The 144,179-nt window shown below is 38.4% G+C and overlaps 2 protein-coding genes, 2 long non-coding RNA genes and 1 other non-coding gene across 6 annotated transcripts; 3 read left to right on the forward strand and 2 right to left on the reverse strand.

Moving 5' to 3' along the window:
* Positions 1-22,238: 22,238 nt before the first annotated feature.
* On the forward strand, positions 22,239-39,936 carry LOC135081771 (uncharacterized). Its single transcript, XR_010259259.1, has 3 exons — positions 22,239-22,545; positions 39,236-39,335; positions 39,848-39,936. It is a non-coding gene; the product is annotated as an uncharacterized LOC135081771 (long non-coding RNA).
* Positions 39,937-40,618: 682 nt separating this feature from the next.
* LOC135081833 (rho guanine nucleotide exchange factor 17-like) lies at positions 40,619-94,853 on the forward strand. The gene is made up of 20 exons (XM_063976612.1): positions 40,619-41,804; positions 73,964-74,041; positions 81,247-81,429; positions 82,051-82,279; positions 82,553-82,865; positions 83,046-83,137; positions 83,683-83,905; positions 84,077-84,196; positions 84,258-84,344; positions 84,628-84,719; positions 85,131-85,261; positions 85,868-86,031; positions 86,505-86,600; positions 86,709-86,959; positions 87,845-88,025; positions 88,308-88,375; positions 88,744-88,880; positions 89,376-89,553; positions 90,235-90,405; positions 93,541-94,853. Exons 1-20 carry the CDS (start codon positions 40,620-40,622, stop codon positions 93,828-93,830), a joined length of 4,269 nt encoding a protein of 1,422 aa, XP_063832682.1. The 5' UTR covers position 40,619; the 3' UTR covers positions 93,831-94,853.
* Positions 94,854-95,565: 712 nt separating this feature from the next.
* LOC135081703 (repetin-like) lies at positions 95,566-98,191 on the reverse strand. Its single transcript, XM_063976492.1, has 2 exons — positions 98,158-98,191; positions 95,566-97,177 (listed from the first exon to the last, which is right to left on the reverse strand). Exon 2 carries the CDS (start codon positions 97,164-97,166, stop codon positions 95,685-95,687), a length of 1,482 nt encoding a protein of 493 aa, XP_063832562.1. The 5' UTR covers positions 97,167-97,177; positions 98,158-98,191; the 3' UTR covers positions 95,566-95,684.
* A 19,839-nt stretch (positions 98,192-118,030) lies between these two features.
* LOC135081821 (uncharacterized) lies at positions 118,031-121,051 on the forward strand. Of its 2 annotated transcripts, none has more exons than XR_010259284.1 (7): positions 118,031-118,322; positions 118,926-119,136; positions 119,216-119,404; positions 119,521-119,768; positions 119,853-120,024; positions 120,325-120,421; positions 120,941-121,051. It is a non-coding gene; the product is annotated as an uncharacterized LOC135081821 (long non-coding RNA). The 2 variants fall into 2 exon arrangements; XR_010259285.1 differs by having other exon boundaries at positions 118,973-119,136.
* Positions 121,052-122,333: 1,282 nt separating this feature from the next.
* Positions 122,334-122,406, reverse strand: Trnak-cuu (transfer RNA lysine (anticodon CUU)). The gene has a single exon. It is a non-coding gene; the product is annotated as a tRNA-Lys (tRNA).
* Positions 122,407-144,179: the final 21,773 nt, after the last annotated feature.

Genomic DNA, 144,179 nt, shown 5'->3' on the forward strand with positions numbered 1-144,179 from the left:
AACTTAATGAAACCTAACAAAAACCGGTTAGGTTACAAAAACCGGTAACTGAAAATTCCTGAAAAATTACAGTTAGGTTCCTGAAGACATCCTGAAAACCGGTTAGGTTCGTTTCAGAACCTAACTTAATGAAACCTAACAAAAACCGGTTAGGTTACAAAAACCGGTAACTGAAAATTCCTGAAAAATTACAGTTAGGTTCCTGAAGACATCCTGAAAACCGGTTAGGTTCGTTTCAGAACCTAACTTAATGAAACCTAACAAAAACCGGTTAGGTTACAAAAACCGGTAACTGAAAATTCCTGAAAAATTACAGTTAGGTTCCTGAAGACATCCTGAAAACCGGTTAGGTTCGTTTCAGAACCTAACTTAATGAAACCTAACAAAAACCGGTTAGGTTACAAAAACCGGTAACTGAAAATTCCTGAAAAATTACAGTTAGGTTCCTGAAGACATCCTGAAAACCGGTTAGGTTCGTTTCAGAACCTAACTTAATGAAACCTAACAAAAACCGGTTAGGTTACAAAAACCGGTAACTGAAAATTCCTGAAAAATTACAGTTAGGTTCCTGAAGACATCCTGAAAACCGGTTAGGTTCGTTTCAGAACCTAACTTAATGAAACCTAACAAAAACCGGTTAGGTTACAAAAACCGGTAACTGAAAATTCCTGAAAAATTACAGTTAGGTTCCTGAAGACATCCTGAAAACCGGTTAGGTTCGTTTCAGAACCTAACTTAATGAAACCTAACAAAAACCGGTTAGGTTACAAAAACCGGTAACTGAAAATTCCTGAAAAATTACAGTTAGGTTCCTGAAGACATCCTGAAAACCGGTTAGGTTCGTTTCAGAACCTAACTTAATGAAACCTAACAAAAACCGGTTAGGTTACAAAAACCGGTAACTGAAAATTCCTGAAAAATTACAGTTAGGTTCCTGAAGACATCCTGAAAACCGGTTAGGTTCGTTTCAGAACCTAACTTAATGAAACCTAACAAAAACCGGTTAGGTTACAAAAACCGGTAACTGAAAATTCCTGAAAAATTACAGTTAGGTTCCTGAAGACATCCTGAAAACCGGTTAGGTTCGTTTCAGAACCTAACTTAATGAAACCTAACAAAAACCGGTTAGGTTACAAAAACCGGTAACTGAAAATTCCTGAAAAATTACAGTTAGGTTCCTGAAGACATCCTGAAAACCGGTTAGGTTCGTTTCAGAACCTAACTTAATGAAACCTAACAAAAACCGGTTAGGTTACAAAAACCGGTAACTGAAAATTCCTGAAAAATTACAGTTAGGTTCCTGAAGACATCCTGAAAACCGGTTAGGTTCGTTTCAGAACCTAACTTAATGAAACCTAACAAAAACCGGTTAGGTTACAAAAACCGGTAACTGAAAATTCCTGAAAAATTACAGTTAGGTTCCTGAAGACATCCTGAAAACCGGTTAGGTTCGTTTCAGAACCTAACTTAATGAAACCTAACAAAAACCGGTTAGGTTACAAAAACCGGTAACTGAAAATTCCTGAAAAATTACAGTTAGGTTCCTGAAGACATCCTGAAAACCGGTTAGGTTCGTTTCAGAACCTAACTTAATGAAACCTAACAAAAACCGGTTAGGTTACAAAAACCGGTAACTGAAAATTCCTGAAAAATTACAGTTAGGTTCCTGAAGACATCCTGAAAACCGGTTAGGTTCGTTTCAGAACCTAACTTAATGAAACCTAACAAAAACCGGTTAGGTTACAAAAACCGGTAACTGAAAATTCCTGAAAAATTACAGTTAGGTTCCTGAAGACATCCTGAAAACCGGTTAGGTTCGTTTCAGAACCTAACTTAATGAAACCTAACAAAAACCGGTTAGGTTACAAAAACCGGTAACTGAAAATTCCTGAAAAATTACAGTTAGGTTCCTGAAGACATCCTGAAAACCGGTTAGGTTCGTTTCAGAACCTAACTTAATGAAACCTAACAAAAACCGGTTAGGTTACAAAAACCGGTAACTGAAAATTCCTGAAAAATTACAGTTAGGTTCCTGAAGACATCCTGAAAACCGGTTAGGTTCGTTTCAGAACCTAACTTAATGAAACCTAACAAAAACCGGTTAGGTTACAAAAACCGGTAACTGAAAATTCCTGAAAAATTACAGTTAGGTTCCTGAAGACATCCTGAAAACCGGTTAGGTTCGTTTCAGAACCTAACTTAATGAAACCTAACAAAAACCGGTTAGGTTACAAAAACCGGTAACTGAAAATTCCTGAAAAATTACAGTTAGGTTCCTGAAGACATCCTGAAAACCGGTTAGGTTCGTTTCAGAACCTAACTTAATGAAACCTAACAAAAACCGGTTAGGTTACAAAAACCGGTAACTGAAAATTCCTGAAAAATTACAGTTAGGTTCCTGAAGACATCCTGAAAACCGGTTAGGTTCGTTTCAGAACCTAACTTAATGAAACCTAACAAAAACCGGTTAGGTTACAAAAACCGGTAACTGAAAATTCCTGAAAAATTACAGTTAGGTTCCTGAAGACATCCTGAAAACCGGTTAGGTTCGTTTCAGAACCTAACTTAATGAAACCTAACAAAAACCGGTTAGGTTACAAAAACCGGTAACTGAAAATTCCTGAAAAATTACAGTTAGGTTCCTGAAGACATCCTGAAAACCGGTTAGGTTCGTTTCAGAACCTAACTTAATGAAACCTAACAAAAACCGGTTAGGTTACAAAAACCGGTAACTGAAAATTCCTGAAAAATTACAGTTAGGTTCCTGAAGACATCCTGAAAACCGGTTAGGTTCGTTTCAGAACCTAACTTAATGAAACCTAACAAAAACCGGTTAGGTTACAAAAACCGGTAACTGAAAATTCCTGAAAAATTACAGTTAGGTTCCTGAAGACATCCTGAAAACCGGTTAGGTTCGTTTCAGAACCTAACTTAATGAAACCTAACAAAAACCGGTTAGGTTACAAAAACCGGTAACTGAAAATTCCTGAAAAATTACAGTTAGGTTCCTGAAGACATCCTGAAAACCGGTTAGGTTCGTTTCAGAACCTAACTTAATGAAACCTAACAAAAACCGGTTAGGTTACAAAAACCGGTAACTGAAAATTCCTGAAAAATTACAGTTAGGTTCCTGAAGACATCCTGAAAACCGGTTAGGTTCGTTTCAGAACCTAACTTAATGAAACCTAACAAAAACCGGTTAGGTTACAAAAACCGGTAACTGAAAATTCCTGAAAAATTACAGTTAGGTTCCTGAAGACATCCTGAAAACCGGTTAGGTTCGTTTCAGAACCTAACTTAATGAAACCTAACAAAAACCGGTTAGGTTACAAAAACCGGTAACTGAAAATTCCTGAAAAATTACAGTTAGGTTCCTGAAGACATCCTGAAAACCGGTTAGGTTCGTTTCAGAACCTAACTTAATGAAACCTAACAAAAACCGGTTAGGTTACAAAAACCGGTAACTGAAAATTCCTGAAAAATTACAGTTAGGTTCCTGAAGACATCCTGAAAACCGGTTAGGTTCGTTTCAGAACCTAACTTAATGAAACCTAACAAAAACCGGTTAGGTTACAAAAACCGGTAACTGAAAATTCCTGAAAAATTACAGTTAGGTTCCTGAAGACATCCTGAAAACCGGTTAGGTTCGTTTCAGAACCTAACTTAATGAAACCTAACAAAAACCGGTTAGGTTACAAAAACCGGTAACTGAAAATTCCTGAAAAATTACAGTTAGGTTCCTGAAGACATCCTGAAAACCGGTTAGGTTCGTTTCAGAACCTAACTTAATGAAACCTAACAAAAACCGGTTAGGTTACAAAAACCGGTAACTGAAAATTCCTGAAAAATTACAGTTAGGTTCCTGAAGACATCCTGAAAACCGGTTAGGTTCGTTTCAGAACCTAACTTAATGAAACCTAACAAAAACCGGTTAGGTTACAAAAACCGGTAACTGAAAATTCCTGAAAAATTACAGTTAGGTTCCTGAAGACATCCTGAAAACCGGTTAGGTTCGTTTCAGAACCTAACTTAATGAAACCTAACAAAAACCGGTTAGGTTACAAAAACCGGTAACTGAAAATTCCTGAAAAATTACAGTTAGGTTCCTGAAGACATCCTGAAAACCGGTTAGGTTCGTTTCAGAACCTAACTTAATGAAACCTAACAAAAACCGGTTAGGTTACAAAAACCGGTAACTGAAAATTCCTGAAAAATTACAGTTAGGTTCCTGAAGACATCCTGAAAACCGGTTAGGTTCGTTTCAGAACCTAACTTAATGAAACCTAACAAAAACCGGTTAGGTTACAAAAACCGGTAACTGAAAATTCCTGAAAAATTACAGTTAGGTTCCTGAAGACATCCTGAAAACCGGTTAGGTTCGTTTCAGAACCTAACTTAATGAAACCTAACAAAAACCGGTTAGGTTACAAAAACCGGTAACTGAAAATTCCTGAAAAATTACAGTTAGGTTCCTGAAGACATCCTGAAAACCGGTTAGGTTCGTTTCAGAACCTAACTTAATGAAACCTAACAAAAACCGGTTAGGTTACAAAAACCGGTAACTGAAAATTCCTGAAAAATTACAGTTAGGTTCCTGAAGACATCCTGAAAACCGGTTAGGTTCGTTTCAGAACCTAACTTAATGAAACCTAACAAAAACCGGTTAGGTTACAAAAACCGGTAACTGAAAATTCCTGAAAAATTACAGTTAGGTTCCTGAAGACATCCTGAAAACCGGTTAGGTTCGTTTCAGAACCTAACTTAATGAAACCTAACAAAAACCGGTTAGGTTACAAAAACCGGTAACTGAAAATTCCTGAAAAATTACAGTTAGGTTCCTGAAGACATCCTGAAAACCGGTTAGGTTCGTTTCAGAACCTAACTTAATGAAACCTAACAAAAACCGGTTAGGTTACAAAAACCGGTAACTGAAAATTCCTGAAAAATTACAGTTAGGTTCCTGAAGACATCCTGAAAACCGGTTAGGTTCGTTTCAGAACCTAACTTAATGAAACCTAACAAAAACCGGTTAGGTTACAAAAACCGGTAACTGAAAATTCCTGAAAAATTACAGTTAGGTTCCTGAAGACATCCTGAAAACCGGTTAGGTTCGTTTCAGAACCTAACTTAATGAAACCTAACAAAAACCGGTTAGGTTACAAAAACCGGTAACTGAAAATTCCTGAAAAATTACAGTTAGGTTCCTGAAGACATCCTGAAAACCGGTTAGGTTCGTTTCAGAACCTAACTTAATGAAACCTAACAAAAACCGGTTAGGTTACAAAAACCGGTAACTGAAAATTCCTGAAAAATTACAGTTAGGTTCCTGAAGACATCCTGAAAACCGGTTAGGTTCGTTTCAGAACCTAACTTAATGAAACCTAACAAAAACCGGTTAGGTTACAAAAACCGGTAACTGAAAATTCCTGAAAAATTACAGTTAGGTTCCTGAAGACATCCTGAAAACCGGTTAGGTTCGTTTCAGAACCTAACTTAATGAAACCTAACAAAAACCGGTTAGGTTACAAAAACCGGTAACTGAAAATTCCTGAAAAATTACAGTTAGGTTCCTGAAGACATCCTGAAAACCGGTTAGGTTCGTTTCAGAACCTAACCGCGCGCAAGCGCGAGCGCGTGCGCAGCACGCGCGAGCGTTCACGAAAAATGTAGCAGTGTACACAATGCGCTCCCCCCCGCACCCCACCCCCGCGCTGCTGCGCGCGCGGCGGTTATCGTTTGTCGAAGGACCTCGACTTTTATTTGTAAAGGAATCCTTTCAATTTTTGTTTTTTGTCAATGATCCGGCAAATTATTATATTTTTGATTTCATTTAGATTTAATAATAATATAGTTTTATAGTAATGCAAAGAAAGTTTTACAAGTTAAATATTAAAAAATACTACTTGTTATTTTGACATTTTTCCCATACTGAAACTATCAACTCATTCTTCAGTTAAAAGTTATCTGACGGTTGAATAACCAGCCCCAAGTCAAACAATAGTGCAATTTATTTAATACAACTTTATCTTAAAGAAAACTTAAAATTACTTAGAAATTAAACGTTAAAAATTGCTTATAAATTTTGTGTTATTTACAAAATATTTACTAAGTCAAACTATTTGTGAAAAAAATAAATTTGTATACGCGGCGGTGCTCGGGGCCGCGCTCATCGGACGCATTCGGACATAGTCGGCCGGTGTTCCGCTTGCTGGAACTGAAAAAAGAACTTCAGTTTAGTTATTAGACCTTTTAAAAATTTTTTTTTTAATTTGAAGGGCAGATGCAAAGTTAAGACAAATATTTTGTTATGTATTGCTCAAGAACAACAGTTCAGTGTCAACAATTTTGAAATGGCAATCATTTAAATCACTCACATCACAATCATGCTGACGACAGTGTAACAAATCAATAGTTAATGCAACGATTTCTATACTGAGGGCTGCGGACGGTCGATAGTGTTCATCAGCTCCCCAGCGTCCTCGGTTTCTTAATAACTCAAGTGCAAGTAACGGTGGAAGTTTAAGAAAATTATAATTACCAGCAGAGAACGTTGTCCACCCACAAGGTGGACCGACGACATCATGAAGGCCTCGCCCGCCCGCCGTTAGCCGCCCGCGCACCTGCAACGACAGTATTCCACATGAATACCATCAAAAAATGTTAAGTCTCGCAGACACTTCTTCTGATAACGTCATGTTCGTTTAACTTAATACAAAAAGGCGTCTCATGAAAATGTAAGATTATCACAAGTAATCACAACATTTTTAAATGTCATTCTGAGCTTTGTTACTTGTTTAAATTGTGTAATTGGTACTACCGTTCTGTTCATAAATAAATAAATATTTTTTGAATATGAGTTACTGTGAGTTTACATAGACATAGTCTACTTACCCGTCAAAATCCTATCCCTTCATGACGTTTGGTGAAAGCCGCGTGATGATCTCCGCCGCGGCTCCTGGGCCCGCCCGGTGCTGCCACTCGAACCTGAAATTACACGCAAAAATACTTTTATTACCTACTTATTGGAAAAATACTCGTATTATTACCATAATAAAATTAATATTTTAATTTTGTTTGACTTGCCTATTGATAGCACTTTTACAAACACTAAACTTATTTAATAATTCACTATAATTACACATATTATCATTTATATTCAGCTTAACGAACTTTTAGAAAATAAAAGAAAAATGCAAAATATGGTACTTCACCTTCACATCAGAAGTTATTATTATTATTATGCACACGAACAAATTCAAAGTCCGTTGATCGTCTGATTTATAAAATAATATCGTTTGCGATGACGAAAAAAATCAAATCCAATCACTTACTTAACATGAATAAGCTTATTTTTACGAAAAATAATTTAGTTTTTTTAATTGGTACGAAGATACGTATGTATTAGCAAACATCTCATTTAATAATTGTTGTTAATCACCTAATAATACGAATGGCTAACCAAAAACCGTCACAAAGCAAAAGGCGCGGTACTTACTTATTGAAGTGTAATAATACGCCAGCTCCTGGCTGCTGCACCTCAGCGCGAGTCCGCGAGAGCCCGCAGACCGCAGCGCCACCGCCGCTCTGAAAGAAGGAAAAATCATTACTTAAAAAAAGCTGATAATGTTAACCACCTAAATTCAGATTAGGTGATTGTGAAACCGTTCACCACCAATCGATTAATCAATGAACTGCTCACCAACAGGATCTTTAACCCAATAACTTTTTGCCCAAAGAACATTTTACTCATGAAGCGTTCGCCAAGAGAACGGCACGCCAATGAACGATTGACCAACAGAATCTTTTGGTTTGGTTAAATACCTACTTAATTCATTAACACACAAATTAAATTATTACAACCCCAAATATCACAAAATGGATGATCGATCACATTACCTACCGTACAAACTGATGATTTTATTATCTGGGTTATTGGTTTTATGAAACGACCTGTTTAACTGGGAATGTTATTTCTGCAACAAGTCTGTGATGTCTTCACGTGACGTCATTTATACTCATCAGGTTTTGGAAAGACGACGACAAGAGGAAAAAATAATATTAAAAAGTATGAAGAACATACCTCAAAAACAAAATCTTGTCAGTCTCCTCGGCGCGGCGACTCTCAATCCACCCACACCAGTGTAATGTAATCCCACTGCATTGGCTCGATCTGCAATGTAAAATTCGAAGAAATTAGTATTACATTATCGTATAAATGTATTAGTTATGTATTAAAATGTTTTGTACATAGTAGGTATACGAACCTTGGTCTCCGTCTCCAAATCCACTGGTTGGTGGTTTCAATTTTGTGCAACTATGTATATTTTTAAGTTGTTTGGAGTCACCAGCCGTCCTCTTGACTCTTAACGACAACTCTACCAGTCCAATTTTAAATGTTCTTAAATTTATTCTTATTAATATTGTCAAATTACAATGAAACAATTATTATCCTACTATCAAAGCTACTTAGAACGCAAAAATGAAAAAAAAAAGATTAACTGGTTAAAATGCGAGAATGGAAGGTTGTCGGTCGATGTTCCTTGTCAGCAGATCTCGGGGGCTCGCCGCGCCTCATTTCAATACATTTGCATTCAATAGTCCGCTGCGAAAGGTTCGTACTTTATAATTGTAGAAAGTAAAATGTCAGCGGTATTACAGAAAGCATAGAGCCATTATTCACTTCCTAGTTCCTGTCTCCTCAATCCTCAGTATAATTGCTAATTCTGGTTTTCTATATTCAATCTTTATCCAAATCCGTCCGTCAACTGTTAAATTGCAATATTATGTTTTTGGTCAAAATATTTGCGGTTTTCGATGTTTTTACGTTTTCATATTATTGTTTAAAAGATACCTACAATATTGAAGTGTAAATGCATCGAAAATTGTGGATATTTAATCTCAAACTGAATTAAATTGGACCGGATACCGGAAACCGGATTTGGACTAGGAATGAATATGGGAAACGGGCAAGAATTGAATAAGTATTACAGAGTGCACAGTGTATACCGTATCATAATAATAAATAAAATTGTTTTAGGTACATAAATAAAATTAAATTGTCCACTATACTAGAACTATTCCGAAAAGTTTTGCCTAATGGCATGGCAAAAAATAACAGGATGACATTTTGCGTAAACGTATTAGTAACGGCCCTTTCTTAACAATGTATTTATTTTAAAGCGATTATGATTAAGTTCGCAAACAGATTGAGCTCTTTCGTCCAAGGCCGTAAGCACTTCGCGGAGGCGCGCGCGTATTGACCGATAAGGCGATAGCGTATCTGGCGCAATCTGTGGCGTGCCGCGACGTCAGCGGGATGCGAGAGAGCATCGGTGCAGCAAGTACAGTCACGGAATGAAAAGGTTCGTCAGTTTTCAAATTGATTCCTTCAACGAATCGCGAGCACATATTACCTTTTGAAACTATGTTACAGAATAATCTCGAGTTAGAGAAAATAATCTTTAACTGGTTGTCAGTAAAGTTCAAAATTATTCAGATCAAAGTTGTTTGACGATTTATCTTGTCAAGAAGATTATTATGATTGATAAACTAAAACCTTCTTGTTGGTTCAACCTGCCATTATTATTTCTATTAAATAAAAAAAACTATTGTCAATTGGTCAATGTCATCATTGCATTGCACTTATGGGATAGAAAAATAAACAAGCAAAACCTTATTTGTTAGCAAACGTCATATTTATTTAAATGTTAGCAGCACTGTTTCTTGCACTGTTATGTTGGCAGGTTTGACTCTTACAGTACCTAAATAGTGCAAGCGAAAACCAACACTAAGGTGACGAACCTTTTCATTCTGCGACTGTACAAGGGTTTTTGGCTAAGACAGGTTTTAGTACTTGCGATACGATGTAAATCATAAATTGTAGTAAAAATAATACTGAAAGTATAACCTGTTATTTCTTTTCAGGTAAATGAATAACTACAATATTGGATCCTACTACATAAAAAGGCCTTTACCTACTTTAGCGTTTATTTGATTGTTAATTTGATTATTTGTCTGTACTTATATCAAAATTGTTTGTTTCCCTAATATCTATCTTCTATACAGTGTGTCCGGGCTTGTAGTGATCAAACTTTAATGGCGTAATCTATGGACAATTTTATCGATGAAAATACTTCAAATTTGGGGCTTGACCCATTTGTCGCAAAATTACGAGGATTTAAGTTTTTAATTTTTAGTTTTTACCTCTTCCTTCAAAAACAAGTGAAAACGTGGGTAACTTAACATTAATAAGCGAATATTTGATATCATGCGATAGTCAATAAAATTATCTATTAGTAGAAGTAGAAAACGGACACAAGTTTCATACATTTTATGGAAGTAAGAATGGAGCGACCAACAGTCCCAGGGTGGTGTCGGGTTTATCGTCCACAAGTCCCTTGTCAACAACGTGCCACGTGGTCCAGATCGAGAGTATTTCGGCGAGGGTAGCATACCTTATACTCAGAATCACCAAACGGTATTCGCTGAAGGTCATACAGGTATACGCACCGACCACGGAACACCCCGACGACGAAGTGGAGACTATATCGCCCATTTGCGACGACACTGTGACATCTCGAGATATACGATTTTTTGTTTTACCGAAATTCTGAACCGCGATCTTGCGTTCTATTATCTCCAAAAACAGGGTATTTGTTACTCCAAAAACAACAATACTATGAGAGAAAGAGACAAATTATTACGTTATAGCGCTGGCTCGTTCGGCGATCTAGTTGACTTCGACACTGTGACAGTTCAGTTGCCACCTGCGCTTTGAGATGTGAGGTGCTCTTCGTTTTTAAGAAAAACGTGACATCTCGAGGATACCGCGGTATTGATGACAAAGGTAAGTTTTTAAAATATTTTTATTTTATTCGACAATGTGGCACGTCATACTTATCACAATGTTCTTCTAAAACAAAAAGCAAAGTAAAAGAGAAATTATTTATATTGCACGTTATTCTTGTAAGAAAATCGAAGTATCATCGGGACATCTTAACTAGTAACGTTGTAGATGATGAAAATTTTTCCTATATTGGAAATATGTTGTAGGTCATTTGTTGATGTTCTGTTATTGCAGAATGCATGTTATTGAAATTGAATGGTATATCTACTTGTCACGTTGTATACGCTAAACAGTAATACTCTACTCCAGATATCATTACAGATGGGGACTAGCAATGCAAAAAAGCAAAGGTTAACATTTGTGGCGATGCACTGCCTGAAGGAATTCCACAACCTAATCCGACAACATGACTAACAGCGCTATGCGAGCGCTGTGAAAGGGTCTCTTTGAACTACAATAACGTCGGAACTAATACGAGTAGATGTAGACTGATAAACATACATTCGTTTTGACGAATAGTTCAAATACTAGTAATACAGTGCAAATAAAACATACTTATACGACTGTCTGTTTTTACAGACACAACAAGCAAAATATTTTATATTATCATACGATAGCCTTAGATTAGCTTAATCTAAGACGATAGCTAACAAAATTATCTATTAGTAGAAGTATGTTAGAATAGCAATGCGTTGGATGACCCCAGATATTTATTTATTTATTATTATGTAATTATTCAATGTTACTTAGCTGTATTGGCTATGTTTTGCTTTCTGCAAAAAAGGTATTTTAATGTTTTAATATAATTACAGATCATCAGCAATTGACTGAATTTTATCGCTTATTGCCCAAATATACTTTGGCGGGCGCAACATTGTTTTGTATAATAATATTGCAATATAACTATTTCAGAAAAACTACGCCAATAAAATGGCTACACTATTTATAAATAGTGGTTGTTATTTTTCTCTATTAATACATTATTTAAATATTATCTTTTATAAATTTAATTTTAAATAAGTATAAAAAATTAAAACACCCTAAAAGGTACCAAAATGTCGCTTTTTTTGCCATTTTATTCGCCGGGGACGGCGATTTTTGCGTTGATAATTTTAGGATTAAATTGTCATAACTAGTCTGTTATAAAATATCTATTTACTAACCTAGTAGGTACCTACAATTTTTTCTTCTGTATACATACATACCTACTTAGTACAGTTTCTCTTACTGTGTTTTTTTTGTAGTAGTTTACGAGATTTTACTTTTGAGAATTTTTCGTTTATTTTGATAAGCATTAGTTTTTAGAATAAGAAAACTTAATGTGAGCTTAAATATTGTATGTATACAACTGTCTGTCTACTTAGATAATATTTTTATAAGTGCAATTTAACATAGCAAAGCGAAATATTCGCCTGTTCCAATAATTACCTCATTTTTACTGATTGTAATGTTATTAATGTAATGATTTTAGAATTTATATTGTATTTTATACGATTATTGGTTACTTTTAAATAGTTATTGCAACAATTTTAGTATTTGTATTGTATTTTAGAAGAACCCAAAAACCCATTATTAAATTAAAATACTTTATTTGATTACTTCCTAGGCATTTTGCAAACATTAGAATGATTTTAGAATTTATTGTGTATTACATCCAATTATTTCATATTTATGTATTGTATACATTTTAGTATTTTAAAAATTAAAAAAACAGCTAATTATGAAATAAGTATTGCATTTGACTAGTTCCGGGGCATGCCAGCGATAAGGTAACTTCCCCTTCCATCAGTGAAAGTCGACCGGTTCAAAACGACTTATCGACGGCATGCCCCGGAACTAGTCAAATGCAATACTTATTTCATAATTAGCTGTTTTTTTAATTTTTAAAATACTAAAATGTATACAATACATAAATATGAAATAATTGGATGTAATACACAATAAATTCTAAAATCATTCTAATGTTTGCAAAATGCCTAGGAAGTAATCAAATAAAGTATTTTAATTTAATAATGGGTTTTTGGGTTCTTCTAAAATACAATACAAATACTAAAATTGTTGCAATAACTATTTAAAAGTAACCAATAATCGTATAAAATACAATATAAATTCTAAAATCATTACATTCGGCCATCCGACACCGTGATGCCTCCCGGCATTCACGTCTAATAAGGATTTATTCTAAAATCATTACATTAAAATAAATAAAAATTTCAAGATCAACGTTTTATCTAAATAATGACTTATATAAATATATATTTTTTTACATCATCTTCAACGTGACAACTGAACTTACCATCTTCAAAATATTATTTTTTTACTAGAACAACGTGATAAGTTGTCTCTTTTTTTTTCAATCGCTATAATTTCATCAATTTAGACGCAAATTTATGTCTTACTATAAATATTTAAATTCATTAATAGTTAATCTTTAAACGTTTCATACACAATTAGGTAATCCTAACCTTCTTTTAAGAGTTATGGTCATTCAAAAGTTAAAAAGTCGTTTTCTGGAAAACCACTGTTTTTGATATATCACAGTGTCGTCGCAAATGGACGATATGTATATGAGTATATTTCCAGAGCCATACATACATAGCTCCCGGTCCCATTTTACCGTTGTGAAGCTCGAGAGGCGTCGACTGATGAAGTCTACGCTCCGCCCAGCGCTCATCCAACTCCAAAACCCCGAAAGCTTTCAGCTCGAGTTGCAAAATCGTTTCGAATGCCTGGGATTCTTGGGAGACTGCGAAATTGTGGACGAATACAATGACAGGTTCGTGGAAATTGTCCAAACGACTGGGTCTAAGTTCTTTAAAACCCGTCGTTCAAAAGAAACCAAAAAGATCTCTGACCTCACCAATAAACTTATAGAAGAGAGACGAAACTTGGTTCTGCAGTCCTCTAAAGATGCTGCTCAGTATCGGCGTCTTAACAGACAGATCTCCAAGTCTTTGACTCGCGACCTACGCCAATTTAATACAGATCGTATTAAAGAGGCGATTGAGCGTAACAAAGGCTCTAAAGTGTTCGCAAGGGATCTGTCTGTTGGCCAAAGTCAACTGACCAAGCTGAAGACCGAGGATGGCAGAGACATCTCGTCGGGGCCTGAGTTGTTGGAAGAAGTTGAGAAGTTCTACGGACAATTATACACGAGTGTACTTCCCAAATCTAGCTGAAGACCCAAAAGCTAGATTCACCCGACACTATACCGAAGATATCCCGGACGTCAGTCTGTACGAGATTATAATGGCTCTCAAACTGCTGAAAAACAACAAGGCACCGGGTGATGATGTAATCACGGCTGAGCTTCTGAAAGCAGGTGGAACGCCGGTACTAAAGGCTCTTCAGAGGCTGTTCGATTCCGTCATACTTGAGGGAAAAACGCCTACGGCATGGCACAGAAGTGTGGTGAAACATTTCTTCAAAAAAGGCGACAAAACCTTGTTGAAAAATTTATAGACCTATCTCACTTCTGAGCCATGTCTACAAGCTGTTTTCGAGAGTCATCACGAATCGTCTCGCACGCAGGCTCGACGACTTCCAGCCTCCCGAACAAGCCGGTTTCCGAAAAGGCTTTAGTACCATATACCACATACATACGCTACGGCAGATTATAATCAGCCACTTAGGCGTTTGTGGACTATGAAAAAGCCTTCGACTGACCTGGGCAGTGCTACAGTCTCTCCAACGGTGCCAAATTGACTATAGATACATCGAAGTGCTGAAGGGCTTGTACGAAAACGCTACAATGTCGGTCCGCCTCCAGGATCAGAACTCGAAACTTATCCAGTTGCAGCGAGGAGTGAGACAGGGAGATGTCATATCTCCGAAACTGTTCACCACCGCCCTGGAAGATGTTTTCAAGCTTCTGGACTGGAGCGGATTCGGCATAAATATCAACGGCGAGTATATCACCCACCTTCGTTTCGCGGACGATATCGTAGTCATAGCTGAGACCGTGGAGGACCTAAACACAATGCTCGATGGCCTCAGTAGAGCCTCTCAACAAGTGGGTCTTAAAATGAACATGGACAAGACAAAATGCGTGGCCTGGATGCGAGCGGCGCAGGACCGGTCTTTGTGGAAATCCTTGGGGGAGGCCTTTGTCCAGCAGTGGACGTCTTTCGGCTGAAACGAAACAACAAATAAAAATGTAAAATAATATTTATTTTAAGAATTTACAATTCTGCGTTCTCACTATCGGCGCTAACGCACAACTGCCGCGCGATCAGAATGGCGTATGACGCAGCGGGTGGAGGGGGTTTGTTTTGCTAGAGTGACGTATTACTTGCTGTACACAAAACAAGACTCTATTCTAATGATGTTAGTAAGATTTTCGCTATTAGATGATACGTTTGAAATGCAGTAACTATTTTATAAGTACTCACGTCAGTTCGGCTCATTTGCTGTATGTTCGACATCGTAAGATTTTAGGGCGGCTGAAATGCTGTATCTCCTTAAAAATCAATGTTCGACTCAGAAAAAGAGTGCTGTAACTGTTTAACATACTAGTAGTGTGGTCGTATCTATTTTATTTTCGAAAGTTGCGTTTTTTTGACCAGTTACAGCAATTGGTCAAGTAAATTGTAAAAAAACTGGAAAAAATTCTATGACGTATCTATATTTTTTTTCATCGTAGAAAGACGATACATACACCATTCGACGCGGCTTTTTTTTCTTAATACAATACAATTAAAAGTCATTTTAGCCAATTTTTGAGATACGACATTTCCGCTTTCTGCCGTCGATATAAATCAGGTATGTACATATCGACGGCAGAAAGCGATTTTGTCGTATCTCAAAAAGTCCGATTTTACACCAGAGCAAAAAAACTGTTTCAAAAATTCATAAATCTTAAATTAAGAAAGTTAGAAAGCTGAAATTTTACATGTTTTGTCTACTAATTAAACTTTATTTAATAAAGGTGATTGGAATAATCTAGAGTTACTACTTCATTGACTTTTGACTAGTTACAGCAATTGATTTTTTAATGTCGAGCTGCAGAAATGTTGTATCAGGAAGGTAAAATGTATGGCTTATTTAAGTTGACTTCAATTCCCAGGCAGCGAATCTGCTGTATCTCAAAGAAACGATAAACTGTACAAGGCTATTTAGCTGTATGGACCTTATAATGAAATAACTTTCTACATTTGAAATGTTTTATCTACAATAAGAGTCAGAGATGTGAAAACAATAAAATACTGTATCTTTTTCTTAACTGTTTTATTTAAATTTTAAGAATGTAATGGCACAAAAAAATCAGTCTGTTTTTTAATTATAAAAATCAGTCCGACAAAAATATTCTTCTTTATTAGTTTATCTCTCTTCTTCATTAATTTTAAGAAGCATACACTTTCTCTTTAAAAGTTTAACAATCAGCCTGCCATAGTTTTTCTTCTTCATTAGTTTCAACAATCAATCTGCTAAATTCAGTATTCGTTTTTAAACTAAATAAAAATAATCATCATGTTACTTTTCCTTCTTTGTTCATTAGTTACATAAATCAGTCTGCTATACTTTCTCTTTATTGCTTGCAACAATCACTTACTTATACTTTGTCCTGAGGTTTGCCATTTATTATTTTTAAACACGTAAACAACAAGTGCCGTGTGGGGGGGACGGCCATAAAGAATACTCTTCCCCACCGCCAACAGGAGGCGTGTCGTAATAGGCGACAAAATCCCTGCAGCACCGGACGGGCAGCAGCGTCTGCGTGCGATACCTCACAAAAAAAAACTGCGATCGCTAAACCGCCTGCCAAGCGTGGCGATTAAGGCAAAATCCCCTCATGAAGAGACACAAAAAAACACGGCCCCTAGTCCCCGGCGGCCCTACTATCCCGGGCCACGGTAGCGGTCACGGTAACGTTGGGGCGAGAGGTGCTAAGAATCACCGGGTACCGACAGGCTACCAACCCCGACGACCTCTGGCCCTGGCAACATTTAACACTCGCACGCTGCGGACTGACGTGAGGCTCGCCGAATTCGAGGAAGAACTGAGCAGGTTGCGGTGGGATATCGTAGGATTATGCGAAGTCCGAAGAGAGGGGGAGGACACCATAATCCTGAAATCCGGAAACCTGCTCTATTTCCGGGAGGGCGACCAACAGTCCCAGGGTGGTGTCGGGTTTATCGTCCACAAGTCCCTTGTCAACAACGTGGTCCATATCGAGAGTATTTCGGCGAGGGTAGCATACCTTATACTCAGAATCACCAAACGGTATTCGCTGAAGGTCATACAGGTATACGCACCGACCACGGAACACCCCGACGACGAAGTGGAGACTATATGTATATGAGGATATTTCCAGAGCCATACATACATAGCTCCCGGTCCCATTTTACCGTTGTGAAGCTCGAGAGGCGTCGACTGATGAAGTCTACGCTCCGCCCAGCGCCCATCCAACTCCAAAACCCCGAAAGCTTTCAGCTCGAGTTGCAAAATCGTTTCGAATGCCTGGGATTCTTGGGAGACTGCGAAATTGTGGACGAATACAATGACAGGTTCGTGGAAATTGTCCAAACGACTGGGTCTAAGTTCTTTAAAACCCGTCGTTCAAAAGAAACCAAAAAGATCTCTGACCTCACCAATAAACTTATAGAAGAGAGACGAAACTTGGTTCTGCAGTCCTCTAAAGATGCTGCTCAGTATCGGCGTCTTAACAGACAGATCTCCAAGTCTTTGACTCGCGACCTACGCCAATTTAATACAGATCGTATTAAAGAGGCGATTGAGCGTAACAAAGGCTCTAAAGTGTTCGCAAGGGATCTGTCTGTTGGCCAAAGTCAACTGACCAAGCTGAAGACCGAGGATGGCAGAGACATCTCGTCGGGGCCTGAGTTATTGGAAGAAGTTGAGAAGTTCTACGGACATTATACACGAGTGTACTTCCCAAATCTAGCTGAAGACCCAAAAGCTAGATTCACCCGACACTACACCGAAGATATCCCGGACGTCAGTCTGTACGAGATTAGAATGGCTCTCAAACTGCTGAAAAACAACAAGGCACTGGGTGATGATGTAATCACGGCTGAGCTTCTGAAAGCAGGTGGAACGCCGGTACTAAAGGCTCTTCAGAGGCTGTTCGATTCCGTCATACTTGAGGGAAAAACGCCTACGGCATGGCACAGTGTGGTGAAACTTTTCTTCAAAAAAGGCGACAAAACCTTATTGAAAAATTTATAGACCTATCTCACTTCTGAGCCATGTCTACAAGCTGTTTTCGAGAGTCATCACGAATCGTCTCGCACGCAGGCTCGACGACTTCCAGCCTCCCGAACAAGCCGGTTTCCGAAAAGGCTTTAGTACCATATACCACATACATACGCTACGGCAGATTATAATCAGCCACTTAGGCGTTTGTGGACTATGAAAAAGCCTTCGACTGACCTGGGCAGTGCTACAGTCTCTCCAACGGTGCCAAATTGACTATAGATACATCGAAGTGCTGAAGGGCTTGTACGAAAACGCTACAATGTCGGTCCGCCTCCAGGATCAGAACTCGAAACTTATCCAGTTGCAGCGAGGAGTGAGACAGGGAGATATCTCCGAAACTGTTCACCACCGCCCTGGAAGATGTTTTCAAGCTTCTGGACTGGAGCGGATTCGGCATAAATATCAACGGCGAGTATATCACCCACCTTCGTTTCGCGGACGATATCGTAGTCATAGCTGAGACCGTGGAGGACCTAAACACACTGCTCGATGGCCTCAGTAGAGCCTCTCAACAAGTGGGTCTTAAAATGAACATGGACAAGACAAAATGCGTGGCCTGGATGCGAGCGGCCCAGGACCGGTCTTTGTGGAAATCCTTGGGGGAGGCCTTTGTCCAGCAGTGGACGTCTTTCGGCTGAAACGAAACAACAAATAAAAATGTAAAATAATATTTATTTTAAGAATTTACAATTCTGCGTTCTCACTATCGGCGCTAACGCACAACTGCCGCGCGATCAGAATGGCGTATGACGCAGCGGGTGGAGGGGGTTTGTTTTGCTAGAGTGACGTATTACTTGCTGTACACAAAACAAGACTCTATTCTAATGATGTTAGTAAGATTTTCGCTATTAGATGATACGTTTGAAATGCAGTAACTATTTTATGAGTACTCACGTCAGTTCGGCTCATTTGCTGTATGTTCGACATCGTAAGATTTTAGGGCGGCTGAAATGCTGTATCTCCTTAAAAATCAATGTTCGACTCAGAAAAAGAGTGCTGTAACTGTTTAACATACTAGTAGTGTGGTCGTATCTATTTTATTTTCGAAAGTTGCGTTTTTTGACCAGTTACAGCAATTGGTCAAGTAAATTGTAAAAAAACTGGAAAAAATTCTATGACGTATCTTTATTTTTTTTCATCGTAGAAAGACGATACATACACCATTCGACGCGGCTTTTTTTTCTTAATACAATACAATTAAAAGTCATTTTAGCCAATTTTTGAGATACGACATTTCCGCTTTCTGCCGTCGATATAAATATCCTAACACGCGCGATATTGTTTTTCTGTGACAGACAAAATTCCACGCAGGCGAAGCCGCGGGCGGAAAGCTAGTTATAAATAAATAAAATAAAATAAAAATTAATTTAATTGTAAAACACTGATGCTATTTCATGAAAAACAAATATTATTTGCTCCACTAAAGGGTTATAACGAAAATTGAGATTCACACCCCTCATATTGTTAGAATACTGTAGGTCTAGGGCATAACTAAACCAGTCTCTAGGTATTAGAGCAGCACGGAAAGGGTTACATAAAAAACATTTATGACGTGGCAAACCATACAAGTACGAGTATAAAGCCCATATGAAGTCTAGCTGACGTTTGTCGTTACCACAACACACCCGCCTCCCTTACCTCAGACAATGCTGCTCCCTTACCCCAGACACTGAATCAGTTCAGCGCCAGACCTATAAGTTCATACTATTATTATAATTGCGAATGTCACTGTACATATTTGTTATAGATATTTTGTAAACAATTTTTAAAATTTTGGCGGGTTAAAAAAGGATATACTTACGATTAGGCTTCGCTTTACATAAATCTAAAACGGGGATGAAAGATTTTGTCGGAATTATAGTTATTGGGAGGACCTACTGCACTATACTACCACAGATGATGAATAATACTACATAGTAAGGTTTGCTCAGCAAACTTTGCTGTGACGGATTGAACTCCACCAAAGTGATGCGGTAGGCAGAAATTAATTATATTTGATTGATTAGAGACATTTCATAATATTTGCAAATACGAGTAAACGTGCTACAAAATGTGGTCTTCTAACAATAAATTACTCTTTATCGAGTAAGAATTAGAATATCTTTAGCCTGCCATTTAATTTTAATCTACACTCTTTTAGTTTAGTTAAACAAGAAGGTATCGATTGATGTAAGATTTTTAGTTGTCTATAATAAGTAGGCACACTTATAAGTTCTGCTGCACTCTGCAGTTAAGCTATCTTCATTGTCAAATCTGGCGTTCCATTTTTGGGACACTGTATAATGTATTTTTAGCATGTGGTGAAAGAGTGCATCAAGGGCACTGGCTAGAATAAATTGGTCTTCTGGTGAATATACTGGATAAACCGGAAGACTGCAGTTTCCTTTTGAATACCAGTATATTATTCATTAAAATAAATTTAGATAGAGTTTTGATGGATAATACGAAAAAAGAGCTTAAGATTCCGATGGGTCGAAGTGCATTTTACTACAAGTAAGTCGCAATATAAGATAAAAAATAGGGTGATCCGATCATGAAGTGTTAGCTAAGAGGAAACATTAGGGCGTAAAGAAATGAAAAATAGGTACATATTTCTAAAATCTATTTTGTTGCGCAAGCCTCAAGCCTCCCCCAAAGCGATAGAGACAACTGCAACTTGGACTGAAAATACCTATTAAAATTACAAAAATCATCCATTCGTAGTCCCCTGATTTTTAACTAAAAATTAAAATAGGGCTTGAGCTGTGTTTCTGTTTTTTTATATACTACCTACATAGTTAAATTTGTTTCCTGGGTGTTTGAATTTAGCGGAAAATCCGGCCATTTTTTAAAGATTTTGAACGTTTATCTTTTTTAATAATTTAATTTATACGGTCCAATTACTTAGTTTTAATATTTATTGAACTATCTTAAGAAATGTATGTATTGTTCAGTTGTTTGTTTTCCTAAATAAATTAAAAAAAAATTTGAAAAAAAAATAAAGGAAATCATAGAGACATGCTAATAGTAACCATAGAAAGAAAATATGACTCTACCGGTAGTCCGGTACATAATGAGTCTAGAGAGAAAACAGGAGACTTTGTTTGTATGGAAAAACGGCCCTTGTGATTCCTCTTAATATCAAAATTGCTGATGGAAATGTATATCGTCGTTGACGAGTGAAAACCTCGGTGAGTACCGAAAACAAACATTTTCAGAAGAGACAAAAAACCGTCCCCTGAATATTTTTACGAGGTTTTCATTGAACGCGATAGATGGCACTTCAATCATCCCATTCGAATGTAAGTGAGCTCCAAATGTGCGTTAAAATGTCTAAACATCTTAAGGTTTTCTTACTTATTACACAAAAAAGTGTTTTTGGTTTTCACTCGTCAACGACGATGTAGAGTCTATTAGTTTGTGGTTGTGCCCATTGCTTCAGAAAGAACGCTCCAATATAATTATCACCCTCGGAATGAGGCCGCGGCTCCTCCGCTGCGCCCGCGCTCGTAAATACTTTTGTTGTAAACTTTGCGCCGCAATCAACTATTTATTTACCCGACCTATTATCCGTTCGAGTCTTCCGCACTGACATGAACGCTTCTTTACTGTTTGGGTACTAGGATCTGCACAATCTTGTACAACATTAAACCCCTTCAAGTGTTCTGTTTAACAGAAATTGGTACATAATTTTTTCGATCTGTACAATCGACTAGGGATAGTAAAATACCTGGTATCGTTGTTATGTTATTATGAAGTATGGTATACACATACTGGTTTTCATTAATTAGACTAAGGCTTTGTTGCACTGCACCATCTCACTTTAACATGAACAAACGTCAAAAATATATCAAACTCCATACAAAAAGCACCGGATATCATTATAGTTACAGTCAAAGCTAGGTAGTGCTACTCAGCCTTAGTAAGTTAGTGTTGGATTGCATTTTTATTGTAGTTTAGTGCAATCTGGGGTGATTTGGTCAGGTATAAAAATATTATAAATCAATGAAGGCAACAAAACATTTTATATGAAAGTTTCTGCTAATTATTTTATAGGGTAGGTAGGTATGTAGTGAATTCGAATTTGTGTATGATTACCATGTAATGTTCCCCGCTGGAGCCAGGAGCGGCGGCCGCGGCCCGGCCGGCGGGGCGGGGGGCGCGCGCGCACCGGTCGGATCAGTTTCGGGCCGGCCTGCGCCCGCGCGCGCGTCCTCGACTCTCGCCGCGCGCTCCGCACGAACGAATCCTTTTTTTCTGATACAACATCTTATAAGAACTGCTTTTATCGTGTTTTCGATCGGCCGAAAGTGGCGTGGTTGTGATTCGAGCCGCGTTTGTGTGATGGTCGCGCCGTAGCAGGCCGCGGCGTCGCGATCTGTGTGTTTTTTTGCATTGCAACTTTTGCATCCGAGTCCTGTGGTGTTGCCGGGCGCGAGTGCCGGCCCCGATCGGTTCGGCGACTCAAGTTCATTGTCGAGTTATCTTGATCCGAGAAACTGGTAAGTGGACCCACGAGGAACACTTTCTGTATTGTTGTTGGTGCCGAAGTAGAGCGCTCGTGCGTGGATGTGGTGCGCGGCTGTAGGTGTACGTTGCTGCGCATGCGGTCCCGAGGTAAGTATCGGAGAGAGCTGCAAAAGTGGAAGTTATAAAGTCACGTTCTCGTTAACTGTACTTGCTTACACAATGCAAATATATGCTTGTCTTATTTATTTACTTTGTAGCAGTCATTTGCGATGCCATTTTCAAACATAGCAAGCATGATGAAGGTAGATAAGTAGGTGTTTATCACATTTTATTTATTTATTCACCACATAGTTATTGCCTGAATAGGTATGGATGTGCTATTGACAAAAGACTCATCTGGTATGATAAATGATAATACATCGCTTATAAGACAAAAGCGGCTAAAATTGTGGGTTCGAATCCCGATAGGAACAAAAATGAGAGAGAGTGATAGCTACGAGCATTTGTAGTCTTTTATTTATTTACTCGTATTATGTCATTTATGTATGTTTATACTTTATCTAGTCACCATGGTAAGCTTAGCTTAGTTAGGAGCTAACCAGTTAGCACAATCACAACAACATTGGAACTTTTATTACTTCAATAAATAAATACGAACTCTTACATAAATCGACAACATTCATTTAATAGGTTTATCGCCCACAAGTCTGACATCAAATCCATAGGATATCGTTAATGTTTATGCCTGCCTCTGCCTATCCATATCCATACGGTAAGTGTCAATTACTTCATTTGAAATCAAATCTCAAGTTAAATGTCAATTAAGTACTTATTGCAAAGTATTGAGATACAAATGACTGACAGTAAGATATAATATGTTATTTACAGATACTGAATTAATAACTGGACTTTTCTGAAATGTATGGGATGAGGAACGAAGATATTATAGAGGAGCCCTTTAAAAGTATTGGATCGTCACAAGAAGTGAGGTCGCACGTGCAGCGAGAGCGCAGACCGAGTGCAACCCGACACCGCGCAAACCTGAACCGGCCACCAATCAAACGGATTGCGTGATCTATTTACGAGCTTTATTATTACGTCATTAATCACCGCGAGACACAAAAACGGACCCTGATTGGGAGGTTTATAAATTACAGTGACAAACTTTGAAATCGAATGTAGCAAAAAAATGATTAATGGTGAGCTTTCAAAGCTTGTTTGTTCATCCTTTGTGTCATTATGTACTCGTACAAACTCTGGCTTGCGGAAAAAGAAGTTGCAAACGCCTCGAACTCGAGGGTGCGCGACATTTGCTAACCGCTTCATTGCTAAATACACGACTTATATCGTCTTTAGTACACATAGGACCTTTTATACTCGTAGTTACTTATCCCATATAATAAAATGGCCTCTACCTGACCTGACCAACTTAATTATACTCTACGCTTGGACTCTACGACAATATACCCATCAAAATATTAGGATTGGGTTTACAAGTTGGATTAGAAAATCTAGATTTCTACCTGCATCTGAACTGATGAAATTGATTTTGTAAACTAATTTAGCTGTTCTGTAAATGTCTCGAACTGAATGTAAATTGCAGTTAATATGCTGCTGCTTTCCACACGTCGAGGCGCGATCAGCTGGAGAGGGCAGGGAGTGCCGCGGCAGGGAGCGGCCGAGCCTGTCAAAATAATTACCACCAATAATCGTATATTGACAGCAGCTCCAATAAACACATGCAAGTGAGCTGGGGCATAGACACACGCCTCCGCTAGAGCTGGGCAACGACTAACATCTGCTTCATTGCGTTGGCAATAATACTAAGCAGATCATTCTAACTAATTTTCCTTGCAGATTGTTCATAGTCTTGAACTAAATTCTATTTGAGTCAAAAAGCTTGAAGAACTTCAGAAAATCTTTGTAAAACAAACATGTTTTGGCTATCAACGAGTTGACGTAACGTTTTTTGCAGTTTTCGTTTATTTGTCCACAGCAGCGAGTCGATTACAGTCGCGATCATAATATAAAATTAAGATAAGATAGTGGATAGATAAGATACCCGTAACCTAACTTCAAGTTACGGGAGTGTCTGTTACACGACGATATACGACACTGTATGATATGATTACAGCTGCTGCAAGCTGATTAATCAAATAAGTTAATTATTGAATGACTATAACAATGCTCGAGACAAAATTGATACAGTCAAAGGAAGAATAGATCTCAGTAAGTAACTTTGATGAGGTGTCACACAATAGATAAGAAATTATAAACAATGCCTACTTGAAATATCATTGTACCGTGTCTCTATTTCTAAATGGCACCTAAATTGTAAGTTTGTTTGTAAATGTTCAATGCCACTCTCTGCATTGTTATGTCTACGTGTTAGAATATCAATTATGCAGATGAGTGTAAAGTTTACACGTCAGACAAGTACGCGTGTAAAAAACTCTCATTAGTTGCGAGCCCCCCTCCCGCCGGCCCCACCCCGCGCCGGTTCTGACCTGACGTGAAACGAGACTACTTTTTTGCTGACTGTATACAGAATAAATTATAACCTATTACAAGTATTTAAGATAATGATCTTGCATATTGATAGAGGTGTAAAAAAATATTGATCTTTTTGTTCACTTGATTGTATCCTGCAACAAACAACTTGTAGTATTCATTTTATTAATAATAACGTGTAATGTCCTAATATTGCTCATTAATATTAATTAACTAGCTTTCCGCCCGCGGCTTCGCCCGCGTGGAATTTTGTCTGTCACAGAAAAACTTTATCGCGCGCGTCCCTGTTTCAAAAACCGGGATAAAAACTATCCTATGTTCTTTCCCGGGACTCAAACTATCTCTATGCCAAATTTCATCAAAATCGGTTGCGAGGTTTAAGCGGGAAAGCGTAACAGACAGACAGACAGACAGAGTTACTTTCGCATTTATAATATTATATACTAGCTTTCCGCCCGCGGCTTCGCCCGCGTGGAATTTTGTCTGTCACAGAAAAACTTTATCGCGCGCGTCCCTGTTTCAAAAACCGGGATAAAAACTATCCTATGTTCTTTCCCGGGACTCAAACTATATCTATGCCAAATTTCATCAAAATCGGTTGCGAGGTTTAAGCGGGAAAGCGTAACAGACAGACAGACAGACAGACAGACAGACAGACAGACAGACAGACAGACAGAGTTACTTTCGCATTTATAATATTATAGTTGGGATTGCTAGTTTTTCTGTTACAAACATTACATTATTTTCAATGATATCTTTCAAATGAGAAGTACCTATTTGGCTCTCCTTTTTTCAAAATTCTTTAGTTGTTCGTGACGTGCGCCCACGTCCAGTTAAGCACACAAGATGATCGTTTCGCACTCGGTCAACATTTACTTTAGATCGGTGTTTGTGAGGAATTTGCAGAATTTCGCACGTCCATAAACGGCGCGAGCGCATCGTCTCGTCTCGAGGTTTCCCCATAAAGAACGCGTGACTATCATGAATATTAATAGCAATTACGATGTCAATTTAGTGTCAAATATATTAACGTCCAGGTGCCTGTGGAGTTAAATTGTATATTTTTTAATATACGATTTTAGGCATGTAATCAACTGTTCACCTCCATTAAACTCAATAGTACATGGTGTTTGTAATGTGGAATTTTTATTTTGCATTATTAGAAAAGGAAAGCAGATTTTATATTATAGAAAATACTATTGGAAAGGTCTAAACGCTATGTTGACATCTTAGGATACTCGTAGATTTACTTGAAAGTGATGTTAAATCTTATAATTTATAAATATGAAAGGAAATTCTTTAATTGGCAGTTGCTAGTTTGATATTCGAGTGAGAGAGATGTGATCTGTCGTTCAATACTCGATAGTTAACTAATGCATCATTAAAATTAATTTGAAAGAAGCTTTAGTCAGCAATACCTAAAAGGCGTTTTGTCTATCAGAGTGGCAAGAGAGAAGGAGCTCCACAGGCTCCACAGCACAGCTGGTCCCGACTGCAGGAATGCGGCGCGTGAGCGTGAGCTCACCGCAGCCCGCTCGGCTGTTTGCTCGCGATAGCGAAACAATGACATTGCGAGCTAATCAGATAACTCACCGCTGAAGATTCGCCTTTGTTTCGTGAAGGATTCGCAATAACTGTAAACAACGAGCACTGGAATGACTCTACGCGTTTATCAATAACAAAACCCAATAACTACATAATTACATACCCTTCAAAGTTACTATAACGATAGCCAGTTATAACAACAGTTCAATTATTACCAAAATGAGAAACTTTTTAATTTGATTTTTATGACAACGTGAGTACAAAAATCAGGATTTCTCTTAAAATTGTTTCTGTACCCCCTTATTTGAAGATATTTCTTTAAAGGTATTGAGAATAAAGTCTAACTTAGTGTAATTTGTTTTTGTTATTGTATTGTTTACTTTATTGTTAGTGTACCGCATCTTAGTGCCCCAAAGGTCACCTGCTGAAAACCAGTATCTCTGTATACTCTGTACACACTGTTTGTTTATGCGACAGGGTGGTAGATGTACGTGTCCTCTAATGCCCATGGTCTATCAGATAATTGAACATGCAAGTTATGAGAACACCAACATAGCTAGAGCAAGCCAAAACGAAGAGAGTTTCTTAGCGTGCTGCTGAAATGTAAATCGCGTGTTGCAAGTAATCCTACTGTGCCTACAAAATGTACGAGTATGTTCAGCTGTTGACAAAAGATAAGTGCACGCGTGCACAGATAATAATATTATGTGCCTGCGTTGGTGCAGCGTGTAAACCGAAGGCAAGAACGAATATCAATGATAGAGCGTTCTTGTTTTGAATCTCCATGTTATTGCGTCACTGAAACAAGGAAATCGGTTTGCAAAACAGTTCAGCAGTCACAGTCCCTTTTACTTTATTTGTGGTGTAAACCACGCTCGCTACACGACTAGATGGTTGATTTGTATAATGTCTAGCAGTTTTGATTATAACTAAGCAAGCATAATGGAAACTTTTACTTATTTGTATTTGAGATAAAACGCTCAAATGAATAGCAGAATCGAGCAGAACACTGCCGCTGTGAATGTGAAGCTGCATTTACTATAGAGTTTCGTTCTTATTAAATGCTTCACTTACAAACGTAGCAAAGCGATCTCTATCCCTTAAAATAGGAGTAGCCAAAAGTATGTAAATGTATATTGTTATGATGCCCTTAGTTAAAACCATTTTTGACAGATTTTTGCAGTAAAAACAAACAATATTCTGAATGTTTTGCCACCATAAGACTTGGCAAGAACGGAGGTAGTAATCAGTAAATTAATGGGCACCATTTGTTTTGGTATCCGAGTGGCGCGCACGAGCGATGTCGCGCTGAGAATGCGCTTGCGTCGCTCTCGACGCGGCACGACGGCTCGTCGCAGCGACACGCCGCTGGCACGCGCCGCAGCCGCAGCCGCATTCCCGCACATGATGTCTCGTGTTGTATCCCTTGGTGGCATATGAAGATGAATAGGTACATACAATCTGTACGTTAATAGAAAACTTGACCAGGAATTTTAAAGAATACCACAGATTACTAGTAAGTTACAATAATACAAACAAAATATAAATAATTATGTCATTAGTTACTTGCTCTATGGACCGACCGTAAGAAGTTAACTGGCAGTAACGGGAGATCGTGATTTGTGGCACTCCTTGTGAGCATACATAGTTATAACTCTACAAATGGAATATTAGCAATATTGTGACATTAATTTATTTGTTTAATTTCTTAATCTCTTGAATCACGAAAAATTGATTCTGTTGCATGCCGATAAGTATGGTATGATGTAGCTGAACAATATTTTATTGAATGACCTGTATGTACCTACATTTTGCAATAAAAATATTTGATTTGATATTAATGCAAATAATGTTTTTTATGTTGTTGTGTATGCCTAATAATAAATAAATAAATAAATAAATGTAAGGTGAAACAATCTAAGTAATCGTAAGTATAAAGAACATCAAAGTAACTTTGATATTTTAATGGTGACTAGAGCATGTAGGTACTGAAAGTACCTGGATATTTTCGTCTTTCAGACAAACAGGGAGTCACAAGAATTGGGGGACAACTTCCGAAGATATCGCCGTAAAAACTGTAAAGACCAATAATGCGACTATGTGAAAATGCAATATATTCAGAAAAAGCAAATCATTCATGTTTGCAGGGGGCAAAAATACAGGAAAATAATCAATTTATAAATAGTTTTCGAGTACGAGGAACATACATAGAATAAAAGATTACAACGAAATGAGAACTTCCTCCTTTTTTTAGTCAGATAAATATACTAAATTATTCTTTGAAGTCTGAGATGTGCTGTGAACGGTTCAATTACTTTGAAAATACATTAGTGGATAAATAAAATGACGAAATGAAATTAGACCTCTGCAAATGAGTTAGTGACGTAGGTATATTTGTAATGGATTCTCAATGTTGACTCAGTAAAATACTTACCGTTGGATTTTATTGTGTTTGAGTCCGCTAAATTCGTGTTTATTGGTTTTAAAATGTTTAATGCTCGGTAAACCGACTGTTGGCATTTTATTGGGAAGTCATGAATTCCCCTCATAAAAAGTAACTTCTATAGAAATGCGCAGGCGCCTGCTTTATCATTTTTGTCTATTCACCGCAGTTTGTCCTATTTTCGCAGATTTGTTCAAAGAAAATACTTCCATGAATAAACATGCCTAGGCACACCCCCTACATACTCTCTACCATACGCCAGTCAATAATTAATCAGCATCAAAATGTTTTTTTTCTAACCTAACGCATAGAGCCATATCCCTTCCTACCAGCTTAATTAATGACTATTTGTGTATTGTGATAACTAGGCAGTTGCGAAACTTGAGCCCCTCGTCCTCTAGTGCGCTGCTCTACAGCAGCAGCCGGCGGCACTCGCGCTGTTTGTGAGCCGGAGCCTGTTTTGTGGCGCTCTAACGAACCCAAGGCATTTATTGTGGCCCGATCATTCGCCATAATGAGTTCATCAATCGCGGTTAATAACATCCTTCACGCAGAATTGGCTGATTAGCGAGTAATTTATGGTAGGAACCTAAATCTGCCCGTTACATTTGGGTGCGAACTTTCAAATCACACATAAAAACGTTCGCTAGCAAAAAAGACCATAAATAAATGTGTCCAAATAGAGATAATATGCGTCAAAACGGAGCCTCGGCCTCCTTGACAGTCAGAGTTGACCAAACAGTCGAGCCCACGCACAGTCATCAATGGAAAGGCATATACGGCAGATTTATTGCAAATATTTTGTCCGCTAACGCACACCAAAGAAAGAATCGGACAATAAACTACGGACGGACGTGTCGCTCAGTCGCGGATGTCTATCACAGCGTGCCGGATGCTGGGCGCTGCTAACCTGTCGACAACATTTTTTTGCTAGCAAAGTATGTCGTGTTAAAATGCCAACCGCTGTGATCCAGTCATTGGGTAACAACATTTAATTTCGGATATTCTGTCAAACATTGACTCAGTGTGGATGTGCGGCCGTCGAGCGCTCTGTGCGCTGTGGCTGTGGCGGCGATGAGCTCTCGTCATCGCGGCGGACGCGGCATTAATCAAGCGCCGCCGCGTGTTTTACATAAAAGGTTAATGGGAATCCATTACATGAAATATTGCTATTTGACGGTAGCCGCTATCCGGCGATAATTTACTTTGCTAAAACATTATATTAAACATATAACATTAATCATGTTATTATCTTCTACAAAAGCGTGTTAAAAACATGTCATAATAACCGCGGGGCTTTTTGTGTGAAATTACCATAAACCTATTTCCGGTTAAATTAAAAGGTCGGAGCCGACGACAGGGCCGCATGAAGCAATTAATGCAAAGCTGCAGACTTTCCCAGCAAAACAGTACATACTTAATACATAAATTAGGTATACATATGTAGGACTGCGACGGGGTTCATATTTAATTGTAACAACATTACATCAAAGTATAACAATATTGTTGTTAAGGTTCGTGCACAGTTCCTATTATCCTTAGACCATACCACATAAACCTTATTGGTTTCGCCGCCCAGCCCGCGGCATACAGGACCAAACTTTTTTGTTGAAAGAAATATTGTTTTATTATTCCATTAGTGGTTTCTAATAATGCCATTAGCATTTGTAGCGGCGTATTAGCATACGTTTACACGGCGACTCGTGTCCGCTGATAGATTCGCATTCATACATTAAGCTCGACTAACGACAGTGTCCGAGCGGGACAAGAGATTAGCTATCGATCAATAAATATATGATTTATGGCCTCGTTCGACAGATTAGCCGCTTTGTTTCCTGCGGTAAAGCTCTAGATCGATATTGGAACTATAGGATAAGATTTTCTAAATTGTACCGGGAAGGCTTATCTCTGATCCGATTACAATCATTTGCAATAAATTAACGAATTAGCAATTTTATTGCTTCAATCACACATCAATTTCCATATACCTAGTCTTAAGAGAAATGCAGTCCCTAGGTCACTAAAAACTTTTATACATGTATGTTTCTATGTATAAATGTAGGGGCTCTATAATATTTTATGGTAGAGTTGTGTACTACGACCACTGCCGATTACGGTTTATCTGGTACTCGCTTGATTTGTGCCTGTAGGTATGTACTCTATCAATGTGTCATACAACAATAATATTCCACGTCGAGTGCTTGCGCGTGTGTGTGCGAGCCGCGAGGGAGGCGGTGGTACTTCATTCGGCTTTAACAATGAATCGAAAGGTCAAGCCGCGGGTTCGTTAACTCGAGGCTGCGCGCGCCTCTCCGGCGCAGATCACTCGGCGCGATATGTGATTGTTACCTCCAAAATTGAAGCTGATAAAACACTGAATAAACAAGTAACGATCAGAATTGGGCTTTTCCTCAAATGTTTATGTACTCTCAATCTGGGGTAAATACAATTACATCACTCTACCAAGTAGCAGAGAAGCAGAGCTTTTGTACTATCAAGCTTTGCTTAAGCTTGCACTATGGGTACCAGACAGTGCTATAAACATAAATTATTACTCGTACTCTCGTTGGAGATCATCACACGAACTTTGCTCACAACAAGATACTCCGACCACCACTGTTCGAGATTTGTTACGAGTAAATGTTTAACATCATCATGATCATTTCAGCCATAGGAGGTCCACTGCTGAACATAGGCCTCCCCCAATGATTTCCACAATGGCCGGTTGGTGGCGGCTTGCATCCAGCGCCTTCCCGCTACCTTTATGAGGTCGTCCTACGCTGCGCTTTCCGGTACGTAGCCTCCACTCAAGAACCTTGCTGCCCTATCGGCCGTCAGTTCTACTGCAATGTTTAACATAAATACTACAAAACAACAACGATTGTTGTAACTTTGTTTTGTCGTGAGGTTTTATTTTATCTCTCAACAATACTGTCCTTAATTACCTATAGGTATTTAAAAATGAGCCACTTCAGTGAACGCTCTCGTAACTGTAAAGTGCGCGCGCGCAGCTCCCGGCGACGGCGAATTTCGAATGAAATTGATTTACGACCGTTTTCGACGGATCCGATGCCTCGCAGATAAGGGCAGACGCGATAGAAATATTTATTTATACCAATTATACTAATTTATTCATGAGCCAAATTGAATTTTGTTAATGATACGTGATATCTTTAATTATTATATCGTGTTTAAATCTTTAATCTTTTAATTATAATATACATAGGTATTTTATCAAATTGTAGTGTTATGTCAGATTCATTAATGTCTCAAGCCTTTAAAATAAATAAGCTGTTGGGTGGTTTATAACATAAATTATAATAATTTACGATATATTAAAACTTAAATCTTCAGTTTGTACCTAATAGACAACAGCTTTCCTGTTTACTTTGCGAAAACTTTAGGTAACTGTTAGAGTTTCCTAACTCAGCAGGTCGTTTTACATATTATCGTAATTCTAAGTAAATAATATAATAATATCACGGTTACACTTCGAAAGCATCAAAACGCGAATTATGTAGTACAGTTAAGAGTGTTTATAGAGGATACCGTTATAGAGAAATACGAAGAAATTTTGATCGAACAAGCAATAAATCATAATTTGCAGCTCGAAACGGTGCCGGATACCGAAACAATATAGGATATTTAAATCAATATTAGACCTCCCAGATATCATTTGCATTAATAATCAAGATGTTGTGCCACATAATGACAACATTCGCATGATAAATGGGTGCGAAATGAACGATTTAAATAATTCTGTCGGTCGAATTAGAGAATCGCGATGATCTATTGAAGTCATAATAGAACTGTGGACAGACCGGTCGCCGGCGGCTGCGACTTGCGACACGTAGAGTCAATACGGCTGCGGTTACAGCTAGCTGATAGATCAGTAACACCTAGACGAGACCAAACCAGGAGTCGTAATGTAGCTACGGGACTATTCCCACCACCAACTCTTGTGTAGCCAGGATCTACAGCTTGACCGCCAATAAAACCCAACCAAGTCAAGTTTGTCCCGGGGGAAAGTTAAACTGTCAATGGACTTTAATCAGAAGAACCTAGGAGGACTTCGAAGTTAAGGTTCGACTACCCTCGTAATGTAACTAGACAAACTTAGACGTGCGTTTCTGATTGTTTCACTACCCGAGTTAGAAAGGAGTCGAGTAACGTAGAGTGACGAAACAACATTTCTTTAGCAGTCTTGATCTGCCTCGCAGGGGATGTGAAAAGAATAGTTATTTTTCTTGTGGATGGAGTTACTAGAACTTTGCTTCGGCTTTAAAAGTTGCAAACTTTATCGCCTCGTCAACGGTATTAGATTATCTTTATGTTGAGAGTTCACTAGGATGTTCGTCACCCCATTTATTTATTACTGAGTACTAACAGTTTTACCCAAAACGTCCATCAGCATGCAGTGGCTTTATCTCATAATGAATAATCTTAGTAGAGTAGAGCTATTATTTTATCACTTTACTACTACCTTAGTCGGCCGTTTGGTGTAGTGGTTCAGAACGGACTACTATGCCGAGAGGTCCCGGGTTCGATTCCCGGCCGGGCAGATATTGAAATGATGAATTTTAATTTCTGTGACGGGTCTGGGTGTGACTATGTATAATATTTATGTATTAAAAAAAAAGTATATAAGTAGTATATCCGTTAAGCTAGCACCCATAACACAAGCATTAAGTTGCTTACTTTGGGGCTAGCTGGCGCTGTGTGAAATTGTCCAAAGATTTATTTATTTATTTATTTATTTATGTACTTTCTAAATGGGAGAATCGAATTCTAGAGTATGTAGAGTTTCAATATTACTATTAAATTATGTTTTGATTAAGACCTATGAGACTGTTAATAACCAGAGATGTTATCTAAAACTCAAAATCATTAAATCTGTATTTTTGTGGTACCTATACTACGACATTGTGTGATACATAAAATATAAACAAATTATATGAAGTGCTTTTCGAGTTATAAATCACTGTACACACATTTTACCAATAAATCGAGCTCTCTTACAGGCTGAGGTCAAAGACGATGTCGAATCAATCGGGGAGTGACGTCATTGCTATTTTAAGTTATGGCAACTGTGGGAAAAACAAATTGAATGTAGTAAAAAAACAAATCTTACACCTATTTGTCTATTAGTGTTAAAATGTAAACCGATTAAGATAAAAGCACTTTATGCAAATGTTTAGCTCGTAATGTATTGTATCCTAGTAAACTTGTATAAGATTAATAATCCCACATTTCGTTTCGCGCGTTGTTAAATAAACCGACCGGTAGCGTTGGGAGCGCCTAATGACATTACAGACTATTAGGTATAATAATAATGTTTACAAATCTTTATCATCCACTTATGAAGTTGGTGAAACTAGACAAATGTTGTCAATTTCGGGAGTTCGCAAATAGAGCAAGGTGGGTCTCCACCGTCCATCACCATTTGTCCGCACCTGGCCGCGCGCCAATGTGTCAGCAGATTATATCAATCGCTGCTCTTCATTGAACACTATTCATAAAACACAAACCTATTACTTTTATTTTGCATACCTTTTAAGTAGGTAAGTGTTTAGATTGTATTGTGAACATAAATGTATGTGTCATCAAAATGTTATTGTTGATAAAACATGTCGCAAAGAACAGAACAGAATAAATAATTAAAAACGTTATTTTACCTTAAATAAACTGCCAATTTTTGTAAATGGGAAGAAAAACATTTGGCTCTAACTAATCGAAACAAAATCTCGCAGAATCAAAAAGTGCAACTGACCTGATAAAATTATTTTATTGCGGATATGTAGCGGGGAATGTGGGTTACAAAAATATGTTTGTTTATACAGCCGCAGATACCGAGCGGGGAATATTCGCTCTATTATTAGTGCGATCGTGGACAAATACAGCGCATCGAGTTTATTGGCAGCGCGTTAACTGCTTGATTGAGATGCTTGCAGCTGGAAGTGTCTGCGCTGGCTGCTGCACATTTACACCTCTAATAATAACACGGCCATCAAATTAAGACTTTGAATAATTTTGTGAAAATATTAAAAGTCAACTTTTGTAATACTAGTTCATGGCGTCAGTTAATCGAGTTACTTACTAGCTGCCATTGTACTCGTAGATTCTGTATTGCATAAACCTGCTAATAGTTTCGAAAGCTCAGTTTTTGAGTGTGGTTCTTTGATTTATACAGGTTATATGTGAATGTATGTCACCAATAATACAATCCCACGACTCCATCGTCCGCATAAATCAGTAACAACTAAATTCGCGGCATATTTTTTGCAGCTTCGAGCGAGCAGAGCCGGGCCCACGCAGCATATTTATAGGATATCTTGTTAAAAATGTCGACAATGAGTACCTACATCACCATCGCAAGGCAACTTAATAATCGAAACAATTTACAATACCTATTCTATTGAATAACACTAGAAGAAACGTATTGCAGCCGACTTATTAACTTCAGTTAGTCCCCGAAATGCCTTTAGTTGCTTGGCTTTAAAAGCTCATGGATACATAATATTAAGAGCTTTTCAGAGAGCAAGTATTATGTATAATAACTGAAAGTCATTCACAACCAATAATACTTTAGGTGAAAAAAAAAAAAAAAAAAAAAAAACTTACCTGTTATCCCAATCCCAATCCCAACTAATCCCAACTATATCCCAACTAATATTATAAATGCGAAAGTAACTCTGTCTGTCTGTCTGTCTGTTACGCTTTCCCGCTTAAACCTCGCAACCGATTTTGATGAAATTTGGCATAGAGATAGTTTGAGTCCCGGGAAAGAACATAGGATAGTTTTTATCCCGGTTTTTGAAACAGGGACGCGCGCGATAAAGTTTTTCTGTGACAGACAAAATTCCACGCGAAGTCGCGGGCTGAAAGCTAGTTTTTTATAATAAAAATATGAAGTAAAGCGTTACGATGATGAATGTGGACAAGTGACACCGCGAAAATAAAAAAGAGCAAAAAAATTATAAACCAGAGTGAACTGGCTTCGCGCCACCACGGAGACTCGCCAATATGTGGTGCGCGAGACTGATTGGGACAAAGGCGGTGCGTTTAGGGAGACAAAACGTGACGTGTGAATGCCTACTTATAGCCGGCGTTATAACAGTTAGCAATCTTGTATAGTTATCACTTTTTGAAAAGAACTACTGAAACAGGGAATAAGCGCCGTACTTGCGGCTGTAGCCCTGGAGGGCAACTTTGGCCCAGAATAAAAAAAAATCCCACATCTTCATAGCAATCAATGTCGGCAACTTGAAAGGCGACGAAATAAAAGTTAGGTAGCGTTGATGCCTATTTATTTTCAGTTTGGTTAAAAGATAAAGATAGTTTGCTCAATTCCAATATTTTTTATCGAGTCAAAGTTGCCGTAGTGGGCTAAAGTAGCCCGCAAGTACGGCATACATTATACCGTTTGAATCAATAATAACTATACAGAGTCTTTTAAAGGACATTTATTTTAGTGGTACGAGTATGTCTTTGGTCAATTTTCAAAATAATAATCATGGAAATCCATGGTAAAAAGAAAATTGTTCACAAAAATTTGTAGTGTGTTTTTAACTTGTTTGTTTATTTACAATGAGAATCATCATCAGATGTAAAAAAAATCTGTTAACGAGCACGTTAACATGTGTTAGCATCCAAATAGCAAGTAAATCCAGAGCGGGATACAGCCGGATTACCAAGTCTTTTTTGAGCATCGATGAATGTACAGAACTATTTTCGTTAATACTTCTTGCAGTAGATAAAAATGGAGAGCGATGATTTATGTATAAAAACTTCGTAATGTCGTTACGTTATTTAGATATAACTTTATTTATTTATTTATTTATTTATTAAGTACATATTATTATTATTATGTAAGTTTTAGTCATAGTGAATTTTCATAAGTTTGTATATTCTGTATGTACATATATAAGAAGTCTGGTAAGTGAATCTAGAAGCAAAATTTCTTTGTAACAGATTATTACTCGTATTATAAATTACTTAAACAAATACATAGTATTAAATTCATTAATCCAGAAAGCTCTAGCCTGAAAATGTTTGCTAGAGCGGACTTCAATTTATGTATCAGATTGTTAATTGAAACTAAAGTTACCTATAGTTAACTTACCACTATTAACGGTTAAGTGACGGTGAGTGCTAAGACACGCGGATCGGTGGGCGGAGACTATGCGCGTCTTTTTCTGAACTCGGCTTTAGCCACACGTCATTTTGTTAATCAAATTCACACCTTATTTCAATCCTGTAGATTAGATCATCGACTCGAGTCACGGTGAGTTTAGTTTCACACCAGTAATTACAAACCAAAATAAACTTAAATTCGAGTAAATCTTAACGAAACTAGAGCGGGCTTTGTTTAAGGTAGTCGGACTTCACGTTGATGGTGTTTATTTACTTCTCTTTACTTCTGTAACGGCGTGAATGATGCAAGATTCATAATAAATTGCACTTTGTTACTTTTTGGGACTTTTTGTATTGTGCTTCTTTCAATTTTCCTTACAAAATTTTGTATCAAATATAAATAAAATTATATGTGCAAGAAGATGTGCATAATCTTACAATATTACTTTGTGGACTAAAAACATTTTCATGTAAAATGTTGCCAAGAAATGTCGTGTGGCGCGCATTGTGAACAAGTAGAGTCAAGTCTAATGTAGACTCACTTCTAACTCCAAACCTCAGTCAAAATATGTGGCATGGCAGTATTTGTTATGATAAGGATGACTATATTGTTATGTTACCTATACCTAGTAGCACAAATTCAATCACTGCAAATAAAGCATTGTCTTTTCATTGGTACAATGAGTTTGTTGTGATTGTGAGCCACGCAAACAACAGGCTTGTTAGTGAGCGCCCAGCAACAGCGGTGTCAAGTGGCCGCGCTGCAGCCGCGCAAGGCCGCTGCGTTTCTGCGTGGATTGGCAAGTTCCTTTACTTTGTCATTCATAGGTACTTACAGTCAAATTTGGTTTTCATTAATAAATAAATAAAAAACGAGCAAAGCTCTTGGAGTTGCATTAAGAGTAGAGTCGGTATGTATCGTTCTTATTAATAAATCGTCTTTCGAAGAGCTATTTCTTGGCGCATACAGAGATGCCAGGAAGACCGCGACATGGGCATTATGTTATGTTTCCCAGGTAATGGTGCCATCGAGTGCGTCCGAGTGAGTAATCGATATCCGCCTAAACGCCGCGCACAGTTAATCTGCCGGCGCACGCGCATATTTCACGCGGACGTAATTTATATCCGCAAGCTTCATCATTTATTACGCTCTAACTGCACCTCAAAGTATTGGTTATCTTATATGAAACTCTTCCAGATTTTCAACATCAATTAATGTGGTGGAAATAATCAAGCTGATTATTTTACGTGTTGATTTTGTTGTCTTAAGTTCTATTTTCTTCACAGCTTGTCTTACTAACTGTATTTTTTCCGTCAACAATTTTGTCTCTGTTGAATTTCATCAGAAATAGTAAATTAGGTGACAATTTATTTGTTTAACTAAAGTTACCGTGATTAAAGTATTAGTGTCAGTCAAGGGAGTAATTTTTCAGTATTTCGTGATCAACGCTTGTGAATAATTTATGAGCTAAAACAATAATTCTAGAGTGAAACGTGACAAATTAACGGCCTGGCAAAACGAGAATAGAATACCATTCATAATAGGCCATTATTCAAAAGATAAAAGGCCTCCAGAATAGACTTTGAATTCCATTAGAAATGTGACTTATTGCGCGAACACGACATCTATATTTCAACAAACACATCAAATGTTATGCGAACCGCCCGCCCGGAGGTTTTTCCCGCCCAGTCGTATAGCGGATGTTCATTTCGCGCGTTAGTGCCTGAAAACTACGATAGATGGCATTAGATGTTCTATATCTCCAGGGTCGTTATAATGTGAACTCTATAATGTGTTGGTATTTTGAGCTTGTAAATAGAAGATGTCTCGTACGAAATGTAAGATCTGAAGATTCTTGGATTATTTATTTAATAAACGTTTTTATTGATTTATTTATTTACTGGGTACACCAATAAAGACACAAAGTATTATAAGAATGCATTTTAGTTATTTGTATTGTGTGTGCCAACATTATTTCTAAGTTGTCACTTAAATCCACTCCAAATTGCATTCCTTCTCCAATCACAATTGAGTTTATCTACGATAACTGCATTTGTTTATTATTGATATATGATTGCGCTTGTTTCAGGTGGCGCCGGCGCAGCATGCGCGGCGTGACGTAGCGCGATGGCGTCCGACGCGCGCGCGCGCTCGCCGCCGCCCGCGCGCCTGCGCCGCGACAACAACAGGTGCGCTCCTTGACGATGACGACGTACGCTGCACACGCCTAGTGCTGGTTACCCAAATACATTCCTCAATATTTTTATAATGCACTTTTTACTTCACATTTTAATTGTTACGTTTAGTAGTGATTACTATTGAATCATACATTTTTGAAAGAAGGCAAATAAGTATATTAATTTTGTCCTTGAACAATATTTCTGTACAGTTCAGAAAAAATGCGTCGGAACGCATCATTGGCGACTAAGTAACCGAAATATCGTAAACAACTCTCGTATTCTACGAGGTCGCGTCGCTAGCTCGCCAACGTGCGTCTATTTATACCGACGCGTCTTCCGTCTGGCTGTCTACCACCTGCCGCCCTTGCGAGCGCGCGCCGGCGAACGCTCGCCAGCACGCTCGGCTCGCGCTCGGCCGGCACGGGGCGGCCGCCGCGGGGAGGGGGATGCGCCCGCGCTATATCGGGCGCACTCGCCGCCTCGCTCCGCGGCGGACGCGCGCTCACTCGCCGCCTCCGCAGGTCCCCGTACGTGACGCTGGGCGCGGTGCGCTACGCCGTGCGCCGCGCGCCGCCGCCGCGCGCCTGCCCGTGCCGCTGCTGCTCCGAGGAGGCGCTCGCGGCGTGCCTCGGCCGCGCCGCGCCCGACCGCCGCACGCTGGAGCGCCTGCAGCGCCGCCTGGGCCGCGCGCGCGACGAGCGGCCCTCGCGCCACCAGCGCCTGCAGGCCCTGACCGAGCGCCTGCTGCCGCGCGCGCCGCCGCCGCCGCCCCCGCCGCCGCCGCCGCCGCCGCACTCGGCGCCCGTGCTGCCGCCCGTGCCGCCGCCGCGCGCGCGCCACCGCCACAGCCCGCCGCGCGGCGTCTCCGTCGACCGCTGCGACGACTTCGACGCCGACAACATCACGCTCGTCCGGGTCGAGCCGCGGTCGATAGTCGGCTCGTACGCGCAGAAGACCATCCCGTACCGGAGCGCGTCCTTCTCGCAGGGCGACTTCGCGTCGGACAAGTACAGCTATCGCGGCCCGCGGCAACCGTCCGTGTTCGATTTCGGGCGGCGGGCGGCGCGAGCCCCCGACTCGGCGAGCCTCGACAACGCCACGGAGGGAGGGTCGGTGGCGTCCGTGGACTCGGCGGTGGGGTCGGACGAGGGCCTGCTGGCGCACGCGTCGCCGGCGCCGCGGTCGCCGCCGCCCGAGGCGCCGCACCGGGCGCCGGGCGCGCGCTCGCTGACGCACCCGCTGCCGCGCCGGCCCGCCGCGCGCGCGCCCGCCGGCGGCAGCCTGCCCGCGCTCATGGCGCCGCGCGTGCTGCACGAGCTGCGCGAGGAGAGCGACGGCTCGCAGTCGCAGGCCGACAGCGCGCAGCCGCACAGCGAGGGCGCGTCGCCGCTGGAGCCCGCGCGCCCGTTCGCGTTCCCGCCGCTGCCCGAGCCGCCGCCCGCGTGCGCGAACCCGGATTGCGACTGTGCTGACTTTGCCGCGACGCGAGACGACGACGCGAGTGCGCTAGAGAGTTCGATCCCTGTGCCGGTGTATGAGTGTATAGTGAAACAGTGGTCGAAAGAGACGCCGCAGGAGGAGCCTCCGCGATCGGAGGCCGCGTCCGATGGATCGCTCGACAAAGATAAGGAAGACGAAACGATCACGAGTGAGCATTTGGCGCATTTGCTCGCTGCGGTTCAGAATCCTCGCACCCCGGCGCCCATAGGAGCCCGGGAGCGTCGGAGGCCCTTCGATAAATCGAAAAGAAGAAAGGGTATATACATTACCACGGCCAGCGATGACGGCGGTGAGGAAGACACGCCTCTAACCGTGAACGGGAATCGTGAAAGTGGAGAAGCATCACCTCGCGAGACGAGGTTGTCAGACGAAGTGCGGACGTCGTCTCTCCTCGGTGACAAGTCGGACGATTCTTGCACGAACGGGCCGCCCAGCCCGTCCGATATGCCGACTCTGATGTGGCCGCGATCGGAGGAGCTGAGAACGAGGCGGGCGAGGTTTTCCCAACAAAGCTCAGACGAACGAGACGACGATTCGTATAGAACGAGAAGAAAGTACGGTGTCACATCCCGGGGGGACTCTCCCTCGGAGGCGGAGAGCGATTCGTGCTCGAGGGACCGGACGGCGTCGCCATCGCCGTTCAGTCCGTCGGACAACTCTGACGTGGAAGCGAGACGGCAGCAGTTCTCGCAGAGGCCGTTCGGGAAGAACCTGGAGGCGCCCGTGAACCGCTCCGCAGAAAGCGGCAGGCGGAGTTTCTCGGACGCCACGGTGCCGAGCCGCAAGTCGAGCGCGGGCAGCGGGCCGCCGGCGGGTCGGCGCGGGCCCACGCACGTGCGCGCCACGTCGTCGCCGTCCAAGCTGGCGGGCGTGCGGCCCGGCGCCGACCTGCTGGCCGAGCTGCTGCGCGGCAGCTCCGAGGCGCTCTCCAACTCCGCCGCCTTCGACAACGTCGTGCTCACGCTGCATCAACACAATGTGAGTAATACTTTTCTGTGCCCGTTTTATCTTTAACAACGTGCCACACATTTCTTCCGTTATTTATACGACGTCAGTAATGCTCTTTCGTATGAACTAGAGTTGTCATTCAAGATTGCGATGAAAAGCATTGTTCGCGGTTTCGGTATCGTTTCTGTTAATCCGCGATGTATTCGGGGTCAATGTTGTTTTTAAATACATCACTCGTGTTCCCGCATCTCTGGGGCCAATGTCGTCTGACTCACGCGCAGCTGTTCCAGAACATTAAAAATGTAAGGGCATATGAGTTTATTTAAAACAGTGAATCTAAAGCTCTATAATAACTTAACATGGGTGTGCTATTCCTTTAAAAATGATATAGAATTATTTTTCTCGATATTTATCAAACTTCAGTTTTATATTTTTAAACAAAAGCCTAATTTGGCAGTAATACCTGTCTGTAAGTACATTGTATGCAGATCACTAAACTGCGTTCATTGAGTGCGCACTTAGACATTGTAATAATTTTAGCAACAAACGTCAATAATTCGCTGCATTTGTTGTTTTGTGGCAATGAAAATACCGCTTTATTGCCATCAGTGTTTGTAACAATTTGTATGTAGCAGTCTATAATGTTCTTGACATTATGGCTTTATTTGTTTGCATGAAGATAGCGCGGTTTACTTGTGCAATTATCTCCATCTCACCTTAAAAATATTTTAAATTTTGCGATGTTATTATGTTTAATGATCGATAAAGATCGAGGAATTTCCGAACATTAAACACCAGAGTTATTGACGTCGTATTAGAGCGGGCTCAGGACTGAACCTTGAGCGGCCTCGCTGCAGTTCACCCGCATGTTTTCCATTGAGCCTTGGCTATGATATTTTAAATTGTAACAATGTAAAACGGTGACGAAATATTTTTATGAATTTTTTCACAATTAATGTCGAGGCGTGGGTTTCATTGCTTTAGAATCTTTACGTTTATACAGACTTTGCTTGTTCAAAGTCGTAAAAGTCGTCTAATATAAAACTCTGGTACTCGGAAAAACGAATCCGTGTACGAATCGGATCGATGAATCATTAGGTCAAGAAACTATGTAGTGCTTCTTTATTTAGCGCAAGCTCTCGCCGTAACGTTAACTTTTACAAAGCGAGTCACTCAAGCAGAGTTCGATGCTATAAGATTGTCTTCTGATTGTTCAGTGAGCTGAAATCCGAAGCATGTCTGACGCAAGGCTATAATTCTGAATCCACAGCACGTGCCTTTCGGTATTACTTGCTGCAGTTCATTTTCTATTATAACAAAGGAAGCTTTCTTTATTTAATATTGCAGCGTTAATGTGTGTCTGTACCTACAATTAGACTTGTGCTTTAAGCAAAAAAATATCATCTTTATTTATTGAGGAGGCATTCCCTTCACTTTTATTTGTTTCAACTCTTTAGAGGCTAATAATTTAATAAACGTTCCATTCCCCCTTTTCTTCTTGGTAAACATATGACCAGCTTTGGCTTTGTTATTTTCGTAGTACCTCTAAGAGAAATTAGACTTGTTTACGAGTGGTTTAAATGTACATTTTGCAGAGTAAGAGAACAGGATCAAATCAATCCAAGGATCTGTACCTATTATGTATTTTTGGTAGTTGCTCTCCATAACGTATTGTGCGTATTATGTCCGCTAGATGTCGCGCCGCGGCGTCTGCGCCCGCGCCAGGAGCAGGCACGTCTCCAACGATCTAAATAAAATGGCGCACATAATATTGCACCCGGCTAAACATTCCGTGTCTTTTATAATCATCGACGCAAGACGCATTATTTTGGCAATATTTGTGCAAACAATGTTTAATATGGAAGCTAAATACGAATAAAAACAAAAAAATATTAATCCTTTTTAAATTCTTCATAGGGAAAGCAAAATGAAAGTAAGCTTAAACTTTTTTTATTGAGAGCTACTTACACCTTTTTCAGTCCAGTTATCTACAATTCCTAGTGTATATCCATACTTTCCTAATAAAATCGTTTTTCCATAGATAATAAATAAATAAGAACATAATATTACCTAGTCATCTGTAAATTGAATCATATAATCGTGGATGATACGCACCAATAATCATGTCTACGTTTTCTTTTGAAATCATATATTTTATACCTTCTACCAACCAAAACTACAATGTTTACAAAGTAATCGTCTGTTAAAACCTGGGATTCGCACACAAAAAGCAATTCGAATCGTATATCAGCGAGAAATTGCAATACTTCAATGGAATATAACAGTCAGATCGTTGAGTAAAGTTCCACGCAGCATCGCTGAGATCATATCACTTCGATAGGTATGGAAGCGAGCGTGAATCACTCGGGATTTGGGTCGCTCACTAGTCCGCCCTAGTGTTGTGATGAACGATACTTTATTGAGGAAACCTACCATTTTTATTTTGATTCCAGTATCAATAGATTTGGATGATAATAATATGATCATACTTATAAATGCATTTGAAAGAAAACAATAAAGAAAGGGATAATGTCGATTTAAAAACTATTCTCACTTTGTTTGGAAGTTATGATTAGTTCTTTATTTTCAAAACAAACAGCATATTTTATATGTATTAAATAATAGATGAGGCAGTTTAGATCAAAATATGCCTTGAACAGTTTTCACAAGTAGCAGATTAATACAACCCAAAACATAATAGCATGCAGAAAAATAGTAGAATATGTGAGAAAAAGTTAAGTAATAATATTATGATAATAAAATGTCACAAGTAAATAATATGTAATAAACAGATACTTTCTCTTTTTTCCGGGAAAATGCTAAGTTTAGTTATGTCGTCGTATATTACTTTGAATTTTGAGGTAAGTACCTAAGCTTTGTTAAGAACATGTCTTTTCTATTTTCTTAGAGGTGCCAATTGCCATGGGCTTAATTAGCATAGCATTAATTTAATACTTTAAAATCGGGGAAATAACTTGTATCTCTTATTAATTGTCGCGAAATGGTTCTCCAAGTGCTACCTCCAGAAGTGCCGCACGAATTTATGGTCAGTAAAATCGTAGTTGGAATCGTTAAAGTCAACAATGTTGTCAATGGGTGCGCCGAATGTGGGTCGCCGCCGCAGCAGACGCCTGCAGCGTGCACTGTTTATTTTCGCGATCGAGTGGCCACCGGCGATCACTTAGCTCGTCACCGAAAGATTTCTGGCGCCACCTTATTTATTTCCAGTATAGGCGCCATTAAAATAATTAGGTTTGTCATCGGAGCTGAAAAACGCTGAAAAAATTATCCGTATTATAGGAATTTATAGCTCGCGTCCAGCGTCTGCTTTATAAAATGGTAGTTTAATTGTGGGTGACTTTTTATTCGTCGCTTCCGCGAGCGGCTTCAAAAAGAAGCCATTACTCACGCGCTGAGGACTCCGCGTCCCCACAATATTAATACTTCAGTGTTATTGAGATCTAACATCGTCGCCTAAACGATATTTCTATCCCTTTGTGCGATTGTTGTGAAAAATTATCTTCTTTATTTTCCTTCGAGAACTCTACAGGGCATAAATCATTTAGGGCGTAAAACTTCACTTCGTTGGGAATAGTATTGTTATCCATCCCTCTTTCTTAACTATGAGGTAGTGTATTGCTAGTTGCTTTTAGAAAAAAATTACTCGCTTCAATTTTATTTCTACTAGATACGATAACCCGTTAGTTTATCGTTGTCTAATTCTTCGATTTACGATTAATTTTGATGTCTTCCCGACTTCTGAGTATAACATATCATAAATACAAGAAGATGCCAATGTATTTATAGTAAAATCAAGGGCAAATTAAGCTGACAACTATAATACTGTGACTCATCTTTGCAGGATTTCCACAATCGATTCAAATAATACCTATACAATGGAGAAGTTTTGTGGTGTTGATAAAACATAATTCACTGAATGGGATGAAAATATAGACCAAAACTAAAAGACCATCGTCACGATTTATGTGGCAATTTGTATTGCCGCCCGCCTGGGAGCAAAAGCTCAGCGCAGGTGCAGGACGCGTTACAAATGGGTATACCGATAGGTACTTATTTTTTTTTAATTATTAAGGTTGAGTTAGTGCAACTTCTTGCTTTAATTTTGAGAAACGTCAGAAATCTGTTAAACTCCGTACAAAAGGCACCGGATAATGTTATTGTTACGGCTACATTAAGGTGGTGCAACTCAGCCTTAGTATTGGAAGAAAAAGCTGAAATTTTCCAAACGGTGGCTATCTTTCATAAAATTTTCTATCATTTAATTTTAATCGCACCGGTAGTATCCTCTAGCTCCCCAAAATTTCTGCGAATAATTTCGAGTTTGACCCGACCGAGAATCAAATATTCCAACCGATTTACCGCGCTATCGCGGCGTCCACCCGCCAGACCATTCGCACGTTTGGGTGTATTAATACGGAGTGGTGCAGCTGGCGCGCGGCCAGCGGGCGCGGCGCGAGCTTCCAACGTCCCGGCGTTCGGAATTTTCTTCCTACAATCGTTCTTTAGAATCGCTCTTTTATTGTTGTTTGGGACAATACTGGCCGGTTGTATTTTTTCTAGTAGCATTCTAATTAAGAGAAGAATCCTTTGTTTTAAAAAGATAGTGACTAAGAAGTAAAGCAGCTCCATTGTTATTGTTGCACGGCGAGCTGGCATTGAACTGAATTGTATCTAACAGACTAGCTTTGGTCGCTACAAAAACTAGATCTGCGATGCTGGTCTAACAGATTATGGAATAAGTTTTTAATACTTCATAGTGCATAGATTATGGTGTAGAACGATTGTAGAGCTTTGCACTACGCTAGAGCCATGTTTTAAATATGATTTTCAATTAAGCTTAAGCTTACTTGAAACCATACCTATGTCAATATACATATCTTTTTTATTTGTATACGTGCAAATATAATCATATAAAACTTTCTAGGACTCGAAGATTATTAGATCAGAACAGAAGATAACAACCTAAAAGCATTCGCTGATAAACCTAACAATCCAATTGTGTAAAGTAGGCCAATTAGAGGAGTCCGAAATGGTTTTCCTCTTGTCGGTAATGAAGTGTGTTTGATCGCGCCGGGATCAGATATAATGGCCGCTAATTATTTCCACAATAGCCTCCGCGCGACCGCGCCTTGATTGCTTTTTGCAATCACTTCGCGTGGCAGTGGACAGGCCAAGATTTCAGTTCTTAAGGTCCACAAAGTAATGTTATGAGAGTTTCAGTGATAGTATTTGCAATTTCAGTTTGTATTATTAATATTAATTAAATAGTTATACTTCTATACTTCTTCTTCTTTTCGTGTCGACAACAAACCTACACAGTGTCAGCCCAAAACTCCGCCACAAGAGTGGCGTTGTCAGTAGCACTCATCAAATCCTCCTGAGTGCAGTTGCTTGGGCACTCAGGGCACGACATCAGGTGCTTCATCGACTGGGGAACAAAACCGCACCTGCACTCCATGTTTAAGCCATCCAAGAATCCCCACCTGACCAGATTCTATATGGCATGACTTCTATACCTACTAATATTATAAATGCGAAAGTAACTCTGTCTGTCTGTCTCTCTTTCACGCCTAAACCACTGAACCGATTTTGATGAAATTTGGCATAGATATAGTTTGAGTCCCGGGAAAGGACATAGAATAGTTTTTATCTCGGTTTTTGAAACAGGGACGCCGCGATAAAGTTTTTCTGTGACAGATAAAATTCCACGCGGGCGAAGCCGCGGGCGGAAAGCTAGTAAGTCTATAAGTAAAAGGTATATTACCTGAACAATAGCACTTTTACTTTACTGTACAAAATATGATCAATACCTACTCAAATAAAGTAATCAAAACATTTTAAATAGTAATAGAATGGACTTTATTGATCACAGTAAGCCCAATGTATAAACAACAACAACACAATACGAAAAGAAAAAGAAGAAAAAAATAAAATTAGACCACTGCGCCAATAGGCTAGGATAGGTTCAGCATTTATCTTGACATGATTAACGACAGGATCGTAGATTTCAGTTTTGAATAACTATATCAAATTAAATGCTCTTGGAAGGCCTACTGGATAGAGTTATGGGAAATTCACGCTATGTATGGAGAGCTTGGCTCATTTTTTGTCAGTCCCATCACGTATAGTTCGCGGGTCAGGGTGTTAATGCGATTAGTTCGGTCCCGTTGCCATTGTCTGCGCCACACGCTGCGATCGGCGCGCAATCAAAACATCTTGCTTGCGCTGGCGCAGGAAAGAGCGTGATACACAATAATATGCTAGGGTTTCATTTTTAACAAAATCGATAAATTGTAACTGCGATTCAGGATTAAATTCGTACAACTGATATGAAGATCAGTTATCGGTACTGAAGATTTTTACGAGATATAACCGTAAAACCGCAAAAATGACCCTTTTGGCCCACCACGTATGCACAACTCCGAAGGAGAAAACCTACGAGTTAAAGTCATATTGGGCAGCAAATGAAGCCATTAAATTAATAAAAGCTTTTCTAGGAATTAAGTCTGATTTCAATACTAATTCTACAAGCCTAATTATAATAATAATTCACACTGAAAATCGTCATTACTGCAATGACAAGCATTACTAAGGAAATCTCCATAAACTGATTAGTATACTCATAAGTAAGGGTGGGTTGCACCACCTAATTTTGACGTTAACTATGTCGATAACCGGTGATTTTTGCATGGAGTTTGACAGATTTTTGACGTTTGTCACAGTTAAAGTAAGATGGTGCAACCCAGCGTTAGTCACTCGCAACATTTGACAATCTTTTGTTTACTTCAATCTGCCGCTGTGTCATTTTAATACCAGTGTACGCATATGGCATAGCTAATAGACTACACGGCTCGTGTGTGTAGCCTCATCGCGCTAATGTGTTCCTCGAAGAGCGGTGTGTATTGCGCCAGGAATTTTATTTACGACGGTAAACTTCGGATGCCTTACATACATCTTGCAGAGTTCATAAGAACGCTGGAAGCGATTAGGAAGTACAATCGTGAGGTATGGTACATCATACCTAATGTGTTTTGCTACAGAAAAGTTAAAGTCGGCTCTTACGCCGATTGCAAATAATGTTTATGTTACTATTTATTTAGTCTTTGACACGACATAAATATGTCAGAAACGCGCCGAAGTGACGGTGCCCTGGCGCCGCAACACACCGTAAGTCAATGTCAAGAAGGATGGTGGAGACTGCCGACAAGCACGAGTCACGCGGCGACAGTGTGACCGCGGCCTAAGAGCTTACACTGCACTTTTATGTTGCAACAAAGGTCGTCTGTTAAATGTTTACACCAATGTAGGTCATGGGCCTCTCTGATACGAACTGATACGTGCACATTGTTTCAAAAATGTATAAAAATTCCATCTTAAAAAGTCGCCAGAAAGGTTACGATCGCGTAATGATCAACATCGGAGGTCAGATTTAAAAATAATACTCTCTGCGATAAAAATGTAAGGCCACGTCCACCGAGAGGCGTCGGTCGTGATTTATCAAAGAGACTGCGAACTTTATTAGATTCCATTCGCTGTTATTACTTTTGAAGGGAATTCTACGAATGCGAGAGTTGTATCGTCTTTATTCGTAAGTCTTATGAGGAAGTTATGGGCTACAGCTTTATCTGGCTTACTCAAGCTTTAAGATTAAATCAACAACTTGAGGATGTGCGCTCTGAGCTTAGAACAAGCACACAAAGCGCAATATCCATCCACATCTAGAATGACAGGCAGGCAGCGCTCAAGATATAGATACAACTCACTCAAGCTTCGTCGCAGCGAAAGTCGACCAATATTAAATTATTAAATAAAATTCAGTAATTTATTAACGGTGGATGCAGATATTTGTTAAAATTCTTTGTTTCTACGTAAAACTCAGTTCTTTCATTGCAAAGATTTCAACAAGAAACTTGTTAACTTCGCTTTCGAAGAAAATTTACTGTAGAGCATAAATTAAAGAAATGGATACTGCGATAAAAAGCAAGATGGTATCGTTCTCCGAGTTAAATGTATTCATTCAGAGATGGTACACGTGGGCCTGGTTCCTTGCTTGGCAAAACAATATCCTTGTTTTCGACTCTACATTCTGGCTCTTGCATTTGTGCTTGTATTTCAGGGCGAGTAAGAGAGATAGATAGAGCTGAGAGTATATTTTTTTTTCCGGAGCAAGGGCTTGATATGCTCTGTAACTTCACACGATGTATTATGCATGAAGGCCTGACTACGATTTACTTGTTATTGCTAGCTGGATATCAACTGTGATACAAATAATAGAAAAAACGTAAACATTTTCGGTATTTAATGAAAAGATAATCTCACACACATAGTTTTACACAGTGATTTTCAAATTCAAATATTTATTTGCACAATTTGAGTCACAGTCTGATTATGATTCCTGCGAGTGAACGTTTTCCTAAAATACTAAAATCGTTCCAAACATCGTGAATAAGCTTTAAAAAATTGCAGTGTTCATATTACAGTAGTGAGGCAACCAAAAAGTTGAAACAGGGTGCGTAGAGCAAAAATTACTTTAGTATGTTTGTTTTTCTAAATTAATTTTTAATTTTTTACTTTATCTATAAATATTCGTATCTTGTAATATATTGTATTCTGTCATAAATTAATAAGTGGAAGCAATTACATAAAGTGATTTATTTTCATTTCGTGCGGTCGCAGCGTCACGCAGCAACAGCGCGCGGTCGCCGCTGACGCTGCACATCTATTTCGGCGCGAATGCCATTGCCAAGGAATCTGCCGTAATTACGCAACGCTATACACACCTACTACTTATGAATGAGATACACCGATTTATTTTTAGTCCCCAACATTATTGTGAGTCATTTGTTTTGTCGTTCGACTCTCCGATGTTCGCGGAATATGTTAAACTGAAAATATGGAAAATATCGGGAAGAATTTCAGCAGTGGCTGGACGTTTTTGGGACACTAAACAGACTTTATCTACAAACTTCTTTATTTCTGTTGAATAAGCACAATGTTGAGTCTCATCTAAGTAAACGCCTTATCTTTATTATTTTTCGAATATTTTATTTATTTTTCGATGCTGAAAATTATTGTTACAATAGGTACGAGATTCACTACTTCATAATGCAATACGACTATTCGATCTCCCGGAACAGAAGCGCTTAGATATATTATTTAAAAATACAGATAATTTAATATGCATTTAAAGCAAAGAAACTCCTTCTGATCTCGGATTTTTATTTAAGTGTAATAACAAAAATAAGAAAACAGTCTTTAAAAATCGCTAAATCAAAATAATACCAACAATAAATGAAGCGATTGCTGTGGAAAGATTTACAATGAGTACCTGGAGCATAGTGTCCAAACAATATGTTGCTCGGACGTTTATTGGGAGTGGGCAGATGACATACGGCGTGCTGGGCGTGGGCGAGTGGGCTTGCGCGTTGTCACTAATTTCTCATCACTGTTGGGCTGTGATCTATGAGGTCGTATATTTAGCTCACAATTTGAAATGAAGATTGTCAGTATCATTACACAAACAATAACATGTTGGAAATGCAGTTCTGAGAGGTTTCTAGTTTGGTTAGTTTGTTTCTCTTCACCGTTTAGAATGATTTCGTTGTTTGTAAAGCTAGATAGTAAAATAATTAATCAGACTGAAACGATGTCAGATAGAAGAAGAAGACGAATCTTGGCTTTTGCACTTTTTTTTTTATGTGACAGGAGGCAAACGAGCAGACGGATCACCTGATGGTAAGTGATTACCGTCGCCCATAGACACCCGCAGACCCAGGGGCGTTACAGGTGCGTTGCCGGCCTTTAAGGTGAAGATACGCTCTCCTCTTGAAAGCTTTTAGGCTGAGTTGCATCACCTTAACTATAACGGTAGTTTTGTATGGAGTTTAACGGACTTTTGACGTTTGTTATAGTTAAAGTAAGATGGTGCAACCCAGGGTTGAAGTAACTGTAGTCTTTAGGTAAGCTAGTAATGAAGCGTTATCTTCAACTGTATTTTGTTACACTGATGTAAAATTAACGAGCTATATGAGATGGTGGTAATCCCCGATATGCCGACGATCAGGCAGTCGATCGCGTCGATGATGTCACGGGCGCTGGCGACGGCTCGCGGCAGTCAGCGCGGCCCTTAACCATTTATCGAGCTATTAATAGCTATCACTACCCGCCACAATCCTTAGCAGCCGCCACTTTTTGATCCACAACCAGAAATGACATGATAAAAACATTTATGAGGTACGAGTATATCGAAGAGCCGAATCGTTTACGAGGCGAATAAAAACGCATAAAAAATCTTGAAATCGGAATACCTAGATTTGAATGCTCGTAGAAAACGAGTGCTTCAGCAGGGACAATATTTATGTCAGCTTCGTGGCTGAGTGAATTGGAAAATTAACATTTTAAATCGACGTGAACCTAGTTGTCTCTATCTCGTAGAACAAGCTAGCAATTCAGTTGAAAAGGGGGAATTACAGATAAATACCTAGGTATCTAGTAGACTAATCTAGATATCACGGTGGAAATCTTTAGATTTTGCATGCGTACTGTGACGCTTTGAAATTGAAGTGTGATTTTCGGAATGGACTTGGGTTGAATATAAAAAAAACACTTTTTAGTAATTAGAACCACTCTTACTCTCTAGTGAGAGCACTCACATAAATACATAACATATTTTATAAGACGTCAAAACCTTTTTTGCTCGTAAACGTTGAAAGTAAACTCAATTACTTCAATCATAACGCGGGTGCACACAATTACGCAAGTCTTCAGGCCATACAAAGTTTATTGAATGTAAGTGGTCAATAAAGCGTCCACATAATAGCGTATTACGTTACGCGGCGAATCACGACAGTTAATGGCTGTGCAAAGAATGGAGGAACTAAGCTGTGTACTCTGTATGTATGGCACTGACTACGTCGGCTGGGGTTTAATACATTTTAGTAAAGGCAGTTTCTAAGTTGGTTGTCTCTTATTATCTTTGTTTTTGTAACATAAGGCGTTCAAATTCAAATAAAGTGACCTTTGGCTTTATTTTTATTGTTGTGTTTAATACTGTATCTCAAGATAGCCCAACAAATAATATTTTATGGAAAATTTTCGGTGCGTCGGCGTCGTCATTTACAGAAATGAATAATTGTTAAGAATAGAGCTTCAACTTTATTATATTTCCACACATTAGACACCCATTCATATTCAGTTGTTCAACAGAGCCGAAACGTTACAGCACATATTATAGAAATGGAATATTTTTATTTCACATTTCATTTTCAATAGAAAGAAGCTTCGTATCATAAGAATAAGAAATCGCCTTATGTAACGTCCACTCGAGTAAACAGCGCTGCGTGGAAAATTATTTTCCAGCGCTGGCCGGGGGTTGTCGTCCTCGCGCGCTGCGGGCGCTGCGGCGCTTCGCTCGCTTCGATTGCGTTCGCTTTCATACGTTATTTAATTTGTAGTCGATAATTTTATTTTATTTTCTTTAATCCTCATAAAATGTTGACCGATGTTATTTGGTTTTAGTTCAGCTTTGATATTGTTTCTTACACTTGCGGGTCTTGCGATTTCATGGTGATCGGAAAACTACAAGACCTAACACGTCATAATATTATACACACTTTTATTTATAAAAAGTCAATTTTATAAGAGTAACATAAAATATGTGATGAGGAAAATTTATTTATTTTTTTGTTGTATGAAATTCATACATAATAACCAAACCTTTTTTTAGCACTTTAAAAATAAACCTAAGTATTTAATATCTCTTGATAATGTGTCGTCGGTTCAAAATTAAAATTTTCCTCAATACGTTTCAATTACTCATCCCGCGATTTGTGCAGCTGCCCACGCGTCGGAAAAGCGTTTAAAAATAGTGCGCACAAAAACAGGACACAATACGCGCGTGTGACGTCACGGGTGACGTAGGAGCGGCCATAGGCACCAAATAGAATAAACATGAGCAAATGAGTTTCTGATCAATATGCTGAAAATTATGATTAAAATCTTTGCATTTATGTTATTCATCTCAAACTGCTTTGACCGGCAAGGTACACCGATTTTTGATACATTATTTTTTCTTTTACAAATTTTTAAATAAATATGTGTTAAATGATAACACTATGCCTATGGGCGACGGTTTTTTTTATGCATAACAAGGCAGCTATTTGACCACAATCGCACCTGATCATATTTTACCATTAGGTGATCCGTCTGCCCGTTTGCCTCCTGTCCCATAAAAAAATAAGAGTACCAAAGAGCGGTGTTCTCAATTAATAAATCCCGAATGTCATTTCCCAGCCCGGTACCAACAAAGTGCAAGGCTCTAATCTAGCCGCCCGCGCTTGACCCGCCCGCGGCGTCGCGCCGCAGCGAGCTAATCCGCCGATGCAAATTACACTCCATTGCTTCGCTGCGCCAGTATTAATCATGAAATCAATACTCCGTACTACGAGTATTATTTATAAGAAAGTTCTGGAACGGGGTGAACTAATAGTAGACGACAGATTACTGTAATCGTTCTCGGTATCGATGTCGAACTTTCGTAACAAACACGTGCCGTTAGATATCAATAACAAATAAAGGTTCTTATTTCTAAGAGTTTACAAACATTGGATAACCATAAATAACGTATCTTGAGTGATAAATAAATATGTGAAAATATTTTCCGTTTGCGAAGGCTTCGAATCAGCTTTGGCTGAAAAGAAGTATGATTTGATGTTTTGGGGGACACTGTAAGCGGTGGGCGCTATGGAGCTTACGACAAACGCCTAGGGCGGCTCATGAAGTTCGACAACGGCCTGCTGACCTCTGCTGTTACAAGCGACACGATAGCACAAAACAATTGCACATCACCAAGCCCGATCTTTGTCTAATTTTTTTCCGACTCAATGTATTTGGAAATATGTACTTCAGTAAATTACATGGACTTTTAAAATAAAAATCACGACTGTAATAGTTTGAGAATTATGAGACCTAGGTTTAAAAACATACAACCTTTCTTCTTAACGACTCGCGTTGGCCATCCCTGTTTTATAAACTACAGATAGAAATTATTGCAGTGATTGTAGAGTAGAAATAATGCTTCATTTGTACCTTGTTTCGTTGCGACGGAAACTTTAAATGATAGCAGTTACGTATACAAGTTACTAGGTTATTCCGGTATGATAAATTGGTATTAGTGCAATCGTTTATTCTGTATCCAATTATTTATGGAAAGCTCATTTCAATCAATTTTAATCGAGGAAACAGCTAAAGTCATCTTTTATTCAAGACAAAAATATTCGGACTAAAGATAAATTAGAGGATAGTATTGAATCTCTTGAAAAATAAATTACAGGATACTTTTGCCAACCTGCCCACACTTAATACAGGGTGGAATTTTGTAATGCCACCTGGAGGGAAAGTACTCTTAATATTGAAGATAGACATTTTTTCTCAAAGAAAACATTTCTTTATTTTTGAAAAGAAATAGAAGTGCATTCAAAGATTTCTAAAAATTGGTTTGCCACACCCGGAATTCGAACCAACTAAAATCTGGTAAAAATTACACCCTGTATTTTTATTGCATTGCATCGATCGTTAGGGTTAAGTATAAGGATGAATTCTCTCTAACAAACTTTATAAATTACATGAAAGGAAAACCATGAAATCTTAAATTATTTTAATCATGTACAGGAAATTGTATGGTATGTAATGTTCTCTTTCTTTTCAAAAATAAAGGAATGTTTTCTTTCATAAAATTTTCTATCTACAGTATTAAGAGTACTTTCCCTCCAGGTGGCATTACAAAATTCCACAGGGTGGAATGAAATGTATAACATGTACTAGCGGCCGCGATGACGTAGCGTTCTGCTTCTGCATTGCCGACGCAAATATTCCGGGATGTCAATCCTAAGTCCCACTATTAATAGAGACATTGTTTATCTAGGGGTGGTTAGTGGAGCGCGAGTGACGGGATCGATTCGGGCGTGATCATAACCACGTCAGGTGAGGAAGTGGGTCGGCTATTTCGGGCACGCGGCTCCGCTCGCGGTACACGAAAATGGGCGGGTAGTTGACGAAACTGACGCCATAGTACGCAACTTTTCCTATTGTTTAGATGATGTGAACAACCGGTTCCTTCGTAAACGGTAGCTACCAGCGAGTTAAACAGTATTCTAACGTAAAGGTTTCTTTAGTGTTCAAGTCTATTATCTACTCGTACTTATACAATTCATGATTTATGCAAAGAAAAGTCAGTTTTAGAATGCTTTACGTTAATTTCGAGTATTTAAAGCAACACTGTTTTCTGACATAAAATCTAAGTAACTAAATTGAAGTTACGTGTGCGAGTGGCAAATTAATCATTAGTTTAATGCGTTGCTAGTTCAGTTTACGTGAGTATGGCATCTCGTTTGGGCTCAGTAAAAAGGGTAATAAGTATTCTGCGTCGACTACAACTGCCATGTGGGGCACATCTAACATTAGTACCAGACTATACTCGTATTATGTTATTCAATAAACAACGTAATATCAATGATACATTTTGACGACATCTATTTTCACGCGTTGTACTGAAACGATGCATTTTGCAATAATTTATACAATACAAAGCGTGGTGCTCAGTACAAGCTCTGCTAAGTTTCGTGCTGTACCTACATCTAGAAGATTATTAAATTATATTGATACGGCAGGTATTGAGTAGAAGATTAAACGTGAATTCTAGTGAAATTACATCGAGAACATTCCGCTGTATGGATGAATGTTTTCATTATTGCGTTAATTAAGTTATTGTTAGTGAGTTAATTGTGATAAGTGTTGTTAGCGCATGGCGATTAAGGTGAGATTAGAGAAGGTTCTGGTTGACGCATGTTAAGTATAATTAATTGTTGTTAATGTTGTGTTAACGAATGTTCGAGAGTGGTTGATTGTTCTGATTAGTAGGTAATGCTATCAATATATTACTTGAAACTATTACAGCATAGGTACCTACTACATCAGCAATATGCCCTTAAGGACATTTGTCTTAAGACCGCCTTCTCTCAGAGAGGGCTTAAGCCGAGATATTGCAGGTTCGATTCCAATCCGTGATGTCAAGTTAAACTAACCTTTAATAATAGGCTTGAATCTGGGAGTGACTCTATAACGACGGGTTAGTTCTCAGTTTGAGGACCAGTATAGTGAGATGGTTAGTTTTTATAATAACCGATTAAAAAGACTCGGGTTTGCGTGTGTTTTGACACGCCCCCGGGAAGGAATAATTCGTTGTCTAGACTTTGTAACACCAATGTAGTCACTGTACTCGAAACCATGACGACTGGCGTGTGGCCTGGCGCATATTATTGATTTTATTGTTTTGTCTGTGAGGGCCGAGGGTAGTTGGAGTAATGATCACTTGAGTGCGGGCTGCGAAGAGCCAAAAGCGACAGCAAGGAATGGTCTGATGAAATACCAAAAAGAGAACAAAGATGAAACTTGGGAAAAGTTCAGTTCAGTTATGTAAATTTAAGTTGAGTTTTTCTAACAATATGGAGTTCGTTTTAATTAAGTAGTTTTGGCAGTCACCGCATTCTAAGTGACCCGTTTTATCATTATGACCATGCATGGTCCTCTTGCCTTTGATTATAAAGTTATTGCCCAATATCTTTTTGCAATTCCATCCCATTACGACTTCACCCCATTCTCACAATTTCTTCTAAATTACACGAAACAGAAAATTAAGTAACGCTAGAAGAATACGCAAACTATGGTCATAGCAATTACTGTAATGATTACACGCGCCCTAATGAAACGGCATCCACTCGGAGCGGAACAGGCGCGGAACAAAGGGACATCCTGATACCTATCTATACCTCACCTCGCTCTACATACCGTAAACAACGCAAAACCGCCCTTAAAACAATGGGACAAGGTCGCGCCTAGCCGTAGCGTTAGCATTGCGAGCCCATATGGAACGCTCCTGTGCCGAAGCTAGAGTCTCGCCAGTGCCGCGCGCGGCGCCACTGTCGACGGTGGCCGTCGCGACGCTCGAGCTCAACCCGCGATTTGCGTCGTCAAAAAATAACGAAAATAAATCAAGCGTACTGTCAACCAAATTACACATTCGGATTGTAAATATCGCGAGTGAGTGATGTGACGCGGTAATGTCCGGTGCAGCGCGCGATTGTGATCGGCGTTCGGCAGTGGTTTACAAATAACGATACAAAAATAGTGTTTTATATGTGTTTTACGGTGTAGTACGGGCGATGGCGTTGGATTTCGCGTAGATCCTGTATTTTGCGTAGTCGAGTCTCGATCGGGTGACCCGTCGGATTCGGCCTTAAATCAGGGAAATACCTCTAATTGGACACGGAGGGGAACACAAACTTAATTTGGCTTCTATTTTGTTGTACGCTTTGGTAATTTTACAGAGACATTCATTCATTAAATAATGATAAATCTCGCTACGAAATTGACATTTGATTAAGCACAATATTTACCGGCTAAAATTATCGTTTAGGAAAATGGATTGCGTATCAATATCACAAAGGGCGATAAGAACGTTCAGGTGTAACAATTCATGTTGTGGAAAAATAATGAACACAAGCTCATTAATGGACTAGCAAACTCCTATTAAATGATTAAAATGCGCATTAAAAATGCAGTTGATACAATTTGTTAACTTTGAAAAGGGCGAAAGAAAGGACATGCTTTAGAGTTACAAAATTGGTGACAAATGCGAATTCTTTTCTTAAGTCGTAGAACCAATATGATAAACCGTTAAGCGGCATCAAAAAATAATAAAAGTTCTGCTGTTTAACTAGCTGCGACTAGACAACACAATGTAGAGCTTTACGATGTAAACCTGTCACTACCTACCTACCTGTCACTATGCATGCTTAAGAAGTAATAATGAAAGTAGCAAAAGTTTCAAACATCTGCAGCCTGGGCCGTCCTCGCTGCGTCCGCGCTCACCTCTATTAGTGATCAAGAACTAAGTTGCGGCTTCATTCCACAAAGTCAGAACTCAAAGCGAAAGTTTCATAATTAAAACTTGGCCGTCTGCGGAAAAACGACATTGCCCTTCAGGACTCCATTAGCATAATTTATTGAAACCTCCCAAGTTACATCTCGTCATAGCGATTCATGAGCTGTGGGCGAAATTAAAAAGGAATATCAACAAGTCTTAGACTCCAGGGATTTTCAAAATGAACAATGTTGGGAGATATCAGATTTACGTGGGTTGTTTGTTCCTTTGCCTGCAAATGTCAGAGGTCAGGAATGCTAGAGGCTTCTGGAACCCAGCCCACGCAGACGTTGTACTTTTGGTAACGATACAGGGCCCGAACTTCAGAAGTTATTTATTGTCTGCGCGCAGCTCGCATAGCGGATTGATGACAATGCGATGGGCCCTGCGCGTAATGTATGCTAACTGTACCGCGCTCATTGGCAGTTGATTGATACGATCGTCCCCACTGCATGATCAAATGTCCACGATCGATACGCTTCGGTGATATCAAGTTTTCAAATTACGTTGCCTCTCTTGATGGTGCTGACATAGCATTCTGTCTGTCATCCTTTTCAGATCGAGTTCGAGTCTAGAAGAATCTTTTAAGAAGTATCAAATCGCATAGCGGGGCATCCCTCTGTAAAATAACGAGGCTCTGCAACTGTATAAAAGTAGAGCGCTATAAGTTCTGCTTTTTCTTTACTAATCAACTTTTTCCTTTTTTTTAAATAAACACTGTTATTTCAGATTAAAAAGTTATAATAAAGAAGATATGTTACATAAACATCAACATTTTATAATATGTTTCATTTCGAGAAATACTTGGGCAAGAGACAATGTTTTGGTTCCCAATTTTCCGCTCCACAAGAACTGTGAGCTTGCCGACAGGCGGTATCATTAACCGATGTGCTCGAAACATAGTTCTTTTGTTTTGAAAATGTAATATTCGATAAACATCATAGCTGAGTTCTATTGATAATGATAGGCAATTCCCATTTGTTTTATTTTAAACGAGCTTGCTTACTGCCAGAAACTTACCCTCTCACAAGGGTGTTGTTATAATCTTTGTTGGAGCGTGCCTAGAAGGATAGTGAAAATTTATTTATTACCATATTGAATCACAATTTGGTAACCAAAACACACCTGCCCTGCTACAGTTCTCTGCTACCACTAGTACTCACTGCCTAACTACCACATGAAAGATTCCCATCTTCTTAGGATTTACGTTTAACGTTAATTCGGAAATGCAAGCACGGTTGGACTTTCAAAATTATGGTTGAACTGTAAAATTAAAAACTTGTACATTTTTATAGCATCCATATACGAGCTTTATGCTCCATAATGATAAACCATCGTGTAGATTTCCAATCTATATTAATATTGAATCGGAGCGATTAATGTGGTATAACAGGAAGATATAAATAGATAGTGTAGATAGTAATTACATCCGTGCAAACAAAACTAGCGCGTCGAGTGGCGCACGCGCATCTCTGATTCAAGTTTATGATTTGATTTATATTTAGAGTGTCCTTGCGAGCTTTATTGTGCTAACACAATGCTGATATGTTCCATAGTCGCCTTCGATACCACTCATTTTATTGTTGGCATTGCAATTAAAAACGCATAATTATGTATACAATTTTGGGATCCTTTGCAGTTTCCTGCAACAAACGAATTAAATCGCTGCTAGCGAATGGCATCAGATACATTATCATTCCATTTAGAAAACAGTTATGTTTTCGGTTTATCTAAACATTTGAGAAACACTTAACATTATATCATCAATTTATGTATTCGCACCGCTTCCTCCTGGGAATGCCAATTCCTTCCAGCAATTTTGTAAATATCGTGTTCCATCAAACAGGTGGACGTCCTCAGCAACTCGTATTGAACGCTCGTGCCGGGTAATGCTATTAGTGTATTACAATTTTCAGTTCAAAGAGACGTCGGCAGGCTCTCGATGTGCTAGTAGCTACGTACGAGGCAGCGACGACGACGGAGAACATAATTCTGCGCCCGATCGCTAGTTTACGTTTCAATTCCATCGAAGTGCTCCTGCGCCTAATTGGCGCTGGCGTGCGAGCGAGCCCGGTGCCCGTGTTTACGCAAATATACTACAGCGTGTAATTATTTTTAACGAACAGCCTCGCGTGCAATATTAAGATAATAATATCTTTAGAGGTGCAATAAATCTCCGATCGATCCCGACTCTCGAGCAGCCGAGCTGTCGCAACCACGGGAGCCTTGTATCATGAGTGCAGTCAATAAATCTTATCTTGCAAATGCATTTTATTTTTGGGCTTATTATTACTTACTGATAATATCATATTATTATCTGCTTTTTTCATCAAAATTGTGACATTTTGTTAATCAATATGGAAAGCAATATCATAATTATTTACAATACGTTTTAATATTTCTAAAAGTATACGAACATTTTAATATCATAGGTTATAAAAATATTTTTAGTACGGACTCGTTTGGCATACTCAGCAAAGTTATAAAAAAGGGATGTGACATAAACGACCTAAAGGGTCGATATTTTACGTTGATAAGTTTAAGAATTCCGCTATAGACTTGTGTTATTACCAGATCATAATTTGACGAGATCTAATCGTATTAGAGAATTTTATTTGAAATTGAATGTACTTTTAAGATAAGCGTAAAATCTACTTATCGAATTGCAACATTTTGTCGATAGCAACATTTTGTGTCGGTGGCTCTTCGAACAGTTGTAAAATTCTCTTAATGGTAGAGCTTTTATTGTTAACTTTGCTAAGCGAAAAATTGCTCAGCACTGCTATGAAAATACGTCCGTTTCTGGTCGATTTTTTTAGCAAAGCAGAAATCAAAATAGCGCACAAAAATTGTCTGAAGTAGGCGTTACGAGCGAGCAATTATGTGGTGTCGCGACGCAATAAAGCCGGTTACACAAGTGACAATGGGCGGCGGGCAGCCCGCTTGTGTAACCGCGCCCTTACCGGCTCGGGTTACGACGAGCGCCCGCTTTGATCCAAAATGCGTTATGTAAACCATTCCCTTTACTTGCGAGGGATCTTGCGGAATTTTACAAAACACACGTTGCTGGGTTTTATTTTTTTGTCCTGAGCGGCCCGGCGAAAGTGTTATATAATTTTTTCTAACAATAAAACAGGTAGAGTTAATTGTAAACCACTGCCGACCATAGCGATCACTTCAAAGCTTTCTGAAGTACAAACAAACAACTTTACGAAGCTTACGTACTACATGACCAATTAACGACCAAAGATAAGAACAGTGATTTAATAGTGAGATGTAAACTTCAGTGATAGAGCACACTAAACATTCCCAAAGTTCAATCCAAAGCCAAAGCACATGCCAAAAACAAATGACGTGCAAGCACGTGATCCAGCGTCGAGAAAATCTCAAACGAATTGTAGATTAAAGTCCGTTATACATTTGTTTAAAGAACGCCGAATTATCAATCGCGCGATGAAACAATTGAATGCCGCTGCAATGTCGCAAAGATAAGTGCGCGGTGGTGCGTGGTGATAAGGAGGCAAGCGGCGAGATGCGGCGCGACGGGCTGAAGCTGCGGCTGTCGGACCCGACGGCGGGCGCGTCGTTCCACGCCTCGGACTCGGACGACGAGAGCTCGGAGCGCGGGTCGCGCAGCTCGCGCAGCACCGACGACGCCGCGCCACTGCCGCCTGCCATCTCCTCCGTGCAGGTGACTTGGTGTTCTTCCACATCCATAAAAACATCATAAATATCCTTCGTTTTGTCGGTACTAGCTGCATTCAGTGCTTTAGCAAACCTTCAAATACCTTGATGAATATTTTTAACATCAATTTCACATTTTATTTTAATTGGAAAGGAAACTAATGGTTCATAGTACACACTTCCCACTAATGTAGAGTCGTGATTTCGATGGTGAAGTAAATTAACTTTTTCATGATTCAAATCATTAGCAGTTTTAAGTTTTTATATAACAGTCAATGTTGTCGACCTCTCTGTGTATAAGTTTTCACCACCATAACTCCAGTACAGCAAGGAAGGAAGCTCAGTCGCAAATCAAACCAACACAATGGTCATAAATTACGTCCGCTTTCATGTTCATTAAAATTAATACATTTCTTAAATTTATACTCTTTTATTTTTGGCTACTTTGCACCGAAGCTTTACGATAATAAATTCACTCCATAAAGTTTAAATTAAACACCTGCAACCTGTAATTACGGAAACGGGCAAATCATTAAACTGTATTCTCCTTGACGCTGAGAATTTATATCATAACGGCAGTTTTCGTGAAATTTGCCAGCAGTCGCCATTTTGTATTCCATCCATCCATCTTCAGCTGATAAATTCGTTTTGGGCGGATAAGTGATTGGAAAAACCCGAGAATTGGGAGCAGCTTTCAATATTATTTTGGGGAGCCGGTCGCGGGCAAGTATAAGCTATCACTTGCAGTAGGGCAATAATAACAATAATGCAAGATTTTAATTGGAAATATTATTCCTTCATTGCTAATATTGAGATTACAACCTATCTCTACCCTGTAATATAATGTAATATAATATGAACTAAGTATGAGATTAAATCACTCAAATAAAAATTAACATAAAATACGCGTGTGTATATGAGTCCCTTAATGACTTGCAAATGAGAGTAACATCCCAAATTACCTCAAAAGCGGAAAGAACTCATCGGACAATTACCATCATCTTCAAACTGTTTGAAAATTATGATGTGAATTAATCACAATCATGCGGCGGGCGTTAAGTGCCGGTACAGATCCTGAAACGCAAACCGTTGTATTCCTTATTTCAGATGCCACAAGGTTTAAAATGTTTCTCACTTTTACAGACATCAACATTAAAAATGGATCGTTGTTTTCGCCGCCTGCAATATGTATGAAGGTAGCCAGTTACCACGTAGAAAATGTTGGGATTTTACAAAAAGGGTAGGGAAAAATGGAGGGTATCATTTTGCCGTATTATTGACACGGGATGGGGTACTGAAATAATGTTTGCACAAGTAACGCGAAGACATGAACATGAGGTAGAAAATACACACACACTGCCGGATTAAATATTTTGTCATTATTATGATGTAATACGAGTAGTTTGTATTGCTTCTACTTTTAACTTACTGAACTTATGTACAATAAGTTTAGTTTAGAACTTGTAATCACAAATCCATCATTCACAAAATTGACCGATTTTAAATTAATCTGAAATAATTACAGGAATCCATAATATGGGTAAAGTTGTAATAGCGGAAACTCTACATATTTTTATCCTATTGTAAAACATTGAATCTCAAAGGTATCTCATGTAATACTGCACAAAGATTCAAAAAATATCAAAAGCGATTCGTTGTAATGTAATGAAGAAGCTCGAGTTTGAACGCTGCGAGCGACGACGGCGATTGGTATTCGTCGCCGGCCGACGAGCGCGGCGACTGGGATCAATAGCTCTGTACACCCGCCGTTACTGTCTTGCCCTAATCATTTATATCAAATTATTATGTTGGCGTCTATTCATCAGGATGGTCACATGTCCAGTATAGTGAGATAACTTAATCTAATACATTGATTGATTAATTTATCATAATGTTGCCCATAATGTTGTCCCGAACTCCCGAAGTGGTGGTAGGGCAAGTTATATTGTGTTCCCAGGGCGCATAAGGGCCTATGTACTGAATGAACTATTTGATTTGATTTTACTGAATAACTTTTTCTTTACAATGAGACAATGTAAGTAGACGAATTCCTATCGACTGAAACACCACTGAAATCAGTCAATCATCAAATCAAATTCAAACTGTACTTATGTAAAAAAATAAGAGTTCATAACGTATTTCTGTCCAAAAAGTCTGTATAACAGACTAGAATTTTTGTCGTCGTTATTTGAGAATAACGAGCGTTATTTTCCTTTTGGTGTCATAAAGTAAACGAACAATGTGTTTTGTTGCCTGAAAGCCTGAAAATGCGCTCGAGTTCGTGCAAAATTGACGCGAAGCTCGCGCGCCTTCTTGAATTGGCTTTGTAACGCTTTTGAACGAGTTTTTAACTTGAATTTTTGATGAATTTAGTGTGAAGTTTAAAGTATTGTTAACGACAGTATTTTATTGTGATAGTTTCATGTTAATATTACTACCGAATATGAAAGTATGCTTTAAAATTACATTTAACCAACAGAATTTCAATGTTTTAATCAATTTTACTGGGTCGAGGTGCATCAGCCGTGAAGGTAAACACAGGCACGTAACTATTACACAAACTGAAAATTTAATACTTTTTTGCTGAAAAATGCCATTGGGTATTACATATATGTATTTCAACGAGCAATTTTACGTTATAAGTTATGTTAGCTTCGTTACTTAGATCTACGAATAACCTTATTAACGACCGACAACAATTTCTGTGAATTTTACGCCATTTTATAGTTGTCAACTTTGATTCTCTCGTACATTTGACGCTACATTGGCCAATGTAAGCAAACCTTAATCGTACTAGCTCCAAGATCAAGGAATAGGTCTAGTTTAGTTGGTCAGGACCAAAAGCAATAGTCCACTATAAGTAGCTCCCTGAGAGCAGACGTGTAGTGCGAAAAATAAGCTCTTTATTGTTTGGTGAGGGGCTGTGCCTCGCCCGGTGTGATCGTCGTTGGCGACCCTACGTTTGGCTAGAGGTCTGCATTACTTGGCAAGGGTAAGACGTCATGTATTGGGCAATCCACAGACGTGCTAGAGTTTCTCGGGTGGTAGAGACGTGACCAGGACGGGTAGTCCCGAGGGGGCTCTTGATCGCTCGCACTGATTGACGCGGTCCCATCTGTGGGGGTTGGAGCTTTTTTTACGACCCATGAAGCTTTTTTTGTTATTTTTTTATTCTAAATGGTATGACGGGTCAAGATGAACTATAAATAAAATATGTCATAAATTTTTTTATTAAAAAAATATCTCATTTGAATCCAAATTTTTGGAACCTTTTTATTTATAAACGTGATGTCCGATTCGATATGGGTTACTCAGCATAAGATTCGTATTTGGAAAGGACATGTCGAAAATTACAAGTAGGTACTAAACATTGCTTCAGCCCAATCGTTTTATAAAGAGGCTTAAGATTTGAAAAAAATATTTTTATCAAAATTACATTAATGAACCTCTAGTAAAGTTTCCTTCGGTTCGCTTTCTGCTTAGTATTCCGAAGGCACGCGCGCCTCCGTTGACATTCAAAGCAGAAACTTTAAAGCTCCGGACGAAATGCTTAAGGAAGGCCAATTATAATGAGCTTACCGACTTGTAATATTAGGTTAGTGATCGACCGAACTTGGGCGAGAGCGAGACCGTATTATTGTCACCCTCTGAAAACAGCTGTGTAATGCTTACATTATTGATGTTACATTATTACTTTAGTAAGATCATGGCAGTACTTTTGTTCATATTTATATTATTTAAATTGTTTGCTTCCTAATTATACGTAGATTAGAAAGAAATGTTTTTAATTATTAATGACTTGACTTGACTTATGGTCCTATGTCCCCTAGATGGGGCAGAGGGCGTCCACAACAGTCCTCCATCGCGTTCGGTCTTGAGCTAAGTGTTTGATCTCGCTCCAAGTCTTGCCGATCTTCTTCGCCTCGTCTGCCACAGTGCGCCGCCAAGTTTGCTTGGGGCGACCACGTTTGCGCTTTCCTTGGGGGTTCCAATCCAGAGCCTGCTTGGGGATGTGATCGGGATCCCTTCGGAGAGTGTGGCCAATCCAGTTCCACTTGCGGCGCTTGATCTGCTGGTCGATCGGAATTTCGTGGCAGCGTTCCAATAGCTCGACGTTGGAGATTTTCTCAGGCCAGTATATGCCGAGAATTCGGCGAAGGCAGCGGTTGACGAAGACCTGCAGCTGGTGCGAGATGACCTTGGTGACCTTCCACGTTTCACACCCATAGAGCAGCACGGATTTAACGTTGGACCCGAAAATTTTGATCTTGACCCTTCGGGTCAGTTTCCGTGACTGCCATACGGGGCGAAGTTGTGCGAAGGTGGCTCTAGCCTTGGCAATGCGCGAAGTGATGTCCTCTTCGGTACCTCCAGTCTCTGACACGACGCTCCCGAGGTAGGTAAAATTGTGGACACGTTCCACATCCTCTGCACCAATCCGTAATGGTGTGCAATTCCTCACTCCAGATCGCATCTCTTGGGTCTTCCGGCAGTTAATTTTGAGCCCCGTGTTAAGTGAGGATGACACCCGAGAATTAATTATTAATACTACATACATATTCACAATGTTTAATTTATTTTGTAAATATTATGTAGTGTGTATAGCTTTTAATGGACTAAGACTGAGTTGCACCATGTAACTTTAACGATAACCGGTAGTTTTTGTATGGAGTTTGACTGATTTTTGACGTTTGTCAAAGTTAAAGTAAGATGGACCCAGCCTAAGTATTTCTGTTTACCTTGTAAATACATTTTAAAATAATTATACAGTGTGTTTGGGATAGCGCTAGCGATAATTTAAGGCGATGTTGTGATATCAATTTTATCGACAAAAATGCCCCCATATATGGGCCCACCCCCTCCTCTTGGACTGGGGCTTAATTTTTTATGTGACCTACATAAAAATTGATTGTATTTCTTATGTGCCCATCTTCCAGATAAATAAAAATATGCATTTGTAAGCCAATAATGTGCCATTAAAAAGAACACAAAATAGAAAAATAATGACCAAAAAACTAAAAAAATAATAATAATGGATTTTAAGTTTTTGTCAAAAAATTCAGTTTTGACGAGCACGTTTTTGGGGGCATTTTTGTCGATAAAATTGTCATAATAACATCGCCTTAAATTATCGCTAGCCCTATTGGGATACACTGTATAAATTTTGATTTTGTAATAAGGAAATATTAAAAAAAAAAGTTTATGATACGGGTTTAGAAAACCGGAAATCACCTTAAAAACAGAACAAACGGTTATGTCCAAAATGTTTTTGATATCAACTTGTCACTTACACCCTGTATTCTGCTGAAACAAAATAAAGGGAAGTAAGTCAAGGTGACGCGTCGAGTAGCATCGGCCTCCGAGCTCGAGTGCGGTGACTCACGTGTCTGCCGCCTCTAGAGAACGGCCTGAAGCTCGTGCTAAAGCTCTCAGTACTGATGTGGTAGACCGTAATGTAGTTTATTTATTAAAAATACACATCAATGACATATAATTTTACATCTACATACTATATAAAAATAAGTCGGGTTTTCCTCCCTGACGCTATAACTCCAGAACGCACGAACCGATTTCCACGGTTTTGCATTCGTTGGAAAGGTCTCGGGCTCCGTGAGGTTTATAGCAAAGAAAATTCAGGAAAAATTTAAAGGGGATAAAACGGGATCCACGCGTACGAAGTCGCGGGCGGCCGCTAGTGCTTAATACAATCATTTAACATTATTACAAAAAAAAACTCAAAATTTTGCTTTACTCTATGTATATTATGAGACTTTACATTCCTAACCATCAACATTTCAGCTCATATTGTGCCAACTATTGAAAATGTATATTTTTAACCACTTTCTACTAAAAACTGTACATTAGAGTTGGCATCCAATAGCAGCAGTGTTCCGCAAACTTTTTTGTGTTCAAGGTACCTACATCTAGGAAAACGAAATTTTTGGAAGTAGACTACACAAGACAAGACACACTACACAAGAAAAATATTTTTTAAGTAATTACCTTTATTAGTCTTACGCTTACACACTTACTAAAAATAAGTATAAAAGATAATCTTACTTTTCCGAGGCACACCATCTCATGACCACGGTACACCAGTGTGCAATAGACATACCTAATCTTTAATTTGTTAGTCCATTCAACGAGTTGATTGTCATTTCACGTTATGCTATAGGACTGTGACTTTGTTTTCACTGTCACTGCACCTAAATTAGAAATCTGACAACGGTCACATAATAAAAACAAAAGCTTACTCACTTAATAATTCACAGGCAGCTCACTGAATTAAAATTAGCTCAAAGAGTTTCTTTTATGAGGATCCAAATTAAAGTGTGTTTAGCCCTGTGTGGGCAGGCGCGGTTAATTGTATAATGCCATCTTTACATCACAATTACAGTGAGAGCAGTAACGTCATTGTTCTAATCCTAATCTTTTGTGTCAATGAAAGTGACAGTTAAACAAATGAAGTGATCTGACATTCACAATGGTTAACGCCCGTTTTCCATGTTCAATCCTTGTCCAAATCCGGATTTCAAAACCAGTATTAGACTACAACAAGTTAAAGCAACGCCAGTCCCTGGATAAAGGAGTACAATTATAACAAATGTCTCAAATGTTCTAAAGTTATAACCAGTGTTTCGCTTTCGCAAGCATCCCGGTTGCTCTCTGTTTACCGGCGCTGCGCTTGGTTGAACGTATCTGCGCCCTGCAGCAATATTGGGCCAAAGAGAATCGCCGAGTGGTCTAGCACTGCCCATTGTGTGTTCCGCTCCGCTAGGGCTCCGTCAGAAGTGGCCAGGAGTGGGCAGAAGTGACGAGAACCGCCCGCGGCGAGCGACGCTGCCTTTTGTTCGGCGCTCCTCTCGCGTTCCGTTTCAGTGAGCACATTTAGTTTGTTAACTGTGATAAGCCGCGTTTCAGAATGATCTTTGTGGACTGAAAAGGATGATGTTGCATTTAAGTTATAAAGTCGTAATTAACAAGCAAAATACTTGCCTCACGAGTTAAGAAAATAAAGTTACTTGTTGGTGAACTTTAACTGAAGAAAAAAACAATGAAAATGGTGGCATTGAATCCAAAAATAATTAATAGCAAAACGCAGCCTAAAATTAGTACTCGGCAGTCAACAAAAAGATGCTGAAGTTATAATAACACAGATAAGTAACATTACCTATGTATCTTAAATTCTACAGTTTATAGTTACTGAGTACGATAATAAAGTAAGCGAAAATTCAATATGATCGTAAAATCACTTTTATAGGTCGCAAAGTGTCTTGAAGATGTAGAGGAAAATCAGCAGAAAATAAATTATGCTGAAAAGATGGATGAGTGTGCCATAATTTGATTCGCCCTCAAGATTCACCTCGCGCGGCGCCGAATACATTGCGTAATGCTATTATGAAGACTCTCTCCATACATCACACTTCATGCTCTAAGTCGCTCTGCTTTTCCTCCCGCGAGTCAAGTCTTTGTTTACACATAACTTTATAACACAATTTCGAAAGCTCTCTCATTTATTTTGCTGCCATTTACAAATCAAAGTCACACTTCAAATTAAAATGCAAAATCTAAGAGATTCTTCAAGAAATGTTAAATACAAAAATATCTGGAATGTACCTAATCTGGCAATAAACGTTCGCTTACGTTTCTTCCACCATTTCCATTGAACTTGATAAAAATACATTACCTATTTCAGTTGGCTCAAAGCTTTCCTAATGTGGCTTTCTTAATGTGCAGTGACCGAACGCCAGCATTAGTTATTAATATCTTTATTATGGCCGCGATAGTCATTATCTGATATAGCCCGGAACCTTATTAATAGTGTGTTGTGAGTGGCCGCGCGCCCAAATAGAATGCTCCGCTTTGGACAAAAGTCCCCGCTTGTTGGAAACGCTAATAATAGGCGGGGATATGCAAATGATTGTCAACTTCATTGGAAAGGATTGAAGGCTGCTCGCAAATTAGGTCAAGATCTGTTCTTGGTCCATGTTTATTTACTTTAAGACTCGTTATCCAATCAACCCTTACTTTTTGGTGCTCGGTTAAAGTTTTCAGATACAAGTATAATAATGTTGTTCATTGGATCAACACAAAATCTCCGTTGTTTATCATGTTAGTATTTGAAAGCAAACAGCGAAATCTTTTATTTACCTATATCATTTTTACTGTGGGGAAATACAAACAAATAAATTGTTATAAGGTTTTCTGTTCACTTACGTATATCTTTATGTTTTGGATTTTCTGTTATACTCGTATCTTGTTGTTTTATGTAAGTGCGTCCGCCCAAAGCTCGCGCGTAAACAGGAAAACAATCGCGGGGAAACCGGCGCGGGCGCAGCGTGCGGCCGGGATTAAGCTTTCAGCGCCCGCGCGAGAAGTATTGCGAGATGCGATGTATCTACGCAGTCGATTTGATACATTTTTATAAGAATAATATTATGTTTACAATGATATGCTGCTTTTTAGGCAGGTGTAGGTAGGTACGTGTGTTTGTACGTCCATATTGTAAATTAAAATAAACATTAAAAGAGATTTTACTACGAAAGTAACAATACTATTTTCGTAGTAGCCAGCAATGCTAGTCTCTTTTTGGTAATTGGTAACGATTGTTACTCATGAAAGTGCATTCTTACACGTGGTTATTCTACTCACTCAGTGATTGATTATTATCGCTGTATCTATCAAGGTAATAACGATAAACAATTTTGGGAAGATCATAAAAACAAAATATTATTATGGTGGCTTTCCTTATTTTGAAAACAACATATTCCAGGAATGCTCTGGCTGTGTCACGTGTTTTCAGCTTGTGGTTTTTTATTATTATTTCCATTTCAATTTAGCAGTTTGGTTAGAGGTTTGTTAATCGTCGGCAGCGTAACGCGCGGTCAGCGGTCGCCGGTCAGGGCGCGTTATCACGCCCGATCGATGCAGCGGCGGCGGCGTTTACACGGCTTAACTAAACTTAATATGAAAATAGGTTATAGGAATTTGTCTTTTTGTAATTTGTTTGAGCTAAACAGATATTGCAATGTCTCACTCTGTTTTTCTGCTTTATACCGTTTATAAGTGTAAGACGTGGGTGCTACATCGTAGTTTGTGGATTGTCGCAGTTGTATTATTTTTTTCTGCTAAAAACTATTTCAGGAAAGTTTTATATAAAAATTCGCTTCGCAATACATTATTTATACATCAGAATAAGGGTTGTTTTCTTCTCGACAATTCGCTAAATTTTATACATTCTACGAATTTCATTTATTTCGTTTATGCCACAGACTATGAAATTATCTTATTTTGAGTTTCATGAATTTATTACGTCATATAATGTACAAACTGCTTGCGAAAAGTTGATAGTATTTAAATTTTCCTCATACTCATGCACCTTTCGTCGTGTCGTAATCGAGTCCCCAGTTCATAATATTGGTGAACTGTGCTGGTGTATTCTTGCTGTGCTGAACTTTCTGAACCCAATCACGTCGGTTGGTGTAAACCCCGCTGCGCCGCGAATTAGTGGCGTCCACGGCTGACTAATTAGGTTATTAAACCTGTCGCGCGGATGGAATCCAATTATTGGGGCTGGCACATCACTCGATAGAAATAGGGATATGCTGTTATTGTATTACGTTGTAATTAACGAGGTATGTACAGTGTGTGGTAAATAGAGACCTGGAAATGACTTGGTGTTTTTGTAGTCTGATACAGACTCCATAAAAACTTAATACAATTCACTTCACTGTAAATTATATTAACAACTCTTTTCAACAACTTTTCAAAAATAATTTCCATCGATCAAAAGAATCGCCTATTAAAGTTTAATGTTCAACAAAGTTAAAACACAAATGTTTAATGTTATTGATGAGTATGAGAGTATGTAGGTAACTTTATTGCATAGCACTTACTACAACTACAACTAGCGCTTTTCACGGATTTTGATTCAAAAATAAGTTTTATCAGTAGAAAATACTTTCCATAGAGCTACGTATATATTTTGCAGCCTATACGTAACTCCCAACACAACATTTAGTCCTTCGCCTCACGGCCAGGCCAGAGCGTTTCCTTATTATTAAGTTTCCCGCTTCCCGGAACCGGCGATCGAGTTAAAGTTGCTCCCTTCCTGTCGGGCGAGTCCCAACAACACTTTACACGTAAACGCAAACTCCTAAGTTATGTGACTGCTCATCTCGGTGCAGCGGTGGAACTCTGAACTTATATAGTGTAGTTTAAAAGGGGTGAGCTACAACTTTATATTGCCCGACTACAACGTTTCTAAATGATAGGTATAATATGCATTTTTGAAAAACCTATGAAACAACTTTGATTTAATTAACGACACAATTAGATTGAGGTATTTAGACTTTGTTTTAACTGTATAAGTAAGCTGTACATTAATTAAAGTGAAATACATAAAATATCTACATTCTGTTAGTACAAGTACGATATAATGTAGAGTCTTTGATCCAGAAATCCATAAAATTCGAGCGTGTTCATGCATTAATCACAAGTAAATAAGGTTTTAGGTGGTTTAATATCGGCACTCAAGTGGAGTCTTATAATATCTCATGTTTATGATTAGAACGCTATTTATTTATTATAGTACCTCGATAATTTTATAACTATTCTTCGTTGTCTTAAGATATTTACCTTTTTTATTCTTAGTGGATCTGTTACTTATCTATTGACCATTCACCAAATGAAACTCACTTCTATACAAGAAATGCCCAAGCATACCTACTATAATACTTGTATTTGCAGTTGTATAATATTCAAATTGTCTATATTCTGCGCCACTGAGCGAAACGCGACGCATTACGCCGGTAGTTATCTCCGGGCTTCCACCCCGAAACTCGTTTACTTAATGGTCGCTGCAAAATGTTATGATTTCAAAAGACTCCCTGTTTTCTAATATTTTATTATTTATGAATCATTCGATGAGCTACTTATAAGCTTTCATAGAGTGGGTAGAGGAAGCCGTGGGTGAAGGTATAAGGGCAATTCTAATTTTGATAACTTAAGCTCTTCAGAGGTCGATTGAAAAACGTAGACGTTGAAAAGGAGACCTTTTTATTTTTAATACTGATGAATTATCATACTATTGTTTGCCCACGGTTATGCTTACGTGAATTTGGTTATTGGCCTATCAGAGAAACTAACGATTGCGAGCTTACCTCTTCCAAAAACCTGAATTAAAACTATTTTATGATTTATCTTGGACAAGTTTCATCCTTAGATAAGTCTTTTTGGTGAATCACTCTATCTATTGATGAAAAGCTCTTGAGTTTATCGCGAATAGACAGACGCGGTGGAAGACTTTGTTTTATAGTATAGTGATACATATAAATAACTCTCTCATGTAAGCGAATTGGCTTTTGTTGTTTAATTGTAGTTTATGCAAAAAATGTAAATGGTGAATAGTTTCTTAAGCAGTGGTTATTAATCTGTTATTGTTTCACTGACTATGTTTCCCGAACAAAATAAAAATAATACTTAAGTTCTTGTTTGATTGTTGCAGGACACTCGCACGCACGTGGTGGTGGAGCTGTACGAGACGGAGAAGTCGTACGTGGACGCGCTCGACATACTCGTTAAGGTAACAAATAAAAACATTCACGCAATACAAGATTTTAGATACAGTTTTTTCAAAATGTTCCAATCCCCCAACTGATAGTTTCTGACTCTTGGGAAAAGTGGGTGATTTGTCAAATGTTTTTACCAGGTTATGGTGTTAACTTCGATAGCAAGCAAACAAGGAATTTACTGCGTAGGTACTTCGAATATTTATGATAAAGGATTACATTAATGTCAAATTAGATAGCAAAATTTTAAGTAAATGCTTGAAATGTTTTGTTTAGTGAAAAAGCTCTACCTCTACGAAGTGCTTTTGATTACATACACATGTAACGCAATATCACGATTTCACAATCTTGCACAATAATGTATAAATAACAGCAAAATTTTAATAACAACAACATAAATGTAACGCAATAGAAATAGAGTTAGTCTTCAGACAAGTGTAATGTGGAATAAATAATTCAGCTGCAATCACTGAAATCTAAAGGAATAATCTGATGTAGTGTCGTACAGTTTCGCAGCAAACGGTCGCTTAATCGCTTTGCGAGAATTATTACAATAAGCCGTCCGAGCCTCGATGCGATGGCTCTGGCGGACGAGTGACAAAGTGTGCAAGTTGGAGGAGAGGGCTAAGCGAGTTATTCATTGGGATAAGGCTGTCACTGTGCAAATACCTACTTATCCTTGTAAACCTGTTTCGTTACCTTACCTTTGAACTGAGATTTTAAGAGCAAAAACATCTCTAACAAAATAAATCATTCATTAATTTCTAGGTCTATTTATTTATGAGTTTGAAACGTTGTACCTAATAGGAAACAAAATCAATATTATTTCAATAAACTTTAACTAACTGACATAATAATGAGTCATTGACACGCACTATAATAGCACTGGAGTAGACAAGACAATCGAGTAACAAATAACGGGTAAAAGCCTGTAAAGTTTCATATCAACTTGCATTCAGAAGTACTTCAATCGAAAACTAGCATAAATAAAATAATAAAAGTCATGTAATACAATTGAACTGAAAACAACAAATGAATGCCGAATTTGTGGAAAATATTTTTCACCGTTTTTTTCACAATCGAACTCGTTGCGCGGAGCCGGCGAGCGCTTTTAATAATACTCCCGCGTTTCATTCGCTGTAAATCCTATTTAAAATTGAACGTAAGTTACGTTTTGCGGTTATTTCACGAACATTTTCAGAGTGATAAAAGTTATTTTTCCCGCTAAGCAGGAATATTACGCTTTTACTGTCGCGAAATGAAACGGGAGACGTCTTCAGCTGTAAAGGTAAAAATAAAACGGTCATTTGTACTCACCTTTATTCAGTTCACGTCTTCCCTTCTCGAGTCACCTGAAACAAGATGTCATTTTTAATAATTTTTCTAAGTAATAAGTGCTTGTTGCGGATAATTTCATGATTGGGGCATATTAATTGTATTAGCAGATTACATACAAGAAAAAATGGCATGTTATAAACCTTTTACAAAGCTCTTTAAAACATGATACCTATTATACATTCTATTAACACCATAAAATATGAGTAGGACCTAATAGTTTTCGTAATAGACAAGTACCAATTTAATATAGAACTTGATTTTACTTCTTACTTCTAGTATACACCTTTATTAGTTAAATTATAGATGTTTAAGTTTGAATAAGATACAGTTTTTAATTAGTTTCAGAGCATATTTCGTCCTGCATGTAAGCGTTGCGTACACATAACATTACGTTAATCCTATTTCTTAGCCCGTCAATCCCGAGAACTGTCCATGGCGTCCCATGATCATGTGCCCCGTGCCTCAAGGACACAGGACCTACAAGGACACAGGACGTACAAGGACGCACGCACGGACGATATCCAAGGACGGCCATAAATTATCCGCTTGCATAAACAAGCGCCGATAGATCCGAAGGCTTATTTGTCAGCTGCTGCTGGCAGATGACAAGGTCTTTGACTATTCATACCAATATTATAATGGAAACGTTGTTTGTCCTTCTTCCAAGTCGAACGGGAGAGATGCGACGTGGTTATTTGCATTGATGTAGTTCGAGAGCTCCAAACATTTGGGATGATAACTCAATTGCATTGAAAATCTACTTGAAAAGTAATTACAGTAGCCGTAAACGTTCACTAGTTTTCGTTGTAATAATGTATTAAATTAAGGTATGATAAAAGTTAAGTTACAGTTTTTGTGATTGATTTATTTATTCTAGGAAAGGTAAAATTAGCAAACGGGTACCTTGGCATCAATTTAATGAACGACTAATTATAATTTAAATTAACCTATAATTAGAGGTTCTCACGGGTAAAAAAGTACCGCCCAAGAAATCACATTTCTATAACACAAAAACAGCCTCTTCCATATTACTCGTATGGGGTAATTTATTTATTACATAAGACTATTTTCGTAAATTTTTGACCCCCTCCCCCCTTAGAAAAAATAAGAATAGGCTTATAGGCCGACCCAAATGGAAATGGATAGGAATAAATGAATAGGTACGTACACGGCGCAGTGCAGGTGGAGCGGGTCCGTTGCCAAATGCCAAAGAAATGGAAATCATTTTCCTATAACGCATTCGAGCGATACTCGGCACTTTCAAATTATAATTTTAACTTTGTGCATTTTTGTGACCTTACGTAAGAACTATCGAGATTCCCTCCCACCCCCTTGTAAGAAAAAAAAGGACGTCATGGTCTCCCCTTAAATCGTCTTACGTAATAAATGAATGGCCCCTGTACAACAAGCAATTTGAATTTGAAAGGCGAATCAATCTCTTCGAAGCAATCAAAGCATGCCGTCTGCAGCGATGCGCTCGCCTACATTCGGCGAATGCGGCAATTTCCGCAGGACAAGCAATCTAGTGATGAATCTGCGCTCTCAATCGGCCACTGGAGCACACGCTCGCTTGAAGAGGGTTGCGAACTGTCAGAGTTTAGACTTGCCAACGAGTAGGGTGACGTTGATCGCTGTTTCCGAACTCCGAAGTGACGGATGATGCTGTTTCTACTGCAAGGATAGAAAGTGCTTGCCGTTTCAAAATTTCGTTAGTTAAACGTTTACTATATCATTTTAGGTGGTCTTCACAAACAAAACTTAATATTATTTATTTGCAATAGACTGAAACGTTTACTAGATGAAACTTCTTAAAAAATTCAAACCTGACCGTAAGTTATAATTTTAATAATATATTTACATAACGTGATTAAATTAGCTACTTTAAAATAATTCGGAAATCATAACAAGTATGTCAAGGTAGAAAGATAATCTTGTTTCTGAAATTAATTGGGTAGTTAAAAATTATAAGCTGTAACAGTTCTATTAATTTGCTAATCCTACTCATGCATTATGATTGTATTTAGTCTTAAAATCTAGTATTCATTTCTTATGTTTAAAGTCCCGTAAAAGTACAAAAACACTTGGCCACCTCACCGGGAGCTCCCCAAGCGCTCCAAACCGACATAGACGGCACTCGGAACTCCAAGTTATGATTCACTCCAACTTGGCACTCGCGCCAACAGCCGCCCGTCACAATACAGAGACGTTACATCCCAAAGTAAATGGAACTTATTAAGTATTCCATTCGGATCTATATTTTCATTTATCTCTCGGAATTGGGGCGGACCCTTTTAAGAATTAATTGTATGAAGCGTCAAAATGTATTTGCTTAGACGCGTGTTGATTCAATAAAGTTAATTTCATTGTTACCTATTTGTAACCGGAAATTAGATTGGTTTTGACCCATAACTACACATGGGTCTTAATTAAATACACACTTAATCCTAAACATTTTATCTATTCGCGTTTATACATTTTATAGTAAAAATGCAACATAATAGTTTAAAATTAATTACTAATCTAACAAGCTATTTTTAAATTTTAAATAAATGAAATTGTCGATAGCCGAATAGAACTCTTGACTACAAGAGTTAATGAGCAATACTTAGACATTGTTTCAAATTATCTTTTGGCATCTATTCATAAAGCGATGTAACTTTAATAATAATTAAACTGAATAAATTGATACAACTTTATTTATCGAGATTAAAAGTAGTTCAGACGTTACGGACTCATAGAGTCACAGACTACCAAAATCTTTACTATTCATATTATTGAAGATTTCCCGAGCTTAAATAAAGGTGAGAGAGAATAGGCACATATGGGCAGATTATGTACCATCCTAGACCGCATCTCATTTAAGAGCGTTTACGCCGTTTGGCGCAAAAACAGTACTTTTTCAACTCGTTACAATCATTAACCAGTAATACTACAAATATGTTATAGGCATAAATAGTTAGGCAATTTTGTCGTCTAAATAGTTAATTGAGAAAATATTGCGATTAGTTTAGTATTTAAGAATTCTATCAAGATAAGTCCACACAGGTTTTGTAAATTTCCACTTTAGCGTCAGTTTACAAGCTGAATGTTTATAAAAATACTGTGAAAACGATTTAACAAACATTTATATCCTATAGCATAGATCCTTGGGCAAATAGTTATCTGAGAAAATTTTTAGATTTAGGGGAGACTGGCCCAAAGCGGGCACCTTAAGGTAAATTAGGAAAAAAACACACAGAATAAGCAAAACGGAATAAGTTTTTATCGTGATCAGTTACTACATTTATTGTAGTTTGACATGGCGTTTTCAAATCATTCATTTGTCTAATATATATAAAGTAGGCACTCAAATACGAAACACTATCACTTGCTCACTTTGCCCGAGGGGGTGGCCTAAAGCGAGCACCGGCACACGGGCAAAACGGGCATGCAGAGGGCAATAGTTTATTTTTTATTTTTACTATATAATTTTGACCTTTGAATAATAAGGAATGTCTCTATTCAAACACAGAATGAAATTCATACTTTCTTTATTGCGAAAAAATAGATTCTAGACATAAAAATTCATCAAACAACATAAAAATTAAAACATAAAACTAATCAGAAGGAACTCTCTTTGAATAATGCAGTCTTGAATCATTATCTTCTAGTATTTTGAAGCTTTTGAGCTGAAGTATTACAGCTTCACTCCAAGAACCTTGTTGTGATTTTCTTTTATATGTATATTTCTTTTATATATATTTACCATCTAAAAAGTCAAATAATAAGAGATTAATGTCTACACTAAAGTCTGTTTTTCTTTGCTTGTCCAATATTGTAAACAATCTTAATATTCCTTTTTAACGAAATAATTCGTTTTAAAATAAGATAAACATAAAGCTCACAACCTACATAGGTAGGTAAGTCATCGTTGAATACCGACATCTTTTCAAATCATATAATTTTTTTTTTGACTGATGTTACTTTAAAAGTTATAAAAAGATTGTTTACATTGTTCGACTAGCAAAGAAAAACGGACTATACCTAGACGATAAATATAGAGGACTAACAATAAAAGCAATTTAGTTTATATGGCTATGAAGAGGGTAAAGTGAGCATGCTCATTTTGCCCTGCTCACTTTGCCTTTTGCGCCACACCACGTTTCATAAAACATAAACTGTAATTCCTTTAAATAATTTTCAAGGAAATATCCTTAAAACACGGTAAAGTAGGTGCAATACATTACGCATACATTGATAATAACGTACGTCACTCAGTTTAATCCAAAACACAACGAACATACCTTTGTTTTTTCAAATAAAATTGACGAATTTCGTTTATCGCTGTCCATGCGTGGTGTTGTCACTCGGAGGTGGCGCACACGACTTCCGAGGGAGCGGCGGGGCGGGGGGACAACGTTAACAAGACAACACAACGAGTCGAGCAAATGAGTGTAAGTTTAGAGGGGGGTGCCCGCTTTAGGCGGAGTGCCCGCTTTGGGCCAGTCTCCCCTAAGCATTTTACAATAAGAAATCACAAATTAAAAGAACGTGAAATACCCAAAAATCAAAGTAATTTTTTCACCAATATTCTTCCTTTATTCAACATAAAAATAGCTTAATACAATAAAACAACATCTTCTTTAAAATATTTACTTTGAAACGATATTTAATTCATTGTTATTGTTTTGCTATAAACATTTGAAAACTATTAAAAAACGCCGCGCGCGAATCATTTCCAATGATGCCCCTTGAAACGCCGCGCTTCGCGTAAACGCTCTTGACACCAGGTGTGATTGTGGTCAATTACCTGCCTTGTTACGCATAAAAAGAACGAAAGTTTCACCAAGACCGTAAGCAAGGAAGACACAGTTTGATAACACGCGACCTACTTTACCGGCACACAGATATAATAACGGAAGTCTCCTGCAGCTTCCTCGGCAAAGGTATTAACCTCAATTATTAATACAGGCTGCCGCTGCGCATTAAACGTATTAAGAGGATTTCAATTTATTTGGAAAACAAAGGGGAAGGCCGCCTTATTCTTTGTCTGCAGATTTTCTTCTTATTAAACCAGATATTAAGTATAATACACTGGAGATGAGAAGGTATTAGGTATACTCGGCAATTTGTTTGGCGAGAAACTTCAACGGTTTGTTGAGGATTATCCGTTTACGAGAGTCATTATAAAGCGGATATCTTTGTTTTCATCAGAATCCGAAGTATTCGTTATATTAAATTGTTATTAAAATGTTATTTTATCAGCATTGAGGATTATTTAAAATCACGAACGATCTAACAAAAACAACTTCATTTTCAATAAATGAAAATCCACATTTTCCAATAACGGTAAACGAATCAAATCTGAATTACACTCATGTTATCCTGTGAATTTATTTTGTTATTTACTATCATGTTATTAAATATTTATGGTCACACTTTCGAGGCTCATTAGTAGTTGAGAAATAATGAAAACTAACCAATTTCACTGGAAATCCTAACAAATTCCTGTGAATTTAATTTGTTGTTAATTAATTTAGCACAGATTGATTAAAACTATGATAAAAGAACGAATAAAAGTAAATACACCTTATCAACACACTCTTGGGAGATATTAGCAGTTGACATCCTATGGCGGAAATAATGTTTGAGATCCTATGGCTGAGATCAAAATTGAAGCCACGATAGCCGAAAGGATCGGACTGGCCGACTCGTGATCCAGGGAACGTGGGTTCGGTCCTGTCGCCGCTATTGTGGTTAGCTCACTCGTGACACAAGCATATTTAGCTTAGTACGAGGGCTTACGGGACTATTAGTAATTTGTGCAATAACAAATTATAAATAAATCTTTAAAAAAATGAAGACTGTAATCAAATTGACATCAATCATAAATTCTTTGCAGAAATACCTCCAGCCCCTCAAGAGCCCTGAGAATGCCGGGCTCCTGGATTCGTTCGTGGTGGACGAGATCTTCAACCAGATCCCCACCATCTTCAACGTGCACCAGGTGTTCCTGGAGCAGCTGCGCCGGCGCCTCGAGCAGTGGGACTTGCAGCAGAAAGTCGGGGATGTCTTCTTGGATGTGGTGAGTTTCAATTGATATAGAAGCTGTGGAAGGCGAGTTTCATTGGTCATCAGGTTTTCTTTTGAGATTCTACAGTCTTGGTTGTTTTGAATCATCAGATCGGAAAAATTGGCCCCATTTATGTTTTTCTCAATATTAATTATTTTTCTCGTATGGCTGTTGCATTCATAATTGCAGTGACAGTGGAGGCCCTGTGGCTGAAATGTTAAATACTTAGTAACTATAAAAACTGTACATAAACGATGTTTGTTTAAGTGAAGCAGCTTAAAGGCAATTGTATATATAGTGTAAAGGAATTCCTAGACACAAAATTTGCATGCTGATATTGTTAAGCAGAATAGTAGCACTTTACCTAAATTTAACACCTAAACCATTGTACCTATTCTTTGCAAATAAATACTTTGACTTTGACTTTGACAGCAACGATATGTGAAGTCGAACGTACAGCGTTGAATAGAGCTCTATGTTTGATTTGTGTGTGTCACTCTACCACTCAAGTATTGTCTATGATTAGGTTTTTGGGACCCTTTGCGTCCAGGCGCACTGTGAGGCCTCGTAATGTTTGTGAATACAGGTGTATCATCAATCTTGACCGTTTTCTCTTGTTTCCCACAATTCCAGTTCACGAAACCCACCGTGATGGACACGTACATGTCGTTCATCAACAACCAGCGGCGCGCGCGCGAGACGATCAAGGCGGCGGCGGCGTCGCGGCCGGCGTTCGCGCGGTTCCTCGACGCCATGGCGCGCGACCACAAGGGCAAGCTGTCGCTCGACAACCTGCTCATCAAGCCCGTGCAGAAGTTCCCCAGCTACAAGCTGCTGATACAGAGGCTAATCAAGCACACAGGTAACTTCCAGACTTAGACCATTCGTTAACTTTTATTATTGTTTTGATGTAGTAGCCATGATATGGAACTTGTTCTTAGTCGGGCAATCTTATCAGAGTGGTCGTGGTTGCGCTGATGAGGTACACGGTGGGGTGTTCGATGTCTTCTCTGAGGGTAGCTCACCTGGCGATGTGCTTTCATTTCTGACGGTTAGAGCCGTCGCGAGTACACTGGACCATGGTGGACTCAGACATGGAACTATTTGTGTTTAATTGTAATGATTATTGTTTCAGATCAAACGCACCCCGATCACAAACTACTACTAGAAGCACAAAAAGAAATCCACGAGCTGTTAGAACTGATAAACTGCACTGAAAGGGAGAGCCTTGAGTTGGAACAGCAGCAGCAGACCCTGAGGGAGCTGGAGCAGATGATCGAGGGCCTGTCGAACCTGGCGACGGCGGAGAGGATGTTCCTGAGGCACGTGACGGTCACCATGCCGTCGGCGCAAGGGACCATCAAGGATAGAGCGCTGTTCCTCTTCAACGACACTCTATTGATAACGAGTGTCAAAAGAAGGACCGGTACTATTAAGAAACCCATTCCGTAAGTAGCTTAAGATAATTATTATGTTTGTAATGTGAATTTTACAATGTTTTAATTACCACGATGTTTGGAATTTTCTAATATAACTTCAAGTTCTTTAACTTTCATACGCTCAATGGAACTTTCTTGAAGTAAACTTTCCATGTTTTACTTTGTTCTTATGAAAGGGTATTTTTCCAGAACATACCAAAGTAATATAGCGAGTCAGATGGAAGGAAATAAGTACAAACTTTTAATGAGGATATCGCTGGCCGATCTCGAAATAGTTAAAGGTAAGTTCAACAGTTTCTTTCTCATTTACTCGAAGTTTCTCCCAGTTGCCGTGGTCGAGGCAATTTAGTTGCCGTTAGAAGAGTAATCTCTTTGGTTATTAGTTCAGAACTATAAGTTAGTTTTGGACTTGCCCCAATAGTTCCAAGTTTCGATCAAATCTGTTGACCAACTTTTAGTTTTGTACTGCACGCCTTTGTCTTGGAGCTACAACTTTGATACAGTTTCAATATAATCGACTTGAGTGGTAGCGAAGTAGCGCAATGTAACACTTGTGTGTGCTCCTGAGCTCGATGCTAGTAAAGTCAATTTAGTAGTTCCAATGTTCTGGAAATGCCTTCAGTATTCCTGTTTTCTGAAGACATAAAGTCGTTCGAAAATTCTTGTTTAACGAAAATGATGATTGAATTGGTCTTCTTTGACAAAGTGATTGGTGCTGCAATCACAGCTTTTATATTCTTTCGAGCCCAGAAAGCTGAGTTAGTTTACAATTCTCATAAAAAGTAGGTTGTCTAATTTGCTCAAAAACTGTCGTTCACAATTCCAGCTAAGGACGAAAACTTGAGGCGGATAATGCACGAAGTGGAGACACTGACGGCGGACGTGAACACCTTGACGCGCATCTCGGAGCAGGTGGCGGCGCTGCACACGCCGCACGCTGCACTCGAGGAGCTGGTGCGAGAGCTGCTGCTCGGAGCCAGCCGGCAGCTGGGCGAGCGACACAGCAGCGATACGCAGCTCTGCTATATGGAGCTCAGTGTCAATACCTCGTAAGTACCAACGCACGTGTGACGAGGACAGCGAAAGACACGGAGGAGCTGGTGAGCGAGCTGCTGCTCAGAGCCAGCCGGCAGCTGGGCGAGCGACACAGCAGCGACACGCAGCTTTGCTACATGGAGCTCAGTGTCAACACCTCGTGAGTACTGCCCACTTGTGACGAGGACAGCGAAAGACACGGAGGAGCTGGTGAGCGAGCTACTGCTCGGAGCCAGCCGGCAGCTGGGCGAGAGACACAGCAGCGACACGCAGCTCTGCTATATGGAGCTCAGTGTCAATACCTCGTAAGTACCAACGCACGTGTGACGAAGATAGCGAGCGATAGACGCGGGATAGCTTGTAGAGAGTCTTGTTGGGCGCCAGCCGACAGCTGGACGAGCGACACAGCAGCGACACGCAGCTCTGCTATATGGAGCTCAGTGTCAATACCTCGTAAGTATCGACGGACATAGGTACATATAGGAGACAACAGCGATAGACATGGAGTAGCTTGTAGAAAGCTGCTGCTGGCAGCCAGCTGAGTCAGCCGGTAGCTCGGTGAGCGCCACAGCATCGACACGTAACTCTCCTATAATGTCAATAAAGATAGTGATAGCCCCACTAGATGAAAGTAACAATCGTAACAGTTTGCTTTATCAGTCATCTGAAAATATCATTACAATTTTCGTTTATCTCCAATTGAAATCATTAAACTAAACTTTTTTCGTGGTTTCAGAAATGGACCTGAAAACTTAACCATCATATTCCCAAAGACAGACAAAAGGAGTAGTTGGGAAGAGCTAATAAACGAAACCAAACAAAAACTATGTAAGTATATCCAATGCCTGTAACTTATTACTTTGTTGATACCTATTTTGTTTCGGATATTTTATTCAGTAACATGTGATTTTACTTGGGAAAATATACATCGACTTAACAGAATTTTAACAAAATGTGTTGTAGAAAGTTCGTTCATTCGTTTCAGTTGAATGACATCCACTGCTGCACTGTTAGACAGAAACCTCCCCCAAGGATTTCCACAAAGACTTGTCTTGCGCCGCCCGCATCCAGGCACCTCCCGCGACCTTCACAAGATTGTCGGTCAGTGGGAGGCCCCCAACGGCCACACTACGTCTTCCGGCTCGTGGTCGCCACTCGAGAACTTTTCAGCCCCAACGGCTAGCAGCAGAGTTGTAGACAGTATGTGCCTTTTTCTGATCCAATTGTAATATTCTCCAGCGATGTACGGGCCGGAGCGGACGGCGCCGGAGTTCCTGTCGCCGGTGCCGATCCGCAAGACGCGCGCCGGGCTGCAGTTCACGTGCGCTGCGCCCACCATCCCGCCCAAGGGACAGCCGCCCGACGTTTGGGTAAAGCACTTTCGTACTACCACCTGAGTTAAATCTATCACCAAAAACATTTGTCATGGTGTAGTCATAGTCATTGTCATTAATGTTTATTGCATCATGTGTGTAACTCACTTAATGACAAAGAATGGGGCGTGAAACCATTTTTCAATTACAATTTGAGCAAGTATAGAATGCACCCGTTTTTCTGCCCAATTTTGGGAAGTATTTTCGTATAAACTTCCCGAGGCCTAGTTCTGGAAGTCATCAGTATGTTTTTTTAATTGGATTCGATACAATTTGTATAAGTCACCATATTTTTCTGGTGTAAAGTACTATTTCCACTTCTCGTTCTCACCACTTCAGACTCCTGTGTAGATTAACTTATCAATAAGAATTGATTAGATTCAAGTTTGTCCCAGTAGTTTCTAGCTACAATGGCAAAATGATTTGTCTGCCACTGATTCAGAGACCGTTAATTTCCCCAATGATTTCCACAACCACCGGTCCTGCACCATCATCCAGCCTTTCCCCGCGACATTCACCAGATCGTCTGTCAGCGGCTGTTGCTAACGTATATAAGTGTTACGTCATTGAAAGACATAAGAAAACATGGTGTGACTATCACAGGTGTGCAACAGCGACGGCTACGTGGGGCAGGTGTGCGTGCTGACGCTGTCGCAGCCGCGGCCGCAGGTGACGTCGTGCAACGGCGTGTGCAACGCGCGCATCCTGTGCGTCGCCTGCGTGCCGCCCGCGCCCGCGCTCGCCCGCCAGCACACCGTCGACATACCGTACGTTTTAGATCGTTCCATCCACGAAGACGCGCCCCACCGTTCTTCCGCTAATGTTTGAGTGTAATCGGTACACGCTAAATAAAATTATCCATGAGTGCACACGCACACTACAATAATGACGCTCGGATTGCTCGGATCAATCTCCCCGCACCCCGTGCTATTAGCAAATAAAATGGAATCAACATTATTATCAGTGTTTGAAAAGAACAACAAAACAAATAAATCACGACTGTCTTTAGGCAGCAAAAGGCAGTTTTTGGACCGCAATCATACAATGTTAATATGATGACGTTTAGTGAGATTCAGTCTAAGGTGGGTCATTCATACCTGCCCAATAAGTGCATCTTCACTCTCACCTTGAAGAGGCCCGAATTATAGTGTCCGGAAAGACATCATCAGGCAGCCAATTTCAATCCAAGTTATTTTCGAGACGCCTTGAAATTAATTGCTTCAAACATGTGCATTTCCAGAAGTACGACGAGTTCACTAAACAGCACGAGTTCCGTGAAACCGGGCATCAGTATATCGGATCCAGACGATAGCTGCAAAAACATTCGACTCGACAGGTAAAGCTTTAGAATGCCTTCTTTCTATTAAAAGAAGTCAAATTGAACTGTATGATCTTTTCGTGTCTATAATGTGAAACTATATTCTACTTCCAATATCGTTCACAGCTCGTCTTCAAGTGACGACGACGACGACGGCTCGTCTACCAGCGAGAACCAAGACGCGCTCTCCGAGCGGAGCCAGGAGTCGTGTGGGCCCCGCGGGGCGCCGGGGGCCCCGGGGGCGCTGGCCCCCTCGCACGCCAAGAGCCTCAGCACCCCCCACACGGCGCACGCGCCGCCCCACCCCGTCATCAAGTCCAACTCCAACCCCGCGGTGGACAAGCAAGCCATGGGCATCACTACCGGTGCGTGTCCGAGTATGTTACACTTTGAAATATTTAAGTTGATTACTGTAGGTACTTACTAAATGTTACTTTGGACTTGCATCGAATAAGTATTACTTCTACGTAACGTCTTTACTATTGGAAGTAGAGGATTACTCTATGTTAGACTAATTATTCCTATCAAGTTTTATTGATTTAATAAAATGTATCTTTCTCACTTTATCTACCTACACATTTCCAATAGATCAGTCAACACAATGTATTGAGAGAAATTTATTATCTTCGTTATGTTTCCTAATTTTGAATTACCTATTTTTATGCAACGTAGTACATGGACGCAGTATGCTCGGTAATACCTTTAAACTCCTATTTTAAAAAGCTTGTGCTTTCCAATGAAGCCTTTCGCATGTCTCAACTTTTCTCTTTTTCAATTTTACATGCATGCTTACATACAAGTATAATTTTTACTATAGCACTTTTTACCCACAAAAAAGCTGAATCAGATTTTATACTTAAACCTAAGAATACATTTTCATCATGAACATTAACGTGCACATTATAATGCTTAACAACAAGGGTCTGATTCCATTTTAGTTGATTTATCAATAAATAGTTGAGTATTTATAGTTCATACGGATGAAGATGCTACTATACTTAGGTCAAATAGAACAACTAAAAAATACATAGAACGTAAGTACTTTGTCTCTGATTAGTTATCAAACACTGTGAAGGAACATTATCTTCAAATAAACACAAATAGAATTTAGAGAATTAGATACACCAGACTTATTAAAAGTTTGGAAAAACTTTAGAATTAATTCATAATATTAAGCCTCAATTGCCTGACACCGCAACATACGCTTCCATCACCTTCTCCCGTTAAAAACAAAATAATCATCTATCCATTGCACTCCCCAGGCACCCTCTCGTCTCCTGCCAGCCGGCAGTCCTCCGAAGACAGCAGCAGCAGCGCCAACCAGCCCACCATGTGGCTGGGTACCGAGGACGGCTGCATCCACGTGTACAACTGCCTCGACAACATCCGCGTCAAGAAGAACAAGGTCAAGATGCAGCACAACTCCGGGGTCCACTCCATTGTGTGAGTAACTTTCGCGACGCGTTTGACCATTACGAACACTTTGAGTACCCGGTGTGGTGCAATTAATCAAAAATAATTTAATGAATTTAACGAGAATATAGCCAGATTGTCTATAATAAATAAGGAAGTACATAAATAGTTGAGTATACATCTATACTTAAGAAATAGATGTCGGTGTTCCTCAAGGAAGTGTTGTGAGTCTATGCTTTTCCAAACCCATTAATTTACTCATCTATAAAAGATTACAAATGATGATAATTAATATTTAATTTATGGTTTCAGGTACGTCGAAGGAAAGGTGTTTGTTGCTCTTGGCAATGGCGATCTCGTAGTCTATTGCAGGGATATAGGTTAGTAGAATCTGTGTTAAACTTTGATCAAAACTACGACATGTTATCAACACGACTCGCTCAAACCAGAGTCAAATGAAGGAAATAGCCTACATTTCTTATACTGGCTGAGGGGTTGAGATCTGAGGTTCGCATATTTTCTTCCTTGTCGTTATATTATTGCCCCATATTGAAGTAGCGCGTGGCCGAATCCATTGTAAGCCATAGAGATTGTGTTGATTATGGTGTTAGAAGACGGTTCATGGATGGACTGCCCCGTTTTGTCTTAATTGTTAAATCCGTCACGAGCACAGAACATAGAAGGAGGTCTTTCTATGTTAAGTGGTCACTAGCATAGAGCTGACTGGTTGTGGTTGTGGTGTCTGCAGACGGGTCGTGGGCGGAGAAGTGCAGCATCGCGGTGGGCGGCGGCGGCGGCGCGGTCAGCAGCATGCTGCTGTGGGGCGCGCGCCTGTGGTGCGCCACGCACGCCTGCATCAAGATCATCAACCCGCACACCTTCCAGGTCAACCACTTCTTCATCTCTAACTGCTTCTACTTTTAAATCTTATACTTTAGGAACCAAGATGATGTCTCGAAGTTTACTTCTTGATATAAAAGGGAGGGATCAATGTTAAGCAAGTAGTAAATCATCCAGTGTAATCTTTTTGTGCCATTTGCTACTGAATTAGAAAGTGCCATTCCCATTGGGATGCATTGCCTTTTCTATTTCTTGTAGTCTATATTAGTTTTCCTTCTTCTTCTTGTCGTGTCGAAAACAAACCTACACAGTGTCAGCCCAAAACTCCGCCACAATAGTAGCGTTGTTAGTAGCCTTCATTAAATCTTCCTGCGTGCAGTTGTTTGTGCATGCAGGGCACGACATCATGTGCTTTCCTTTTTACCATATTTTAATTGCGATAGCCAGGCATTCAAAACTTTCTGTTTTACATCTTCAACATATTCGAGATCTTCAGATGTAGGCAATGCAAATGAATTGTTATAATGTATGTGCATACAGATAGAAGAAACATTCCAAATAAGTACTGAGTCGAAGCCGATCAGCCACATGGCGGTGAGCGGCGGCGCCATCTGGCTGTCGCTGCACAACGCGGCGCAACTGCGCTGCTACCGCGCCGCCTCGCGCGAGCAGCTGGCCGAGATCAACATCACGCCGCAGGTCACCAAGATGCTGCACGGTGAGTGACGACAGCGTGGGACGTCCACCCACAAGGTGGACCGACGACCTGATAAAGGTAGCGGGAAGGCGCTGGATGCAGGCCGCTACCAACCGTGCGATGAGGAAGTCATTGGGGGAGGCCTATGTTCAGCAGTGGACGTCCTGTGGCTGAAATGATGATGATGAGTGACGACTGCCGCCCGTTGCGAGGTATCGTACGTTTCAGCCAAATGACGTCCACTGCTGGATGAAGGTCTCACCCAAGGGTTTCTACAACGACCGGTCCTGCGCCGCCCGTATCCAGGCACCTCCCGCGACCCTCATCAGATCCTTGGTTCACCTAATGGGGGCTATCCATGGAGTCCGTGAAAACGATTATACGGTTTTTTAAAAGAAAATCTTGCATTGCTGATTATTATCACTTCAACGTGTTAGACAATCCTGGTATTGGATCATATTCTGCGAGACTACACCCTATGGTGATCCCAATCTTCAGTTCTTCATTGTCGGAGTTCGCTCATCTTGAGGTTTTGAGAAGTTTTGAGTGGGTTCGTTGATTGAGATTGAGAAACAGTAGCGCTAAATCAACTCTCAGAACTGACTCAATCTCAAACGTCTATATTTCTGATGTCAATATCACATTTTATTACAAGCTCAAGTGTTAAGCGTCGTGTAATAACATAGTTGTTTGTGTGGTCAGGCTGCGACGACATCATCCGGCAGCACAAGGCGGCGTGCCTGCGCGTGACGGCGCTGGCGGCGTACCGGGACACGCTGTGGGTGGGCACCAGCGCCGGCGTGCTGCTCACCGCGCCGCTGCAGCACGCGCCCGACGCGCGCACCGGCGCCTTCACCGTGCCGCCGCTCACAGGTCACCACCGTCTCCCTGGTGCCTTTACTGTGCCGCTGCTCACAGGTCACCACCCTCTCCCGGGTGCCTTTACTGTGCCGCCGCTCACAGGTCACCATCCTCTCCCTGGTGCCTTTACTGTGCCGCCGCTCACAGGTCACCACCTTCTCCCGGGTGCCTTTACCGTGCCGCCGCTTACAGGTCACCACCCCCTCCCTGGTGCCTTCACTGTGCCTCTGCTCACAGGTCACCACCCCCTCCATGGTGCCTTTACTGTGCCACTGCTCACAGGTCACCACCCCCTCCCTGGTGCCTTTACTGTGCCTCTGCTCACAGGTCACCACCCCCTCCCTGGTGCCTTTACTGTGCCTCTGCTCACAGGTCACCACCATCTTCCCATCGACTACTCTCCCCTTGGTGCTTTCACCGTGCCGCCGCTCACAGGTCTCACGCTTACACCCACCGTCCACCTGTGTCGCTGCTCACAGGTCACCACCTCCCTCGGTGCCTTCACCGTGCTGCCGCTCACAGGTCACCACCACCCTCTCCCTGGTGCATTTACCGTGCCGCTGCTCACATGTCACCACCCCCTTCCCATCGTCTACTCCCCCCGGTGCCTTCACTTTGCCGCCGCTCACAGGTCATCACCCTCTCCCTGGTGTCTAACTGTGCCTCTGCTCACAGGTGACCACCCCCTTCCCATCGTCTACTCCTCCCGGTGCCTTCACTTTGCCGCTGCTCACAGGTCACCACCCCCTCCATGGTGCCTTTACTGTGCCTCTGCTCACAGGTCACCACCACCTTCCCATCGTCTACTCCTCCCGGTGCCTTCACTTTGCCGCTGCTCACAGGTCACCACCCCCTCCATGGTGCCTTTACTGTGCCGCCGCTCACAGGTCACCACCCCCTCCATGGTGCCTTTACTGTGCCGCCGCTCACAGGTCACCACCCTCTCCCTGGTGCTTTTACTGTGCCGCTGCTTACAGGTCACCACCCCCTCACTGGTGCCTTTATTGTGCCTCTGTTCACAGGTCACCACCCCCCTCCCACCGTCCTCTCCCCTCGGCCCCTTTGCCATGCCATCGCTTACAGGTCACCACCCCTTCCCACTTTTCACTCCCTCCAGTGCCTTCATTTTGCCGTCTTTCACAGATCATCTCGCGCTCCCACCGTCCTCTCCCCTTGGTGCCTTCACCGTGCCGCCGCTCACAAGTCACCACCCTCTTCCCTTCGTCTATTCCCCCCGGTGTGCCTTTACTTTGCCGCTGCTAACAGGTCACCACCCCCTCCATGGTGCCTTTACCGTACCTCTGCTCACAGGTCACCACCCCCTTCCCATCGTCTACTCCCCCCGGTGCCTTCACTGTGCCTCTGCTCACAGGTCACCACCTTCTCCCGGGTGCCTTTACTGTGCCTGTGCTCACAGGTCACCACCCCCTTCCCATCGTCTACTCCCCCCGGTGCCTTCACTTTGTCGCTGCTAACAGGTCACCACCCCCTCTCACAGTCCCCTCTCCTCGGCGCCTTCACCGTGCCGCCGCTTACAGGTCACCACCTTCTCCCGGGTGCCTTTACTGTGCCTGTGCTCACAGGTCACCACCCCCTTCCCGTCGTCTACTCCTCCGGTGCCTTCACTGTGCCTCTGCTCACAGGTCACCACCCTCTCCCTGGTGCCTTTACTGTGCCGCCGCTCACAGGTCACCACCCCCTTCCCATCGTCTACTCCCCCCGGTGCCTTTACTGTGCCTCTGCTTACAGGTCACCACCCCCTTTCACAGTCACCGCCCCCCAACGTCTTCAACGTGCCGCTGCTCACAGGTCATCAACCCCTCCCACCGTTCACTCCCTCCAGTGCCTTCACTTTGCCGCTGCTCAAAGGTCACCACCCCCTTTCACAGTCACCTCCCCCCGGCGTAGTCACCGTACCGCCGCTCACAGGTCTCACGCTTACACCCACCGTCCACCTGTGTCGCCGCTCACAGGTCACCACCCTCTCCCTGGTGCCTTTACTATGCCGCCGCTCACAGGTCACCACCCCCTCCATGATGCCTTTACTGTGCCTGTGCTCACAGGTCACCACCCCCTTCCAATCGTCTACTCCCCCCGGTGCCTTCACTTTGCCACTGCTCACAGGTCACCACCCCCTCCCTCGGTGGCTTCACCGTGCCGTCGCGCACAGGTCACCACCCCCTCCCTGGTGCCTTTACTGTGCCGCCGCTCATAAAATTAAAATTCATAAAATTCATTTATTTTTGCAAATAGGCTTTAAAAAAGCGCTTTTACACGTCCCAATATTAACCCTACCACTGCTTCGGGACAATAAATGGGCCAGTGCTGAGAAGAAGCAGCGCAAGAAACTCAGTCACTATTGTCAGCCTCCTTTTCAAGGTTTTACAGTCTTTAAAATATACAAATTATAGTCATAAGTATTAATGCGAGCTAGGTAGTTAAACATTCCAAACATTTTTATCCTTTATATAATCATCAACTTTATAGTAGCCCTTTTTCATTAAGGTGCTTTTGATATGTGCTTTAAATTTATGAATGGGCAATTCTACAACAGTTTGTGGTAATTTATTGAAAAGTTTAATACATTTCCCCATAAATGAATTACCAATCTTGTGCAGTCTGAAATTTGGAACGGCAAGTTTATTTTTGTTTCTTGTATTGAACTTGTGTAAATCACTCTTTCTAGTAAATTGCTCTATATTTTTGCGAACATGTAAAAGGTTTTCATAAATGAACTGTGAAGCTACTGTCAGTATAATTAATCTCCTTAAAGAATTCTCTCAAGGAAAATCGGGGTCCAAGGTTATAAATGGCCCGCACTGCTCTCTTCTGCAGAACGAACACAGTTTCAATGTCCGCAGCTGAGCCCCACAACAATATGCCGTATGACATTATACTATGAAAATAGCTAAAATAAACTAGCCTTGCCGTTTCAATGTCAGTTAATTGCCTTATCTTTCTCACTGCAAAAGCAGCTGAACTGAGCCTTGCTGACAAGCTCACAAGTCACCACCCTCTTCCCTTCGTCTATTCTACCCGGTGTGCCTTCACTTTGCCGCTGCTCACAGGTCACCACCCCCTTTCACAGTCACCTCCCCCCGGCGTATTGAAAGAAAACTGTGTTCATCTTCGTCTCCTATTCAACAGGTATACCTTACGGACATACTGGTCATGTGAGGTTCCTGACCATTGTCGAGAATCCTGCGCCCCACCGGCAGCCGGCCAAGACCACGCAGACCTCCCTCAAGACCAAGGCCCTCAGCCGGCGCTCCGCCAACGCCGAGAAGCTGCAGAAGCAGCACGACACCGCGCAGACCAACAAGGAGACCCTCATCATCTCGGGCGGCGACGGCTACGAAGACTTCAGAAGCTCCACCATGACCGAGGACGCCGGACGCGAGGACTCCACCAACCACCTGCTCCTCTGGCGCGTCTGAAACGAATGTGACGCCGACCCGGTTCGAACTAGTCCCAGACCTTCCAAGAGGAAGACCTTCTGGAGATTCACATGAATGGAATTGACGTTGTACGTGTAAGTGATGTGAATGTGCGCAGCGGACAGACGAGAGCCTAAAGTTTTATTTTCAAACGTTTTCGTTGGACCTGAATGTTAGTATTATTCCAGCTTTCAATAAAGTTAAACGTTGATATATGCTAATATAAAATATAATATAAAGTAAACGTTCAAAAATAACGTGTTTTACGCTTGTGAGCGTGATTGAAATGTAATATTTTGAGATTATTTAACTATTAGTTAGGACATGAAATGTCAATATCATTTTAATGCATAAGAGTAAATTTTTATCAAAATTTTTGAGATTTATTTATGAAAGGTCACACAGTATTATTGAAATATAAATATTTGCAGATTTGGACGATCTGGATTATGGCCTGTTACGTACCTTTACACGTTATTATTGTATTGTGGAGGTTTTCGAATCATTTACCATATTTGTATCCATATCAACACGAGATATTGTTGTTTGAGTAGTTGTGATATTATGTATTTCAGTACTGATGATTCTTACTGATACTTAAAGTAAATATATTTTACTACATTAAAACATTTTAAGATATTTCAAATACCAAAATATTGTCTAAGTTAGCTTGATCGATTTTCGACTCTGAAAATATTTTTGCAAGTTTTAACAGATTATGTATTTGCTGTATATGTATTTAAAATTAAACCCTACATAGACTTTTATCTTTTCGATCAAATTAAGAGTTGTGTAATCGAGTAGCTGGTACAAAATCATCAGTTTAATGGATCAGTGTACCTTGATGTAGCATGGAAGTCATTTTCGTTTCCAGATGGAATAGCGGTTAGAACAAAATTTGTGATTGCTCAAATATATCCACTGTTACCTGCCCGTCATTGTGAGCAACAAATTTTAAATAGTGTGTTTGGACGATGTATCCTATATTTATAACTGCAGAGTATTAAAAAGAGGTCGCACTAATTTGGCTTTGTTTTATTTCATAAACTCCCCTGTTAACATTTTACAGACTACATAAAACGAAAATTACATCAGGTAATTGATTATAACCATTGCAGCACATGGGCAGCACACAATACAGCCATTAATGATTGAAATAAACACATTACCACTCCTTTGCGTTGCGCAGTCGGGTAAAAAAAGCCGATCGGTATGATCGTTTATGATGATCATTATTTAAATTTCAATACCCGTGCCGCGGGTAAGATGGAGTCCTGAAATACAGGATTATCCTAGTTTAGGCTCCAATTTACCTAAACAGCGCCAACAAATGTTGTAATTAATTTGTAATTAACAAATTGTATTTGTGTTTGGTGCAAAATAAAAGTATTTTTATTTATTTAAATTACGTAATGTTCTAGTTTCCCTTCAGTAATTAAATCCTTATTGTCACTTACAACTGTGAATCGAGTTTATAGAATTTTTATATTATGTTGGATAGTCATAATTGGCCTAAAAATCTTACAAAAACATAAATTATTGTTAAAAAAATTAATTACTGAACTAGTGCCCGTTTGCAACGTTAAACCCCTAATGTATAAGTGACCCCTACGGCGACACTTAACAGGCATTTTTTCTTCATAAAGGTCACTTAAAAATTAGGGATTGATGGTGAAAACGGGCATAAGTTGCTTTTTTAATGTTTTAGGGAAATAAAATACTGGTAAGTCCCTCCTTAGCACGCAACCAATTTTATTAAATTACACAACGAATCTTAATAATAATGAATACGTTAAGTACATAAATATACATCTTCCAAGTAGGCCATTGTTCTGTTACACCTTTGAAAATACTTTAGTTACATTTCCCAACCACTTCGTTAATAAACTCTACTAAGTTATCATCGTTGTTGGAGTCGCCGCTCTTCTTGCCTCTGCTTACAAAGTACGGGTCCATTTGCAGTTGAGCCGCCAATTTCTTCAATATCGTTCGCCTGTCTCTTTCGCTATCAGTGATATCCCTTTTCGTCTTATTGTTTTCGTTTTTCATCATAATAAGTTCAACCGTAGCGCAAATTAGTTCCTTAGCTTTAACGAATTCTTCGTGAGACATTGTAGTGTTAGCAACTTTGACAATGTCATCTTTTTTACCTCTGGCTATGTAGAAAGGGTCGTTCCTAACGGATTTGACTATTTCTTCAATTGCCCCGCGTCGATCCCTCGCTGCTTTCGGCAAATTGATATAATACTTTTTGCCCCTTGAAATGTAAAACGGGTCATCTTCTGCCGATGAACGACTGTTTCTTTCTACAATAATGTAATGTGGTTCCTCGGCATAGATCCTATTATCGTGAACTGTGCGCGGCTCAGACGTCAAGGCGTGGGGTCTGTTCCTGGGTCCGTCAAATAAATGTTTCAACTTACTCTCCCTCGGCCTGGTACCCCAAAATGAATTGTGCTCGCTGTCACTTTTCTTTAGTCTCGATAAATTTTCTATATCATTCTCTACGTCATTAATCGCGTGTAGAATTGAATCTTTTAAATCTTCCTTACGTCTGCCTCGACTACTCCAAAAGGGCTCCGAGTCTTTTCGTCTGCCTCGATTACCCCAAAAAGGTTCGAAATCGTCTCTTCTGCCTCGATTTCCCCAAAAAGGATCATCTACATCATCGCGTCTTCCACGATGGCCCCAAAACGGTGTTTCTTCACGCCTACCTCTGTTTCCCCAAAACGGTTCATCCTCACGTCTTCCCCTGTGGCCCCAGAATGGAGGGTCGTCTTGTCTTCTACCTCTGTTTCCCCAAAAAGGTTCATTTTCCTGCCGCGCGCTTCTGCTTCCCCAGAAGAGACTATCGGGCAAAAAATTATCAATTAACTCCTCAGAACTGCGCCGTCCGCGATTGCCCCAAAACGGTGACGTTACATCATCTCGAGTGTGCTTAACATTTCCGTATACTTCATCCGAATTACTGGAAGGGAAACAATTCTCACAATACCTATCATTTTTGGATAGATACGATTTATAAGGTTTTTGAGCATCTATATAGTTTTCGACGGATGAACTTTCCCTTCTTCCTCTGGTTGCCCAAAATGGCGATTCTTTCTCTGAATTTATGAGTGCGTTTAATTCTTTTTTTCCCCTATTGGGCCAAAAAGGATTTTCGTCGTCGTCGTCGATGGATCGCTTCGAGCGGTCGCTGTGAGCTTTTAGGTGATATTTAGCAGAGTTGTGTTTGTGCGAGACCTTCGTCGTTTTAGTTTTGTTGACGCTACCGAGTGCGATGTCCGTAGATAGAAGTAGTAGCAGTAGTAGGAAAATGTACATTCGTGTGTGCATTTTGTTACAATCTGAAAAGAAAAAATATATTAGTAAAAGATAAGGCATTTTCTTTTTTATTAAATTGACGTATTGAAAACATTTTGTGAGCTTTCTCATTTAACGAAAAACTATTTTATACTAGGTCAGATCTTTATCTTAAACTTTAAACGTTTTATTTAAACTTATAATTATTAAAACGAATAATTGTTATTCCATTATTTTAATCTTTGAATTGTGTAATCTTTTTTATTTATAATACCTTCAGAAAAAACTAACTATTAGAAAGAAAGAAATAAGAAAGAAAAAACTTTATTTGACAACTTAATAGTAAAAATAAATACATTCATAACATTTTACTTCACAAACATCCAAAGGAGAAAGAAAAAAGGTAAAAATAATAATAATAAATTTGTCAAAAAGGCCACCCACTCAGTAACGTCTTGGCCCGTCTATTAAAAACAATTACGTCGTTCTTTTGGTCACCAAAATATGTACACATTTGAAATAAATCCAGTATTGTCTGCATTGATTAGACAGTCTGATAGACAGCATAAAGTGATCTGATGAGGGTGATGATTGGTCTCTTTTTGAAAGTTGTACAGACCTCCAATGTTTTTCATTAGATTTTTTAAGATAAGTGTAAAAATGTAGGTACTTATGTATTATAAATTGAAATTAAATAGGCAAACTCAAAATTAAATAGACTAGCTCATCTTGCCACAAAATTAAACAGACTTGGGCAAGACTTAAAAAAATTAACCAATTTTGAAAAATTACCACAAAACCCCAAAAAGAACAAAACGTGTGTGTGTTTAAATATGAAGGAACAATCGTTGAAATAGACTATATTTTGATTTATAATCTGAATCTAAGTGCAAACTATCTCAAAAATTTTACTAAAATAATTAATTAGCTGATGTACCTACCTTGATTACACATCAGTAAGTAGGTATTTAGTAAAAAAAAGTTCAACATAGAAAAATCCAAAAAATATTGAGCAAGTACTTACCAGTGACTCCAATCAGGATACCATGGCCTGTTGGTGGCTCGCCGGGATGTGCGGTCCAAAGCGCGCGGCGCGCCTTATAAGGCCCGCGCGGCCCCGAGGGCTGTCGCCTGGCACCCGTCAGGGGGCTCGGAGACCGTTATTAAATTAAAACAATGCTGGATTGCTTTGGACTCTAATATGGGAAACTAAAGGGCAACGCTTAAGTTGAGGACGTTTTTACCCGATTGTCGAATAGAAAAAAATAGCGTTTTTGAAGTTCTGTAACCGAAACGATCTGACGGATTTGAATACAAGGACAAAAACAAGACAAGCACAAATCTTACAATTAGCTATCATGAAATGAAAAGGTTTTGAAATGAAAACGCTCACAGTTATGTAATATGAATGGCTATTACCGATCGTAAACGTCCAAGATTATAAACATCATCGCATCGCACACAACGATGTGCATTTCGATTAGTTTCGTTAAAACAAGACATTTAACCGCCATTTGCTATACAAGTAATTAGGCATAACTTGTAATATGTAGTATATTTAACATTTTCTGAATAAATAATTACGGTTCACATAACAAAGTGAACAATTTGTTACTGAAATAAATAAATAATTTTATTAATGAAATAAAATGCTACAACATAGTTCGTAGAACACCAGTCCCAGTCTGCTACGCCGTAGCCAACGCGACTTTTATTGCGCTACGAGTAGGTACCTAACGTAGCAACCTACTACGTGCTACGAGCGTTGAACTCTAATAAAAGAAGAAAATACCCGTAGCTCAGCAAATTCCAAAGGATTTAATTTTCTCCCTTAATTTGCTGTTTGCGTTAATTTTTATAATTGGGTTCGTTTAGTTCAGGTCAAGTGTTTGATGTTTTTCTGTTTACTTTCATTCGTTGGTCTAACTGAAACAGGATATTTTTGTTTACGAAAAATGTACAATAATACTGACGTGATTTAGGCGGTAAAAATGTGTCAGCCTTTTAAGAGTATTTTGAAGAAACTACTAGACAGATACGGTGGTAGTTCTTCTAATGGCTTTGGCAAGATTTGTTTAGCATCATTAATAAAATCAAGGTAGCAGGGAAGCGCTAGACGCAAGCCGCTACCAATCGATCAACATGGAAAGCATTGGGGGAGGCCTATGTTCAGCAGTGGACGTCCTGTGGCTGAAATGATGATGAATAAAATCACGTCTCTTGAAAATAGTAAAAATCTTAGCAATTGTGTGGTTTGTTCGTAGTCAGACAACCCTTGATATTTCGGAATACCAGAAGCGTAGGTACATAAAAGAGTGAATGAATATGTGATTATTATAATTTTTCTATTTCCTTTGATATTGGCCAGCAGGCCTGGACCTTGGCCGTCACCCAGACCTTAGTTACTAACTCTATTTACAATATTCGAGACACAAGGATTACTATTTTGTATGTTTTGAATATGGTGATCATGGCCAAATAGACAAACTACATTGATTCATTGATATTCATTTATAATTTAAGGGATAACGTACATAATATTGGGAAATATAACGTTTTCCTTTGGTTACTTCGGTCAGTAATCAAAATGATGCCGTGATCAAAACTTCATTATTTTTATCCGATGTTTTGTAAAATTGTATGTAATTATTGTAAGTCATTTTGTTGTCATTCAATATTATTGCATTGAATAAAATTATCGGTCGGCCTTTTAAGTTTCAGTGTGGTTTCAGTGACACCGATTGATGAGACTTGCATCCAATGGCATATCACAAACTTTTTTATTAAAACTCACAAAAACTCATAAAACTCATTTATGTTTGCAAATAGGCTTTTAAAAAGTACTTTTACACGTCCTAGTATTAACCCTACCACTGTTTCGGGACAATAAATAGGCCAGTGCTGAGAAGAAGCAGCGCAAGAAACTCAGTCACTAAATATTGTCAGATCTTACAAACTAAATGCTTATTATTAAAGGACTTTGTTGTGAAATGTGTGTTACATGTGTTTTACGAAATATTTGTGTAATTTTAGAAATAGTTTTAAAAATATTTCTAAACGAAATGCTGCGAATAGCTGCGCCTTAACCCGTCAGTCCGTGGTCAGCGGAGGCTACACGCGTGGCTGTGATTACACTGTACGCGGGAGAGCGGGCTTCGCCGGACACTAATATGTTTTATTTTATTTTCCATTAAGATAAGAAAAAGTAGTTCTGACACTAGAATGAATCTACCTTGTAAGCAATTCTATTTTTGTTTAAAAAAATACAAGACTTATTTTATTCAGATCAAACCTTGACACCGAGGAACTATTCAAATAATATCAATACTACAAATATGCCAACGAATAAATTTTCATGTAAAATGTTGCCAAGACTAGACCATAATTATATGTATGTACTCAACCAACTCTTGATAATTGCTTTGCACTGTCAATTATTTATTGTGAAACAGAGAACAGGTGGAAAATAAATTAATAAGGAAAAACCATCATCGATACACAGTCGAAGCACAAAGTGTACGTTGCCGATTTTTTCCATTGTCTTTGAAGTAACAAAGTCAATATCTTTTTAAAAGCATTACAGGTTACTGGTCCATACGTCCCCCTCCTCCTTTGCAGTATTCCTGTGTGTGGAGCGTGTAACGAGGTTGTCGGGCCGGGGTATAAAGGCGGCTGATTTCGTTAAATACGTCATTATTGGGAGCGCCGGGGGCGAAGCGGGTTCGCGATGGAGTGGAAATAATAAAAAATATATTTTTAGACAAGGTGGAAAGCTCCACGTTGCAAAGGAGATGTAATCAGTCGGAATTTCATTATTAGTTGTAGGCCGTATCATGAAACGCCTTATGAAAATGATTAATTTCACAAGCTACGAAATAGTCGAATAATTGTTTAAAAATTATTCGACTTTACTTTACGTTTTTCTCGAAGCAATATCAATTGGTATGCTTTATTATTCATATTAAAACTTATAGACTACTTTTAACTCACCAGAAAGTGACTTTGTGAGTTCTATGACTTGATCAACCAAAGATTTACACAAAATTAGTGTAGGGTGACAATGTCTCAACTGCTTAGGCGTCGAACTACCGATTAAGAAGACGCGCAGTTCGATCCCCGTCGAGCTGCAGTGGTGAACCTAGGCTACTTCTATCACAAGTTCTTAAACTATAGCATACTGATGGGTTAACGGTTATATTTAGTATGTCCACTAATTTATTAAACAAGTAAATTCACATGAAGTTCGGGTGTGTTGCATGCTAATAAACAGTACATAAATCACTCGCAAAACACATCATAACACTGTGTTTACGTGTAACGTTATGCTATAAATACATACTTATCCATTAATTTTATTCTTACGACTGGTTCTAAGTTACTTAAAGCTGTCCATCATCCTCAAACATAAACAAAACATGAATCGCTATTTTTGTGATTGGCGTAGAATTTCCGAGCACCAACTATTTCTAGAGACTGTTTATGATAATAATGACGTGTGAAAATTATTGTAAATCAAAAACTACGCTCTGTGATCTGTTTAGTTACTGTTGAGTTGTTACACTAACAGTTTGAACACTTTTGCTTATTGGTAACGAATTAAATTATGAAGTGTGCAAAATTCATTAAGATTTTATAAAGATAAATTCATAAACACAAAATATTGTATTCAAGTTATGCATCTTTAAATACGACTATCTCTGGTGATAGATACTTAAAAACGGGTGTGATTGTGACAACTCTGTTACAATATGTTCACTTACTGCAATATATTTCAATAAATACTAATATGTTTTAATAACTATAATTAAATAAGAAAATAAACATTTTAATGGATGTTAAATGGCCCAATTTTTACATTCGTCAAAAAGATAACTTTCTCCTTATTTGACCACTGCAGTATAAACACTGGCTTTGTCAATTAGGTATTAGGTAATGTAAATTAGTATTCCTAGTCCTAAGATAGGTACGTGAAAGGTTGGGAGTGTGAGAAAAATACAACTATCTCATTTGAAACCCAATAGCGATGCCATTTTTATTGCCGATATCTATTGTTCGATCATTTGCTATGAATTCCGATATGATCGCGCGCTGAAAATAAACGCGCTCTCCCGATATTACTCACACTTGCGGTACTACAAACCCACACTTTTTCGTTAAATTCCTAATAATCCGTTTATTTTTCCGGAGTAAGCTTGCCGAAAACACTAATACACGTTGCGTTTAATAACTCTGTATATTAAATTGGTATATGGAGGAATATGTAAGTACTGCAAAGGAATACTGCATGTAGTATCAATGTAGTTGTAATAAATGCTTTTTTGCGACTAAAATGTACCTTATGTTTCATAATTATTATGCTTTATAACTGTACAACTGGTCCAGTAAGAGGATTAACAGGCCGCACAGCTACCGATATAAAATATAATATTTTGTATATAATTTATCTTGTATGTATAATAGTAGTTTAATAAGTTTAAGATAAAATCGTTCACGTAATAAAATATTTTGAAAAGCCATGTTTATGCTGGTGACTTTCGCTCAACAGAAGGTCTTGTTTTAATAAAATAACGCTCAAAATGTCAACCCATCTCGTTACTTTATAACGGCTGCCCGACCTTGACCTAATTGCTTAGCTCTCAGTTGGCCAAATGACATTTTTGGTGCTTAAAATTAAACGCAAACAAATCGCTTCAAAGCCACTTACCCGTACTCCCGCCGTTGTTTCCGTTGCCGCGACACTTCACTCCAATAAGCAGGTACACCTCTCTGCAACAAACAAACACAACATAAAATAAAACAATCTACTGATCCATTACATTCGAACAGTCGAGGAAGTCGAACCTTAATTTCGAACTCCTCCTATGTTCTTTGCGGGTCCAATGACAGTTTAACTTTCCCCCGGGACAAACTTGACCTTCATTGGTTGGGTTTTTGTGGCGGTCAAGCTGTAGATCCTGGCTACACAGGAGTTGCAGTGGTGGGAACGAGAGGTGGGAATAGTCCCGTGATCCATTACATTATTGTCAGTCGTCATCTTTGTCAATTTTGAACCTCCGTGTGGTAAAATAAAAATAAACGTAGTTTTATGGGCACTTTTAGTGATATTTTCCATAATTTTTTCCTACAAACTGTCCAATAACTGTGAGCGATAGCCTGCTTGTACTGAATTCTGACATTGAACGATCGAACCGCGTCGATGTTTGCATTCTACTACCCTCAAACTAGCAATATTTTGTTGGAGATATCAATTACTTTTTAAAAAATAAGTTAGATCTTATTCATGGTCTAAAGTAACTTCAGCTTTTTGATAAATAACGATGTTTCCAAAATAATTCCACATAATCCTCAAATTGTAATATTTAGGTATTTTAGCATCGAATTGAAAACTGGAGGATAGAGATGGAAAAACCCAAAGATACAATTCACTCTGTACTTCTTGTTCTTACACAATTAACTGGTTGTATTTGAATTTAATTGGTTTTATATCAATCATCGACTCGTGCAGCAGACGGAGCGCGTGCGCAGGCCCCAGGCCAAACTTATTACGACAATAAAGAGGAACTTCACTGGAATGGCCGCTTAGCCAGTATTTAATGAACATTAAATTGGTTCTACGTAAATAAAAGTCGGAGTAAATTAAATAGACGTAAGTATTGTCTAAACAAGTTAGGTTTATGGTGATTTTATGCCAGTGTTAATATGAACGAGGAATTTTTCTACGTCAATGGGAGTCATAGACCTGGTTCAGCAGATACTATGGAAACATACTAAATTGAATAGTATAAACACAATGAATGACAGAGTTGTCTGTCTGTTTTTAATAATTAATTTCCACTATCTACTACGACTGCATCCTGGATTATCAAAAGAAAGCTTTGTGATCTGATAATTGTCTGATAGGTATTAAAGTAAGTATTTGCATAACACGCGTTTTCGGTTTGTAATAATAAGATTTTAAACTTTCGCGTTCCATAACAACTAAAATAGTTAGACACGGGTCTTAACGCGACGTTTATTAATGAGTTACATTATGTACTCACGGCTTGACGTTTCGGCTGCGATGCTGCAGCCGTGGTCACAAGCAGACGTGCGACTCGCGGCGTCGCCCGTTCGGGCGGGCTTGAAGATTGTCAACTACCCACATATAGTTATTTGTTACACTACCACTAGTGATTAATAAACGTCGCGTTAAGACCTTAGATAAGATAAGATAATAATTTATTGTCTTTTCTGTGTAAGTACAAAGGTACTTTCATTCTGAAAATATCGAATCAGCAATACTTTTACTCGACAGAAATGTCCAGGTCGGCTACGTCGATTTCCGATCCGACAATAGTCCAAAGTAATTTCAAAGATTAATTATTTAAAATAACAATATTATTATTAGACATTCACCTAAATTATGAATGTGGAAAACCTTAGGTGTAGGTATCAAAACAAAAACCTCTCTAAATCTGAATTAACTACGTTAACTACCCTGAAAGTTGTCACGAAGCTGTTTTTGTGCGCGAAGTTGGAGCAGCAGACATTATGACAGAGTTCGCTAACGTCATTATTTTGAAGTAGGGTGCATATGTGAGGACTGAGAACATTGTGGAATTTGTGGCGGTAGACAAGTGTTGTTGTTTTGTGGAAAAGCGCAACGCAACACTTTATGTTATTGCGACAAAAAAACTTAAATAAATACAGGGTATTATGGTAAACGAGTCTTGTTACGAAGTGTTAAAAAATAAAAATAAAATATTGTATACTATTTTTTTAAACTTACATTTATCTCACGTTGCACTGCAGTACAATGTAAGTACACACGCGCTCACGCCATAACGTACACCTTACGCCACCAACACAAATCACAAATTCTCGGTGAAAACACTGCATCTGCGTTCAGGTACCACTACACGTTGGGCGCCACGCGGCTCACCGGTGAGCCTCAAACAATAAAATTTAGAATTTGTCTCGGCGTTCAATCACTTGACGTAAGTTTTGGGGTATCGCGGTCGAGGCACTCAGCAGTCTCGCGTCGCCTTACGCGCGTAGCGACATGTCGACGTGCGGTCGCTTCCACTAACCGGCGGGAACTGAGCGCGGAATGAACGAAGTGAGCGGGGGTAGTAGCGCGAACACGGCGGCGCCAGCGCATGACGCTTAGGCATAACTACGATAAAGTAAAAAACGGAATTTCTACGGATGGGGTACTTTTGTTAAAAAAATAATGTTTTTTGTTACATCGGTTTTAGACTATACATGATATTGAGCTACCAGTTTATTTATCATAATAAATATTTCGGCTAAAAGTTATCACAATCTTGTGGTGCCTAATAATGCCCGAATAAATTTCTAATTAGAATAAATCTTAGAACACCATCCATCATCTAGCTGCCACATGTCCCCTTGTTTTTAAAATTTATTTCATAAATTAGAATAATGTTGGATTTACAAGAAACTGAATAATCAAATGATTATTTTATAGGTAACTCGACGTATTCCTGTCAAGTCGAGATAGAGGTCAAATGCAACAAACTTGACCCTATAAATGTTCAGCCAAAAGTAAACGGTTCTCCTGTACATTTTTTAGGGACATGGGGCAAACGAGCAGACGTTTATATTAAGTTCTAATTCGTATGTTTTCTTTTAAAATGTCTCACGTACCTAAAACATATTGGTAGTCCTACCCTGCATGTCCACCGAGGTATATTGACCTTCACAGCGAGATGGTTCAAACCACGTTACGCCAACGAGGCTGCGAGCGCCCGTCAACTAATCAACATTCATTAAACCACCCCTAACTGCGCTATTAGCAGCTAAATACTCAGGCACTTGCCAGGCTAGGCTTTTTAGGTTTTATTTAGTTTTAACTAACCTATTTATTATTTATTTGAAACTTACATGCACTTAATACTGTAGTACTGCCAGTTGGCATTCTCCTCCAGTTAACCTTTGGGCCAAACTGAGAATAACGTAGGCGGTACAAAATTATTTGTGGGCAATAAAAGGTTACAAGATTAACTAAAATAACCTTCCCGACGACGACACGTAAAAATATGTCATAAAAAATACTTTTTTTTAAACCTAACGGTTTTAAACGACGCTTTTATTTAAGTGACACTGCATCAGAGGCTAATTATAACTGACGAAAGAACCGAACGCTAAAATTCATTAAAAAGTAAGTTACGTTATTTTATCTTTATGTGAGTTGCCATGACTTGGAACCGATACTTGATCAAACCACGGTGCTTACTATACTTGTGTTACTAACTACTGTCTGGTTATTGTGAGCTACCCACATCTGAAAATATTAATTCATTCTTACCGATCCTTAACGATATTTATATCAATCTATAAAAAATATCCAATTATTAATTATAAATGTTTTCCTGTTGAAACGTAATTATGATGATTTATTTAAGATTGTCAAAAGCTGCAAAGTTAATCCGCTCTGTGAATAGTAATTTACTAACCAGTGTTTCTAAATTTAGTTGGATGTAGGTATTTTCGGTTTTTAGAAAGAAATGTCTTAAACTGCGAACTGTGAAATGTCTTAAATTATGTGTTTGTTTATCATGATATTTCTTTATTGAATTATGCACAAAGGTTTTGTGGAAGAAAATATGAAGCTACTTATTTAAATACCCAAAGGCAAACTTTGCGAGCGATTCATTCATCACTGTCGAAGGGATACTGAAAACTGCCTATTCACTAAAGGACCAGCCCAAAACGGGTATGGGTTTATTCTTCAACTGTCATCGTCCCTGCAGGGATATCAACAATAGTTTATTTCGGGACACGTTCCTCGAAAGCAATTCTATAACATTTAAAAACAATCTGAATCACATGAGGGAAACACACGGTAGGTACAGTTGTGGTAAGATTCTTCTAAACCGCTGTAAGTACCGACAATTTATGGTAGGTATTCTACTACATTTTTATGTACCTACAGATAAGATCAGAATTAAAACAGGGAACCACGCATTCAAATAAATGAAAATTAATGCGCAATAAAAAAAGTAAAGCATGAATTGAACAAACGTTACTGAAGTATTTACTTTAGTAGGTAACGAAACACGAAAGTTGATGAAAGATACGCAGATAAAACTCATATACTCGTAAACTCATAAAACTCATTTATTTCTGCAAATAGGCTTTAAAAAAACCCTTTTACACGTCCCGGTATTAACCCTACCACTGGTTCAGGACAATAAATGGGCCAGTGCTGAGAAGAAGCAGCGCAAGAAATTCAAGATCACGCAGATTTTTAGAGACACAAATGAAATTGAGCTCATCTTTCCCATAGTAAAAAAAATGTGTAGTTAAACAATAACATTAAACTGTTAATGATGATGATAAGTGTAAATGTGACACTACAAAGACGAGTAAAGTCCTTCTTTATCACGGCCTATTGTACCCGAATCTCGCGTGTAGCAGACAGCCTTTGTCGCCCATATCAAGGAGACAATGGCGCCACTAATGTGTGTGACAGCCTATTATCACACCGTGTTACACGTTTGCCAGTGGCGACACCTGACAGGGAGACGCTCGGTGAATTGGAATCTGCTTAACATTGCAAGGATATTGTACCTAGTAGGTACAACGTATTCCATGATATTGCAAAATACGTATTATGTAAGCACCTATTTTAGGCATAAAGCCTGTTTCATGTTGATACTATCGTGAATAACGTGAATTTTAGATTTCTTATACATATATTTTTAGTTCAAAATATTTTGTATAGTAGTATTCGTAGGTACATAATGCGGTGCAGGACCAGTCTTTGTGTAAATCCATGTCCAGCAGTGGACGTCATTTGGCTGAAAGGAGGACGAATGAAATAAGAAAAGACATAATGCACAACTTTCACAAAGTTTTTTTTAGCAGTAAGTTTTCAAATAAATTCTATTAAAATAAATGCGTTTCATTATTTTTAAGTTCAAATTACTATGACCACAGTTTTATCTGCCAAAAACATTTTCACAGCAACGTGTCTCCATTGTTCAACGGAAAAGCGATATTGTCCCAGCAAAAGTCGCAGGTACAGCTAGCATTATAATAAAAGAGAAATTGCGAGACGCTTCTTTACAGAATTGGCAAAATTCTCGGCTTCCTGAGCAAGTCCTTACGAATATTACCTTGTCTCCATTAAGCGCGGGTAGCTTTGAAATACAACGCTCGCGACGCGCCGAGGCGTGCTGCTATAAATGAGATCGCCACCGGGAAATTTCACGAAAAATAAGTAACGCAGAATGTGCGACAAAAGTAAATGGAGGCAGGAATAAAATTATTCTTTCCACAAGTAATATCTTGTAAAGGACGTTATCGATCGAATCTCGGCGTTTCATCGCGATTTATGGTTTCGATGTGTGCAGATTTCGAAGTGTGTGTCAACTGGATTAAATGGTTTTTTCCACGGATGAAAATAATATGTGCTTTAAATCAAGAATTTGAGTGTTGCACGTGATTTACGCCCGTATTCAGAAACATTACTATGAGGTCTCACAGTGCGCGTGGACGCACAGGGTGACACACGAATCAATCACAGAGCTCTATTCAACGCTGTGCGTTCGATTTGCTGCTTCACTTAAGCAAGCATCGTTTGTGAATACGGGCGTTATACTTACTCGTAAGTAATCTACACAGTATCTCTTTAAAACGACGAAGTATTAATTTACTACTTGATAGTTGGGAACAAAAAATACCAACCCACTGATCTTGATAGATCAAGGACATTTTTATTTATCAGTTGTCACAGCGCGTATTGTGTAGGTTTTCATAAAGCGTGTTCATGTGCTGTGTGCTAGTATTCGGAAAAGTATGTTAAACTTTGTTGAATACACTATTTTTTCCGCACGCGACGCACTGGTATACTTTCAGAACTCGCAAGAAACTTTCCGTATTTTTGCAAACTTTTACAGAAATACAACAAGCTTAATATTTTCAATTGCGTCAGTCATCTTCCTTGGCCTCCATATTGGTCCTCTCCAGATGGCGCACGTTCCGCTTCACCTAGACCGCCACTAAATGGTGCTCTAAGACAAACATTCCCCATTGATGCGATGGTATTGGGTTGCCGCATTCTATATCCCGAGCAGGGCCGCACTCAGAGACATACACATTAAAAATAGAATAAAATTATCTTCGTACCTACTTTGTCATTTTTTTTACAACAGAGGTGCCAACAGCCCGGCGGCTAAGGTTCGGCCAAACCAACGCGATCACACGCGATTAGCCGGCGTGCAGCGATGGCGACCAGACTGGAGCGTGTGATCGCGTTGGTTTGGCCAAACCTTTAGTGTCGACGACTCATGTCGGCGGATTGGCAGAATGCAATAAGGAGACAACAACAAAACAAAAATGTGTATTATTTTTTCTTTAGAGTACGCATTTGCGATGTACCTAGCAAGAATGGCCGTATACAAGACCGTACGTATACGTGAACAAGTTTATCGCACAAACTTTTGCAATACTTTTAAGTTCTTTTAACTACAAAACTTTCGCAGTAAGAACTTTGATAATAAACCGTGATTTTGTTATGAAAGTTAGTTACTCGTTAGCAACTGCTTTAAAATTAAAATACGAGTTTTATGTAAAAGGTTTCCGTTACAGGGATGCTACTATTTTAATAAAATATAAAAATATTGTTTTAAACATTATCTAAGCCTTTTTGCTACTAAATTCAGCGCCAGTAGGTAGATTTATTTCAACATTTCTCTTAATTTATCATTATTGTAAAATTTTATTATCTCGTGGCAAAATATGAGAGAGAGTATTTCTTTACTATTTTACTGTGTTCAGTAATTGCAATCGCGGAGAATTGAATATTTAAGGTCTGAGTGAAGAAACACATTTAAACTGATTTGTTACTAAGTTGAATTGACAATTAAATCGTCTCTTTATAACAATTACCACAATTACCACGACGAGTAACTCTGCAGAACTTCTTAACTTTCTAATTCCATCAACCCCTGAGTCCGTCCCTGCCCCCACCCACACACTGCTGTTACAGGACTTTCCCGACCGCATCGCGAAATGTTCCGTCCCTCTCGCACTGCGCGGAAAACTCCATTCGCATCCCTGTCGGACGTTGAGGCGGGAAATCGTGTAGCATTGCGGGCAGACCTGTAGATTCGCGCGCGACGCGTAGTCGCTTTAGACGCTCGTAGCGTTCGTAGAACTTAAAGTTTTGTGTTTGTGTAGTGCTGTGTAGTGCTAGTGTTAACGACTGTAAATACATTGGAAGACGTATTAGTGAGGTAAGTGGACGGAACTTAGCTTGAAAGCTTCGCGGACCAACTTATAAGTGAAGGGAACGATTCTTTAATCAACAGATGACAACTTTTATAAGGCAATTTTCTATTTTGTAATTTTTTGCAAAAAAGAAGGTACCTAGTGTGACTTTGGAGAAAGTGTCTGTAAATTGTTTATACATTTAGAATTAGTTAATAACTTTAACTTTTCATTCAAAAAAAATCTTTATTGCGGGCTGGATTCAAATTGTAGTGGTGTACCTTACGTTCTTATGGTGTTTTGCTTTTAGCACGGGCCGTGGCTTAAATTAAATTACTTTATTTACTTGAATTACATTATTGTACTAGATTCTTAAAGAATACATTCTTACACAACAAGTAATAAGTTTTTGTGTGCAGTATTTAAACTCCTCATGAAATAAGTAAATGAGAACTGTTTGGTATCTTGTGGAGATGAAAAGCTGTAGGGGAATTAATTACTTTTACCTACACTTATACCTATCTTATTGAGTGGCATGAAGAAATAAATTTTCTAAAATACACGTTGTTCGTCCATTAATTCAATTCTATGTCGCTATAGTTTATCAATTATTCATCTCCCTGTGAAACTTAAAAAATATATTTCATTCTATCAAAGAAGACTCAAAAGAGTATCGTTTAATGAGACACATTTTAATAATTAGACGTAAAAATTTGTTGGAGTTGAACATTATTAACTTTACATTTTCAGCAGGGGAAATCTAACGGCTGAATCTACAATGTTTAGATCTTATTTTCTGGAAAACCTAAAGGTGTTTCAGAAAATTTCTTTAAATGGAAAATGTGGCTGCATTCTTCAATAGTTTATGCATCCTGTATTTTTGTAATTCTTCTTTAATACTAATGTACTATTATCAGAAAATATATTTGATCAAATGAAATATAATAAAAAGGCATACTTACATTGTACTTTCGTCTCATCGTGGTCTATAAATAGCTTATTAAATAAGCAAAGAATTATCTGAGATTGGGATAGGATTGCGTCCAACGATGTTCTCTGGGGATTATTGGAGTTAGGTAAGTGAATTGTAGCATTTTGAGATGATAATTTTCTGAAGGAAAATACTTTTCTTAGAGAAAATAACCCAAACCACGATAAAACTAAAACAGACAGAAAATTCATACTTGAGTGATTGTTATGTCATACAATTTTAACACACAGCTCAATAATAATAATAAATATGTCATCTTATATAATATGATCATTAAGATAAAAGATAAATATAATTCACAAAATTCAAATAAGGTCTTTGTCATATTTTTTATTATGTGGAATTGTGGAGTGGAGTGTCTGTATGCTTTTTCAGGCCCCTGAATGACGGACGAATATCAATGTCATTCATAAAAGCATCATCTAACTAAATGAAGGAGGAGCCTTCACGACTCAAGCATCAGAGCACTATGAAAACAGTGTTTTCAATTAAAATCGGTTTAAATATTTATTACAAGGCTTAAGGTAGATTGGAGCGGAGCGAATTTGGTTTGCAAATTATTTCAATTAGAATAGAATCACTCTGTAACGAGCCCATTACGAATATTAACGATAGTGAAGCTTCGGGGCTGTAGTCAAGATGGATTATGAGGCTCGATAGTAGACTTTATAGTAAACTTTACACTTTTCTTGATTTACTACTAGTGGCCCGCCCTGACTTCTCAAGGCTACATAGTATTTAACAAAAATATTTTTTTAAATATTTTTTATGAAGTCATAAAAATCGAATTGTTAAATAATTCTTCAAATCGGTCCAGTAGTTTCAGAGCCAATTCAGTACAAAAATACAACATTTTCCTCTTTAAGTGAGCATACGTTTAAAGTTTTGTCCTCTTTGTTGACCCATTGGCCTATTTATTAATAATCAATATGATGTAATAACTCATTTCAAATTTCAAATTGAATGAACCCAATTACCCAGTTCGATTACATTCATAATTTCTAAATTGACTTAAAGCCAATTCCCTTTCTCAATTTACTTTATACAGTTGTTACATAAATTGTAGTAGGTATAGTAGGTACCAAAACTTTTGCTAACAGTAATTTTAACTGTAGAAGAACGGAGCTTCCTAACACAAGGTAAACTGGATGCTTTATAGGAAACCCCAAATAATTGTCATTTAAATATGTAAAAATTACAGAAATAAACTAAAACTTTATTATTATTACATAACTAAGAGAAAACTAATCAGTCAGGCCACTTCGCGTTTTAATATTAAGCGCGTGTGATGGGGGATGCGCATGAAATGGATGGATGAAAGACTCCCCTGCCCACTTGTTGCGGTCACTGCGGAGGGAGGCAATCTTTTAAATAGGGACCGAGATCATCCCACACTTATTCAGGGTATTCTTATGTAGATGCTTTCATTCATTATATTCGATTCTTCATATTCATTTGTAATTAATTTCAAGGAAAATATTCAATTAAAATCAATATGTATTTGTGAAAATGTGGATGAAAACACTAAATTTTACCATACACACATATTTTTCATCTTCATATTATTATTTTTTCAACCAATAGGTAGTTGTCCACTCATAAAATATAGGCCAGTAAAATCTTTCTACGAAATGGTTCGAAGGGCATACCTTCAGGTAGCTTAAACTTAACCTGAAAACTATAAAGGTCGTCCGTCAATCGAACTTCATGATTTCTAATCAATATTGAATAAGAATGAACTTTATCGAAGTAATCGACACCTATCGAGCTAAGTTACTAGTTTTATTTTAGTTTTGTGATTGGATACTTTCTAGGTATTCGTTACATTTGCGTTATTTTTGTATTAACCAATTAAGTAGGTAACCTACTATGTTTTGTTAAGAAAATTGGTTTGGCTAATAAAAGTTCTTTAAAAGTAGGCGGTTTGTTAGTTTTCAACAAAACTCACATTGGAAATTTCTTCACCCATGTGCCCTTTGAGTAATGAAAATATTTATAAAACTTTCATGGCATAAATTGTGTAATTTTGAAAAAGGGACTCAGATCAGACACAAATAAATAAAGGAAAAGTCATCATCTTCATCTCAGCCATAGGACGTCCACTGCTTTCCATGTTACCCGGTTGGTAGCGGCCTGCGTCCAGCGCTTTCCTGGTACATTTATGATGTCGTCGGTCCACCTTGTGGGTGGACGTCCCACGCTGCGTTTTCCGGTACGCGGCCTCCACTCCAGAACCTTGCTGAAGGAAAATTACCTACACACATTTTAATTACAATATTAGAATAACTCAAATCGGTTATCAAAAACTTAATATGCCTACTCCTAAAAACAACAGTAAAATTACACGTTCCTGGAATAACTCCCTTTTATAGACTTATGTGCCAGACGAGCACACAGCGTCTTTGCTCACAGTTAGGTACAACAAAGGAAAAGCCCGGCTCCCAGCTGTAAGTAAGCCAGGCCAACTTGTAACAAGTCTAGACTGGATTCAGCACTAATTTCGTCTCGCTCCTGAATTCTCTGCGAGTTTACGACAGAATGGAATTTGGTTACTTTATATTCCCGCGGTTTAGGGCGCAGAGTTAATAGATTTTATAAAGTATTTTACCCTCAAGGACTTTATTTTATTGAAGAATTACGAGAACTTTAAATGGTAATCATTTAGTTTCAAAATAATGAAGCTTTCTGTTGATATTACGGTCAGAGTGACACAAATAATAATAATTCAAGATAGTACCTTTTGGACTGAGTAGTTCACGTATGTATTAATAACATGGCAACAGTATGGCTGCACTAGTTTAGTTATTGTTAATCACACTATGATAATTCGTCGCTTGCCTCTCTAACTGACGTACTTATCTGACATGTTTTTCGAAACTGAGTTATCTACACCATCTTAATCAATTTTGCAAGACGAATCGATCTGTCTAATCACCTAAAAATTTGCTAAATGTCAGTTAAGTCAGTTAGAGAGGCAAGGGACGAATTATGATAAAAATATTAAGTTTTCAGACTATAGCGTACATTGTAACGTGAAAAGTGAGCAGATAACCGATAAACCAAACATACTTTAATACTCGGCATGTTTGCAGACACCTACAAAACACGATTTTGCTTTTTGATATTAGCCGTGACTTGTATGTGACTTTTACGAGATCGTACACTGATAAATAAATGCCTTTTAAAGGATTTTTGCTATGCCTCAACAAAGGGTAAAAATTAAAAAGCTTAATATTTTATGTTTATTGGTGTCATAAAAAAATCAACAATCAATACGTAATTAATTTATACCTACAGCGCCCTTACAACAAAATAACTTTAGGGTCATTCCATGACAAATGTTACCGAGGGTTAAAAACTAAATATGTTCTTTTCGCATTAAATCTGATGAATTTTGAAAGTAAACATTCCAAATTATAATGTGCAACAAAAAAAATCTGCAAGAAACAAGTAATTTTTAAGTTATTAGTCTTCAAAGTCTATACTTAAGTCAACTGTCTGAATGATCATTTTCTCTTTAATTATTGGTAATACGATTAAAAAAAAAACTATCAATCTGGGAAACGTTTTGCCACTATATGATTTGAGGGTATTTATCATAGTATTGGTAGATAGCGCCATAGTCCCAAAAAAATTGATAATCATCAAGTTTTAAGTGTGTTTTCTTGTTACTTCGGCGATGTAACACCCGAAACAAAAAAAACAGGTATTTGTTTTATTATTGTACCTTAGACATGGGTTAGGATAACAATATTTGGTAAAAGTAAGGTCATGGTAGTAATGATTTCAAATACTAACTAATATCTGAGCATGATACTAATTTAGTATGTTTCTTTCTTGATTAAAAACTGTAACACCCGAAACGTTTCGGGTAGGGGAGGTGAGCCCAAAGCGGGTATACCGCCCAAAGCGGGTAGCCTTCGTTATTCACGTATACAAGCCGATTGTGCACATGTGTGCGTTTCGTGGCAACGCCCGAACTTGTTTCGACACGAATCAGTTTGGCCGAAACATCGGCGACGCGCGGCGGAGCTCCGAGATGCGAATGTTTTTATTTGCCTGTTTCACAAAAAAATATTAAGATATGTGAATATGAATTACTTCATTCTGTTTAAAGTTGTGTTGAATCTGTTACTTGTGTATTATTCTGCATTAAAACAGCATAGAATTCTTATTGTTTGAGCAACATTTCTGATAAAGATTTTGAGATTATTTTACAAAACGTGAAAAAGTATCTTTTGGGCAAAGCGGGTATGGGTAAAACGGGTAACCGCTTCTTATTCTTATTCTAATTATATGTGGATACAAAAATGGTAGTTCCATAGGTAATTTTTGTTGTTTTGGCTGAACAAGAATCTGAATTGATAGAAGTCTTGTTTCACATGGATAATCTTTTTTTTGGTCTGATAAAATCGGATTTTTATCTCACGTATATCAATATGCAGAGAGCAATAGAATTCCGCGCCCTTTCAAAAGTCAAACTGCTGGAGAAGATTGGTGTAAAGCCTTTGAAAAGAGATATCCCCAACTAACATTAAGAAAGCCAAAGCCAACGTCAGTAACTCGCCTTGCCCAGTCTCCACCCGTTTTGCCCCAGGGGCCATACCCGCTTTGGGCACCCCCTGCGGGCAAACCGGGTAAAATGACCGACTAATTAGTTCTTAAATTTTTGAAGTGATTTGTTACAAGAGAAGTGATTTTTAGTTTTTATTACAAAGTTTAATACATACTTGTATGAATTATTAAAAATATATAACTTTGCAACTGCAGTAACGTCTTTTTTATTGACACAAACCTTAAGTTACCCGCTTTGGGCCCATCTCCCCTATTACATTTTTATTAATATGTCGATAATGTGTGTATATTGCTTGGAGAAGTCAAAAAGTATTACTGTGAGTGTCCTTCGACCTCCCACTAGCGCTGGCGTTGGAAAAGGAGTCATATTTCTCTATTTAAGATATTTTTGAAATGTCGACTTAACACTAAAATTAAGGTATTGCTAAAAAGTCTCTATGTTTGACATTTCCATTAAATATCGTAATTAAAAATTAAAGTAATGCTATTTCAAGCCAAAAACAATAGAAAAAGCTATATTCTGAGGAAAAATTTAACTTGAACTTTGTATATTTTTTAAGAAAAGCTGCTTCGTAATTTCAAACCAGAATTCGCTCTATTTGTGTTTATTTGTTGTACCACGGTAATAATATCATACAGTATTGTAACTTCATATAAACCGACGAAACGCGAGCTTTCCTTCGAATTTCAAATCTCGGGACGCGGTCGAGATGAAAAAATTAGGGGTGTCGCGAATGTGCCGAACGGCCGTCGATGGCTTAATGTTGAAAATGACTAAGGTGATTGAATTTGACTGACCGTCATTTAAGGTCAAAGAAGAACGGTCATCTGTGACCCAGGCCCGACAGAAACGAGACATACCTCAGTTTTTTTGTCATGTCTTAATTAGTTAAATTATATATTTTTTATATTCGAAATCTATGTTTAACCCCAAAATATTACCCTTTGTTTTTGTTCAGGCGTTATACAAAAACTAATACAAAATGCCTATTTATCACCAAAATTGGTAAATGTATGTACCTAAATGTCTATTACAGCTGCTATGGAATGTATCTAGGTGACCTGGAGATGCATCCGGATTATACAGGGTGGAAAGGAGAAGTTACAAAATCCAAAAATTCAATGTTACCAGCTTCCATAATCTGTAACCTATTGTTGGTACCATTTGAAAGAGCTCGTGAAGCACTTTCAGAATCAGTAACTAGTTTTTCGATATCTTGTATAGTTTAGAAATAATCGAGTGAGATCACTTATTGTTCCATATTTGTATAACCACCCTGTATAATCCGGCTGTATCTCCAGGTCACCTAGACTACAACTTACCTGGTCAGAGAGAACATTCCCGTAAACAGCTCCAAATGCACTCAAATTATAACACCGCCACAATTCCAGCACTTAACATAAGTAACCGCAATGCACTTGCAACGTTCATCCACCCAGATAGCAAGCGAACTTGCTGCAAACATGATTTTTATTTGAAATTAGATTGTCACGTCAAATATGACAAATCAAGTTTGTGGCAATATTGCTGTAAGCTTTTTGATTTAGGTATGATGTTTCAAGGCTTTTTTAATTTTGAAGCAAGTTTGCATTTTGCGCTATGTTTCAAAGATGAAGTATCAAGTTTGTTTTTTGTTTGTTACAAACTTGCGTTAAACTGTCATACGCATGGAGCAAATAATCAGTGTTGCCAGAAGGTTACTTTTGTAACCTTTTAGGTTACTTTTGAACTGCATTGGTTACACTAATGAAAAGGTTACTTTTAGGTGATTTTTCAGAAATTGTAGAATTAACTTTTACAGGTTATTCAGTAAAAATATTAATAGTGACAATTTAAAAATTATGTCATAAACTGCATTTAAACATGAATTTGATTTATTATTTGTTAAAGACAATGAGTTTTAGCAAATGTTTTTTTGATAATAAAACGCAAATCCATGAAACGGTTTTATACGACCGGTCACTTTTCGGTCTTCATGGAATGGTCAAAATTTCGAATTTAGGTAAACATGAACCATCCATGAACAACCTTACACAATCGCTCCGCACCCCCCCCCCCCCCCCGTATGAAGGTTACTTTTTATTCAAAAAGGTTACATTTTTTTATATTTCTGGTAATTTCTGACAAGACCCGACTGGCAACACTGCAAATAATCACTAGTGGTCATACGCCAACGTCACTCGCCCGAAGCCATAAAAAAGAAAACAAAAACTTCCGGTTCCGGAAGAAAAAACAGCCAAGTGTTTTGCACTTTTGCAGCATACTCTCTTTTGATCTGTGTTTTGCAGTGCACAAAATCAGTGGTAGAACGTAGAACCTACAAGTTTTTTTGTTTTGCACGGTGTTTTATTTAATAAACGCTTCTGTTGTGCGAATTGGACGCGTGACGTGCTGAAGATTAAAGGTTAGTTCATTTATTTTTACTTTTACAAACAGAATTAATGATAATATGTAGTTCATATCTATCCCTTAAACCTTATTTACCTACTTTCAAACCCAGGCAACGTGTTCCAAGTGTTCCTAACCCTAAATAGTTCCTACATGTTCGATCCTGTTTAGTTATGCATATTACTCAATATCTATTTCTAATTATCTATGTGTAACAGAAAGGTGTTATTGTAAGTTGTAAATGTACATCGTGGACCCTGTCTTGCACTGCAATTGGAAAATAATACATAAATAGAACGTCTAAAATTAACAAATATCCTCAAATAAAATAAATTAATTGCTGTACAGTGACTGACATTGATGGAAAAGTCATAGTTTTTCCTTTCAATAATTATCATGTTGCTATGAAAATGCTACACTCATAGCACTTCAAAATTGTAAATGTAAATATAAAATACCCCCTAAACATCCTATCCACCTTATCATGTACTTTTATCCTACCTCGTTTAATTCTTAAAATTGTTAGTTATGTCTTAGCAAAGGTAACATAAATTTCCTCCTACATACCTATCTATTATTATATAATATAATTATAATTAATAGTGTTATTTGGTTTCAGACTTTGCATAATGGAATCAAAAAAATTTTTTTTGGTTACATTTTTAGATGAAGATGATGCTCCTGGCATAGTTTCATCAAAGTGGTTAAGATACCAACACTTGTTATTACCCTAATGTATGCACTGAAGAAATCAAAAACAAACTTGAAGAAGATGCCTGCACCTGAAGCAACATGGTCACAATATCAAATAAAAATACTTAAAAGTTATGGTAAAATAATTTTCTTTATTTTTGTATTGCTAAGTTATAACTAGATTCTACTATTGTGAGACTTTTTTATTTATTTCAGAAACTTATGGCGAAGCACGATTACATTTAAAAAAAGCGGAAGAAACCTGAAATTTGGACTCAGACGAAGCAGAAAATGATGTTACAAATGAAGTGACAGTGGACATAATGTCTGCTGTAAATTACCCAGTCACCTCCGGTTCTAAAGAGGCCAAGCAAACACAACTCAAAGCTGTTAACTGCCAATCAGGTAACAGGTTTTTATAACATGCAATGAGCTTCTCTCGTCAAAGATGCAATGCGACAAAATTTCATATTTTCACTTGTTTTAGTTATGACTTTTCCATGTTTTTTTATTTGTTACAGAGTGCATTACAAACAAGCAATATGCTATACAGCAGAGTCATATGATTCAGATTGTGTCAGACCTAGCTAACCAAATGGCTGAAATCAATAGAAAATTGGATTTACCGTTAGCTAGGTCCGAAGAAACATTTTCACCAACAGATGACAATGCAGGTCTTTCAGAACTTTTGGCAAGTCTACCAGTAAAGATATTGCAAGTTTTAATAATTTCGATGACCATTTAAAAATAAACAAGAATACAGGCAATAGTATGTATAAATTAAATACTTAAACACAGGGCAAATTTTATTATTCTATGAAAACATTCTAATGCTACTTTAATTAAATTTCAGATGTCATTTTTGTCTGGTATTGGCGGCAGAAATGTAAGAAGCCTTACGACTAATATGTTGAGACGAATAATTCTAGATGATGTAGCCGAGTTGTATTCGTTAACTGGGAAACAGATGAAAAATTCGAATAAAAAGTCATTTATGAGTACAGAAACCTATAAATTAATCTTTCGTAAGTACCTTTATTTTATTACAAACTTATACAGGGTGGTGTAAATGAATTCATAGGCAACCTTGCAGGGGGTGGCTCAGACCATCATTATGAACTTTTCCTATGACCAATTTTTCCTGTTTTCATACAAAAACTGATCACGAAAATAAAGTTGTTCATAATGATGGTCTGAGCTTCCCCCTGCAAGGTTGCCAATGAATTCATTAAGATACACCTGTATATCTCTCAATATACCTACTACTATTATTTTCTGAATCATTCGTGTTTGTTAGTGTTAATTATTTCTATTTTATTTTTCAGAAATATGTAGAAAAATCAACGAAGATGTAACTGAAGACAGTCTAAAAGAAATTATAAGTGATTGGCTAAATCAAGCTAAAGTTAGACTTTCAAGAAGGTAAGATTTAATTTATTTACATTAGATGTATTTTATTTTACACTAGCGACCCGCCCCGGCTTCACACGGGTACATGTATTATACATATGTATAAAACAAAGTTGCTGTCGCTGTCTGTTCCTATATACATATGCTTAAATCTTTAAAACTATGCAACGGATTTTGATGCGGTTTTCAACAATAGTTAGAGGGATTTATGAGAAAGGTTATATAATAGAACCCCATACGAATCCGGGGCGGGTCGCTAGTTATACATATATTACATTATTATTACACAAGGGACAGACAGACAGCGACTTTCTTTTATACTATGTACCTAGTGATTTACAAATTTTAGATGTGCTCCTTTCAGAATTTTAACTAATAACCCCTTACCCTTATAGTAGTTTTTAAGGATTACTATAAATATATTTATTTCAGACATAGTTCATAATTTTGTTAGTAGTACAGAAACTTATACAATTAAATGAAAATAATGTCTTAACCTGTGGTAAATATACTTGTTTCTTTTTGTTTCAGAGCAGAAACACAAAATAAAGAAAAAAACCAATAGCGGCGACCATGAAACCGATTTTTTCTCATTTAAAGTAAGATAAGATAAAAGTATAAATAATAAAAAAATATATGTTATGTTTGTTGTTTTATTTAATGTCAAACATGCATATTCATTGCAAGTTTGTTAAGGCAAACTTACATATAATTTATAGAAGCAGACATAATGCAAGTTTGTTAAGGCAAACTTACATATAATTTATAGAAACAGACATAATGCAAGTTTGTTAAGGCAAACTTGCATATACTTTATAGAAACACATTAATGCAAGTTTGTCGCTCGGAAACTAGAAAGTTTGATTTAAACTTGCCTCAAGTTTATATACTTGCCATGGCAAATTTGAAACAAAGCTTCATTTTTGATACATCAAACTTACTGCAAGTCAGATTCAAGTTTAAATTGTTATCTGGGCAATTACTGTTTTGTTCCAGGTTAATTACGGACACCGGAGATGCAGTCCCGGCCCTATCGCGTGTAAATAGCTTCTAAAATTAAAATAACTTGTAAATAGAACCTTCCTTAGTCTCTATAACACACACTCTCATCTTCTATTCATTAATTAGATCAAAATATTTTAGTGAAAACTTTAACTCGAATTAAAATATTCCGTTCCACTAAAAACAACAATGTATTGGGCGAAGCTAAAAAACAACGCCGTGAAATGGAAATTCAAATGAGGGACCAAGGAATCCGAATTTAGACGCGGCCTTAAAAATTTGAATTTGGAAGTGTCCGAAAAAAATAAGTATTGAAATTGGAACGCAATGGCGTCGCCTTCGACGACTCCGAAGGCGCCGTCGCCGCCGCCGCCGGGCCACACGCCGAGCAAGATGGAGCGAAGGATGTCTCACTTCAAGGAGTACAAGTTCTTCAGATCGTTCAGCGCCAAAGTGGAGAACTGGCCGATGCGGAAAGCTGAGCAACTGTGGAGGAAGATGCGCGAGCGGAAAATTGCAGGTCAGTGGTTGTTATTAATTTAAAATTGGGTATTTGACACTACCCATCTCTTGATTTTTAATATTTTAAATGATTAAGTTTCATGGGATTTTGCAACAAAAACACTTTTACAACGGTAAACAGATATTTACATTTCAATTTCAAAACTTGAGTTTTTAATACCAAAGTAAGTTGTATTTTGAGATAATTATTGTGAAGTATTTTATCACCTTAATTACAAATACCCAATTGTCTAAGATTTATTTTGTTGAATGTGTTTTTCACCCGACTTTTACAGGATACTCTCAATTTGGTTGTATTATGTTGTATATTTTGTACCGATCATAAAATTATCAAAATTGTTATTCTTTATTTTTAGTTAAAAATTGTTAATTTAGCATTTCAAAATGTAAAAAGTTGTGTCGCCCAACGTGGGGCTCGAACCCACGACCCTGAGATTAAGAGTCTCATGCTCTACCGACTGAGCTAGCCGGGCAGTTGTATAGGATTACGAAATTAACGTATAGTTTCGGATAACTGTGACGCGGCGACATCGATTTATTTACAAAAAGTTAAAAGCAATATTGGAGCGTGAAGCAAATGAATAAGATAAAGTAGCACAACATCTATTACGAAATTGTCAAAGTTTTTTTTATCGGGCGGAGTTAGTTATTTTTAAACCATGTTATTTTTGTCACTCTTCATAACACTTCTGTTTTATAGCTTCAAAACGAGGTCAAGACCGTCTTGAAGTTGTCAATGGATTTCATTTATAAAACGTGTTTATTTTTTCCTGATTTTAGAACAGATAGTAAAGTATTTTTACATTCGGTATTTTCATGAATGTATGAATGTAGGCAACTTCTCTATAGCCTCCTCAAAGTGCTGGACTTGACCTGCTTTTATCCAGATTTAGTCCGAATGATTTTACTATGACTACCTAATAAGTATACCTACTTTCAGTTTAGTGTTTAGATTTACGTGACATAATAATCCTATGTTTGATTATCAAGACAGCAAGATTCATGGGGAAAGTGAGACCATAAGATTTTATTGCCGTAATAAGTACTTTTCGGTATGTTTGTTAAAGAAAATGTATTAAAATTAAAATTATTTGTGTGTGGATTACACAATTAGGACACTGAACAGTTTGATGATCTAACTAAACTTTGTACTTCTTTTTATTTTATCAAAAACTAAGAAATTAGTTAGTATATCATAGAAACAAACACTATTTTACTACAAATGAAGTGTCACTAGGCACAATACTAATAGAACCGACAGTCGCTCTGGAATTTCAATTAAAGCGGGCGACAGCGACAGCCAATCTCTACAGTTAAGTATTTTTAATCTAGCGCTTCAAGCGTAGCAACAGGCTTTGTTTCTAATTAAAAAGCTGTAGACGCTGTAGTATCAAAAGAGGTTCGTTTCTGAGGGAACTAATTCGTTAAATAAATATACTCTCAAGCTTTGATAACATATACCTTTGTGGCGAACTGGCGAAGCTAAATTATTATTAAGATAATGGGCTGTTCATAAATACAATAGAGGATTAATAAAGCAAATTCAAAAATCATAAGATCAAGGCTTATTAGTTAGTCGGTTCTATTCCAAAAACTTTAATTAATTAATACACTTTTATATGGTGTCCTCATTAAGAAGAATTAGGTATAACATCATGAGAATGAGAATTGGGGGAGGCCTTTATCCAGCAGTGGACGTCATTCGGCTGAAACGAACGAACATCACGAGGACAGTCAGCGTCAAATAATTCGTGACACCCAAAGTAGCCAATAAGTTCGCAACACGTCTTTATTACAATGAGGGCTATCGTTTTAGCGCTCACCAGTTGGCGCCACTGTAGAGTAAGGTCCTGTCACTTGCTAGTAGCGAAGACAGTGGCGCAGACTGGTGAGCGCGAAAGTGGTAGGAAGACTATCGCATTTGCGCTCATCAAGATGGCGCCACTGTAGAGTAAGGTTCTGTCAATCGCCAGGGGTGCCAACTGTTAAGTATAAAAACGATAGCCCTCGTTGGAATAAGGTTGTGTTATCAACTTTTTGGTCATTGGGTGTCACGAAGTATTTGTCGCTGACTGTACATACTTATTGTAACAAACAGATTCCTATTTTTGGTTGCTTTTTGTGATAAGTATCTAAAAATAACCAGAAAGGTAGAAAAGATGTAATGGAGTCGACACCGAAACCGCATTGTGTGGTGGGACCCTAGATTAGAGCAGTCGTAAAGCCGGCTGTAACTTCGGCCGCAGCACGCGCTCGTAACCGTGACGTCATAAAACACAACAATCGTCTGGTGGGTTCAAGATAACTCTCAAGTGACCTTGACTTTTGGAACCTTTGGAAAAGTATTGGAAAGGGTATTTTTTTGTGTAAAGCTTTTAATCTAACGCCAGAGTTTTTGATCATCATAAGGTCAGTCAGTCTCCATTGCTGATACACTACTCTCTCCTTTACCAGAGGCAAATTGAGTATTTGGCTTAGTCTCCCCTCGCGTTTTTCCCCACCAGAACAGGATTTTTCATAAAAGCTTTAAAATTACTCAAAATTATTCATCGTTTTGTTCTACTCCTCCAGATGTCAGTTAGGTACGATTGCTCAATACCCAATATTTTATTGCATCCAATGTACTAAAAGTTAGAACATTATTGGGCTCTGTAAGAGCACGGCAGGAGAGAGGAGTACTTATGTGAATTTAGAATATTATAACTACCAACTACTTATTATTTAGATAATTCACCCTTAAATAAAACTGAAACTATTGAAAGATTGACCCCTTTTCTTGGCTGTTTGGGCAAACAAATGAAAAATTTAGCACTTTATATAGATGACCTACGACAAATAAACGCCTACCGCCATAACCGAAGGATCGCTTTGATCTGAAGCCCGCGAACAGCGGGAGTAGCGGCGAGCAATAACAAACAGCGCAGTAACAGCTGTAATGCTGGCTGTTTTATCATAATAATCATAATCATTTGCTCACTCTGTACAAATCTTGAGGATTACACTTCAAATCGCAACGCAATGTTTTTTATTTGCCTCGAATCCACAGAGAGTTCTACACTGATGGATTTGTGTAAATTATAACTGTCTACTAAAGATAAGAATAAAATTTCTTGGATTAGCAACTGTTCAACTAAGTTGAATATCAAAATTGTTAAAATTTTATTTTATACTACACATCATAATGTACAAAATATTTTTCAGAGTCAATTGAAACCGTTTTAGCGCTAAAACGAATGTTATAGCTTAGTTACACAAAGCCGAACATAATATTGGGTTTCGATGCGTTTAATATTGATAACTGTGAGCTGCTGTGAAGTATGAAAAATCTGGCTCGCTTCCAGATCCATCAAGATTGCAAGTGTTTTTACTTCAGCTTGCAAGCTTCAAAATAGTGCTGACGGTCTTGTCGGTATTGCTGAAGAATCGAGTGTCGATTTATCGATAAATTCAGTGAGAATTTATGGGATTAAAATTACTTTCAAGGTCATTTTGATTGTATTAGATTGGAATTAATCCATTCATCCATGCGCAGCTCGTCAAACACAAGGCCTAAGTAGGGTATTGGTAATTAATTATAGTAACGGATTAATTTATTATTCAGCGGATATTAATAACTTGAGATAATATAGTAATTAATTATATAAGTGGTTTCCGCCCTTGCTGCGTGTGGTTTGTGGGCTGGCGGACTTGCAATACTAGCGTTTGACGAACCTAATTGGTATTCTAGACTCAATTACCTAATATTACTATTACTCAATTATGCATGGTATGCATGTACTACAGTGGCTTATTTCCATTTTCCGTGAAAGTAAAAAATACCCAAGCAAGTAAATAAAGACTGTTTGAAAGAAAAAGTAAAATAATTTCTGTACAGAGCGGCTTAACCCAGTGTCTCAAGGCCGCTATAAACTGCAGTCGGACGGTTATGGCGGAAACGGCCCCATTACCGGACGTTTTTAAACTTCGCTGAAAGCGCCGGCTCTCCGCACGTCTTACGTCTTCCGCTCAATGGATGATTAATACCTAGGTATCAACTGTTTATATGAAAATCTAGAGCTTTATAATATTTTAAACTATTATGTTGCATTTTCACTTTACCAAATCGAACATACTAAAAAGAATTGTGATATCGATGTTTTGCGATTGACGCGAACATTTTGTAGATCAAATTAGTACACACGTATACAAGCTTTTCTTAAAATACTTAGGTAAATGATTTAAGCCTAAATTGTTTAAGAGTTTAGTTTAAATAAATCTAGCAATGTTATAAAAATAACCAGTGATGTTGCTTGTGAACTTTTCGATGGATTCTGTGTTAACCTTCTTCCAAACACAACCCTTCGACGAACACAAACTAGATTTAAATTAAAGACCTAGCTCCACAACCGAGGATCGAGGATGTTATTCAACGCTCCTAGTTTACTTTGGATCACTCAAGTTTTCTTAGTGATTCAACTTATATTACAGTTTCAAAAGAAGTTAGAATCAGGAAAGATCTTGAGAAATGTAATCGAAGTTTTATATCAATTCACTATCGTCTTTTAACGATATTCATTCCATTCAAGTTCTGTGTCAACAACATTATAAGTATAGCCCACTTAACTAAAACATTGTTTGATGGTTATAGAGCCATTTTAAGCGAAGCGCCTGGAAAACATTTAATAATCTTGGACTGAAATCGTTAACATTGTTAATGATATTCTAGCAGGCGTTTGGACCAAATAGAGCTTTTAAAGCTTTATTGCTTTATGTCAGATTTTATGTAAGAACCTGTTATTGGAAGTTTAGTTATGAATATGTATGACTACCTTGTCATATTATCTAAGATGCCACAGTTTCATCATAATGTACTGTCTTTTGTACGCAAAAAATAAGTATGTACGTACATACCTAATGGAAAATAATATTTTATGTCATTCTGAGACTTTCCATCAAAATTAATCTATTTTTTGTAAGAAGACTAGTGCCCGTTTTCACCATCAATCCTCAATTTTTAAGTCACCCCTATGGTAACATCATAACAGGAACTTTGTTTTCATAGGGGTCACTTAAAAAACTGGGATTGATGGTGAAAACGGGCATTTATCTTTTTTCGTGGTATTCGGGACATTCACGAGGTGTTTCCCCTAACCCGTCGCGTCCGATGACGTCACGTCCGCGTCGCACTGGGAACGGGACTGGGAGCGTGAGTCACTCGTTGTTTACAAGCGGCGCAGGCGCAGACATCTGGCCGGGACTAAGGTCAATAACTTGATCGATAGCTGCATTGCTTTTCGTTAGAGGACACTTTAAACTTTGATCTGTGTGTCAGTTACTCTGAATGATAATCATTTCCGTACCAAAATACTTACTGGTCAAAACTTTGATAAATTCATAACTCATTCCTATTCTTGTTATTTCAAATACTGAATATTTTAATGGATGGTTAATATGGATATTGTTAGGTACTTTTTCACGTTAAAACTACTAAACGGATTTTAATGAAACTACTTAGGTATTAGATACGATATAATAAAACTACGCAGGCGAAACCGCTGAAAACTGTTAGATAATATTAAGATAGTGAGAGTTGTCCGATAGCGCGTGAAATGACGAATAACAATTTATACAGATAGATACTAATAAAAACATAATGGAGCCGTAAAAAACAAACTGCTCACAAGCACTAACGACAGCAATAATAATCAAAATAGAAATTCAAACGAAACTTTCGGCGATAAAACCACTTCAAAAGCATGAAAATATGTCCAAATAGTAAAAACCGCTTTGTTTGAACAAAAAATATTTATGAGTGAATAAATCAAAAAAGCTGTGAGATAAGTTTTTGAGCAACAAAAGATAAATTTGTTTACTGAGCTGTAGAATACTGTTATCAACACGCTGCATAAACATCTTTATCATTATTTGAATAGGAAAATATGTGAGAATCTGAAAAAGCTTTTATGGTGTAATAACACCTCATACTTATGCTTTTATATTTATGTACGGTTGTTTGAGATTACCATCTCATCTGATGGTACAAGGGACTCCCTCTGAGAAAACTTTTTTTTTCTTAGTCACTACCAAAGCTTTATTTCTTTACATTTGTTATCTATAATTATGTTGATTCTTTCTATTTGAGATTATTGACTTCTCAATTTTATAATAAACGGGTTGATAGGTACTAAATAGAACTGAATTTAAATGTGAATCTACAGAGATTTTTCACTTAGTGCTAGCAAAGTATTCACATCATTATAGATATTAACATCCTGCTAGTAATTTATTCATAAAATATCGTTTATGAATAAGCATCAGCGCTATCCTGTTTGCCGCTTGTTGACACCGAAAAATACATCCACCATGATGACCCATTATCACTAAGCAGGATTTGGTCATTAGACAATGTTACAGTCAGCGTTTAATAGTTAATGACACCCAAAGTGGCCAAAAAATAGACAACACAACTTAATTCCAATAAAATTGTAACAACTGTATTATATTGTACCTACTTTGGGTGTCACGAACTATTTGACGCTCACTGTACTTACCTATTTAATATACCCAAATCTAACTGAATCCAAATTCCTGAGCCAGGAGAGGTTCGATCCTGGATCGCACTGGATGCGCGTGCCCGTCAGCGCAGCACTATCACGATCGCGCGCGGGGACATGTCGAACAAATCCGCTCGCATGTCGCTGACAATGTTGGAAATGAGGCAGAGTTGAGGGCCTTAGTAAAATCAAGTAATATTATAAAAAACTAGCTTTCCGCCCGCGGCTTCGCCCGCGTGGAATTTTGTCTGTCACAGAAAAACTTTATCGCGCGTGTCCCTGTTTCAAAAACCGGGATAAAAACTATCCTATGTTCTTTCCCGGGACTCAAACTATCTCTATGCCAAATTTCATCAAAATCGGTTGCGAGGTTTAAGCGGGAAAGCGTAACAGACAGACAGACAGACAGAGTTACATTCGCATTTATAATATTAGTTGGGATTGAACGTTTCTGAAGATGGATTTTTGTTAATTATTCACGCAAATTAAAATTCTACGCAAGAAAGAATTTTAATTTGCGTGAATGATTAACAAAAATCCATCTTAAAGTGACAATTTGTAATGGCGGTTATTTAAGCCAAAAACTGGTGAACGGATCAAAGGGTCAAATTACAACGTTAGGTGTCAAGTTTTAGTCGGTATTTCTGTGACAATCTGGATTTTAAAGCAAGTGAAGCCGCGGGGTTAAAAGCGACTGAAATATAAATCTTAACCTATTCTCAGACGTAGTTAAAATAATTACGCGAATATAAAATTATACGCACCGTCATCCCACGATAACCCAAAGCAATCCCAAAAGTACGAATCTACATAGTTTAGTTAAATATCAATACTTACTCAGGTGGCAAATTAACATATTTATGTAGTAAATATTTATGTCGACGAGACTATTATTTGTGAACTTGTAAGGTCGATGTAACCCAACCCGTAACCGTTATAATTAAATAAATTGTCATTAACACTGTTAAATGTTAAAGAGCGTAGAATATTAAAATAGTTTTATTTCTGTCTCTCTGTCTCAAATTCGCCAGACGCAATCAATTATTTGTGCATTATTTGAAAATTTGGTAAGCAACTGTTGTCAAAATGGATTATCTAATCAATGATAGCATTTGTAGTTTTAACCGTAGCATATCCACTTCCTCGACTCGAGACAATCGTCGCGCGCACGCGCATATTATCATACAATGCGTGCGCTACCAATGTGCACCATGCTTTATTTTTACGAAGGACCATTGTTCCTTTTTTGAACAGTTTTTTCGTTTTTTTCACAAAAAAGTTTGAATTCCTTTCTTCTAAGATAAAAGTCATTGTGCAAAGATAAGATGTGTGAAGTGAAAACAGATTTGCGATAACAGTTCGAAATGCTTTTTGAGTTCTTATCGCGTATTGTATTGGGGATGTTTGTATTTTTATTTACCCTTGAACAATAATGCCGGACCGGTATCCTTATAAGTTTATAAGTTTAAGATCGGGATAAGTTTGCACATTTTGGGTTGTTTTACATTATTGATATTTTTTTGAGGAATTCCTTTTTTTAACCACTCTGGCCAACAAAGCTGTAGAGCGACATATGTATAAAAAATCTATATACCTAGTTGAATGTATTTTTGCACAAAATACTTACTAATTTATAGAAACCAACAGCGACACATAAAAAATATTAGTTATACTATAAGTATAACCTGTTATACTTATAGTATAAATAATACTAGCTAATGACAGGTTTCAGGCCTCAGGATTTATCCTGAACTTCTTTACGCCATGCTCAATGTATCCCGGTCAGTAACCTGATGTTTGTTCCTGAACCGATGCTCCTGCATTCTGATGCAACATGCATGTCTAATACACACCTTAAACTACGCCGTTGAATAATTAGTTGGGTTAGGTCACGTTAATTTTTACTTAGGATGATAAGTTACAGCACAGGAGTTGAACAATAATTTAATAACACTAGTTTTTTTACAAAGCTAGTAGCGTTTGCCCCAGCTACGTGTTTTACCTTTTACCCTAATTCAAGTATTTTTTCATTTGCGAGAATCCAGATCTTCGGATCGAAAATAAATATCGTAGCTCATGATAAACAGTCATAATATATTAAGCTCGCTTTGTGCATTAGTACCTATAAACTCTACGTACTTATCTAACTGATATTGATGCTGAACCGAAGAGTTTTATAAACAACTAGCGGCCGCCCGCGACTGCGTACGCGTGGACCTCATTTTACCCCCTTAGTTCGTAAAATCTGTTGTTAGATATCATATTGATAGATGGCGTTTCACGGCTTTCCCCGCAACGTCAAAAACAGCAGTTTGTCCAGCGCTGTAGATTTTAACCAATGACGATAGATGGCGCTTTTTAGACACGTCTTATTTATTTATTGAAATTTATTTGTCACATATCGTCATAAATTATAGCCTATATGTTAATCTGGGTTATAAACAATAATACTGTAAAGTTTCCGTTGAGTAGTTTTTGCGTGAAAGAGTAACAAACATCCAGACATTATGACATCCAAACTTTCGCCTTTATAATATTAGTAGGATCTAGTAACTAAATTGTCCACCAAAATCTTAAAACTAAGGGCTTACTCTATTCATTGGGATGCCAATTCTCTTTAGAGCTGCGCGTGCGCTTCAATGCCCGACTGTCGTGAGCGCGTCGGAGTAAACACCAAGCATAGAGCTGCCATAGGAATCAATTTCTTATGATCGATAAAAATCGGGATTGAATTAAATACACACCTTAAACACAGTAGGTAGTTTAAGGGGTTTTACTGTAGCAGAAATAGGGTAAATCAGGACAAAGATCAATTGAAAAATATTTCCATGCCCTTTTCCTTATTTTATGAGCTAACTCAGCGACTAGACCAGAAAGCTTTGATGTACAAAGTGTCGTTTAGCTAACACCAACATCGATGCTGACTTAGACGATGATAATGCCTTAAATAACATGGCCTAAGATTTTGCTATCGATACAACTGTCGATAGAGTATGCTAAGATTTGGCAGCACTGCTCAAGTACCCACTGTTTGCTTTCAATTCCTGTTCTGGCCAATTGTCGAGGAAGTGACTCACGCAGCTCCGTCGATGAAGGTTCCTATTAACAGAAGTAAGTAGATAGTGAAAGTAGAGAAAAATATATCAATTAATCATTATTTAATTAATTAATTGCTGTACAAGAGGCAATTTTAAAAGGTAGCGTTATTTTAATACTAATCAAATAAAAGATGATTGATTTTGTCAAAATCTATAGTCCACGAAAATCTGTGGTAGGTAATCCTATGCAGTCTCTATCTACAAGAAAACTTTAAATGCTATGAAGTACCTACGTATTCCCCAAAACATGGTACCTACTGATCCTCAAACAGAAAAAGTAAAATGTTCTCAACCAGTGTGGAATCTTGTTATAGAAAACATTTTTGCACACACCCTTTTGGGTAATCTATTAGAGTAAGTCAATGAAGTTAAACTATTACTGTTCATCAGTTAAAATAAATTTCTCCGTGAAGAACATGAGCCTCATAAAAATATTTACATCTTAATTACCACTCAGACCATTATAATTACATACGACAAACATAGTAGAGATAGATACAGAAAGGTTCATTTGCAAATGTAATCAATTGCGCAATATTTTGGTATAGGAAATGCTGGTGGATATCTAGAATAACGAATTTATTCAATTTGAACAGAAGCTCGGGTTATTGTCGTTCAATTTGTGCAATTTCAGCTATCAAATATTTTTCTTATTCTTCGTCATAATAATATTCTACTTACTCATGCCCACGGAATAAGCCAACCGCTTCCCCCTACTTGCACTGTGCCGTAAGTTTTGTCATACAGTCAATAACATTAGATCAACTTTCTACGGTTGATTAGTGACAGAATTAATTCGGTTTGAGGCGCGGATCAAAACTCAATTTGTTAATTACACGCTCAATTGGACTGTTATCTAACATTTCCGTCTAGACTGTTAGAGCAACGTGTGTTATTTAACATTATAACATACGAGAGTGCTTTCCATCTTTTGCAATAATATAAACGTTTGCAATCGTATCAAAATATATATTTTTGCGAAACATTTTAAATATTAAATGTTATTGGCGTACAGAAATGGTAAAATCCAATGAAGCATACCAACGTATGTAGAAATATTCATTGCTTTCTTACATGTGTAATCACGTCAGATTTTGAACGCAATTTCGTTTTACTGTGTAATTCATACATTAGATTTAGAAAGACTTATTGATGACAACTTGTTTGGCGTAATATTTTCTTTCATTTCTATTAAAGTTAATCCCAGTATGTTAGTTAATCAAAACATATTCTATGATGTAACATTTTCTTCTCACCAAGAAAAATAACCGGCCAAGTGCGAGGCGGACTCGCACACAGAGGGTTCCGTATAAACCTGTAGGTATATAAGTTTGATTTTGTTACAGCTTAAAGGTACTATAGCTCTTATAGTTTCGGAAAAAAGTGGCTGTGACATACGGGCGGACAGACAGACAGACATGACGAATCTATAAGGGTTCCGTTTTTTGCCATTTGGCTACGGAACCCTAAAAATGTAAATAATCTAAAGGCAGTGAAAACTAGCATTGTCAAATTGATCAGCTTCAAGGAACCGATGGTGACTGATGTCGTGACTCGAGTTATTTCCGAATGCTCGCCGCTATCGGAAGACAAATGGCGGACAGACACACATACAAACCGATAGCGAAATTAATACACCATATATTTTTATTAGCAAATGAATGGAAAGTGAAAAGACTGGTTATACATCCTTTCCGTTAAAATTTAGGGTAGACGAAAACGATATCACGATAGGTATGATTGCAAAACATGAGCTTACTGATCATGCTCGGTTCAAATGATTTTAGAAAATTCGTATTATTTTCCTAAGTAGGCAAATTACATAGCTTTGATAGTTCCATTGATTGCTTGAATATCTAATACATACCTGCGTAGGTACCTACCTACTTTTAGTCAATTTAATGTAAAATTATGAATAGCCTTGTCTCATTTTTGCAAGGGAAGGAGATCAAATACGTAATGGAAGAGATTTGTTTTTCTAAATAGTTCCATTTTGTTCACAATTACTTAAATTGTCCTGAAAATAAGCGATTGAACTATCACTACATGTGCACCTTAGTGTGCCTTTTATTTGTCATTACGATAACTATCGCCAAGGGCTCGTGCGTGCGCAGCCTTATCGGCAAATATAACGTCAACACAAAGTATATTTTTTATTTTATCTAATGTCGATTCATTATAATTAATTAGACGATTGATTGGGCAATACGTTTTTTTTATAAACTGGTACGTTGTCCACATTATTTATAGGTTTAATTATTGCGACCGAAGATATATTAGTTAATTTCGCTAATATAATTATAATGAAAGTGTGCGGATGTTTGTTATTTATGTTTTGTGAACAGGTATTAGTTTTATCACTGTTTGATTTATTTGATGATAGCATTTGAATATATCTATAAAATAGAGCAGTTAATTACATGGAAAGTATGATATATGACCTAACTGCTCTATTTTATAGATATATTAGTAACCTAACTGATACCTTCCTACTAGGTCGTCTTACACGGCCTACATCCTTCCTTTAGGTCTTTCTTTCCATGGAAATCAAACCTTAGTTGTATTACCATGCCACTATACCGTCGTTTTATATTCTCCACTAAAACCAGATACATAAAATCATTCATAATGTTCGTCGTCTTCAAAATTATAATTCCGCCATCAAACGGGCACGTCTGCTTCTTGCAATTACGATTTATCGTACCATAAAATAAATACACTTGTGAAGTTTCGCGAAAACACCATAAACCCATTAAAGCCCCAATTATCCGGCAGGGGGCGCCCACGGAGCCCCTAACGGTATCAGAACACCGACAAAGAGTTTAACTTCGACGTGAGTTTACACAAATAAGAATACTCTAAAGATTCTGACACACTACGGGGCTCTACGAAGCGACGCATAGCTTTATTCATGGCCGTTATGGGAATATGTTTTTTATGAAGGAGAGTTATGTTTATTAAATAGTATGGAAATAGCGTGGGTCCCACAAGGTAGACCGACGACATCGTAAAGGTAGCAGGAAAGCGCTGGACTCAGGATGCTACCATCCGGGCAACATGGAAAGCATTGCGGGAGGCCTATGTTCAGCAGTGTACACTATACACACATCTTATGGCTGAGATGATGATGATGATAATGGAAACGTTACGATTGTTACTCGCTCATGCTTCCTTTTCTAGGTAGTGCGAGTTCTAAGTCAGAACATAGTTATAAAAGAGGTATAAAAGAACATCTTTAATTTTAACATCACTGAATTTCTTCAAAGGCCCTCACACCGCTGGCAGGTAATAAAAAACGTCTTTATAGTGCTTCAAGGAAAAATCCCGGGGCTCTACAAGTAAAATTTTCTAGTGTATCTAACAAATTGGAATCTACTTTTCATTTTCTTGGGTAAATAAATACCCACCCACTTATGTTGGTGTACCGGTTCTAACTTAACAACGTATTAACAAGAAGTAGGAGCAATGTTTTTTGTAAGGGACAGCCATTATTAAATTTTCTCGAAATATTCTTGATAGAGATTGACCTCCAAAGTAAATAAGTAGGTATTGGAGCGGCCCACCATGTCGAATGGAACGACTTAATAGCCGCGATCACACAAGGGAGAAGGAGACAAAAGGCTCAGAAATTAAATTAGACGGACCTGTATGTGCTTCAAAGTAAAAGTAATCAATCTTTTCTACTGTTGATATTACTACCTTATATCTCTATCTGAAGTTTATTTACTAGTAAATTACCTACACCAATAGGGTATTTGCCACCACCAATCAATTGACGTACTTTTTAAAACTGTCAAAACGAGACTCTCCCATAGATTTTGTATGGTCACTATTTTGTCAACTCAAACTACTTTTTTCAATTACAATGCAACCAAAAATCTTAATTTACATGTAATTAAAAATTAATTAAGTTTTTAAGACCAGAATGAAGTGTCTTTTTGGTTTAGAATTATTGGGGAGTGGTGGCAAATATTCCAAAAGTTCCAACAAAATCAAAATGTTACTGCGTGAGTATCGTATCATTAACGGTTAATGTAAAATTGACTCAGAAAATTAAAAACTTAGAGGAAAATCCTGTTTTTCTTAATATCTACTTTCAAAATTTATTTTGATTTTATACTGTGCTTAAAGCTTAATTTCAGAGAGCTGTGTAAAATTGTTAAGTGTTACTGAAGCGATACGCATTATGCGATCCATTACGTCAGTCGGTGACGTCACGTTGCCGTAGGTCATCGCACCGAGAGAGGTGGTGTGATCCGATTCTCTGCTTTTGGACCATGCTAAATGCCATTGACAAGCATGAAAGTGCTTATCCAGTTTTAAATGTTTTGCTGTTTTGAATAAAATAAAATATTATGCATCAGGTTCGTTCAGTATAATAGAACAGATAAATGGATGAAACATTTTTTAGAATGATAAAACATTTTATTATAAATAAAATTTCCTCTAGGTGGACCGACGATCTGGTGTAGGTCGCGGGAGGTGCTTGGATGCGGGCGGCGCAGGACCGGTCTTTGTGAAAAACCGTGTGGGAAGCCTTTGTCCAGCAGTGGACGTCTTTCGGCTGAAACGAACGAACGAATGAAAACGTTTTCTTTTTCAGAAGTCACATTATAATGCATTATTTACGCGTAAATCATCCACTGTTTTTATATTTAAATCGATAGTGAAATCGATCCTCGCTAAGGGGTATTTCGCCAAAAATGGTCAATTTTGCCTAATTTCCTTGGTACGAAATATATTGTTGTTTTTAACTATTTTTAGTTTCCCATTGTATTAAGTAACAAAAACTAAGCAAATATATCTAAAAGGGGTGTCATAATTCGTTTTAGAAACAAAGTTATAAGGTCATGAATTTTTGGTTGCCAAGGAAATTATTATAAATATTTTTTTCTCTAAGTTTTCTTCTGTGGTTTGCTAATTTTTTGTTCGACCCTGTTTTGTGTACCTTCGCAAGCAAACATACCAATGAATATTGTATCATTACGACCTTTTTACACAACTAAGGAAGATAAATTCAGTAGATTGAGTTAAGAGTTAAAAACAAGTTTTTCTATATCTATTCTGATACCCATTTCTTAAAATGTAAATTTTAAACTTATTCCAATAAAGAAATACTCAAAATTTGACTTTACGCCGAATTAAAAATGGTCTTTTATAATTTCCTAGGCCTTTTTATGCCACGGAAAACAAGGAAATTAAGGCCAAAGAAATTAGATTTATGCCTAAAAGACACCACAGACAAAAACCTATTTACCTTATGCATTTACTATTTAAATCATGGGTTTACCCCTACAGACACTACATCTGTGTAAATAAACAATAAAATTAATCCATTGTTTAGCTGCAAAAAACCGTCCAAAGAAATTGATTTTTTAGTAAACAAAAACCCAAGGAGGGACCTACTTATGCGATTTGTCGCGAAACTGTTCAACGAAGTACTGTCCTGCCTCGATGGCCTCTTGGGACGAAATGGCCGAGTGTAACGGTGCAGTGCATTACATTCTAAGTTCTTTCGTTTCGTTACTACAATGGTCGAAAAGAAGACCCAGGGAAATTATACTTTTGACTCGGACAAGAACTTAACTTCACTTTATTTCCTTCCTTTAAGTATTTGACATTTAAAGTTTTTATTTTCCGATAGCCAAACGTTTTTCAAATATAAAGAGAGTGCTATTAGAATTAAATTACGCTTCAATTTGTTATAATGTGCCTTCATTTTGGCAAACAACAGTAATGGACATAACAAGGAAATTAGAAAAACGACTTTTGATTAAGTTTTTCTACGGTATTATTTGTAGTTTCTGCTATTGTAATAGCAAAAACAAATAAAACTTTTGATTAACTTTCCCATAAAAATAGTTTTATACATATAAATATAAAAAAACATGTGTTCGCCTGCCTCGACACAGAAAATTTACTGTTTCGGCGAAATACCCTAAGTAGCTTTTTAACTGTGTAATACGTCGTCATACATTACCTGCTATTTGTGGCTGAGAAAGTTTCGTGGAGCTCTCTTCGAAAATGACATCACAAACGATGCTCGAGGTCTCACGTATTGGGTAAACAACACTTTGCTTTTAGTACATTACTCGAGATTCGACGAAACGAGTATTCCCTGGAAAAATTGGTCAAAATTCTAAAAATAATCACTCGTGCCAAATAAATCCTCATAAAAATATTCTATCACTAATTAAATATTCGTTAACTGTGACTTCTATATAAATATCAATGCATATGGATGTGTTTTATCAATCAACCATCCATTACACTCGTTTACAGCCTCATATAAATATCGATGAGCATATTAACACCGGTTTAGAAATTGAATCCAATAAGTAAATTAATATATGGAAATATAAGTCGACGACGGACGTCAGCGCATCCATTTACCTATTTATTTGTAGTATCGTAGTTGTGACTTGTGATAGATGCTATTTTGCAATGTATATTATGTGTTATTAACACATAATATACATTTTTGTTGTAGCGTGGTCAGGTAGTCTTGGTGGCACACTGCTTGATAATTGAAAATCAACCAAAAGTTTTTAAATTTGTAACTTTTTAGTGACTGACATGAAAAGCTTGCAGCTGCTTTTTTGCGTCTGAAAAAGGACGAAAATTGTGCAGCCATTAATTTGAAAAACCTCTCTTTTAGCGCTCTTTTTTACAAACAAAAAATATGACTTTGTTCATTCTCAAAATTACTTGTGACCTCTGCTACATATCCCTACCAGCCTGACCCCGTTAATGTCCCCATAGTATTTTAATACTCGACAGAAATCCTGACCATTGCCCTAACATTTTCGGCGTCCATTATTATACTAGAGTTGCACAACCTCTGGCACACGATGTTATTTTTTGCGAGCGCTCTCGTTGCGCTTGAGACAATTACCGCGGATCCCAACGGGACCGCCTTTGTTCGGGGACGGTCGGCACAAAACTTTTTTAATTAGCCAAAATAACTTCGACTAACCTTACCCAAATAGAGGGGCTTCATTTTTAATGGTGGCCAAAAATAATAACACTTAAATAGCTCGTGTTCTTTGTACTAAAATTTGTTTGGAGATTTGAATAGAAGGACAAACGAATTATGTCGGTAATAAGTAATCCACTTTAAGTTGTTCAAAGTAAGAAGAAGATATTGCGGCATTTTGGTAACAATAAGGCTGAGTTGCACAACCTAACTTTGACCGTAACTATGACGATAACCGGCTTTTTTGTATGGAGTATGACAGATTTTTTAAGTCAAAGTTAAAGTAAGATGGTGCAACCCAGCCTAAGTTTATCTTAGATGCCGGGGATTTCAAAAATGGACTTAAAATATTTTTATGAGAATTACAACTTAAAATTTCGTTCATGCGGCTAAAAACCTCTCTATAGATCTGAATCTGATCTTGCTTCTAAGTTTTTTATGCGAGATTTTTTCTTAAATTGTCGTTTTTGCTGACGCTGCGTGTAGTTAGCGATTGTTTTTACGGAGCGAGGTGGGTAACCCCGCAAATGAATGGCGATGCGATGGAGCTTGCCAAATGAAAAAAATGCCAAAAAAAAAGAGGTCTGCTCTCGGGAGATTAGAACCTTCAGTTAAGTACAAGTTGGATATGCAAACTAAGGGAGCGCGCGCAGTGACGGAGACAGCGCGGGACGGTCAGCGGACCAGTCTTTAACTTTAGGAACATTATTTACAAGTTTTATTGATTTACATAACTGGAATTGATATAATGTCTTATGTCCCCTAGATGGGGTAGAGGGAGTCCACAACTGAACAGTCCTTCATCGCGTTCAGTCTTGAGCTTCGCGTTTGCTCTTGCTCCAAGTTTCGTCTCGTCTGCTATGTAACTGGAATTACCTACCTCATACAAATTCCTTTAGAATCTGTAAGTGTTATTTTAATTACAACTTAGTGTGTCCTAAACCTTTGTTCTTTCTTAAGAATGATGCTTTTAAGCTTTACGGGATTATTCCCACCTCTCGTTCCCACCGCTGCAGCTGCAGCTCCTGTGTAGCCAGGATCTACAGCCTGACCGCCAGTAAAAACATGCTTTCGAGCTTGCAAGGAATTTGATGTTGTTGTTTGATAAATCTTGTTGATTTTTAAAACATTTCAAACAATTTTGTTCTCTTGGTCAGTAGCTGATAGACGATTCAGAACATTCGATAAACGTACATCTATCAATCCCCGCTTTCCGCTCCATCTCAAGCTCCGTGATCACGCCCTTAAACAACGCGAGCTCTTTGTTGGACAAGACTTAGGACTCGCAGCCCAAGGGTCAAACATGTAAACCTCTTTTTTTAATTCGCTCTGAGCGCTTCACCCCACTCATAATCTGATGGCAAGTACTTTAGGTTGAAAATGAAATGAAAATAATTTTCATTTTGGCAGCCTTTTTTAAAAGGTTTTTTTTTATTATACGTGTGTGTTAAATGTCTTGCTAGTTGTACATCATATTTTTTTACATTACCGATTACATTCGTATGTCTAGACCTTGTTATTTTAGCCCATCCACGTTCCGTTAACCATTTTCATATAATTATTCATAAAAAAACTACACTAGGTATTAGATGCGAGTAACTGCGTAACTTATTGATGTTTGTTGGTCATGTTTGTAAAGGAAATTGATTCCTTCTTGAAGGAGACCGTGTTTAGTGTACTTTGATTGGCTATTAGTGTGTATCATTAACCCTTAACCCGTAAATCCGACGCAATGACCCGGACTAAACGAGTCTTCTGGGAATAATATACCCGAAACATTCCAAGAATGGATAATGGAATAGATTAATTATAGAATAAATACCCTCAACACAGGGTGTTAGGGATTTACACGAAGCTTAACGTGATTAAAATTTGACATTTCGTACTTAATGCGATCTCGTTTCAGCCAAATGACGTCCACTGCTGGACAAAGGGCTTCCCCAAGGATTTCCATAATGACCGGTCTCTGCCCATATCCAGGTGCTTCCCGCAATCTACACTATATCGTTGGTCCTCCTAGTGGGGGGGCCTGCCCACACTACGTCTTCCAGCCCGTGGTCGCCATTCATCGCCATCAGCTCTACGAGCTATGTGCCCTGCCCAATGCCTTGATTTTTTAATCGGTCACTTTGGTTTTCCTGCGGATCTAGAATGCGATGCGACCGTTTGATTATTAAAGAGCTATCGATTGATCTATTATTCGATATCGCAAAGAATCTAGTCGTCCCGCGTGAGGCACGGTTGAAGGCCGCGTTGTTTCTCTTGCACTATTTGTCGGTGTCGGTAATTAGATACAAAGAGCCCTTGTTGCGATCCCAGAGGTGGAACAAGGGATGCGTGGAGACAAACTATTTTTTAAGAAAGTAATTTGTAATGCATAAATTACTAACAGTCCTGTAACCATTAACCCCTCGAGGGAAGCCAGATATGCTTGTGTTACGAGAGGGCTCATCAAAATAGTCGAGTGGTAGCGGGGATCCTTACTCATAACTTTTAAATTTTTGTATATCGATTTTAAAAATTTCACCGCTATGAAACGACTGCCTGAAGTTTATTTCTCACAACTGGTTTCTTGGTCTACCAATATTCGACACAAAAATAGACTATACAAAAGAATTTATTGAAACAAAAGAAAGAATAAATTATAACCACGACAAAGAGTGATCGACTAAGTAGTTAGTTACGGCATTGTTAATATTGTAATGATGCTGGAAGTTATATGAAGAACGACATTTTATTAAGACGTCTTCACAGTTTTATTACGTCGTAGACGTTTTATTCAGTAACGCTGTACGCTACGCATTTACATAATAATCCGCTGGCTTCTTAAATATACAAATTCAAATGATCTTTTTTAAACGTATTTAGGTAAAGGTTACTATTTGAATTTACAGTTCACACGTCATTGAAATTCATACACAATTGAAAATTATTATGTTCTTCAAAATTCAGATTACAAGTTATCTTAAATTATGTATCTTTTTCAACTCTACACGTCCCTTAGCTTGCCGCCCCATCGCCTATCGGATATCTGCATATGGCGATTGTTTGAGAACACCACTCGTGCGGTCTTATTCTCCACCATCCGGCCTGGCCGCGTCTCCCCTCCCTCACACACCCTTCAAGTTGGAACAGGACGAAGCATGTGATACAAATTTTGAATAAGGGTCATTCGGAAGCCCGTTTTTTGCTCGTGACCAGTAACACTAGCTTCTGTGTTACTTGGGACATGAGAAGTGTATTAAGTAGGACCACTTCAGGAAATCCTTCTCTAATATACGGTTTCGATAAGGTGCATGTTAGTCTCGGTTGGTTGCTATTCATGCAATTTTGAAGACACTTTTATCTTTAAAACGGTTTATTGCAAACACACCTCATCATTTGACCAAAGGTTCAATTTGAACCAACTCATTACATAATTTTCGGAAAGCTTTGACTAAATTTTAAATAACTTGAAAAAATCGAATTGTCTAAGGTAGGATCGAACCCACTACCTTTCCATGATCCATCTTAATACAACATGATAATCTCTGACTAATCACTTATGTGGTAGGAGTAGAGTGTCCAATAAAAGTTTCATTTTCAGCAGTTGGTGCTGAAAGTGAATCTTTATTTGAATACTTGCAAGTAGGTAGATTTTGTAAATGCGAGAAAGTATACACTCTACTTTATCATGTCGTTTTTCAGCATAGCATAAATGTTCAATGCCATTCACTATTTTTTATGCATAACATTAATGGTTTAGCCATTACTGGTAAGTGATCACACCACGCCTGTTTCTATTATGTCGGGCAACACTAGCCCCCGTGTTACTTGTAACGCGAGCCCATTATGACGAATCGGTAGCGGCGGGCATCAAGCGACGTCCTGTGAAATGGCTAACGATCGGTTGTATGGGATATTGATGGGAGAGATAATGTGCCAATCTCGCTCGTAGTCGATCACGAAGGACCGTTAATGCCCGGTTTCCATAAACTTATTACAGTAGACGTCTTGGTATATCGACGGTAATATCGGGTGCTCCAGCTATGTTGCGGCGTAGTAATTAATCAATTGATGATATTAGGGATCTCTTTATTTTAGGTAATTGTTTCCCATCAGGAATGTTTATTATTAGCTTTTGTAATAATTAGAACATCGAACAGATGGTACTGGGTAATTAAATTGGTATTTTGCGAGACCCATAATGTTGTCTGATATGTGCCTATACTACGAGTATATTCAAATTGACTACCACAATTATTTCAAAAGCTCTATGAAGAGGTACAATTTTCTCAAAGGCTTCTATTACAATAGGCACTGAATGTGGGCATAAATCCACGTCAGTTTTTAGGCCAGTTTTTTTCTTTGGGCCAGAAACATCGACCACCCTTTAGTCCGACTGCATGTGTCGGGTCGCCGGCGCACGCGCTTCCTGCCGAAACGCGAGTGCCCGGCGCCGTCCGCGGGCATAATCGGTCGATTGTGAACCACAGTCACATGTTTCCATAATTATGTATTACGAGTACATATGAACGAATATTTCTTTTACATTTATGGGTAAAGTTCTGTTACTGTATGATGTGTTACTTAAGTTCTTGGATCTCGAGATTAATCTACAGTACTAGATTCAGGATTCACTGCTTTTCATGCACCAAACTATAATGTGAGAAAAAAAGGAAAACAAGTTTGGTAGACTGTGAATCTCCATAGATCCTGACATTGTTCAACCATGTCAAGGGCCATGATTGCCAGTGAGATCGATATGTAAAACCGCTTACTCATAACATGTCAGTTTGTCAGCTGTCTTTCTCAGTTTTCTCTACAGAAAGTTTAGTGAAAAATAAACAACTGCACCGCAGGAAGATTTAATTAAGGCTATTGACAACGCTACTATTGTAGCGGAGTTTTGGGCTGACACTAAAGGTTTGTTGTCGACACGACAAGAAGAACAAGAATGAAAACTTTCAAAAAAGTAGAATTTGCAAAAATATTTACTCGACTGTATTTTTTAATGACGGGCCTGTTTAACTTTTAACTGATTTCGCGCAAGAAATGTGATTGATTGTCCGGTAATTATGTTTATTTCTGTAATGGCGTGACGTAACTTAATTTATGCCGCGCACTGGATATGCCACCCTTATATGTAGAGTCTGTTACTTTGATATTTGGTTCAATAATTCACCATTAATTAGCAATGTGTCACATTTAAGGAGGTTTTAAGGTTAAATGGTCACTTTTTTCTTATTTATTTTAATTAGTCTTCAATAATTACTATCTTTGTCCAGCAGTGGACGTCTTTCGGCTGAAACGAACGAACGAACGAATTACTATCTGCATTTATTAATCATGTTGTAATTTTAACGACCAACTCAAGGTTCTGTCAAACAATACAAACATTTTGTAAAATAGCATGAAATTGAAAGTTAGTTTCCAAAAGGAACCTAATTTTAAATAAATAAATATAGTCCTTTATTGTTTCTACAACTTACTTAGCTAGTTACAATAATGTTGTTGATTGATTGACACAGTTTAAGGAAGCAATTGGAGGTGGCTCAGCTAATTCTGCCTGAAAATACTCAGGCTGCGCTGATTTTCAGCCATGCAAGTTGCAAGCAAGCCATTTTGTCCCAAAGTCTGACTCCCAAGATTGAAGAAGA

This window comes from Ostrinia nubilalis, chromosome 20 (genome assembly GCF_963855985.1).
Source record: "Ostrinia nubilalis chromosome 20, ilOstNubi1.1, whole genome shotgun sequence".
In the NCBI taxonomy this organism is placed as follows: Eukaryota; Metazoa; Arthropoda; class Insecta; order Lepidoptera; family Crambidae; genus Ostrinia; species Ostrinia nubilalis.

Bases quoted from the DNA above. Each gene is read 5' to 3' on its own strand.
- LOC135081703 (XM_063976492.1), bottom strand. From the start codon at position 97,166: ATGCACACACGAATGTACATTTTCCTACTACTGCTACTACTTCTATCT.
- LOC135081833 (XM_063976612.1), top strand. From the start codon at position 40,620: ATGGCGCCGCGCGTGCTGCACGAGCTGCGCGAGGAGAGCGACGGCTCG. The intron at 74,042-81,246 runs GTAACAAATAAA...AATTCTTTGCAG, and splicing joins CGCTCGACATACTCGTTAAG to AAATACCTCCAGCCCCTCAA. The intron at 86,032-86,504 runs GTACGTTTTAGA...GTGCATTTCCAG, and splicing joins CAGCACACCGTCGACATACC to AAGTACGACGAGTTCACTAA.